A 144,179-nucleotide genomic window follows, 5' to 3' on the forward strand; every position below is an offset into this window, starting at 1 on the left:
TGAGGGTGATCTCAGAAGTCCATGGTCATATTTACTTTCTTGCATTTGCAATATAATTTCTCTTTCTGCTTATACATTTGAAGCATTCGATTGCTAGCAGGTGATTATGTATACTTGGGTACTTTCAAGTTATTGGATGTGTATGCATGTGTAATCATATCAAGCATATATTCCATGTTTTCCACATTCAACATTTTTACATTTCCATTAAGGTGTGTTTGTAAATAGTAACATATGTTATTAAAATTATTAACTAAACAAAAAAGTTTTCACTTTGGTTTCAAGAGGATTGGACCTTAATGTTTATCAAAGTACCATAGAATTACCATAGTTTACTCAATAAAAGGTTGTTTTGATATATGTTACTTTGGATATGTGTGTGTGTGTGTGTGGTATTTCCCTGTTATTAACCCTTGAGATATATATGAAACCTGGGTCCAGTTATTATCTTCAAAATCAGGCCAATTTAAGAAAATATTTTTTATAGAAAGATGCAAAGAACTTGGGTATCATCACTCATGTGAGTGTTATAAGTGTGTGCTTGTGTGAACAAAATGAACTTGACACAGATATTTTCAAAATCTTTTGATCTATATAATTGACACAAGGGTTTTTCTCTTTCTTTTTAAAGAACAGACAACAACAATGGACAGATAATTTCCTCGGTCTCTTCAAAATGTACTACTTTCAACCTTAAACACAAACCCGTTATCATTTTTTTAAACAAACAAACAAAAATAAAGTATATACCAGAATGCAATTTCATTTTTTCATCCCAGCACATTTTGACAATATCAGCCACATTCATCTGTAAGGAGTGAGTGGCAGTGCCACATTTATGCCATCGCATCTAGATGTGGGACTGTTTAGCTGACCTGGGGTCAGACTACTAACTGTCAATGATTTACCAAACATGCTAAAGACAGTTAAGATTGATTTCAGGTCAGATCACTCTACAGATAGTTAGTGAATTGTGCCACGGGTCCATTTTTTTCAACCACATCTGATCCAATCGATCAACAAACAATCCATAACACCGCCTGTGGGATATTTCTCTGTTATCGACCCCTGATCATGTGATGTAGTCATGCGGACATGGCCGCGTGCGTCATGCAAAGTGCAGCATTTCTAAACTTGAAGGGAGGGGGTGTTGCTCTCCATCTCAATGAGCCGGTCAAATCTGTATGCCACATGGTGACCGAAACTGTAGCACTTTCCCTGCAAAGCCAATGGCAACATTAATCAGTTACATCACTTCCTGTAACCTCCACAAATGCAAAGCTTATTAAAAGAGCCAAAAATTAAGCTCTTCAGGTTTAAAAAAAAATACGTCATTCTGTCCTAGGCCTGAACTCTATGCAAGTACGAGAACACAAAATGCTTCTAGCTATGCTTGATTTTACATTGCGTTATGAAATTAGCCAAAATTCATCCATTCTCCAAACCACTGTATCCTCTAGGGTCACGGGAATGCTGGAAATTAGCTTCAGTGATTATAATGTAACATAAGTATGAAAGGTGCACTATTGTGGGTATTAGGCAAGTTTTAGCAAACATTTGACATATTTTCATGGTGTTTTAACAGTTTGAAGTGAATTTAGTTTAGCAAGCTAGTTCAAGTTAGTCCAACGATCAACACATTTATAGTTTAACAACAACAGCATTAGATTCAATAATGCAAACTTTTGATGGTAACTCTATCGCCTCCTAGAATACTAAGATGTGCTACCATTACATTAATGCAAAAATGTGTATTAGTATGTATTATTTCAACCTTCCATTTATTCTCCAAACCGCTTTTCCTGTGTAAGGTCATGGGGTTGTTGGTAATTAGGTGTATTTCATAATCCAACACAAGTATGGGAGGATGCATGCTATTTAGCTTAGCAAGCTAGTTCAAGTTAGTCCAATGGTCAACATGTTTATAGCTATAGCTACCTTAACAACAACAACATTCGATTCAGTAACGCAAACATTTGGATGGTAACTCCATAGGTGTGCTATCGCTACATTGTATACAGTATACATATTATGCATACATTATTTGCATTTACATACTTGCATAGAGTGCAATTCTTACCTAAAACTGAAAGACTTTCATTGGTAAAAGGTTTCGCAAACGTTTGCGCAGCACATTTTCACATCAACATTGTGTGCGTACCATAAACAACCCAACTTGTCTGCTAATGAAGGGCAGGGTGTGGGGCTAGGAAATATTTGAGACTCACATCTGTGAATCACTGAACTAATCAGATCTGACGTGGATGCAGCATGTATTGAGTACACGTGTATATTTGTATAGTGAGTACTTACAAAGCAACATTTTCTCTGAAGTGCACTCACACATAACTCACACACACATCTCTATGTGGTTTGAATCAATATCAAATTAACAATGTCCAGAAACGCCTCCACATCCCTCCGGTTTCAAGTCTTTCATTCTCCGGCTTGTCTTTTCCCATGTGTAAAATCCCTTTCTGAGATGACGGTCATTACATATCTGTTCCACGGAAAACTCGCCCGTCTCTTTGTCATTGCTGGTGCATTAACGTTTCATCCCAAATATTGCTCTAGTGCTGTTGAGGGTCCTCAAGGCTATATTGAAAATGTGACTGTGGTTAGTACATGTTTATTTACATCCAGAGTAAATACATGTTGTGTTTTCTTTAAAATGGCCCCTGAAACCCATTTGCAAAGTGGAGTGCAGAAACTAGTACAATGAACGAGAGAGAGACAGAGAGAGCGTCTGACCGCTGGTCTTCATGAAACAAGACTGAGTAAAGCTTGTTTTCACGATTAGAAAAGCTTTAAAACAAAGATAAGAACACATGGTTCTTTACGATGTTTTGTTCACTTTGAACAAGTGCTGAAGGACATTCTCAAGCTTGAGCGGCCAGAGATGTCTTATCTTTATGGGTCTTAATTAATAAATAAATATAATCTAAAATGATTTTTTTGAATAAGGAAAAACAAACATGTTTTGTTTGTTGGGGTGCATTTTCGTATAGATATTGTTACAGATGCGCATTCTCAGAGACCGTTTCCACCACAGACAGCTCTAGGGGTGTCATATATCAAATAAGAGACAAAAAAGTACACAGATCTAAGAATATTCCATGGTGTTCTTATTCAAGACAAAAAAAAAGTGATGCATTCGCCGGATTCTGTTGATGTTTGCATGTTTGTTTTGGCAATGTGACTAACCCCGCCCCTCCACAACCCAACCCAGTCCTGTACTCAGTCCCAGTTGGTGGAATTGCTTGCCGATTATCGCCTAAACAAGACTGTGACCAATGAGAGAAGGTAGAGGCTGACGCATGGAAGGTTCTGGCTACTTCTTCCATTCACCACCTTCTTGTTCTCTGACGGATAGGCGTATACATTGGGCTTGTCCGTGTTTGGGGCCATTAAACGTGGATTGCGGGAACACTGATCATCGGCACACATTCCACTTCCTGAACCGCTGATATCATCACCTAAAGATGGGAACACAACAAGGAGATTCATGAGCTGAAGTGCGACAGAGTTCAGGAATGTTCCACAGCAATGACGAAGCTACATTCCAGGGTTGAAGAGTAACAAACTTAAAGTAACTTCCGTTTTTGTTCATCAGTTCATTCAGTTCGAAAAGCAATTTGCTAAATAATTTCAGTCATTAATCAGTTACTGTGGCTAGCAAAATAAGCAGTTATTTATAACTGTGTTTACAATTCTGTTAAATAACATTTTGGGGGGTTATTGGTTTAAGATTAATTGTTCAATATTAATGCTTTCACCCTCTTCTCATCTTTCGTTCCACCCATCTTCATTTTATTTTGTGCTAGATAATACTGCTAAATGTTAATATTATTAATTCTTATATTATTTTGATTATATAAATAAAAAGGAATCATTTTAATGGTTTAAATGTTATTAAGTATTAATTTGCAGTGTAGTATTTTTATTTTATTGTTATTATTTTGACAAAGAGCCAAATCAGCAATGATGATTCACTAGTAAACAACTGACGTATGTCATTGAATTTAATAATAAACAATTTTTTATTTTATACAATGAAATCCACAGCAACTTGCACTGCCATTCAAAAGTTTGGGGTAAGTACGATTTTAAAAGTTATTTGAATTTTAAATGTGATTTGATAAAAAATACAGTAAATAAATAATATTTTGTGCTGCTTATTATTATCATTATTTTTATTTTGGAAACTGTGATACTTTTTTTTTTTTTTTAAGGATTCTTTCAAAGTCAAAAAGAACAGCTTTAATTTAAAACAAAAATATTTTCTAACACCATGACTACGCTATTTGTTGCTGAATAAAAGTAATGATTTCTTTTTTAAAAAAGACTCCACATTTTTTAACAGTATAGTGTACAGTATGTGTATACTTACTGGTATCCTGGAAGTCCACATCGTTTCCATTGATGGCATACTTCAGTCGGTTGATCATTATTTTAAGCTGCATGATCTGTTTGCGTACAGCCATGTCTGGTTTGGTAATATCAATTTCCACCTCAGGGTTATTGATCTGACTGGCCAGCCCATCTCCCATCACTTCTGGCAGATACCTGACAGAATACAACACAACAAGAAAGATGCATGTGATCTGTGTCAGTTTTTTCATTGACAAGTGTTATAAACGTTCCCCCACTTTTGAAAAGCTGCAGATTTTGTACAATACAATTTCTCTAAAATAATCTTGTCGCCACTGTACATGAATGTGAATTGTGTTTCTATTAAAACTGAGGTTGATTGAGCTGTTTATGTGCATTTACCTGTCAACACTCATTCCGTTCCAACATGTGTCTGCTTCGCTCGGTCCAGACTCGCGATCCACACACAGTTTTCTGGGCAAATGGACCCAGTACTGCATGATATCCCTTAACATTCTGGACACATCGGATAACTGAGAGAAAGAAAATGGGATTGGAAAATGTAATCTCACAAACAGGGTCATAGACAGTGATGAAAACATATTTATAATTACAAATAATCAAATAAATAACACTTCAGCTGTTGTTTATGCATTTACAAAATGTTCCTACTCAGCATATGTTGACATTAATCATTTTGCATATCATTAAGCCTGTTCAGTTCACAGTAACCCTATAAAGCCTACTGTGTCTTATTTGATTTGATTTAGGCCCCTAAATGATCAACATGATCAAAACTTTGCTGAAAAACCTTTTGTACACAATCTGCTACATACCTTCTGTCGTTTGACTGATCAGTTATACTTTTTAGCAAGTAAAAGGCAATCTCATTAATTTTCATTACAAGCTTTTCAGCCATATAAATTTTATAAAAAATCACACATATTTTTAAGTATTATTTCATATGTACAGTATGCTTTTACTGGGTAATAATAAACACCAGAGTTCAAAATACATTTTGTATAATCAACTATTTTGTTACTGTGCTGGGTTGCCACAGGATGCCTGATGTAAAGCAAAACTACTACCGTACACCATTCAGACCCACTCACCACTTTCTCCAGTTGGGCTTCTGGGGTGCCGCTCACTTCTTCTGCTGTGTTTCTACCTCGCTTGATCTGGTCCTCAGTTTTGGAGCTCTCAACAGGAGAACCACATGCCTGAAACACCTGAAGAAACAGAAAGGGTTCTGGTTAATTCCAGCTCAAGGTTTACATAAACCTCGAAGAAGAACGAAGGTCTTGGGGTCTTGGAATGACATGAGGGTTTTGGGGTGAAATATCCTTTTAAGTCTTTTCAGACAGGGTTAAAGTGCAGAACTGACCTTATTGTTGAACGTGTTGAGGTTGTCTTGCATGTAGAGAATAGCTTCAGCAATGCGTTTTGGCAGAGACAGAACCACCGAATCCACACTGTAAGGCCGGCTCAGTTTGTCAACTACCTCCAGCATAGCATCTATACACAAACACAAAGTCTTTATATCATGTTGACTTTCATCTAATGTGTGACAAGCTGTAATGCCTACCATTTAATAGAGTACAAAACTGCCATTGCATTGATTGCGGAAGCATTTTTTCCATTGATTTTGTCCCATGGAGATTTTTTTAAAGCATTTTGGTTAAAGCATTTTAAGTCATGAACAAAACCAGCGTGATATGAGATGAATCGCAACATTATAAATTCGATTTGAAGCAAAGAAGTATTTGTAAATCAGACACAGGTGCAAGACTGTATACTTAACAGATTAAATGATGGAAAGAAGAACACAACCTGTCCTCCAACCAATACGCTTGTATAGGTCGTTTGTCCAAATCCCTGAAATACGACCATCAGAGCATATACTACAATTGTGCCCCTATCGGCAAAAGGTCGTTTTCATATTAATGTTTTGTAATCTTTTATTTGCACTCTGCTTTGCGTTTCTTGTAGCTCAGTTGGTAGATTATTGTGTTATACCATGATATGTAATCATGCTATCATGGGTTCGATCCCAGGGAACGGACGTGCACGAAAATGTATATGCTCAAAAAAGTCATAATTTAGCATGATTTCTGTGAGGGTTAGGTTTAGGGGTGGGGTCATTCGAAGCCACCTAGTAAAATATGTAGGAAATGCTGTGAGATTGGTGTAAAAAGCCCACACATTGCATTTAAATAAACGTGCGTTTTGATTGGTAATGACGTTATACGTCATTTCATGACGACAGGCGCAACGCAATACTGTCATTATTTTTACGCCCGCTAGAGGGTGCTTAACTTTAAAACGTAAATATAGGTCGTAATAAGGTGCTTGCACAAACGACCTATATGGTGACATTGCTGAATAAAATACAAAGTTATTCATTTAAATTTGTTAAGTTTATTGCTTCAACAAAGGCGTATTTCACAACCTCATAGCTCACAACAGGTCTGTTTTTAAAGGTTTATATATACGTTATCAAATCCTAAAAATCCATTTCTGATTGTAGACAAAGAATGGCATTTTCACTTCTGGAAAGGATCCATTTTGGCCCGCCTACCTGCCAAGTTCCTCCACTCCGAGTCCAGATCTGCTTGATTGGCGAGGCAGCCCTTCATGACATTCTTACAGTAGCTTGAGCAGGGCTTGGCAAAAGCCACGCCGCTACAGTGAGGACAGTATGTCATCTTCATTATGGCGCGCACACATTCAGTGCTCAGAGACACCTGCAAAACAGAAACAAAGAATTTAGAGAACATCTGATGCATATTTGTACTGACTCAATGGCCTGTGAACTGTTTTGTCACACGTAATAAAAATGTGATAATTACATCCCGCAAATAAGTCTTTGTCAGTTCCTACAGTTTCTCATAAGGTCTAAGGTCTAATTGCATAATACCCATGATGCTTCTCTACACAGAGTAATCCCGATGAGGTCGGAGATGTCTTTCACAATATTCCCTTTTATTCAGAAGCCTCCACCGCTCTGATATAAAAACATGGGATTCATTTAGTGCCTCTTAGGGAAAAGTAATGTAATAACTTCTGCTTGTATGTTTAAATGAATCTAATTTCAGGGATATTGGAAACAAAACTGTTTTTTTTTTAGATGTATATAAATAATGCAGTCAGCATGACATTTGAATTCTGTAAACGTACCTGATTTCTTTCTGTCCTAACTGCATTAGGCTGCATGAAACATTCAGTCACAGCTGTGACAAGCAACTTTGACACATTTTCACAAAGATGAATGTCAGCAGAACTGTATATTGCAATGACTCGTGTGAAGTAACCGGTTCTTAACATTCTTCAATCCAAACTTTGAATGCAATCAGATGATGAAACATTTGCAATCACATGCATTCCTTTGTTATCGAGTGGGATTCGTTCAGAAGGCGAAGGAATCTTTGTGGACTTTTAGTGGTGGGTGTTTTTGGCACATAAAGGAGTGGTGTGAATAAATTTGCATTTCATTGTAAATTGTACTTTTAAATTCAAATCGAATCAGACAAGTAACCCCAGATGACATCAGTGCAGTTAATGCTGAGCTGCAGTTCTGTCATATGCATTCAACTAGATAAAAGAAAACTTTACTGCCCATTATTAAACCTGATTTCTGGACGAGGATGAATTAGCATATATTAGTAAATTTTTTTCTCATGATACTGTGGGAAAGCTGAAAACCGATGTGTCCAGAAAAAAAAAAAATGTAAGAACAAAGATCTTATTTCCAATGCAGGACATGATTGTAAAAAAATATATAAAAAAATTTGCGCAGATGACATTTAGAGTTTAATTTCATTTTTTACGATAACAATAGTCTGCAGATCATTATCTCAGTAGGAGGCGACAAATGACTGTCTTTAGGTCACTGAATCACTCAACCGATTCGTTCCAACCCTCAGAAAAGAAACAACTCTTTATGAGTAAGTCATTGAATTGTTTACTCAGATGATTCATTCAAAAACACATATTCATTGCAGAACAAAACACCAGATTTATAAGCGAGTAATTGAATCATTCACTCAAACGATTTGTTCAAACATACTGCTTTATTCAGAAACAAACCATTGACTATCTTTATAAGTGAGTAATTAAACTATTCACTTGAATGATTTGTTCAGACACACTAATTAATTCAGAAACAAACCACTGACTATATTTATAAGTGAATCATTGAATCATTTACTCAAACGATTTGTTCAAACACTGATTAATTCAGAAACAAACCACTATCTTTATAAGTGAGTAATTAAATAATTCACTAAAATGATTTGTTCAAACACACAAAAAATTTTACACTGACTATCTTTATAGGTGAACCATTGAATCATTCATTCAAACGATTTGTTCAAACCCACTGATTCATTCAAAAACAAACCACTGAATATTTAAGTGAGTGATTGAATCATTCATTTACATGATTTGTTAAAATCAAACATTTCATTCAGGACCTAAATGCTACAACGTGTTCATGTTGCTGTAGGAGAAAAATATTTAATACTGTTGCGGCTTTATCGGCGGAATGTAAACGGTAATATTGTGTCAGTTACTGAGTGTTACCTTCTTGCTTATTGAACTGTCATAAAAGCAATATAGAACTCTTTCTTTCTTCTTTCTTGACTTATATAATGGCACAAAATGTGATTGAAATGCACCACATGACATGGCTAGCAGATTCATGTCACTCTAGATATTAATATGCACATATACTTCACTTTAAAGTGAAAATAAGCTGCATCAAGGGAGAGAGAAATTTTTGTCACATGCTGAGACATAAATAACTGGACAGCACTGAGGTACGTAAAAAGACTTGCATCAGACTCCTTCCCACACACACACACAACCCTTCAGGGAGACCTGGCAGTGCTTGTTACCCGAAGTATGACTCAAGTACGCCCTCTTTAATGAGGAGAGAAGAGGAGAAGAACAGAGAAGAAGATGTGAGAGAAATACGGAGAATAGACAAATAGAGTGAATGTGAGAAGAAGGATGTGTGAAGATGCACACGAAGCTCCGGGGAGGAGGGAAAGTGAGGAGAGAAGAAGAGAGAGAGAGTGTGAGAGAGGGAAGCGTAGAGATAGAATAAGTTGAGGGAGGATAATATGGCACATCAAAGCCTCTGAGCATCTGTGATTCATCAGATCAGATCAGATCAGATCAGGATGGAAAGAGTTTGCTGCCCAGTGTACGGCTCAGTTCTGACACTGGACCTACATTTGGGAGCCTCTTGGACTTCAGTTCTGGAACGTCTCAAGATATCAATATTTATCAGCTGATTGAAACTATCTACAAATTCACCTTTCACTCAATGAATTGGTCTGGACTTTTCATACTGAACATGGTATGAACATTGAACACTTACCAAATTTGGCCAATTCAATATTATTTATATTAATATTAATACATATAAAATTTTCAGCCTGAATATGACAATATGACAGATCTTTATTACTAAGCAAAATCATAGCTTATTTACGACAAGGGAGAGTTGCTTATGACTAATGTACTTTAAGCATAAGACACAAATATTATATATTTTTCTTGCAGCAGCATCTATGTCTATATGGGTTATGTAACTCTAAAAGTGCTACAATAGGCATATTTATTCAATATTTAACCTAAAACTGTCGATATGTCCAAATAATGAAGATGCAAAAGTGAATTTGGAGCTTGTTCCCTTAATCCTGCCATGTTTTATGGTTCATATTATATATGTTTCACATATCAAATTTCATGTTTCCTATTTCATTGTCATGTTTCATACTTCAGGTTTCAAGAATATGTAAGCATACATTGGTGACATTTCTTTCAGCATCCCTCTTCTTTATTTGTTAACAGCTATACTATTAATTAATGCTAGCAAAACAATTCTATTTTATTTTTGCTTTACTTCAAGGGGAGATCTACAGTAAGTGCTTTATTCGAGTCCCATATTTAATATGTTTATTTAATGTGCAAGTAAAGTGCTGTAAGCAACAACATGACCTAATGTGACATTAATCTCATTTTGACTGAACTGGAACACATGAGAATAACCAAGTTGTTTGTGGAACCGTTTGAAGGAACCAGATTTGCAGAAATGAGTCACAGTTTCCGAACACTAGTAGGGACTTGTGCCTAGAGATTCTAAACATTGTAGGTTTAAGATTTGAAACTTGCAGAAAGACTGAGTTTTCTAATTGCAGTGATTAAAAAAGACACGGCAGATGAAGAAAAGAAAAGAAAAAACATGAGATGAACTCATCCTTCATGTGAGGTTAAATATCTCTGTTTATCAAAACCAGGCACTTACAGCATCTTATTTGCCATACAGCCTTTGCACCCTAATGAGGCCTCTATTGCACATATGCCAGAATCTATTTGGCACCGAAATCCTAAAACAAAGGGCTTAATAGAATTAGCGGTTTAGCTAAAGCTATGATAGCTAGAGGTTAATGTCAGCAACCGTGTCTAATGTAATCCTTTTATCTGTTGCCATCTTATCGCCTCACGTTATTAATTTCAGTCCCGAATCAGAGACCGCAGGGAGCAGATTACACACGTATCCCTGATTCCTGATGATTAGAAGAAACTGCTGGGATATGTGTCAGGAAAACATACCAAACAGACCACAGCAAATCTGATCAAGGGCTCTAGAGTATCAGAACAGGATACAAGCGCAAAATTAACCTTTGGGAGATTTTTCTTGGACAGAAATGAAACATTCTTGGACCAAACCTCCCTAACCAAAAGTAGCTCAGAGAAGGCCAGACTAAATTAGACTTAATTAAGCTTAAATAGGCTACTGTCGACTCTGTTTATCTAAAGTGGTTTAGGAAGTATGTTGTTTGCATGGAAAAACCTTTAAGTCAAGCTGAGTGTATTCCACTGGGCGGCAAATGTTGTTAACAACTGTTTCATATGAGATACCAAGTTGTCTTCCTCGAGTTGCTTGGAATTTTTACTCACCATGGCTGCAAAATACAGTACAAATAAGTAATATTTTGAAATATTATCATTATTTAAAATAAAGTTTTTCTCTTTTAATATATTATAATTTATTCCTGTGATGACAAAGCTGAATTTTCAGCATCATTACTCCATTCTTCAGTGTCACATGATATTTCAGAAGTCATTCTACTATGCTGACATATCCCAATTTCCAAAAATAAAATGGTTTGTGAATGTGGTTTCACACCACATTGTCTGTTTCCCCAAATTTTGAGTCAGCAGCATTATCTCTGCAGATGCGCAATCAAATCGTTTGAAGAGTGTTAGAGGGCTGAACTATTTCACAACACTTCAGAGAAGATAACTTGTTCTCATGAGAGCTCAGACTATGGTTAAAAATATCGCCAGAGCTTATTGCTCTCATTACGCTTTGTGTGAACAATCCATAATTATAATCTGCTTTGGGGAAATTAGTGAAACCCACATGAAGCAGAAGTACAGATTTAGAGAATTTTTAATAATTTTAAAAAAGAGTAACGTAGTATGGGGGGTTTTCAGACTGCAGTGATAATTAGATTGAAATAAATAAATAATTAACAAATAATTTCCTTGCTTTCTAAAAATATCTAAACATTCTTAAAACAAGCTAAACTTAGTTGAACAGCAAAATTGTGTAAGATAATAATACTACTCATTTCCAGAGAATATATTTTGTGAGAACCAAAAAACAAGGAAATAAATAAAAGGAAATGTATAAAAATGTAACACAAAAATAAGTATTTATGATTGTATACTAAATACAAGACTCATAAACATAAATATACAGTATAATGACAGTAAAAACAGTAACATTGTGAACAGTTTTTCTGCTTAATATTCGTTTAGAAGAACAGCATTTACTTGCAATAGAAATAACATTATAAATCTCTATTCTGTCACTTTTGATGACTTTATCGGTCCTTTGCTAAAATAAATAAACAAATAAATAACTTACTGATCCCAAACTTGTGAATGGCATTCTCTGAAACTAAGTCTTAATTTATAACAGTTGCTCAAATCAAATGCATCTTGTTTATTGGTATAATTTATCACCATAATGATTTTTAGACGTTTTGTGTGTGTGTGTGTGTGTGTGTGTGTGTGTGTGTGTGTGTGTGTTGAAATTAGCAATGTTAACACATGCATCACAACTGACATTGTCTGAGCCACACTTTCATTACTTTCTGCATTCAATGGACCCTAAAAGCTGAAACAATTGCGTCATGATGCCTTGTTTCCACGTTCCCAGCTGTGATGGATCTGTGTTCAAAAGCAGAAGGCCTGGTCCTGTGAGGTCCGCTGCTTTCGTCTGCTCTAGATTGTTAGCTTTTTAGCCAAGGCTCATCTTATCCAACGAAAGCCCTGTGTTTCAGAGGATTATCATGCTATTTATTCAACTACAGCTGCATAATCCCTTCATCAGACAAAATATTTGCTATTTCTTTGTTGTTTGATTAACATATTCAAATGCTATAATACTTCACATCAACAAGAGATGGCAATCACAACCCATTTCTACCACGTACTACCATGGGAGGGACAAGGTTTTCTTGGAAATACAACTATAAAGTACTCTTCTAATACCATGTAATACATTCATTTTAGTACTGTAGTATATTTCAGATTACCATAGTATTGACATCTGATACCATCACTTTGCCATTATACCACCACAGTATTAATTTAAAGAATTTAAAGAATAAAGAATAACATGGTATTGCCACCAAAAACACATTTACAAGGGATTTTTGTGTAATACCATGGTATTTTTTTTTCTAAGACTTTCCACATTTGTTTGATTTATTCCTTCTTTAACATATGCTTAAAATTCTTGCCAGTGTCTTCCCATCCGTCGTCTGATTTATAAGGCTCTACTTGTTCTTCTGTCCTTAAATTGCACGGCGCAGTCTAGATGTGCTCTCTTCACAGACCATCTTCTCTTTAGTAATTAGAAAGAAATATGGCTGTGCTCCTCCCAGTGTGTGGAGAAAGATGTGCTGCGACTGGCCTACTTCTGAAGTCACAGGGAGCACACATCATCCTTAATAAAAATGAATAAAACGCAAGAACAACTTGAGAGGAAAGAAGGGAAGACCAGCTGTGCCTTTTCTCTTTTATTCTTTCATTTCCTTCTTTTATTTCAGGCTAATACTCCCCTAATACTTGTTCTTCTGCATTCTTTCCTCTAAAACCTTTTCTTCCTTTTTCATCTCCCGAATGACCCCAAGCAAGTCACAAGTTGCATCCGGTGGTATAACGTTGAGTTTCACAGAAAATAATGTCAGGGTCTGTAGTCCTAGCTGTTTTATTCGACATGAAGTGGGTCGACTCATTGTGGCAGGGTTATTTAGATCACATGACCAACAAAAGTGAAAACTGTTATCGTTTACTCACCCTAAAGTTGTTACAAACCTTTATGAGTTCTAGGTTAAACAGAAAAGAAGATATTTTTAAGAATTGTGTTAACCAAACAGTTGCTGGTCCCCACTGACTTCTATAGCATGGAAAAATATATAGATATAGTATAGAAATATCAGATGTAAAAATAAAAAAATGGAAATGTCGCATTGACAAAAATATACATTTAAAGGAGAAGCAGCAAAATGATCAACTTACTGGAACTAAATAAAAATAAAAGAACTGCAACTACTGTAAACTTAAATTAAGACTGAAAAAAAACCTCATATAAACAAAATCTAATATAAATTACAAAAACATAACAAATTACAATAAAAACTAAACCTATAAAAAATAAAAGCTAATTCTTAGCTCAAGTTATTAGTTTTATTGTTTTATTGACTAATTAATGTGCTTCATATTTCTGCTTTTAAAGCCTCCAGAAGGTTGGCCTGGTTTACTTTTAGTGAAACTGTGTTACTAAAACCACGATTATTGCTTAAAAACACTGAGCGATGAGTCTAAATTAATTTCTGTTGTAACTAACATACAGCTTAACTTGCATTAAAAATGGAACAATCCATTAAAGGAATTGGTGAAAATAATGCACGATTAAATTATGCGGAATAGAATGAAGGACTGATTATTTAACAGAAAGCAAGCGGAGGTATACATAGGAGCAAAACAGCACTATACTAGAGATTAACTTTCTGTTATAAAAGAATGAAACCATGTCAGCCTCATTCCAAATCAATCACTTCTCGCAAGAGATAGGACAGTATGTTTAACCAAACCATCAGAAGAAGAGAACAAAGCGAAGGTAGAACGTACAACTCCCTTTGGTGTGTGCACACAAAATAGTTTATTTCTAAAACCTTTTCTTGTTTTAGTAAATCGTGACCACACTGTACAAAAACTAATTGTACTAACTTATAATCTTGCATCATTGAAACATTATTTTCCTGTTTAACACTGTTAAGCTGCCTTGACAAAAATCACTATATAAACAAAGGTGACTTGACTTAACATGTGCTGCTTTCTTAGAAATGGTAAACTGGTTTTGGAATTGTTCTTTTCCTCTTACACGATGGGGTTAAAAGACATCTATTGGACAGACCGGAACTGGCAAATTAATCATTTCCCGCACCTCTATTATACACACACACACACACACACACACACACACACACATTGCCCTTTTCATTATGCAGTGCTGGCAGTTTCTCTGTGTTGTCAACCTTGACTTACTTTGAAGAGGTCAGACACAGAGTTAGGTTCCCTTCACTACTCATTTAGATTTCAGGAGAGAAGAGAACTGAGAAGGGGTGAAGAAAAGTGGAGGAAAAGAATGAGAAGTAAACAACAGATGAAGCAAAGTGGACAGCAACAACAAAAAGAAATCAAAGATCTATTCTTTATCAGTGATCATGTAATATGTGTTTATGCCTTTGTGGAACTGTGTGAATCACTCTCAGTTTTCCTTGAATGGAAACAAGCAGCTTGGTTCAGCATGGTTTGGAAGGCTTATACCTCAGGTTTGGAACAAAACCTGGTGAGTTAATAATGAAAGATCAAAATAATGTTCTTTTCTGGGTGAAGTTTTTCTATGTTACTAGAAGTTGGAAGGGACAGAATGAGAAGACCTTACCAGAATGCAGAAGCTACATTTTTACTTTTTTACTGTAAGAATATGGCATATGGCTGTTGGTTCAAACACTAAATATGTATTCTCTCACATAAGCATTGTGAAATCTGATTTATTTTACTGTATCACATTATTCAGATCATGATTCAATTATATATATATACTCAGTAGAAATTAATGTTTGATGTTATACTACTTTTTCTACTACGACTAATAATGATTATTTATTCCCTTAAATTATTATTATTGTTGTTGTTTTATTACTTTTTATTATTACATCAAGCATTTAGACAACAGCAACTTTTGATAAAAATATATTATTCTTCAAATTTTATATTTATTTTACAATAATTATCTGTGTAGTTTTAATAAATTGTATTAATAAATATATTTAAAAGCTGTTTAATGGATCTGAATTGAGATCAAAATTAGATTTGTTCTCTCTGAATGAGGTCAGACTGGTTTGATATATCACTACTGTCTCCTCTCAATATAACAGGGCCGTGGCGCTATGTCTGTGGTTTGTTTTAGGTTTCATTTCTAAGTTTCCCATGTCAGAAAATACAGGTACTTTTACTGGGTAAGGAAACAGGATCGTGTGTCTAAGTATTACAAAGAAAACAGCTATAAATTGCCTTTACATGAAAATGAATGTGTACTTAGGATGAAGCTATAAAAGCAGTAGCTGTTCTTTACACTGAGAGCATCTCCATCTACTGTCAGCATTAATTGGATAGACACAATACTTTTGTTGCAGTGTGTGTTCGTGTGTGGGTGTGTATGTGTTTGTATGTACATTCATTGTATGTACTTGTTTTCCCGATGCATTGATCCTACGCTGTTTACCGCTACGCTTCAACATGCACTTGTGTTTGTGTGTCAGTTTGTGTTCTTGGTTCTAGTAGGAGATATAAGGTTTGTGTATTGCCACAGGTATGTATTATGAATGCAATGAATACTGAGAAGGAAATTATTCTGAAATTTATAATCAGGCGCAAGACAACTTCTTCAGTGTCAAGACATTTTTCTGTCCTGCTGCATGAAGTGAAGAAATCACAGCAAATCACAACATATTTGATGTTTAAAGGAATAGTTCAGAGCAAAATGCAAATTTTATGACTATTTATGCAACCTCATACCCTTCCATACCCTTGAAGATTTTGATGTGCATAAGGATCATGACAAAATATTATGGAAACGTTATGAAAAGGTGAGAATATGTATACCTGTGAAACCTTCCTGACCGCTTCGCCGCTGATCACCAGACCCTGCGCAAACGTTCTGGCCGCAATGACTGTGCGTGTGATTTTGGTCTTGAGCTCTCTCGGTGTATCTCCAAACGGCTTTAGTGTTTCTGACTGCTTGGCTACGCACTCCAGATACTCCTCTCCAATAATGTACTGAGGGTTTAAAGCTTTAAAGAGTCTTTCCAGCAGACGGGCCCAGAATTCATTCAGCACCTCCTCGAGATTGACACTGGACCCTCGGTAGTAGCGCCGGAGATCTGAGTACAGATCCTGAAACACCTTTTTGATTTGGGAGAAGAAAGGTCCAAACCCGGTCTGGAAAGAGGTTTGGAGCGATGCTTCAGAACGGTTCAACAGCTCCAAGAAATAATCTGGAAACACATAGACAAGAACATCATTAGAGCAGCTATTCGGAAAGCTCAAGGGTAGCATTCCTAATAAAAAAATAATAAAAAAAACATTATTCTAAATCAACAAGGCAGTAGACAGTGACCAATATTTTATATAGAAAACTTAAAATAAAAGAAATATATAATAATATAATAATATATTTCAAAATATCATATATATATATATACACACACACACACACACACACATCTATATATTTCAATTCGATTGTCCTTTACAATAATTACTAATAGATAAATTTACATTCAGTACAACAATTAGCATATAAATTACATTCAGTCTTGTCTATTTTTGAATAAAACATTTAGCAGATGTCAGGCACATCATCGCATTTCATAATTTTCTTTTTTATTGTGAACTTGATGAATGCACCCAAAATATAAGATTACGCATTAAAAATTAACAAGTCTGAAATCAGTGCAAAAACTGCTTCATATTATGCAACATTTTTAAAAATTAAAAGCCAAATTATGGAGGCCTGCTTCTGCCATGGGGGGGGGGGATTATGATAACTAATTGTAAATAAAAAAATTCGTAATTTTGACTTTTTAATGTATCTCACAATTTCTTGCAATTGGGAGTTTATCTTGCAACACTTTACTCAGAATTCCAATAAAAAAGTCTGAATTGTGAGATAAAAAGTCACAATTACCTTTTAAATTTTTTATCCCGTGGCAAAAACAAGCTTCCTTGCCAAACAACTCAAAACAGTAATTCTTTATAATTATTATAATAAATCTGATTTGAATGAGGCACTATATCTATGAAACAGAAGGGAAATTAACCAAAATGTTTTTTAAAGCTATTTATCTCCACATAAAATCACAAGACAAATTGAAACACACATATATATATATATATGTCTATATAGATAAAATGTAATCATAGACAATAGTCAGTTGAAACGAAATCAATGAGAGAAATATGAATGAGTTTTTACACACACACACACACACACAAATGCTAATATTCTAGAGGGAAAGTCGATCAGTATGAATTGTGTTATGTAAAACAGTGATATCATCAACTCACAATAACCCAGTCACACATTAATCAATCCCACATTACCCACGAGAGAGTGTTCAAGTACAGAAAGATAGTGTATATAAAAGTGTATAAATTCAGCCATTGGTCTGTACATTTATAATACACACACACACACCAGAAGCACAACAAATCAGAACAGTGAACCCAAACCAGGTCAAAATTAATCTTTCTAAAACCTACACCACTTTTTTCAAATCCAGAGACATTGCACCAGTGGGATTATGTCTGTACTAATACATTCATGATGAAATACAGAACAGTATGCCATAAATAAGACCTTTTTGTGTCCTATATCTGAATATGTTCACATTAATCATGATTTTGAAATGGCCAAACAAATGAATCATAAAACAATGTGCACAGACTCATCTATTATTATCAAAACATCTATATTAAACAGATCACTGGTCATTTTTTTTTCCAGCGTATTTTATGTATTTTTTTTTTTTTTATGAAATGAAATGAAGTGGACTCTAATCTAAATCTCATCACATTCACGTCCCCCTGCACTATGAGAACCCCACATCCATTTTCTCTCTTCACGCTTCAATGGACACTTTTCTCACTTTTAATTTTAATAAAAGTGTGTTACCACTGATGCAGGTGAATCTGTCTTCACTCCAAATGCAGGTTTTTATGGTCTGCAAACACGACAGCCTGCAGGGGCACAAATCTTACAGCCCTTGTGTATTTGTTCTTTCTGCATTATAAAAGGCAGAACAATAGTTTTGATGTCAAACTATTTTTTTTATGTATAAGATTAATATCACTGTTTAAACAATTTAAGTTCAGTTTCATTGTTCCTCCCACATTAATATATATTCAGTTAAATTAAAATGCAAACAAACAAGGACATGACTCATGTCAATATTGATCATTTTAATGGGTTATTATTTTAACGGGTGCCAGATTTTTTTTAAGGTGTAAAGGGAGGCATGTTCAAAAATGTTTGAGAACCGCTGCATAAATTGATCAAAAGTGATAGTAAAGACATTTATAATGTTTTTTTTTTAATAAAAAATCTATTATATTTTATAATATTATATATTATTATTATTGTTATCTAAGAAAAAAAATCATTTGATATATTCTGGAATCCTGGAATAAAATTATCATGATTTCAACAAAACAAAACAAAACAAAACAAAACAAAAAACATTAAAAAAATACATTACAGGAAAACATTACATTTTAAAATATATTAAAATTGAAAAGAGTAGAAATATTTTATTGTACAATATATTGTAAATAATGTAAAAACATTTTATATATATATATATATATATATATACATATTGAAGTGCCAAACAGGTCAGAGTTTTACATTTACACAAGATATTATGCAGATTGTTGGGTTCTTCATTAGAGTTCCTCCAAAAGAAGAAAGTCATACAGGTTTGGAACAACACGAACGTGCATAAATGATGATAGAATGTCTATTTTAAGTGTCTCATTATTTTTGGGGGGGGGGGGGGGTCAGTGTATGAGGTGAGGAAACAGCCAGACTTTGAATAAAGTGAAACTGAAAGGTAGATACCCAGTTCTTCATATTCCTGTCACACTCCTCTGACCCTTTACCCCTCTCACTACACCCTTCTTTGCACTCTCTCTCTCGTTCTCTCTCTCCTCTATCTATCTCTCTGACAGGCGCGCGGGCGTAATGATATCAGCAGCATCGTAACAGAACACGCCGGGCTGTTAATTTGCGGTCGAGTCCATGATGGAGAGACAAGCAGCTGGGGACCACAGAGTGATGGAATGAGAGGAGAGAGAGAGAGAGGAAGGGATGAAAGAAGAGAGGGATTTGAATGTGATTACATGTAATTGTATTTGTGCATTCTGACAAAGTGCTGAATGACTGAACTAAAGAAGCACCAGCCCTCGCTCATTTTATTCAATATTTTAAATGAATGCACGCACACACAGACCTTTGAAGCTGTATTAGTGTGAGGACCTTTTAAAGATGTCATATTTTCCTAAACAACGTTTATGATATTTTGCTAGTGGATGACAATTAAAGGCCAGTTCACACCAGGAACATTAACTATAACCCCAACTATATTGGCTTCCAAACCAATGGACGATAACATTCTGCTTATTATAAGTGGGTGCTTCAGATTTGTCGCCTGCTGCTTTAAATGCTCAAGCTCTTTAAAGTTGGGTGGCTTCTGCTTGGCTCTCAATTACTTTATTGTTTAGCTTTTAGAAAAATTGTTCCGAAATTGATTCCATTGAAATTTTTTCTTTGTGTTATTGTTATAGCTGTGGTGTAGTCCTCATAGAGAATTAGAGTGATGATTAAAGCTTGATAGTTAAGGTCTTTGCACACAGTCCGAAATTCTCGTCTGAAATTTTCACCCGTTAAAAAATAAATAAGACCTCACTTTGTGTCAATCACATTTACACATTGCCTCCAAAACCTTTGTCTGTCATAAAAAATGTTCGGACCAGGTTCGATTTTTTGCGTTTTCGCATCCGTAGCAAGCATTTTGATAGGAAAGGATGAAAAATATGAAAAATCAAACAAACACACACACACACACACACACAAAAATATATATATATATATATATATAATATAGTATAACTCAGTGTGCAAGGGATTTTATAATTAAATATAATCAGAGGTGTAAATTGGCCTTTAACAAATAGTTCCTACAGTTTCTTTGTTCTTTGTGAACACACACACATCGACAGCCATACTTAACCTCCTAAAACAGACACATAACAGCTCATTATGCTCTAGTGTAGTTTTAGCTGTGCTATTCTAGAAAGCTATTCCAGAAAGAAAACACTTTCCTAGAGAAAAACCTTTCAACACATAGAACATAAATCCAAATTAAAGACTCATCTGATGACAAAAATAACTACACTGACTGAAAAAGAGGAGGACGAGTGTACAACAAGATTACATGATTGATCATAAGTGGATGACAGAAAAATTGATGGATTGAATGACAGAGAGACAGAATGATAGATGGATAGATGGATATGTCTATGGATGGATGGATAGATAGAAAAAGAATAGATAGAATGACAGAGAGATAAAACATTGGATGGATGGATGGATGGATGGATGGATAGATAGAAGAAATGATAGAACAACAGAGACAACAATGGATGGATGGATGGACAGAAGAACAGGAGAGACAGAATGATGGACGATGGATAAACAGAAGGATAGAACAATATATGTAACAAAAAAGAAACAGAATGATGGATGGGTGGATAGACAGATAGAAGAATAGATAGAACAACAAAATGACTGAATGTTGGATGGATGGATGGATGGATGGATGGATGGATGGATGGATGGATGGATGGATGGACAGACAGAACAATAGATAAAACAACAAAGAGACAGAATGATGGATGGATAGACATATACTGTAGATGAACAGATAGAACAACAGACAGACAGACCAATGGGTGGATGAACAGATAGAAGAATAGATAGAACAACAGAAAGACAGAACAATGGATGTATGGGTGGTTAGATAGACAGACAGATAGAACGATAGATAGAACAACAGAGAGACAGACTGATGGAAGGGTGGATGGATATAAGGATAGATAGAACAACAGAGAGACAGAACAATGGATGGATAGAAAGACATATAAAACGATAGAGCAAACAATAGAGAGAGAACAATTGATGGATGGATGGATGGATTATACTCAAGAGATTACAATCTCATTCACGCGACTCTTCGCTGTCTATTTCCTCTTCTAAATTCTTTAATTATGAAGCTATTATACTGAAATTATAAGGGAAAATGTGAGAGAAAGAATGAAAAAAAAACCTGAAATCAATTTAGAAATGACAACAACATCTGAGATTTATTATTTCAGAGTCTTAGCCCCAATTTGCTGTAAATTGATCTCTTTTCCAGACAGTAAGGGATGAGAACTGGAAACAAATGGCCATGTCTATGACAGCACACATGATTCAGAGAGCCTGTTTTATTATGTTTGCACAAAATCTTGTCACATATTGCACTGTTAATGCCTTTAGTCTTTCAAATCTTACATAAATAGCTTCACACAGACAACCACAGACACACAAGTACAGAAACACACAGACACACATACACTAACAAACACCCTGGGTATAATCCACCATAGCGGCTTACTGTGCCAAGCATAATTCATGCTGGGAAACACACACTGACCAGATCTCCTCCCTGTGCCACAGCACTTGGGAAATAATCACAGTTCAAGCATTCTCACCACAAACACACCACATTATGTGTGTGTGAGAGAGTTTGTTTATATACACAGAGACACACTCAGGACTCCTGGAGGTAAACTGGCACAGACATGCTTTAAAACCCTAAATTGGCACTTATAAGCTCCAGAACGACAGAGACACTGACTTTTTTCAACTTTAAGTAGCAAAGTCACCATCTGTACAAAATCCCAGTAATAGAGTGAAATTTCAGCAGTTTGTAACATTCAAATTCAACAATGATTCTAGATTTTACAAAAGCTTTGAACATTGCTACATATTCTGCCTGTCCTCCATTCTAGTCCTCATAGCATTATAAAATGTTTTCTTGCCAAGGAATAAAATAATTAAACTGCTATATTTGGCCAAGCTCAAGATTAGGGGTGCAAAGTCTCCCCTTCGGAAGCAAGCATAATTTTAATCTTTGATTTTGATGACACCGCTTAATATCAAGAACCATTCCAATCATATTTCAAACAAACAGCGTGCCTCGAGCTCCATTTCACGTACATGTACGAAAATCAGTACAACCATATAACACACCAATATCTACAAAAAAGTCTCTTGGTAGGAAATTCTAAACCCAACAGGAAGTTGGTTATTTTGAATTTTCTCTGCAAAATTGGTGTCGTTTTTGCCATTTTCAGGGGTTGTACTTTAACGAACTCCTCCTAGAGATTTATTCAGATAAACACCAAAGTTTGTCAGTGTAATCTAAAGACCTTTGCGATGTTAAATTGCGAAGGACTTGAGTTTTCGTTTAAGGGCGTGTCCGTGGCGGCCTGACAAATTGTGATGTTTCACCATGAAAAAGGAAGTTGCTATAACTCCAACATACAATATCCAATCTGCACCAAACTTCACTTGTTTGATAAGACTCCTGACCTGAACAGATCTACATGCCCATATTCAGTTATAGCCATAGCGCCACCTGCTGGCAACAGGAAGTGACATGTTTTACGTTGTACAAAACTACTCCTAGAAATTTAATGACATCAACATTTTATTTTGGTCGGCCTAATCTAAAGTTCTTTGCAATGTTACATTGTGGAGATCTTGAGTTTTTGTTAAAGGGCATGTCCATGGCGCTGTGACAAAATTTGATATCTCGCCATGGGAATAGAAGTTGTTGTAACTTAGGCATAAAATGTCCGATCTTCCCCAAACTTCACATGTTTGATAAGAGTCCTGGCCTGAACACATCTGAAGGCCAATATTCCATTATAATGATAGCGCCATCTGCTGGCAACAGGAAGATTGGCACATATATGGAATATACTTTGATTTATTTCACTTATACAGTATTTATCACTTTAAATGCATATTTCTCACCTTTCACCTTTTTACTAAAGCCACTCCCTGGCGGTGAGCCCAGGTGCGAGGGGCCCGTACATCGCTGCTTGCAGCTTTAATAATATTATTGAAATCTTAAGCTTAATTTTTTCATGCAATTTTTTTTTTACGATTCACACATCCAAAACAGCAAAACACATACTTAATGCATTTAATTGTGTAAAGCATGATTTGATATCATTGAGAAGTTGTCTCTTCCTAACAGACAGAACTAATCAAAACAAATCACACCCACACACACCAATCTACACAAAAAGCAAAAAACACTGATTAAAACGCCTACACAGAGTGAGGGAGAAAGATAAGATTATAAAGCCAGAGAAAGATTGTGAGAAAAAAAGTATCTACATAATATATATACAGACATTATACACATTATCGTAAGACAAGTGAAAGTTTGATGCTGTCAAAACATTTACTTGTAGGCCCTGATCTCTGCTTCTCCAAACACAATCACTCAGGTAAAAGATGTGAATAACATTGATACTCACAGGCATGAGTGTGACTGAGAAATTCACGCTGCTACTACACACACACACACACACACACCTACAGAGAGACCATCTGTCTAACATTGTTAGGAAGTTTTATCAGCGTTCTGAGATACCAGAACACAGATCTGTACAGACAAACAAAGCATCAGTTTCTCAACAAGCTTTAGTCAAAGCGAACTGATGGAAAGCTGCATGCTGCATGTGTCAAGTGATGTCATTTAGGTGTAACTCACCATCAAAGCTCTTGTACTGGCTGTTGAGAGAGGCCTGTAAGGTGCGTCCAGACTCCTTCACATGAGTCTCAAACTCTCGTTGGCTCAGGTTCAGAAGGTTCTCCTCCATCCCAGACGTGCAGCAGGTGTAACCCTGAGAACAAACCTGCAGGTGCTCACCTGAGACAGAGAGAGACCATTAACAATGTTAACATGACCCTCAGTAGAAATGCATTTGACTATCAATGATCAACATCCATCTGTTTATTCATTCATCCATATAACCATAAGAAAGAAAGAAAGAAAGAAAGAAAGAAAGAAAGAAAGAAAGAAAGAAAGTAATAGGCTTACACTGGTTTACTACAGTGATCAGTGAACTGTAATTACACACGGATCTCTGACCTAATCTGAGCACAGACACATGCTCTCTGAAGCAGTATTAGTCTGTGCGCACACACACACACAAACACACACACACACACACACGATTGTGATTTGTGCTGTTTTAGAAGGCAGTAGCAGATGGTGGTGTACAGACATATTATATTTATATATAAGATTAAGTATTTTCCTAGTGAATATTATCAGTCAATCAATCTTATGAGAAATAAAAATATGTATAGAGATATAAATCAACCCTCCGCGTTAAAGCTCTGAATGTGTCAGCTCTATGACTGACAGCTGAACATCACAGCACAGTTACATAAGACAGTACAAACGATTTTTATGACAAGGGGGTTGGAGGGGAAGGGGGAGGGGATAAATAGTAATTAAAAATTTCCACTCAATAGACTGCTGTTCAGCCCTGTGTTTTGTCAAATATTTACTACAGAAGTGATGACACGGTCAACTGATATTAAAACTCTGTAAGACAATGTCCAGCTCAGTAGCGTACAAAGAAATTAGTTATTCTTTATAAATTATTATTATTATTGTATCATTTAAAAAATGGTTTCTATTTTATTTCTATTTCCAATTTTATTTTGTACTATTATTTATAACAAAAACAATATTGTACAAACAATACAAAATAAACTTTTTTTAATGACAAATAATCAATTATTATTATTTTTATTATTGCCTCTCTTTTAGAAATGAATAGTTCAGAAGCAATATAGATAGATGACTCATATTTAAGCAATAAACAATGGTTTATTGAAACACAATTAGCAAACCACATCATTCTTATATAAGCTAACTTGGTCCACTGTGCATTTTCGTGTTAGTGTGTATATCTTGTGTGTTTTGCCAGGATGGTTGTCAGTGTCAAAAACGTGAGTCTCTACCTATGACTTGTGTGTGTGCGCACACGTGTGTTTGTCAGCGGGTGAGAGTACACTCTGTCAGAGACAGGATTCTTTTTCTAATGAGCTGGGCTGTCAGCCATTTCTATCCTGAGCCTTTTCTACAATCCAAGGCCAGAGAGAGAGAGAGAGAGAGAGAGAGAGAGAGAGAGAGAGAGAGAGAGAGAGAGAGAGAGAGAGAGAGAGAGAGAGACTCCAGCAGCACAGTTCATTTTCCACTATGACATATAAAAGCACACAGCAAACTGATTAAATTTAATGCAGGTCTTATCAGAGCTTAATGTTACTGCTCAATAAGGTTTACAGGCACTTGAACACTTGATGAAACCCACACAATCAATGTGTTTGGCCTCTAACATCCAGCGCATCCCAAAGAAAACAGAAAACATGGATCTGACAAAATGTGTTGCTGTGAACTAATTAATATGGAAGGGATGGGATTCATTGTGATTTATTTTGTGAGGCTGTGGACTGACAGTCAGCAAGGGCATTCACATTAAAATGTATTTTTAAATAAAATAAAATAAAATTAAATTAAATAAGAGATTAAAAATAGCATTCTGTCAAGGGAAAATATTAATTCACATAGTAACAAAATAAAATAAAATAATTAGTTAAAATTCAGGTTCAAAATAACATTGTCAAGAAAAAATGTTTAGATTCTCATTTATTTTACAAAATGGCAAAATAAATAAATAAATGAATAAATAAATAAAAATAGTTAACATGATTCAGATTGTTGGCATTTACTTCACAGCATGGAAAAGTTTGAAATAAATTAATGCTCGGGAAAACACACACACAGACACACACACACACACACACACATATATATATATATATATATATATATATATATATATATATATATATATATATATATATATATATATATATATATATACATATATATAATTATTTTTAGGTGAACTATTCCTTTAATGCATTGATTCATTGATTTTACAATACTTAACCCATTAAAATAGCTTAATGAAATTAAAACAAAATTAATGAAGTACAATTTCTATTCTAACCCTTTAACCCAATTTTGCTACTCCGCTTGCAATCAGATCGCTTTGAGCTGATTTAATGCATTCAAACAATCTGTCCAAAACAGTGCTAATATAAGAGAAACCAGGCTGATTACATCAGATACTGTATATATATATATATATATATATATATATATAAATATGATATATGATACAATTTTATTCAATAAAATATATAAATAAATAAAACAATAAATAAAACAATAAATAAATAAATGATTCCGATTGCCATTTATTTCAAACTATGGAAAAAGTTTAAAATGAAATGAAATGAAATAAAATATAATAAAAATGGCCATTCTGATCATAAGAAATGGTAGGAAAGAATTGATTTATTTTAATTAAATATTGATTGAATTAATGTTGCTTTATAATGATAATGTATACACTACAAGCTCAAGATTTACTGAGATTAACATTATCATTTACCCTTTAATATTTTAACAGCCTATTTCATCAGGTTTAAATATACACAGACACACAGGAAAATACACTGTTGCAGAGGTGGCAAACCGTTTTCTGTGATCTTTTGGCAGTTAGTAATCAGCCGCAGCAACCCCTGTTCGATTCAGATTCACTGTGTGCTTGCTAAATTACCCCTCAGAGATCAATAAAGCACATCTCTCATTAAAGTGAGCTGGACTGGAGTTCTATTCCACCTCAGTAAATTAGAGTTAATATAAAATTGATTACTCTGTAGGTAAAACTGGATACATATAAACATCTTGTAAACATCTTCTGGTTTCAGCCTAGTGCAAACTAAAATAAGAGAGAGAGAGACCTTATGTGACCTCTAATAACAGCATTTAAAATGGTGAGTAAAGCCGGTGGTGTTTTTCCCCTCTAAGGTCTCTCATGGCCCACTAACACACACACACATAGTGAGACTGGAGATTGAAGAAAGACCAATTCACAGACCATTAACTTATCAGAGAACTCTAGGGAGGAAAACTCCTATTAGAATCCGATTAGAGCACAGAATGAGAATCCAAAAGACCCTCTAACTGTGTTTGTGGGGTGTGAGTGAGTGTGAAAGAGAGAGAGAGAGAGAGAGAGAGAGAGAGAGAGAGAGAGAGAGAGAGAGAGAGAGAGAGAGAGAGAGAGAGAGAGAGAGAGAGAGAGAGAGAGAGAGAGAGAGAGAGAGAGAGAGAGAGAGAGAGAGAGAGAGAGAGAGAGAGAGAGATGGGCTGAGGGAGATGAGAGAGTTAATTTGACCAGGGAGAGGAAGGAAATGTTCACTTCAAAAGCAGTTACACAGATAAAACATCAAATGAAACACACAAAGCCTGCAGACTGTATGAGTAGCAGTAACTATAGCATTACCACATTCAAAAGGAAGTGATTATGGATATCTGTCTTAAAGAAAACCCTCAAAGAAGGACATTTATGTACATTCCCAGAGTGAATTTCCTCCCTTCCTTTATGTCACGTGAATGTTGGTAAGTTTTCAGTTGGTAAGATTTCTAAAGGTTTTTGAAGTCTTTTATGCTCATCAAGGCTAAATAAAAAAAACATGTAAAAACAGTCATTTTGTGAAATATTATTACAATTTAAAACATGTTTTCTATTTAAATATTAATGTTTTAAAGTTAACACAATTATTACTTTTAATTTCCCAACTATTTCATTCTTAGCATTGCTACAAGAGCACTGCACAAACCCCTGGACAATTAGCTTAGCATTTAGCCCATTTACACATCCTGAGGAAGATGCTTCACACTGTTATAAAACAGAGAAACAAGCTGTTTCTAAATGTAAAGTGGGTTGTTTTCAACTATAAGGAAGACATTTCAGTAATTATTTTAACTTCAACACATGCTTAGCTGAGATTACAGGAGCATGATTAATGATAAGGTCAATGCATGCTAGAGAAAATGTACGTAAAGCCGATGACATTCAGTAGCATGTCTAAGTTTGCAAATGTCTCACATACAGTACACACACACACAGAATGATTTATAAGCAAGGACACTTTATCTGAGTGATCTGATATGAAACATTTAACACGCTAGCTCTTCACCACCCAATCAATACAAGACAAGAGCCCTCACACCAAAACACAATTGCATTTCAGAGGTATCTGATAAATGAGTTTGCCAGCGGTGTGCATTTCTCTTAACGATCCACTGCAAATAACTGCAAATGTGAAGCTGCTTGTCTTGCATTAACAAGGGCATTTGAAGTCTGGGAAAAATGGGACGCATCATTTGATAGCATCACTCATCCATATACACACACATCCTACAGGACCTAACTATTTACTACTTACACAGAAGTGTTCTGGATGTACCACGGTAAAATGGTGGCATCAGTAATACACTGTTATTCTAAAATTTGGGGTTGGTAAGATCTTTCAAAGTGTTTTTTAAAAGAAGTCCATTATGCACACCATGGCTGCATTAAAAACAGTCATATTGTCGAATATTATTACAATTTAAATTCACCATTTTTTCTTTATAAATTGTATAATGTTATTAATTTCTGGGAGGCAAAGCTGAAATTTCAGCAGTCTTCAGTGTCACATGATCCTTCAAAAATCATTATAATTCTGATTTAGTGCTCAAGAAACATTCCTTGTTATTATCAATGTTGAAAACAGTTCTGCTGCTTAATATAGTTTAATAAAATCTGAGAAATTTGGGGCAACAGTGTTGCATTTTTTCAGGAACCTTTGATGTAAAAAAATTTTTCCTGTAATATCTCACATTTGATCAATTTAATGCATGCTTGCTGAGTAAAAATATAAATTCCAGCCTCAAACTTTCATATAGTGCATTATATTGTTTTAAATAGATGTCAATTCACTGTACAAAAATTTTTGGTTCCAAATGATGTAGTTACAACTTCTACCAGCAGGGGCTAACTGGATGATGCTAACCACACCTGTTCTCGCATCTCGCAATCTTAGCAGAGCACAGCTCAGTCATATATGTACACCAGAGTATTTTTGGCCTCGCAAAACAGATGAGAGGAAGTTGAGATATCATACGATAGGAAGTTGAAAGATGTGACCCATTCTAGTAAGATGCATCATTAAATAAAAGCCAGACAGAAATCCCACCCACACACAGTTCCCGTCACACACACACACACACACACACAGAGAGAGAGAGTTATCAGGAACATGATGGATTACAGCAGGGTTTAGAAATGAAGCCTGAACAGACACACACACACACACACTGGCATTCAGTATCAGTGAGATATAGCGTGGTGGGCAGAGAGACAGGACAGATGATCCGGTGTGTAAAACTAAACACAGGATTATCACTGTAACATTTTCCTGTCTGCTGCTGGATCACAGCCTTTATCTCTCTGTGATTATTTCCTACAAATTCAACTAACACACTTGGGCGAGGGGGGGGGGGGGGGTGGATGGGTCCCATGATCAGTAGAAAATATACACAAACATCCAAAATGCGAGATTTCTTTAGACCAAAATTGCACAAAGTAGATACAAGTAATGCAAGTTACGTAATCACATTAATTTTTTTCAAGTATTCACATTCAAATTCATGTTACTTCTTAAATTACAAGAAAATATTGGAAGAAAATATTATTTTTCAAATAAGCAATGGCGGTTACTTTTTTCCCATATATTGACTGACGGCTGTTTGAGCTGCGCCCTCTACAGTAGATATGAGAATTTACATTTCAGCCTGAGATGTATTAATAATAATAATAAAAAAAATAATTATGTATGAAAGGGACAAAAATAAAACTTTTATATTAAAAACAAACAAGCAAGCCTTGCCCAGATAAGAAAAGTAATGTAATGCAGTATCGCTATTTAGTTACCTTTTTTGTAATGCATTCATTTTAAAAGTAACTTTCCCCAACACTGTTTTACACAGAAATCAATCACAATGACTTAATTTGAATAAATAAAAAAATTTAAAAGTATATTTTTATGTGACAAAAAATGGGTAATGAATAAAATGTGATGAACTGTCCTTATTCTCCTCAAATCAAACATGGCACTGTTCGTTGTGTCACTGATGGATATGAAACATCAGTGATACATAATATTTCATGTCACTGATATCCAACCTGTGCGAAAGCCACTCTTTCAAAAGTTAGAGGATGGGAACATTTTCTGTTTAGTGTCAAAAACTCTTTCCGGTTTCAGCTCAGTACAAAAGAACACTACACGTCACTTACAGCAGGCCCTGTTAAACAGACGGGTAATGCTGAGATGACATTCAGATCATTAAGTTTTCCAGAGAGGAATCTGGATTTCTGATCCAGCTGCATGCATCTGTCTCCCCTATCTAGAATCACAAGCAAAAATCACTTCAGCTGAGCTGACTGGACAGCTTTTCACATGCAGCCTCATCAGCAGGCATTTAACAGCATAAATGAGGGATCTGAGAAATGAACCGAACAAAAAATATGATAAGTTGAGAAAACGAGGGGGGGGAAACACTGTCAGATGTTGCATAATTCAGTTTTGAATGATGATACGAGAGTTATTCATTCACAAATTTTCCTAGATAAATAATTGAGGGATTCTCTCAAAAAATATCTCTTTGCATAGTCCTGAATGCAAAATACAAGGCAACTTAGGCAAGCTACGTATCTTTTCAGTGGTGGAATATTAGTGGTGAAAGTGAGTGAGACGCAGCTGGACTCCCTGTGGGACAGTTCTTCAGGGACACTGACATGGATCTGAATCAGAGTCTAATGCGCTCAGCTGCCACTGCGCAGGTGAGTACCAGTGCCCTACATTTACACACTAACCTGCTTTTGCGCATGTTGATTCACTTCTCATACTGTACCTGTTGTCCCATTTTCTGAATGAAGCACTGAGCCACAAACACACCGGATGAATTACAATGCATCTGGTGTGTCTAAAAAGGTTTATGCAGCACACTTTTAGTAGCATGAAAAATTTTCTATATTTCCATGTCTGTTGCTGATCTATTGTTGTGGTAAAAGTTGTTAAACACTGAATAGACCTTAGGCAGGATAGTGGCATATTTCATTTTTTGACAGGAATGAAAATGAGGCTGTGAGGAATTGAAGTACAGTGTATTCAATAGATTGTACTGTTGTTTACAACATGCCAATTGTTCAGCTGAAGAAACATCTTTCGGAAAAACACCCTCAGTTGACAACAACTCCATATAACAGTTTTACAAGTTGTGGGTTATATAAATTATATGAGGTTTATACAGTTTGTGCTATTGTAAATAATCTAAATATATCCCTCACAGTCTTGTTTTTTTATGTTAAATTCAACATGCAATTCTAGGCCTATAGGCATTGAGATATAAATATGACGTTAACCATATGTAAATGATATTTAAATGAGGACAGTCATATGTTCGAGTGCAAATGATTGCAATAAAATCATCCCACTTTCAGCATTCTTTGAGTCATTTACATTTTGTAACAATTTAAAAAGTTCACATGTTCTCAGTGGACTACAAACTGTCTACACAGTACACTGAACTCTTTTCCTCCCACTGAGCATGAAAATCCTTGTTTTCATGACAAAAAGGTGAAGGGGTAATTTAGAGCTGAGAAAAATGAACACGAGGGGACGGTCCTTGACCTCATCTACAGATGGGCTTTGGTTAATCCGTTCCTTCTGCTTTTGTTTTAACATTCATTACAGACACAGACTACTGGAAAAGTCAATCCCCTCTGTGTCTTTGTGTGTTTTGACAGCATGAGATATTTTGGAGTTGTGTGATTTGGTGTGTGTGTCTGGGAGAGTCAGAACAGTCTGCTGTTTAGTGAACCTTGTTGCTGAGCTACAAAGGAAGTATTCATCAAGAACGAATGTAAATCGGGTTATGGTGCAAACACACCCACAAAATGACTGTATTATCTCAGTTTGCATGGTGCAACTGCCCACCCAAGCCAATTAGGTGCTAGTTTGAACAGGATGCAGTGGACCACCACAACCATATACTGTATACATTAGCTAGATACATAATTGGAATGCTATCAGTATATGAAAACTATAATAAATATATTTTATGCTTATTTTACAAATACTATTTTCATAGATATAGATATATGCAGAAGAACAGATTGAATTATAAAATGCAAATTCATTATTAATAATTTAATACATTTATAATAATCAGAAAATATAAAAAAATTGATACATTATCGAGATATTCAATCTTAAATGCTATCAAGAGAGAACAAAATGATACAAGAAAATGAAAATTCATAAATTACTTGTATATATACATATATATATATATATATATATATTAGAATTTTACAATACAAGTTATAAAATATGTATTTATAATGTTAATTGTCAAATACACATCTAAATTGAAATGGCTGAGGAATATGCTTTTCCAGATAGTGTACAGTAGTTATAAAATATCCTTGCAGGGGCTAACTGGGACATGCTAACCAGCCCAACTTTGTGTTTTTGACTGTGTAAGACAAATAATAATGTTTCTAAATCTAGCATATTCTATAAAGAATCGTATTTGTTTAGAATGTTTGTTAATGACAAAGACTGTCTGGCTGATTGAAATATACATGTATAGTATAGCACATTCAGCAACTGGATAAGTTGGACCGTACATGGCTCTTGTCAAATAACTTTCTAGTCTGTAAGGCCTAGAGCAGCTGTCCATGAATCAGCAGACACTGTGGTCCCATCATGAAGTAAGGGCACAAAAAACACAACTCAGCTGTCTTTCTTTCATCCGTTCTGTTCTTCACTCTTTCAACACAACACCCACATCAGTCACCAGTGACTGATGAATCACATGCATGCACAGATTTGTGTTTGTCTGGAACATCTCAGCACCTCGGGCTGGATCAGAGCAAGTGCAAACCTCGTCTTGTTTAATGCCATTTTTCCCTTTATGCATCAGCCTGTCTGTCTGTTTCCTACTCTTTTTGCTCTCTTTCTCTCTCTCTCTCTCTCTCTCTCTCTGCTTTTGCACGAAACTGTCAGCTCTTTCTCAACAGAGCAGATTCACAGGCGCCCCAAACACTGCCAGCTCACTTGACTATATGTGTGTTTGAAATAGGAATTAGACTGAGTTTTAGTGAAAGAAATACAAGGCATTGAAAAAAGGTTTGAATAAGTCAAATCTGACACCCACAGAGAGAAGAAATAACCTGAAAGGAAAATAAAATGAAGAATAATTTGCATAAATGAGAAAAGTTTTAATGAGAATATATCTCAATTACTCAATTATAACTAAATTTTTCTGTTTAAGCTATTTTTGATCAAATAAATGCAACCTTGGTCAACATAAAAATCAAACTGTATTGTGTTCCTGTGGCTCAATTTGTAGAGCATTGTGTTATCAAGCGCAAGGTCGGGGGTTTGATTCCCCGGGAACACATGATAGGTAAAAGTTGATAGCCTGAATGCACTGTAAGTTGCTTTGGATAAAAGCGTCTGCTAAATGCATAAATTTATTTTTAATTTAAACTGATTAAAGTGTATAGGAATGTGTACAAAATCACCAATCAACATTAACATGTACACATTTTTTTTTTAACCTTTTTTTTTTTTTTACTTTATTCGTTGATTCATTTTAAATTAAGAATTAAAAAAAAAAAACAGTAGGTGTCAAAAAAAAAAAAAAACTTAGAATAACCTAAATTAAGTCTTCTGGACTTTGGAGGAGCAACCTCTGAGCAATAAATTCTCCCTCCCAATCGTGACCTCCACAGAGACGACATCTCAAAATACACATTTGTATCCTCTCTCACACACACACATATTCCTTTGTGCCCGTGTGGGTGGGATACGCTCCATCTTACTGATAGCCTGAGGTGGGGTCACGTTAAATATGTGTGTGTGTGTGTGTGTGAGTGTGTGAGTGTGTGAGTGTGTGTGTGTGTGTGTGTGTGTGTGTGTGTGTGTGTGTGTGTGTGTGTGTGTGTGTGTAAATTACAACAGCTATCTCTGTGTCCCGAGGGTTATGTGTCTGTTCATATGCAGATTCAAGTAACATTCACTAGCCTTTGTTTCCCCAATACAGAAACAACTCCATTCCAATATTTAACACCCAGCGGGCAGGAATCATGTTCATCCAGGCAGACTTAAATACACTCTGGAAAACTGAAATATTCATCGTCTCACCTCAGGAGATATAAATGAGAGGTGAAGGCAAATATAATTTAGCTGTCAGGACGGAACTGTGATGGGGTTCTGCCAGTTTGCAGATGAATTACTATGGTATATGAGAGCACAGGAGCGCTAACTGAACAGGCTAAAGCCTGGACATATCATAAGACAATCCGTTAAGAGTTTTTCTTTCAACTACAACAGCATCTATGGCTTGTTAGTGTTAGTGTGGGTGGTTGTGAGGGTATTGCTAAGGTGTTCTGGATGTTGGTGTTCAAAATTGTTTTTGTATTTTGTAGCAAATTGGTATCAACTGTACCATTGTAGAGTTTGGTATTAGCATGTTGGATGTTGCTATTCTTCAGTCTGTCAGGCACAAAGCAGGACAGCCTTTTTGAAACAAAAACAACATTCATAAATAATATTTATGTATTTATGACTTATTGTTTTAAATGTAATATAAGTAAAATACACTTCAAAAGGGACCTGTAAAATAAAGTAAAAACAATATTGTGAAATATTATTACAATTTAAAATAACTGTTTTCTACAACAAACTGTATAACATTTCTATAAAATCACAATGTCTCTTTCAGAAAAAATTTTAATATGCTGATTTGGTGCTCAAAAACGATTTCTTATTAATATCAATGTTGACAACAGTTGTGTTGCTTAATTGAATTTGAAATATAAATCTTTTACAACATAATAAATGTCTTTACTGTCCCTTGTGATCAATTTCATTCTTGCATCCTTACTGAATAAGAGTATTAATTTCTAGGGACACCAGTTATAACATAAAATTACTGACCCATTATGTCAACAAAAACGCTTTAAATGCTTTTTAGACAATTTGCAGTTTAAAATTTTTATTTTAGTAAATTAGGATACCGTAGATACAATAGGAAAAACTATTTAATTAAATACAGGAATATCTAATTGGATGATATCTAATGAGATGGGGAAAAACAGACTTAAGCATAAACAGCTGCTTTTTAAAACATTCAGAATATTTAAACAGTCATAGCACACAGGAAGTGATGTCACACTCCTTGTTTTTCCAAAGGTCATCCATTGTAGCCTATGCCCACATTGACCCATAAGAGTGTGCATCTCACCGCCACATGGGCATCTGACACAAAGAAACCTGGGACACAGTCATAGGACCCATGCTGCTGACTCATGTGGGGTCATAATGTGATATTTCAGCACAATGTGCGTCTTTGAGTGATATTGAACAAGCTCTGGCATGAACGCTGAGGATTAGCTCAAGAAATCTGACACACTCTGACACTCTCCTGCTAGAATCATCTATAAGTGTTCAAGAATTCAGTCTTCCCGTTCTTTAAATTCCATACGCCAGATGTAATTTGCAAGCAACAGATATCAATTAAATAACATTTTAGTGAATAAACAACAGCATCTTTAACACAGTGAGTAGGGTTGGGCCGATAGACGATGCCATCGGCTGATAAACATCATGATGTTGAGCTGGCATCGTGATCCCCCTCCCCCCATCACTTACAAGATTCGCAATATGTTTGTCAGTGATACTGAGGATCTGCAAATCATTGACCATCGTCCTCAGTCATCTCTACTTACACAGTGTCTACACTGAATGCAACTGTTGTTGTGTAGCGGCGCGCTGCATCAGCTTAAGACTGTCTACACTGGACGAAACAAAGCGACCATTAAATTATTTGAAATTTGTGTCAGCAAGTCATAAATAGAACGCAGCATTAGTTGACTGTCAGGGATTTGTGGTGCCACGCCTTGCCACATCCAGTGTAGACAACATCACTGATTATCAATATATATTGACCGATCTATATATAATAAATCTCTTTTTTAGATCAGTGGTTCTATAGTATTTTGTCACGTCACAGCTCACATCCGGTGTAGACACTGTGTTAGGAATCGTTAGTTGTTTCTCTTATAAGGATTCACGCCTCGGTAACAACACCAACAAAAACCCAACCTCCCTCCGCTCGCGTCATCATCCATCGTGATGTTTCACTGTAGACATCGTCCGATGCCAAATTTGTAGACATTGCCCAACCCTAAAAGTGAGAAATTAAATCTAATATTTTGATTGATTAGTCAACTGGCATAACATCACAAATTAAGATGTGAATGAGAGCAGAAGTCAAATAGGAAGCTGGGTGCATTCAGTCCGAAATGCTGCTCGACCGGGCGACTAGGAGCCAGGCATCATACCAGCCTGTCCTATCAGGCCGGTACATGCAATAACACACACACACAGTATCCAAGGGACCACAAGAGTTCATCTGTCCCTGTCTCTGCCTGAGTACAATCCAATTTAAAGTTTTCAAATTGCTTTAACACACATCATTCACACTTTCTAACAGGGGTCATATATATATATATATATATACGCTGCAGTTCACACTCCATGGATCCAAGAATTCTAAACTTCACAGCTTTTTGAGATACAAGTGGAGGTCAAAGATCATTGAAACAGACCGTCTGGTCATGGTTTTAGGCCTCAGCAGGCACACATTTGTTTATTTGCCTATAATGATTAATGAAGAGACGGCACTCTGGCATTATCTAGAAGGTAAAATGAGTTCATTAAAAGGAAATGAGGTTGATATTGATGAACGAAGCCATTCTCGAGAAAATCCTCAGGAGAGTGATATTAGATAGCTGGAGCATTAAGAAAGTCTGCAGTCTATAATTGGTGGTGCTGGCTAAGGCAATCATCAGTATTATTTTTGTTCATACTATGAACTAGGGGTTTGAACAAAACACCGACCTAAAGTATTTCAGGTTTTAAACCAATTATGCCATGGACATGAAAAATACCTCAAACCTTGTGGCTTTCACTACTTTGACTCAATTGAGTACAAAGATGATCCATTTTTATTTTGTAATAGCTGTTCATGAACAGTTAAACTGCCCACTGTTCTTCAGAAAAATCCTCCAGGTCCTGCTTCTTTGGTTAGCATCTTTTGCATATCTGAACCCTTTCCAGCAGTGACTGTATGATTTTTGAGATCCATCTTTTCACATTGATGACAGCTGAGAGTTTCACACACAACTCGAATTTCAATAGGTTCAAACATTCACTATTGCACACACTTAGAGTGTGGTGGGGTGAAAACTTTTTGAACTTAAAGATCAAGTTAAATTTGACTTATTTTGTCTTCTAGGAAACATGTAAGCATATTCTGTTTCTGAACGGCAGTACTAAATGAAAACAATATAAAATATTTAAAATAAAAATAACAAATATGTACACATCTTTATCCTGATCAAAAGTTTTAGCATTGTGTCTACTGATACTTTTGTTTATTGCAGCCATGATGAATAAAACCCATAACCATAAAACCATAATTTCTAAGTGTGGCCAGAGCGACTACTCTACCTGCATATGTAATCTTTCAGTCACGGTTACAAACGGTTTCTTTCACACATGGCACCACTCACATTAACAAAGCTACACAGAGACAAAAGTACAGAAAAATAGGAATAGTAGATAAGGAATGGCAACATGTTCAATTTCAGCTTTCTTAATATTTTTTTTTCATGAGCGCACAGACAGCGTTGAGGTACAGGGAGTAAATTAAGGTGTTTAGACAGATGAATGGGGGCAGCGTTTAGAGGAATGCAATGTTCTTTCTCACCATCCACTTCTCCCTAATCCCTCTTTCATAGTTGCACTGAAAGGAAGCTTTTCATCAACAGAAGGTTGAAAGGCATGAATGCCCATCTCTCTCACCGTCTCCCCCTTTGTATCTCTTTTTATCCCACTTTCGTTTTAAAAACTACATTCCTGCTTCAGTGTTCAGGTACTGATCTGTTGTTCTAATGCCCATTTTTCTCTTTCCATCTCTTTCTCTCTCTCTCTCGCCTATGGCCATGAATTTTAGAGAGATTGTGTCTTGCACTTGGGGAAAAAAAATTCAAGTTCCTAACTAACCCCAGCCACATTTCTGTATTGCCAACAGGGCTCTGCTTTAAGTTCATATCTGGTAAATATCTGTAAACCTTATTGGAAAATAATTTCCAGCAGCATCTTTAGAGAACAACAGAGCATCTTGATTAGATTTTTACATTATCTGAAAAACAGCTACCAAGGATTGCTACACTGTTATTTGTCACTAAAGGCATTATCAGATTATCAGAAAACTAGGGATGGGCGTTTTCTGCAAATATCACATTCGAATATTTGAGCTCACAAAAAACGAATATTCGAATATTCATTTATTTAAATTAAGTTTAATGAGACAGACGTTATTTTTCAGCAACATTTATTGTTTCCGTAATTTTGAACAAGCTTACACACAATAAGCTTGAACATTACACATCGTGTTTTGTAGCTGAAAACCTTTAACAATTTGTGCAAACAAACAAAAGTACAGATTAAAAGCAAAAAAAAAAAAAAAAGTGAACAAAGAAAAAACGTAAAGCAGCCTGCAGCAATTAGGCTATTGTAGAACGTAGCCTCCACTTAACTTTGAAACTTTTAAACTGTCAGCAAGTCTTTTTTGCTTTTTTTCTATTGTTTTACATGTTCTTGTTAAGAAACACGGGTATGTAAACATGATCGGGGGAAAGTTGGCTCCTTAGTCTGTTAACAATAAGGCCGACCGCGGAGAAAACGCGCTCTGACGGCACAGACGTTGGCGGGACTCACAAATAATGGTGTGCTAAGCGAATAAGTTTTGTGAAGCGCTACGTGTTTTCGTTTCACCACTGAATGGGATCCTCATCTGGTGGAATACATGGCTCCAGCAAGAACTGTTCCCACTCATCTCGGCTGGACTCTCTGTAATCATCGCTGAAGAACTGGCTCAGCCTTTTCCGACGAGTGGGCATTGCATCCTCTTCATCGTTGGTGACGGCGGCTGCATCCGCACCACTCGCATCAAGGAAAATGTTCTGATAATTTTCAAAAAGTTTTTTTTTCTTACTTCTCTCATGTTTTCATCGTGAAACCTGAGATGTTTGTGCTGAGGGTCTAGGGCAGAGAAGAGGAGTTTTCACTGCATTCTCCAAGTTAGCGGTGTTTATTCGTTACTTGAGAGATGCTGCAACAGTGTTCTTGAATTCGGCCACTTTCTGTGATTCTCCACGGCATATTTGAAGTACTGTAGAAGACCGCAGTTCTTAGGAGCCGTTCACATTTCGCGCTCAAGTTTCGTGCTCAAGTTCGCACGTGGTGCGACGCACCCGTTTTTTCCAGGCGCGTCCGCACCACATTGAGTTAAAAACATCTCAACTTTCAGAATGCCGCAAGCGCACCGCAGGTCATGTGACAAGAACTAAACATTTAGCTTCATCCTTTCCCTTAACAACGTTGAAATCTCAGCCAAGATGAAAGAACTGCTGCGTCAAGCGCTTTGGGGAACGTCCCTGACGAGACATACTCTAAATATCGTGTGCAATCTTTCCAATGGAAGGGCGTGACGTCACGGGCAGGGTGACGTAGCGACCAGGAAGCTATAAGGGCACCTGGCACGCAGCTGGCTTCAGCTTCGAGTAGGGAAGCAAGTGCCGGCAGGGATGCTGGGAGTATGGCTCTGCGACGCAGCGTCTCGTTCCTTCAAGGAACCAGGGTTACATTCGTAACCTTGAGATGTTCCTTTTCAGGAACTCGAGCTGCGTCAATCGCTTTGGGAAACGATGTGCCCACGCTGCCAGACTTCCAAATCCCTGCCTAGTGTGTATCCAAAGAGCACAGCTAAGACGAGAGAACAGAAGAGCCCGGAGTGGCTCGCATATCAAGGTCATAAAATCTGGCAAATGTAGAGGGCGTGGATCATCCCGCAGCGTTGCAGATGTCCAAGAGGGACACACCTGCTAGAGAGGCCTTAGAGGCAGCCATACCCCGAGTGGAGTGAGCCTTGGCTCCCAAAGGAAGGGGAAGACCAGAGGACTCATAGGATACGTTGATAGCCTCGACTATCCAACGACTAAGGGTCTGCTTAGAGGCAGGAAAACCCTTTTTAGGAAGACCGTAGCAAACAAGCAATTGGTAAGATTTTCTCCACAGGGCAGCTCTGTGGATGTATGCGTCCAGCGCTCGAACTGGACACATACAGTTTAGCTTCTCCTGGTCTGGCTCCCGAAAGGGAGGAGGGCAGAAGGCCTGCAGTACTATGGGTTGTGGAGTAACAGAGGGAACTTTAGGAACATGACCCGCTCGAGGGTATAAGAATGCTTTGGCCATACCAGGGGCAAAGTCTAAGTAGGTAGGGGCCACCGAGGGGGCCTGAAGATCTCCAACTCTCTTTAGAGAAGTAATAGCCAGTAACAGGGCAGTCTTAAGGGTCAGATGTCTATCTGATATATCTTGAATTGGTTCGAATGGAACTTTACAGAGAGCCTCTAACACCACAACCAAGTCCCACGGGGGAATACGGGACCGTACTGGAGGTCTCAGCCTCAGTGCACCACGGAGGAAACGCGTAACTAGGGGGTGTCTACCCACTTACTGACCGTTGAAAGGGACGTGGTAAGCAGCTATGGCCGCCACGTACACCTTTAAGGTGGAGTGAGTTAACCCCGCAGAGAGCCTAGTTTGGAAAAACTCAAGAACTGTACCAACTGGGCAGTTAACAGGGTCAAGCTGGCGGTCTCTGCACCATGAGGTGAAGAGCTTCCACCTCAGGGTGTACAGTTTCCTCGTAGAGGGAGCTCTGGACTGGAGGAGGGAGGAGGGTCTCAACAAGCCTCTTTCTACTGTGTGCAGGACCCATTGAGATACATTTGGCAGTGGTTTCCACGCTGCTAACTAATGTACTAAGGGAATCAGTCTCTCGAGACTGACCTCTGGTGTAAGAGGCCCCCGAAGGGGCGGCGAGCGTCTCAGCTCCACTACGCTCACGGGCGGAAATAACTGAGAGCAGTGCTCGCTGGAAGCCGCTGCACCCTGAAACTCTGGCAGGGTTGGCAGACCCACCTCTCGAGGGCACTGAGGTGAGACGGGCACCGTGTAATGAGGTGGACACCGCTCTACCCCAGTAGGGGCCGCCCTCTGTAGTCGTAACCGAAATGCGTCATGACTTCTTGGCCGTGGACCTCCCAGCCTGAAGTACGCTCCATCGGATTAGGATTAGGATTCGGATTAAGTCACTAGCCCAGAGCGTTGCTTCAGCCTCTGGTCCCAAAGCGGCAACGCTCTGTTTGTACGCGGAGGGGGCTGCTCCCGCCCAGCAGTCCCTCCAGTCCATCTAACTTCATGAATCAAATAACTGTCATTATATTCCTCAGAATTTAATGCAATCAAACAATCAGACAAGTAAATACGGTCTGGATTGTGACACAAGACACATTGAAGTGATATATTGAACTTTTCGAAGTTAGATAACAGTCATTAGATTCCTCAGAATCCAATGCAATCCAACAATCAGACAAGTAAACACGGTCTAGATTGTGATAAAGTACACATTGTAGTGATATATTAACTTCTCAATGTCATTAAATTTCTCAGAATTTAATGTAATCAAACAATCAGACAAGTAAACACGGTCTAGATTGTGGTAAAGTACACATTGAAGTGATAGAACTGACTCCTCCTTATTAAATGGAGTTTAAATAACCAGACACGCGGTCGGGTATGGAAAAATTCACATCAAAACTGAAAATGATGTAATACACGCATTGCCTCGACGGCGCGCGAATAGCTTAGTCACACAAACAATATTAATCCCCTCGGAGATTAAATAGCTGCTCATTAACGCTGCCCGTATAATGTTAGGCATAACACTGTTTGTTGTACACTGGTGCTTATGCAACTTTATGTTTGTGCAACTACAAGCTCGCCGACACCCTCCGTCTCAATCTCCTCGGAGAAAGAAAGGCAGAGCGTCAAGCCCGATGCTCGGGGGGAAGAACCAAAGCTTGGGCTTCTGAACCCCGGAATCGGGCAGATCTGGTGGGTAAGGTAGGAGATGAGGATGTGCCCGTCTCCATTCCTTCCAGCAGATCGATCTGCGAACCCAACGAATGCCGGCGCAGCTCCGCCTCGGCGAAAGCGGGACCGGCATCGCGAGGAACGCTGGTGAAGGCTCACTTCTCGAAGAGAGCCCTCCGGGATCGAAGCGCACATGAAATCATACGCAGGGCGCTTTGATCCCGGGCAGACCACGCACAGACCGTGTGTATCCCCGCCTCTAACGTTTAGCTTTGCTGAGTAGGGAGGAACACACAATCATCCCGCAGCGTTGCAGATGTCCAAGAGGGACACACCTGCTAGAGAGGCCTTAGAGGCAGCCATACCCCGAGTGGAGTGAGCCTTGGCTCCCAAAGGAAGGGGAAGACCAGAGGACTCATAGGATACGTTGATAGCCTCGACTATCAAACGACTAAGGGTCTGCTTAGAGGCAGGAAAACCCTTTTTAGGAAGACCGTAGCAAACAAGCAATTGGTCAGATTTTCTCCACAGGGCAGCTCTGTGGATGTATGCGTCCAGCGCTCGAACTGGACACATACAGTTTAGCTTCTCCTGGTCTGGCTCCCGAAAGGGAGGAGGGCAGAAGGCCTGCAGTACTATGGGTTGTGGAGTAACAGAGGGAACTTTAGGAACATGACCCGCTCGAGGGTATAAGAATGCTTTGGCCATACCAGGGGCAAAGTCTAAGTAGGTAGGGGCCACCGAGGGGGCCTGAAGATCTCCAACTCTCTTTAGAGAAGTAATAGCCAGTAACAGGGCAGTCTTAAGGGTCAGATGTCTATCTGATATATCTTGAATTGGTTCGAATGGAACTTTACAGAGAGCCTCTAACACCACAACCAAGTCCCACGGGGGAATACGGGACCGTACTGGAGGTCTCAGCCTCAGTGCACCACGGAGGAAACGTGTAACTAGGGGGTGTCTACCCACTTACTGACCGTTGAAAGGGACGTGGTAAGCAGCTATGGCCGCCACGTAGACCTTTAAGGTGGAGTGAGTTAACCCCGCAGAGAGCCTAGTTTGGAAAAACTCAAGAACTGTACCAACTGGGCAGTTAACAGGGTCAAGCTGGCGGTCTCTGCACCATGAGGTGAAGAGCTTCCACCTCAGGGTGTACAGTTTCCTCATAGAGGGAGCTCTGGACTGGAGGAGGGAGGAGGGTCTCAACAAGCCTCTTTCTACTGTGTGCAGGACCCATTGAGATACATTTGGCAGTGGTTTCCACGCTGCTAACTAATGTACTAAGGGAATCAGTCTCTCGAGACTGACCTCTGGTGTAAGAGGCCCCCGAAGGGGCGGCGAGCGTCTCAGCTCCACTACGCTCACGGGCGGAAATAACTGAGAGCAGTGCTCGCTGGAAGCCGCTGCACCCTGAAACTCTGGCAGGGTTGGCAGACCCACCTCTCGAGGGCACTGAGGTGAGACGGGCACCGTGTAATGAGGTGGACACCGCTCTACCCCAGTAGGGGCCGCCCTCTGTAGTCGTAACTGAAATGCGTCATGACTTCTTGGCCGTGGACCTCCCAGCCTGAAGTACGCTCCATCGGATTAGGATTAGGATTCGGATTAAATCACTAGCCCAGAGCGTTGCTTCAGCCTCTGGTCCCAAAGCGGCAACGCTCTGTTTGTACGCGGAGGGGGCTGCTCCCGCCCAGCAGTCCCTCCAGTCCATCTAACTTCATGAATCAAATAACTGTCATTATATTCCTCAGAATTTAATGCAATCAAACAATCAGACAAGTAAATACGGTCTGGATTGTGACACAAGACACATTGAAGTGATATATTGAACTTTTCGAAGTTAGATAACAGTCATTAGATTCCTCAGAATCCAATGCAATCCAACAATCAGACAAGTAAACACGGTCTAGATTGTGATAAAGTACACATTGTAGTGATATATTAACTTCTCAATGTCATTAAATTTCTCAGAATTTAATGTAATCAAACAATCAGACAAGTAAACACGGTCTAGATTGTGGTAAAGTACACATTGAAGTGATAGAACTGACTCCTCCTTATTAAATGGAGTTTAAATAACCAGACACGCGGTCGGGTATGGAAAAATTCACATCAAAACTGAAAATGATGTAATACACGCATTGCCTCGACGGCGCGCGAATAGCTTAGTCACAAAAACAATATTAATCCCCTCGGAGATTAAATAGCTGCTCATTAACGCTGCCCGTATAATGTTAGGCATAACACTGTTTGTTGTACACTGGTGCTTATGCAACTTTATGTTTGTGCAACTACAAGCTCGCCGACACCCTCCGTCTCAATCTCCTCGGAGAAAGAAAGGCAGAGCGTCAAGCCCGATGCTCGGGGGGAAGAACCAAAGCTTGGGCTTCCGAACCCCGGAATCGGGCAGATCTGGTGGGTAAGGTAGGAGATGAGGATGTGCCCGTCTCCATTCCTTCCAGCAGATCGATCTGCGAACCCAACGAATGCCGGCGCAGCTCCGCCTCGGCGAAAGCGGGACCGGCATCGCGAGGAACGCTGGTGAAGGCTCACTTCTCGAAGAGAGCCCTCCGGGATCGAAGCGCACATGAAATCATACGCAGGGCGCTTTGATCCCGGGCAGACCACGCACAGACCGTGTGTATCCCCGCCTCTAACGTTTAGCTTTTTTGAGTAGGGAGGAACACACAATCTGAACGCGGTCTGGATTCACCTTTCAGATGCCAGTCTTAGCTTTGCTCTCTGACATACTATAGCTACTTAAAAGAGCTAATAGTGACAAATGACAATAAATAAGACTGACAAACCAGAAAGACATGCACACACAGAGCGCTTGCTGAAGGACAAGAAGCTGAAGTCAGCTGCGTGGCAGGTGCCTTTATAGCTTCCTGGTCGCTACGCAGTGTTGGGGAGTAACTAGTTACATGTAACGGCGTTACGTAATTTAATTACAAAATAAATGTAACAGTAATCAGTTACAGTTACTAAGAAAAAATGAGTAATTAAATTACAGTTACTTATGAAAATTGTAGCGATTACAAAGAGGATTACATTTGAATATTTACACACATCCACATACAGCTTATTTCTTTCCCAAATTGCACTAAGACATATGGCCCATAATCTCCGAGACGCGGAAAACACACATTCGTAGAATCCAGTCATAAAAATGGAATTCAGCCTATAACGCGGACGCAATATGACACATTTTGGACGAATAAATCCAAAGTAGGTCAGTACACTTGAATCAAAACCCGATATCTGTGATGTCTGTGAATATTAAGCCGCAAAAAGACTGAAAATGAATCCTGCACGTTCTGCGTGTCTGTGGAAATCAGGCGCTGACTGGACATCGGGAGAACCGGGACTATTCCCGGTGGCCTGGCAGACGATTTGGACTTCTACTTTAATATTGTTATTGTATAATTGCAGGCCGAATATACTAAAGCGATTATTTCCGAATCCGCCATTCGATAATTAAATCTCTAATAAATCATGAATCGGTTAGTCGTGACTGGCAATGGTTGGGCTCGCGCGCTCTCCGCGCCTCCGCCGAACGGTTTGGATCAGACTCCGAGTAATCAATGCGAGAGAGAGAGACCGGAGTGAACTGTGTAAGCGCACAGCTGGAGCAGAGAAGCGACTCTTCTGTTCAGGGTTTCAGGTGCAGGTCAGTTTCATCTGTAAATATGCTAATGTAGTTTTGTCTATTGTAATGTTACAGTTGTAAGTTAGCAGACAAATCATCATATTTTATCATAGGTTTAGGGGGAGCTAGTGCATACAAAAACACAACCCTTAGGAAAATTAATGTAGCCTATGGTATGGCACTAACCGTGGTTTAACTATGGAATTTGTAGTAAAAATAAATTCAAGTGGTAATTCATTTGCCAAAAAACTAGATTGCACTTACAAAACATGGTAAAAGTCAAATAAAAATCTTCAGTATTAAAGTCATGAGAGAGATGGATGGATAATGGAAGTGAAGGTGCTGTTCAGGAGAGAACTCTTAATTACGTTGCAAGTCCCCCAACCTAAGGATTCACATTTTTTCATGTCAGGTCCAAAAAAAAATAGGGTTGTCGATGTTTCAGAATGGGTTGTGGGTGTATGAGTGTGAGATTTCCCAGCCTATTTTTTTCCCAGTCCGCCCCTCATGGAAATCACTTCATGAGCAGGGCCGGCCCGCGGCATAGGCGGTATAGGCAAATGCTAAGGGCGCCACTCATCCATAGGGGCGCCAGAATGAGTGAACGAGTGAATTTCTTTTTTTTTTTTTTTTTACATATTTTTTTTTTTATAATAGGCTACTATTTAAAAACCATTAATTCGAAATACTACCAAATAAAGCAAAAAAAAAAAAAAAAAAATTGTCCGGCTCTTCAATCTTCCCCCGCCCATCGAGTACTTGAAGTGCGTCAGAAACAGAGCGCGCGCACGATCAGTTGTTGGTAATTTTTTGTGTAGCGTGCCCGACGCCGCTTCCAATGTAGACAGCACTGCTTTTGTTAACACACAGCTCGTAGAAACGGGCCTGGCAGCTCGCGCCAGTTCTAGACACGGTGAAAGTTTCCTGATTGTGACGGAAGGCCGAATTTACATGACACATTATAAATGAGCATAGATACAGTGCCAAAGAGAAGAGGATAAAGACTGAGGTAAATGTAGTGAATGAACAATTTATTGCATAGGAGTAAGATACTATAATTTTATGGCAGTTATTTTTACCTTAAACTTAATGTTAGCAGTTGTTCTGAGTCCTGAGTCCCTAGACTGTGATTTTGTACAATCATGTCAGTTTTAAGACGCATTTTTTATTATCACTTTTTTTATTAATGTTTTACTCTACAGTTGTGCAGTTTTGGGGGGATACAGTACAGGCCAAAAGTTTGGAAACATTACTATTTTTAATGTTTTTGAAAGAAGTTTCTTCTGTTCATCAAGCCTGCATTTATTTGATCAAAAATACAGAAAAAAATGTAATATTGTGATATATTATTACAATTTAAAATAATTTGTTTTCAATTTATTATACTTTAAATTATCATTTATCTCTGTGATGCAAAGCTGAATTTTCAGCATCATTACTCCATTCTTCAGTGTCACATGTGACATCCGGTCTATCACATGATCCTTTAGAAATCATTCTAATATGATGATTTATTATGAGTGTTGGAAACAGTTCTGCTGTAATGTGTGTGTGTGTGTGTGTGTGTGTGTATATATATATATATATATCTATATATATATATATGCTAAATCATGAACACAATGACAGGGTGAAATGGGCTGTGATGCATGGGGCGCCTGGTAAAATCTTGCCTAGGGCAGCAAATTGGTCAGGGCCGGCCCTGCTCATGAGCATTTTTTACTTATTTTGAGAAACTATCATCATATCATATACAAAGAGACAGCAGTGTTTCAAAAAGACACCAATGTTTCAGGAGTTTAGTACACAAAATAGGACACATGCTTATTAGATAACCTTATTTGAGTTGATGTATATGCTTTTATTTTTTTATTAACTTTTTCCCCAAACCATTGTTAGATGCAGTTAGATGCCTGTAGTTATGCAAAGATTTGGTTTCAAAAACAGTATATATAAACTATTTCTTTTGATTTTAAATCTGCTTTGAACTTCAGATCAATCTCTAAGTAAAAGGCAGTACTAAAGTCTGATTGTGTGGTGGATGTGTTCAAATGTGATCATCTTAATTCAGGTGATGAAGGATGGTGAAAGTCTGACAGTATTGAGCTCTAAACCTGCATGGTGTAAAATGGTTGAAGATGATTAACAGTTGCAAATTAACATTCATTAGAAGTTTATAAAAGTAATCAAAATGTACTCAAAAGTAATTAGTTACATTACTTTATTAAAGTAATTAAAAAAGTTACACTACTATTACATTTTAAATAGGGTAACTTGTAATCTGTAACCTATTACATTTCCAAAGTAACCTTCCCAACACTGTCGCTACGTCACCCCGCCCGTGACCTCATGCCCTTCCATTGGAAAGATTGCACACGATATTCAGAGTATGTCTCGTCAGGGAAGTTCCCCAAAGCGCTTGACGCAGCTCAAGTTCCTGAAAAGGAATCATTTATCCTTTGCTGAAATTTCTGCATTTTCTTGGAGAGAGCGCGTCATTGTTGCTTAGCAACGGCAGACACCTCAGGAGCGCTTCTGCCCGAGCGCTTTGGAAAGGAGGAGAAAGCGGCGCGCCTAGCGTTTTCCACGTGTTTTTAGGCGCGATATGTGAACGGCCCCTTATTCATTCATTATTTTTTGCTTGCATACATCTTCAAATATGCCATGGAGAATCACAGAGAGTAACCAAACTAGGTTTTATTGTGATTTTTTTTTTTTTTTTTTTTTTTTTTTGCGAAATTTTTATTTATCGAATAATTAGAGCAGAACGAATATTCGAATGTTCGACTATCCGTGCACACCCCTAGGCAAAACTGCAAACAAATAAAGAATTTGAATTATGGCACAGTTAAAAGTGAAAGAAAAAAAGTGTTATATTTGTGTATGTCTTACATCCTATGAGTCTGATTTCTGTTTAATTCTCTTTGCAGACCTCAAGAGTAAAATAAAAAAAGATCAGCAGCAGTAAATTAGCCCTTTCTACTGTGTCTACATGAAAACAAAAATTCAAAAGTGTTCCCTTCACTAAATTGTTGCACCACTTTAACACATGGCATGTCTGTGCAAAACCATATTTTAAATCACCCAAAAAGTGAATGTGTGCCAGAAAGGAGAGCAGCAATAGCCAAAATGGTCAAATATTATCTGACAGATTTTATAGATTATTAGCAAATATAATCTTTTTTAATACTATAAAGCTTCAGTCAGTACTGGAAATCTCATTTTGTGGAAAAGCCACAGATTTCTTTACAAAATGGGCTGGTCAAGCCTGTCAATCACACTAACCGTATAGCTCAACCTAAAAGCTGGAATTCTTGCTGTGTAAATAAGATCAAAACTTGACAGCTAGACCATCCACATCAACAGACTTCAAATTCTGGAATCAGAGGCTGGTTGGCCGACTCGTTTGTCAATATTTTTTCAGTCTGGAGAACAGTTGTCAGACATTCAAATATTAGCTGAAAGCATCAGTATGACTACACGTGTGTGTTTGAATAAAGGTTGCTGGTTGGAACATTTCAGACGTGACCACACTTACATCATTTTACCCTTTACCCTCCACCACAGTGGTGTACAAAGCACATATTGTCCAACTCTTTCTTTTTATCCTTTTTTTTACTCTCATCATAAAGAGCTGGCTGAGTGAATGGATGAAAGGTTCACATTTAACTTAGTTGAAATCTGTCAGTCTACTGCGTGTTGTGCCAAAAACACAAAGTGCATGTCAGATCATGTGCCACGGGATCATTGAGAAGATCACTTCCTCTCTTTTCCATATAATATTTCCAAAGCAGCCAATCAATAGAGGAACAGTATTGGATGGAAAACCCAACAGAGCTAACAGGCACTGGCGAACATCATGAACAACGGAAGATTTTGCAGAGTTTATGCCTATTACTAAATTATACTAAACATACACAAACAGGATGATGCAAATAGACATTAAAGTGCAGGTGTTCATTAGCAAGAGCTGATGGGAAGGTTGAGATTTCCTCATTGTTCCAATTATACATTTTGCAGCAATTTTTCTTGCAGCAAGAGTTCACAAGAGACAGTTCACCTTCTGACTTCATCTTAAAGATGCAGTGTGTCATTTCTATACCACAGAATTGCAAAATAATTGTTGTTTTCAACAGGGTTACAATGACTACCCAGTCTAGTGCTGTCCTAAATCACGACATTGGATGAATCAAAATTGCTGTGCCAGGCAGCTCAAACATCAGATTCTATTAGGCTACTCTAGTGGCACAGAAATAAACGCTTTACCTTTAGGAAAAAGAGTCTTTTAGGTTTAAAGGTGCTGTATGTAAGATTTTGACTCTACTAAAGCATAAAATAACATAATATGTTTGCAGATATTTAAGAAAAAAGTTACCATAATTGATTATCTGAAAAACAATGCTACAGTCAGTTATTCTCCTTTGAAAATGTGCGTTCCAGGCCAGAATGTCAGTCTTTGTTTTGGTTTGTGAAACCCGCCCACTTCCAGTTTACTCAATTGTATTTTGAGACCCCGGGTTGCCAGTTGGCGGAAAACACGTTTTTCATTTCATTCATCGTCAAGTGCGCTTGTTCCCATTTGTGTCATCAATCTTCCGTCAAGTATAAGGAGGACGAGCCGAGTGAAAAAAAACCCTCACCGATATTTTTAATTTGGAATGCAATACCTTGTTCAACCACTTGGTGTCAATCCTACATACTGAACCTTTAAAGCCAGATTGCAAAGAGGAACCTTTTAAGCTCTATAAGGAACATTTTATTCGGTAGTACATCAAAAATCCATCTATCCACTGGTACTTTAAAGAACTCAGAAACCAAAACACTGATCTGAATAACCTATAATGAACTTGTTTAATCTCCAAAACACATAATCGTCAACTCAAGAATCCTATATAGCAAAAAAAGGCTTCTGTGTTTAACTAAAATCCCAGTCCAGTGAATACTGATCTATGTGCAGATCAGAACCACCCAAAACAGGAAACAGAAGGCGGTGGTGATGTTTCTAAATCAGACACGTCAATGCTCTAACCTCCTCCCAGAAACCAAACAGCTCATTAAAACCGAATGACAACACAAGTGAGTCAGACTACTTAAGTGATCTGTCAGAGGAAAGGCAAAGGTTGCATAAAGAACACATCCTGGAGGGGCAACTTTTCAAAATGAGCTGAGAATTTCTGGAGGGCTCTTAAACGCGCGAAGGCAATTGCTCAAAATAAGGTCAAACACATGCGCAGTACTTAAAACATACTTTAAGCCAAAAGCTAGATTTTTCCTTTTACTATCGATGTAAGTGGTGCTTGATTGTGCAAAAGTACTGCTGAAATGCTGGTGTGCTGTTGCTAAGGAGGTTTTTAGTGTGTTCCTCAGCTAGGTGGTTTCTAGGGTGGTTTCTTACTGGCCCAAGTAAAAAGAGCTCATTCAAAGCCTCTACGCCCTCTTAAAAATAATGGTTCTTTAAAGACATCTATGGTTCCATGAAGAACCGTTAATATTTAAAGTTCCTTTTCAATGCACAAAAGCTTCTTTATACTGGAAAAACATTCTTTAGAGTGTTCAAGAAAATATTTCTTTTAAGGTTCTCGGAGAAAACCCTAAACAGTTCTTAGATGGCATTACTGCAAAAACCCAATTTTGGAACTTTTATTTTTTGAGTGTATAGTGTTCATTTAAATCCCAAACCTAAAGGTATCGTCACATTTGTGAACATTTAATGAAATCTTGTGGGCAAAAACATCTTTAGATTATAAATATTCTTCACTTTAAGAAAATAATGGTTCTCATAAGAACCTTTATTTTTTAGAGCGAGTCATTAAGAGTCATTCAAAGGTTGGTCATTCAAACTCTAAGGTTGGTCATATTAACAAAGCTGCAGTGAAATTTTATAGGCAAAAAACATAAATGTATGAAGCACAGCTCACAAATTAATTTTCAAACCAAGCAGATTTCTGTCTGTCAATGTGGGGAAAATCTGAAATCTTTCGCCGACAGCTGAAATTCCCAATCGATTCCTGTCTTAATGACTGGATTTGGCCTGTGAAAATTCGCCGAACAACAGTAAATCTGACCCCACCTTAAGTGTGAGCGATAGCCAGTTCAGTAAGTACCCCTTGCTCATATTTCAGAACAAGGTTCACACACACAAGCACTTGCCTGTCTGGACAGGCTCAGTTCAAAATTACAGGCTGTCAGAGAGGGAGCTGATGTTCTCTGGCAGTTTAATCTGAACGTGCATGACACACAAACACACTTTACCGCCTGCCAGACTGAATCTGCTCTTGCTAAATGACAAGGTGTTTTGTGTCTGTTTCTGGGTGCGGGTCTGGGTTTGTCTACACTGTGTGGAGCAAATGTCCTAACATGGATAGTATTTTTTTGTTTATATTGTACTTTTGCATGGACAAGCAACTCCAGTTTTCTTCCGAAAATATAGTTTAGTTTGTATTATCAGTTGACTAGCATGTTTTTTCTTGGGCGATACATCATTGGGGAAATACATGTCATTCCAGTTTAACACACTTTCCAGTGCACTGAGCAAGAGAGATAAAGAGAAAGTAACATGTAAGAATGAGGGAATGCATGGTAACACACACACAAAACCCCACATCGTTCTCGGTTTCTGTTCGTCCTTCAGTTGAGTGTGTAGGACAGATCGCTCGTGCCCTCAGAGGGCAGTGGGATCCCAAAGAACATGATTAGGGGATGTTTGACAAGCACACCATGAATTTTGTCCTTGCTTTAAGTGCAGGACATAAATAAACTCCAGAGGATTCAAAATCAACCATATCAGCTCTGCTTTAAAAAAAAAAAAAACACATATATAAATACACACACACACAAATACTGTACTGTAGCTGCAGAGCTTATCACAGTGAGGTCATTCACATGAACATTTTATCAAAATTACATGCGCATCATTTTAAGCTGCTAAACGAACTGTGAAGGAGAAAGAGATGAGAGAGAGAGAATTAATGTTACTTTCTAAATTTTTCACAGCAATTTAGTCTTTTGGTGAATTTGTTGATTATTTGTTCATTTAATAAAAAAAAGTATACTATTTTTCCACAATTGATCAATATTGAAAAATTATTTCATTAGCTTATTTTAAATTAATGTCTTTAATTAATGTTTAATGTATTAAACATTAATTTCATTTTAATAATAATACTTAAAATATTTACATTCATTATTATTACAAAATGTGTCTTTTGGTAAGTTTATTGAGTGTTATTTCCTACTTTAACATACACTTATTCTTATTTTAACTATTGTTTGGTTTATTTGTTCTATTTTTTATTAATACTGGCTAAATTATTTTATTTATTTTTACAATTGTTATTGTTCTGCATCAATAATTCAATTAAATTCAGTTTTTAAAAGTTTTGAATGTTTTATTATTTAAATCATTCATTTCATTTAATTCATACTAAAATAATTTCATGTATTCATTACTATTACAGTAAATTAGTATTTTGAAAAATGTCTTGGTTTTATTCAGTTTTGCACTATTTCTATTTTTATCAATATTAATTCACTTATTTTATTAGTTGGTTTTTACTTATTTTATTTGTTGCTTGTTCTGCATCAGTTACTTTTTTTTAATTAATTGAATTTAAAAACAACAATTCCATTTAATTATTAATTCATTATAATAAAATAACTAAATTAACAAACAAGAGGCGGCCGTGATGAAAGCGAGATGACAAATAAAACACGAAGAGGAAGATGATAGGGGGACAGATGGAGAAAAGCAGAAGAGTGAGACAAGGACAAGGAGAGAGAATGATGGATAGAGGGCGGATGCAGAGAAAGATGAGCAAAGAAAAACAGAGGGAGGGAAGAAGCTCCAGTGTTCCACTTAGAAACGGATTACGGCGTTGATGTTCCTCAGATATTCAATTTCTCAGAGGCATTTTAATCCCACGGGGAACAAACCCTGCAATATCTTTCTCTCGCTCTCTGTTTGTGTTTTGTGTCTCTTCTAATGCATTTCTGTCTTTAGTTAGACTGAAGAACAAACACTGAGTTCACCAAACAGTACGGAATACCGCGTCATTGCCAAAAACCCAACAGAGCCCAAACACTTTCCTCACTCATCCCTCACCTCCACTAACAAACCACACACTGGGTTTGGCTTTTGCGTGAACTGTCCTCACGTTCTCATTAAACCATGACGAGATCAACACAGGTGCCAAGAGAAGCTGAAGAGGTCGTGTCATAAAGTTTAGAGCTTAGTTTTAAAAGGACCATATTCGTTTTTTAGAAAGTTTCCCCTTAAAGAGAAATTTCAGCTCTGTCATTTATTCACCCTAAATATCGTGCACTTCAAAATGAATAAAAAATAAAATAAATACATGGTCAAAAGAGGTAAAACTATGCACTTAGTTTTGCCAAGGGTCAGTTGTTTTCTGAATATTGTCTGGTCTTTCTTCTTCAGAGTTTATGTATAGAACTTTTAAAGATCTTATTGAACAATGAAAGAAAAGAAACCACAACAGCGTTTTGTGATATAAAGATCAGCTGATTCCTGTGATGTCTGTGAATGGGATGTCAGAGTTTTATGCGGTCGTCTTTGTGTGTTCGAGACTCTTTCATATACCAACTGAGTTTCTGTCTACACATTCATTGTCATCTCATCAGCGGTGAAAGGCTTTAATCTGAGAGCGGCTGTAACACGCTGTATCATGACCCAGCTCTGCGCAATCTCAACATGATGTCATTAGACTCCCAGCATGCATCAGAACGGTCTATTACTACAAGGCCGCCCACTGTGATAATCTAACCCATGATGGCCTGCAGAGGAGGATTACACAGCTGTTGGGGCTCTGAACACTGTCACCCATTCAGGTGATAGATGTCTTGTAAATAAGATCCACAGTCCAGACCGCACAGCAATGTAAAGGCTGAGTGGTAATGGCAGACATGTTAAACTATCATTGACAAAACAATTGCTTTAGAGAGCCATTCTGAAGGAATGTCTTCCAAAATTCACTAGGTAGGGATCAATATAATTTGTAAGGAATTGCTGATTCCACTTTACAATTCCATTAACAACGTTTTTGAGAGAGAGGGGGGGGGGGCGGGATCAGGAAAGGTCCAAAAGCCAGGATTCGAACTCGGGACACCCGTACTGTTATGTGTTGGCACTACTGGTGCTGCAACATTTTTTTATTTCAGAGGAAGAAACAATAAACATCTTTATTTGGTTATTGATGCAAACAAGACAATCTTTTCACAACATCCAATTGAATTCATTTGGAGATTCTAAGAACCATGTGAATTTCTATCACGTAAAAACAACCTGATCTCATGACGACAATGTACCTGTTGGAACCTTTTTGCAAGATGCGAAATACATAATAGCAAGTAAATATCTTTTGCAGTGATATGTACAAGCTAAAATAGCATACTTATGATTGCGTTGCATTTGTTCATAATATTGGGTAGGTTTAGGTGTAGTGCAGATGGTACGTTATTTTAAACCGTTGAGGAGCATTAGACTTACCGCGCCACTCAACTGACATTTTAAGTCAGAACTGCGGTAAAGTACAAAAACCAACGTCACATAAAACGTACCATATGTACTTCATCTGGTACAGGGAGAAAAAACAAACACTCTTTTCGCACCACTCAGAGGACATTTCACATCGAATATGTCGCGAAAAGTACATGGCGCTACATATTTCGCTCTAGTAAAAAAGTTCCCAGAGGTACTTTTTGGGGAAGAGATCAGGCTCAGTAAAAAAATAATAATTTACATTTAAAAACAATTGACCGCGTATGACTATGGGGTCTGAAATAAAGTGTAACATCTATTTAACATCTTATCTTTTTTACTATACGTCTTATTATATTAATTATAATTTTCAATTAAAATATGTGTGAATTATTACTATAGTTGTTGTAGAAAAGTAAAATTATTAAAAAAAATTAAATGGATGAATAACTAACAGTTAATGAAAACAAACATCATGAAACCAAACTTACATTTTCCTTTTTTTTCTTTTTTTTTGTGCTAGTTCCAGTTCTCGATATTGCGATATTCAGAAACTCAACAGTGGCTCTTTTCACGTAATGATATCACTTCAGTGTAACCACTGGCCTTCAAACAAAGTAGATGTGCAGTACGAATGTGTCATTCTAAGTTATGGTCTGCAAACTTCTATGAAGGTTTATGTTGCTTTATGAAGAAATAACTGCTGGTATTTAAATTTAGCCATGAAATCAAATTAGATTAGTTTTAGATTCGATTCAACTTTATTGTCATTGCACATATAAGGTACAAGGCAAGAAATGCAGTGTGCCCAGGTGAATCAACAAAAAAAAAAAGACATAACCTGGAAAAGACAAAACCTTAAAACCATGACTTTTCCAGTGCAGCTGTAGTGGCTCGGTGCATTTGGCTGGAAATGAGAAAATTACAAATTAAAGCAACAAACATCTTATTGGAAATGAGTCAGCTTTCAAACAGAGCCTATGTTGTTGGAGTGTATCAAAAACCACAAAACGCACATCATTCATGAGAGTAATGAAAGATTAGACTAAACAGCCCAAGCACCTGGAGAACAGAACACAAAATGGTCATGATATGAACACACACAAACACACACTTTTCCCAACCTCTCACAATTATCTAGCCCTAATCTCAGCCTCAGACAGCACAAACACAGACTATTTAATGACTATCTGATGCAGATTCATATAATAAAGACCTGAAATGGCACAAAAACAAAATTAACTTTGGTTGGTCTTTTAACATGTCAATCAGACAATCACGTACAGTCTAAGTGTCAGTATTAAGATTAAATGTGGACCAGACCTTATGCAATGGAGCAAAAGGCCTGACACTGCTGGACCAAACTAACCCTAACACACACACACACACGTAATGTCCTGGGCTCATTCTTCTAAGTAATCTCAGAAACCATACATGACAGCACAAATGTAACATTAGCACAGACTTCAAAGAGCCAGGTACGGATTAGGTGAACCCTGAAGAGGATCAATAACTGTCACATCTGCTGCTTCAGCAAAAGCCTAGAAAAGCCAGACAGTGTCCACCAACAGCTTTTATATCAATACACACACTCTCCATCCACAGCCAGACCTGTGAGAGCTATATCTATTCATCTCAAAGCAACAAACTGATTCTAGCAGAATATCAATAACTAAGAAAATAAGAAAGAGAAATCAGAAAAGGAGGAAGGAAGAAGGTGTCAGAGGAACCGTATGTGCATTGTTGGCATATTATATATAGTTTTAATTTAATATACACAAAATGCACACATTTCTTAAAATAAATTATATGAGCAGTAACACATCTGCAATTAAAACATATATGTACATTCTTAAAAAAAAAAAAAATGTAATATTATATTAGTAGTGGCATCGATGTGAAGATTCTTCATCATGGCAACTATCTATGAGCAAGTTACACTAAGCAATAAAAGACGATTTGTGGCCATTTTACAAAATTGCATCCAAAGGGTCAATATCAGAGCTGGAAAGAGTAAGTATGATATCACTCCCATGTACCTCATTTCACTCCATCTTTCTGTTTTCCCTGCTTTTTCTCTCGTATCTACAAATACAACACCCTGCTACCCACTCAACATGTAAACAAAGAAGGTCATGTCTGACGTCAGACAGTCAACAGCAGTCAGAAATCACTCTTGTTATGTAACAATGCTAATCACTGTGATTCCCAACAGCTGGACTGTTTCATTTACACAAGAGAAAGAGCAGCACAGGACGCTTTAGCCCCATCAATCTATGAAGGGCAGTGCCTAATCTGCTTGCTACATATTGCTCTTTCTAGTTGTATTTGGTCTGATTAATAAACATTATGACCTAATGTTTGCCTTAAAGGGATAGTTCACTCAAAAAGAAAAATTCTGTCATCAATTATGCAGTCGTTTCAAACCTGTAAGACCTATGTTCATCTTCGGAACACAAATTAAGATATTTTTGATGAATTCCGAGAGCTTTCTGAACCTCCCATAGACAGCAAAGATCCTACCACAATCAAGGCTCAGAAACGTAGCAAGGACATCGTAAAAAAAAAAAAGTGACATCAGTGGTTCAACCATACTTTTACAAAACTATGAGAATACTTTTTGTGCACAAAGAAAACTAAAATAATAACTTTAATCAACAATTTGTCTCCTCCGTGTGACCCATAATGCCATTTTGAAGAGAATAACATACGTAAACAACGTATGCAACATATGTACACGGATGAGTTGTTTATGCTTTGATCTGAACGTACACAACGTATTCACTTTTTTGTGACCTTTTTCATGTATTTTCTTAAAGTCCTACTAAATTGTATGCATAATATAACATATTTAAAAACATATTAAAACAGTTCTACATTGTAAGAAAAGAATTCTTAGAAAAACTGTAAAGGTTCTGGTAATTGGCATTATATATTACGATAATGGCATTTCCTTTAACCCTAAAACACAACACAAAGCAAAGCATAATTCAATGATGAAACACCTGTGAAAAACCATTAAAGAAGTTTCCTTCATATTAACATTACATTTCCTAAGATTGTTCTTGTCTTATGCATGTCTTATCTGGTCAACAAGTTGGTTTCTACAGGCCCGGCCTACATTTATTCATTTAGCTGGCGCTTTTATCCAAAGCGACTTACAATTGCCACATATGTCAGAGGTCGCACGCCTCTGGAGCAACTAGGGGTTAAGTGTCTTGCTCAGGGACACATTGGTGTCTCACAGTGGATTCAAACCCAGATCTCTCACACCAAAGGCATGTGTCTTATCCACTGCGCTAGCACCACCCCAAGTCTAGTCTGGTTCTGATGGATTTAGAGGGGTTTATATGTAAATGTAAAAAAAGAATTTATTTTTGGTGATTTCTACTTCCATTATCCAATGTCTATTAAACTGAAATTGAGAACACACATTCAAGCATAAAAAACTATTTTTTATTCTTTCTTTTATTAAATGGGAAAACAAAAATCAATGTGCTAGAAGCATTTTTACAGACACATTTGAAGCTCAAACAGCTCACAGGTACAAGAATGATGGAAGAGTAAAAAGGGGAAAGAACAGGAATAGGTTTTCTAGTAGACTGTAAATCAGCTGTGACTTTCTATTGAAAGCAACAAAGAGATGGACTCGTGTCATGGTGAGATGTAATCTACTGTAATGACTTTGAGGAGACCCACTGGTAAAACTGATGTGTCAGCATTGCTCACTTTCTTATGGTCTTTCTCTCCCGACCCATCCATCTCCCTCCTCTCCTTCCTCCCGTGTGGATTTGCGATTCAATTTTGTTGAGTGATGCCATGTAGTTGGGTCACAGAGGAGAACACCTCCTTTCACAGCCAAAGAGACAGATTCCTTCTATGTGCTGGGCTCATTTAAGAAAAGCTCAGTGCATGCTGACCACATACATCTGCCATAAAATCTCAACCTGATCAGCTAACTGCTACTGTTAATAACTAATATCTGTGAACTAATCACCATATTTCAAAATCCACATCTGGAGATTTGTGAGAAAAAAGTCAGCATTGCGAGAATTTATGGAGCCCCGCACATGACATGCAGGAAAAAAAAATAGTAGGCTAAATCGTGTGCATGATTTACTAATTTGTTCCCTCGATTTATAAATTGTGTGCACGATTTACTAATTCGTTCCCTCAATTTGCTAAATCGTGCACATGATTTATAAAAATAGAGAACGAATTAGTAAATTGTGCGCATAATTTAGCAAATCGATGGAACGGATTAGCAAGAAATTGAGGAATTAATATGGTTATTGTGTGCACGTTTTAGTACATTGAGGGAATGGATTAGTATATTGTGCGCACGATTTATTAATTTATTCCATTAAAATTAGTGCTGTCAAACGATAAATCGCGATTAATTGCTTTCAAAATAATTATTTTTTTTTTTTTTTACATAGTACATGTGTGTGTACTGTGTATATTTATTATGTATATATAAATACACACACATGTATGTATATATTTAAGAAAAATATGTTTGGTTTATATATGAAATATATTTACATATAAATTATATGAATACAAATGTATACATGTGAATCCATGTAAATATTTTCAAAATATATACTATAGGTGTTTGTGTATTTATATATAGAAAAATACACAGTACATACACATATATTATATAAACAGCAGTTTTAAATAAGTTTTAAATAATTAAATATTATTAAATATTATTAATTATTAATTAAATATAATATATTTTCACATATATTATATAAACAGCTTTTATTTTGTATCCAAATAATCGTGATCAATTATTCGACAGCAGTACTCGGAATTGTGAGAAAGAGGACGGAATTGCAAGAAACAAAGTCAGAATTGTGAGATAAAAAGTCGAAATTCCCTTTTGATTTTTTTTATTTCTGTGGCAGAAAAAGTAATTCCAAAAGCATTTGTTGTATGCTGGTTTTATACAAAAATAAATAAACAAATATATAGTGGTACATTTTGTACAATGAAGAATAAAAGGAATGCTAATTTTAATAATATTACTCGCAACTGCAAGAAAAATGAAGAATTGTGAGAAGGCGCAATTGCCTTTTTATTTGTGGTGAAAACAAACAGAATTCCAAGATTTTCAGAATATTCAGAATTCAGAGGGGAATTACAGGACATAAACTCAAACAAAGCCAGAATTGTGAATTGCAAGAAAAAAGTAAGAACTGTGAGTTAAAAAGTCAGAAACAGTCCTCACATAAAACAATATTTATTACACTACATTTAACTGCATGCTAATTTCATTAACAAATAAACAAACAAACATATAAATAAATTTTAGTATTAGATGTTGTACAATTAAATCAATGTTAATTTTAATAGACAGACAGACAATTATAGATAATTCTAGACCAAGTAATTCTGTCTGATATGTATTCATGAGCAAACACACACACAAGCAAGCAAAATGTGTCTCAGTGGGAAAGCTGCCCCGATACACCCCAGACCACTGAACAAAACCCCTTGTCCACTCAGATAACATGCTGAGCTATCTCATTCAAAAATCATAGATCTCCACTGGAAATCACTTCATTCTGACATCAAACTGGAAACATACATTTGATATAAATCAGCATGCAGAGATGGAAAGAGAGCTTGAGAGAGTTCAGACCTCCAGCAGGGTCATTTCCCTGAACATGGGATTTAAAGAGACAGAGATGTGGAAACACAGAGGACACAAGCAGCATTCAGTTCATCACCACAACTACTGTATCTTCCACTTATATTCGAGAACCAGAAACTGTCTATATGTATTTATTGTGAACAGTTTATCTGTTGTTTTAACTTGTTTGCGTCAAAGTTTTGCTTGAAAAGTGACTTCTACCATCTTTCTTAAAAATTAATGCAATTTGGTTTGATACTTTGTCTTATAGTGCAAATGCATTCCTGCATTTTTAAGTGTGACTTAATTGTCCAAATACTTTGCGGACACACACACACACACACACACACACAAATTCAACCAAACTGTATACAGCAAAAAAAAAAGCTGGATTATCTCTATTATTTATGAACAACTTTGGCTCAGAGGAACATAAATAGAGAAAGAAAGGAGTAAAAATAGCAAACAAGAAACAAGAGAGAATTTCCAATTTGTCTCTAATTACACACACAGTGTGCTGCGTGAGATGACAGTTTATACGTCTTTTTGTGCTGTTATCTTAATGTTAGCTGTTTCTCCAGAGAATGAGAGAGATAAATGGATCGCCCTGAGCTTTTTGCACATCTAAAAATACATCAATCTCATCCAACTCACAGAGAGCAGAACATATCTCTCTCCCTGTCTCGAGGGCCTGTCTCTAAAGAACGATGCATGGAAATTGACAGCATTTGAACATTTCGTTTGTGATGAAATTCCCTGCTCGGTACGGAAAAATACAAATGATCACATGATGGCAGCCTCTGTCCTACTTTAGTATTGTACCTACACTGATGTTGTTTTCTAGAATGAAGCTACTCACATTGCTACTTGATAGACGTTTTAAACAAAGCTTCATTAAGACAACATCTTAATGACCTTATCTTTTATTTTCTTCTTTTTATCTTAGATTTTTTTGTCAATGGGTCAAAGTAAAAGATCAGAATGTTATGCAAGAACTTGCAGTACCCATAGTAAGGGTGTTGGTAACTTAACAGTTAAATATCTACACTCCCAACACAAAGATTGAAGGTTCATTTCCAAGTAACTCCGACCCATGAACTAGAGTTCTGAAAAGCCCACTCCATCTCCACTGTAGCTGTCAACGCGGTACTTAACCCCCATTTGCCTCAGGGAGGACAGACCCCGCAATTAGCACACTGTTTGTTCAAAACCTCTTCATCTACTGAGGCACAATGGAAATTCTCATTAGAGTCATAATAAATTAATATTTCAGCCAAAGTAGAAGGAAACTCTAGCATTACGAAATTGTGAACTGCATAACATTTTGTTTTCTAGGCTAAAAAAACAATTTGTCATAGTTGGTTTCAACAAATACACATTATTTCATTGGCTCCTTCCACATATTGATAATGAAAACCAACCCACACAATGTTGCGTAACAAGACTTTTGACATACAACAAAGTCTGGTCAACCTTGCAGCTTTTTCTGATCAAGAACTGCCATGAAAAGATTGTTTAAATGACATGCAATGCAACCAGCCTTTTAAGTGCACTACAATTAAATGTGTGCAGATTTTAAATAAACAAATGGTAGTATTTGTTGCATGATATTTATGCAGACTGTAATACAAAAATTAATAAATAACTATTTGTTTTACAACATTTAAAAGTTTACAGATTTAGATAAATAAATAAATAAATAAATAAATAAATAAATAAATAAACGGCTGACAAAACGGGGCCTCGCATTGCCTACTTCCTGCGGAAGGGGTCAAATCAGTCGAGTGAAGCTCACCAACTGGACAAAAACCATAGTTTGGAGGGCATCAGCACCCAGTCGTGAAAGAGGTAAACTCAAGCACAGAACTAGCGGTGGAACCCACCCAACCTCCCCGACCTGCAGTCGAGTGGAAACTTCCAAGCTACAGACTGCGTGTGAAGTGGCCCGGTGCTGTGGAGAAAAAGCTGTGGGAAACGGTGAATAAAGATCTGACCCTGTCCCTCAAACAACTTCGAGGCACAGTGGGGAAGAAGTTGGAGGATATGGGAAACATCATCTATCAGTATAGAGCAGAACGCTTTGGGGTGTTAGAGTCGAAAGTCACTAAACAGACTCCCACTCCACCAGTCTCCAGGAGGCAACAGGAAATCAAGCGCCTTGTTCAAGAAAGGAGACAACTTAGGAAACTTTGGAAGAAGGCCTCGGATGTGGAAAAGGAGGGCATGAGCACCCTCCAAGCTGACATTAAAACACGTCTGGCATCCCTTCGTAGAGCAGAGAATTCACGGAAAAGAAGGAGGAACAAAGAACAAACAAGAACACGGTTCTACTAAGATCCCTTCAAGTTCCTGAAAACTCTCTTCACCAAGGAGAAAAGTGGAGTTCTAAAAGCAACAAAGAACGACCTGGAGGAGCACTTAAGATCAACGCACTCTGATCCAAAGCGCTATGAACACCTGGCCATCCCTCCAGACATTCCACCAATCAACCCCCCAGAGCATCAATTTGAGATCGGTCCTCCAACGTGGAAAGAGGTGGTGAAGATCGTCCATCGGGCACGAACAGCATCAGCGCCTGGGCCAAACGGAGTCCCATACAAAGTGTACAAGAACGCGCCAGATGTCTGCAGGTTTCTCTGGAGCCTCATGAGAATATTATGGAAGAAGAGGACCATACCCAAAGCGTGGCGTAGGGCAGGTGGGATCCTTATCCCAAAGGAGAAGGACGCAGCAAACATCAACCAGTTTTGCCCCATTGCCTTGCTTAACGTGGAGGGTAAGATCTTCTTCGGGGTCATTGCTCAAAGGATGACCGAATACCTGCACAGAAACAAGTATGTGGATACATCGGTTCAAAAGGCAGGAATATCTGGCTTCTCTGGTTGCCTAGAACATGCCAGCATGATCTGGCACTAGATCCAAATGGCAAAAATGGAAAAGGGAAATGAAAAAATGAAAAGGGACCTCCACGCGATCTTCCTGGATCTTGCAAATGCCTTCGGCTCTGTGCCCCATGAGCTCCTCTGGACTACCTTTGAGTTCTTTAACATTCCGGACACCATCACAACCCTGGTCAAAGGCTACTTTCAGGACCTGCAATTCTGCTTCACTACGCCTGAATTTACTACCTCATGGCAGTGCCTGGAAATAGGCATTATGGCTGGATGCACCGTCTCTCCCTTGGCTTTCACCATGGCGATGGAGATCATCATCCGAGCCTCAAAATGGGTTGTAGGTGGGCAAAGACTCGGCTCTTGTCGGCGCCTCCCTCCCCTCAGAGCCTACATGGACGACATCACCACCCTGACTACCACCGTTCCATGCACCAGGAGATTACTCAGAAAGCTTGAGGAGAACATCAGTTGGGCCGTATGAGGATTAAACCAGCTAAGTCACGCAGCATCTCAGTGGTGAAGGGAGTGCTTACTGACTTGCAGTTCTTCATCGGCGATGACCCAATCCCTACTGTATCTGAGCAGCCAGTCAAAAGCCTCGGAAGGCTTTATAACGCAAGCCTGAAAGACAAAGACCAGGTGAAGCAACTGCGTAATGACATCAATGCAGGCCTACAGACGATTGACAACACCCATCTACCTGGGAAATTGAAGACCTGGTGCTTCCAGTTTGGTCTACTACCCCGAGTGCTGTGGCCCCTGGCAGTCTATGAGGTGCCCATCACAACAGTAGAGAAGCTGGAGAGAAGAGTCACAGCCTACATCAAGAAATGGCTTGGAGTTCCACGCTGCCTCACCACCATAAGCCTCTACGGAAACGGTGTCCTCAAGCTGCCCCTCACCAGCCTTACAGAGGAGTTCAAGTGTGCTAAAAAACGTCTGCAGATGACCTTGAATGAATCCAAAGATCCGGTGATCAGAGAAAATGCACCGATCCAGGTTACTGGGCGCAAATGGAGACCAGCAAGAGCAGTAGAGGAGGCAACAGCAGCTCTTAGACATGCTGATATTGTGGGGAACGTTCAGAAAGGAAGAGGAGGCCTTGGACTAACAACTAGTCGCCCACCCTGGAGAAACGCCACTGCTCCAGCAAGGAGGAAGATGGTGGTGGAGGAAGTGCGGCATCAGGAGGAAACGACAAGATGGGCCAAGGCAGTTGCACTCGGCAAACAGGGACGGTGGACACGGTGGGAGAGTGTCGAAAGGAGGAGGCTGAGCTGGAGGGATGTATGGGCTATGGAAGCGAGGGATTTGAGCTTTACCATCAGAGCCATATATGATGTCCTCCCAACACCAACTAATCTCCATCAGTGGTTTGGTGAAGATCCTGGGTGCATCCTGTGCTCCGGGCCAGCCTCCCTCCGGCACATACTCACCGGGTGTATCAAAGGCCGAAACACCCCAATGACCCAGAGGAACACTACTGATGATGCATCCCGTAAGTCCAATTCTTCACCCGTAAGTCCAATTCTTCTCACGGATCTACCATACACCATTCACCGACAAGTCCACCAGTTACTCGCATGTGCTCGCACAGGGAGTCTCCATCTCATCCTGTGTTTTCTAGAATTTAGTCTATGATATGTAAATATATGCAGATTTTAATACAAAAGTAAATGACATCATTTGTTTTACTACATTTAAATATTTGCAGATTTGAATACAAAATAAAAAAATATATAAATAAATGGTAGTATTTGTTGCACAATATTTAAATATATGCAAATTTTAATGCAAAATTTAGTGACAGTATTTGTTTTACTACATTTAAATGTTCGTACAAAAATAAATCAATAAATAAATTGTTTTAATACATAGGATTTTAATATAAAATAAATAAATAGACACAAAATACATAAATGGTAGTATTTGTTGCACAATATTTAAATATTTGCTGATTTTAATACAAAAATTAGTGACAGTGTTTGCTTTACTACATTTAAATGTTTGCACAAATAAATAAATAAGTGTCAGTACTTGTTTTAATACATTTAAATGTTTGCAAGAAAGAAAGAAAAGAAAGAATTCATTGTACTACATTTAAGTGTAGATTTTACTAAATTAATAAATAAATAAAGAGTACAGTTTGTGTCAGTCATACAGGTTTGTAACAATATGAGGCTGAATAAATAATGAAAGAATTACCATTTTTCTGCAGGTTTTCCACAGCTCTCATGCTCATGCATGAGGTTGCTGTACAAGGCTGAATGTTTCTCATAAGCGCTATTAGCAATCATTATTACGTCAGATGCTCCCTTGATGAATGGGGTGAAATCTTTCTCCTTTTCCCACACCTCCATACAGCTGCTGCGAGTCCAGCCAAACCAAACATGCTCTCTCCTCCCACTACTCCGTAATAGAGCTGCAAGCTCGCCGTTCCGCCCAGCTTTAACAGGAAGCCCCATTGAGTTTCACATTTGAGACCTCATCACTCTTCCAAATCCCTCTCACTGTACTGCCTTCTGATTCTAGTGCAGGTAATGGCCTATATTCGCTACAATTGTGAATTTACAGAATCTACCAATCAACCCAAGCTAAGCTAAGCAGCCAAATCCCTGATCTGAACCATTATGTGTATACTTGCAAAACCTTACAATGAATCATCATGGCTAGTTGGAAATGTGTTTAGGATTATAAAGATTACACTCTTTTCCAGAAAACACAGCGTGACTCTTTTTCTCAGAGTCAGGGTAAATTTAACCATATTGGAATAAAACAAACTGTCAAAACATTCAAGTGCTACACAGCAAAGGACTCTAAAATGAAAGAAAGATGTTAAACTCAACAAAAAAAAGTATGTTACATAAATAAAAATGCTCTAAATTCACTTGGCTTTAACAGTCATGGTAAAAAAAGAGCTAATTTTGGACACTGTATATATCAGGTTATGGAATGTATCTGCCTATATACAGGTAGCAGCTATTGGGGAATGTGACCTCCATCCCTCTCTCTCTTTCTTTCTGTCTCTCTCTCTTCCTACAAAGGATGTCACACAATAGCAAATCCATCAAAAATGTCTTCGTCTAAAGGTCACCTTGGTCTATCACAACTCTCTTTCGCTCTCCTCTGGGAGGGTCGTGAGTCCTTCACTCATAGGAAGGCTGAGAACTACATTACACTGCATGTATTACAATCTGAGTCAGTTATTTGTCATATTTAGTGGCTAGATAATTCAAAAAGTATTGCTTTGGATTGCAGATTTACATCACAGCGCTGTGCTGGCGTTATCTGATTTCATAACTATCATTCAGTTGTGGATCACATCCTGGGAGAGAGGCCAAGGTCTTGTATAGACACACAGTTTAATGTTTTACCAATTACTAAAAAAAAAAAAGAAAAAAAACAGGATCCGCCTAAAACAGGACAATTACACTCAAGACAAATCTCTGATAAGTGATCAGCCCAGTTGAAAAGACCAGTGTAGTTGATGCTCACAAGCTCAAGTTGGTTCAGTCTGGTTAGAGATAGATGACCCCAAACAAACCTTAGCAGTCTAAACAAGTCTTGCTGGTTAAGTTAGTTTTGTTCCAACCATTGTTATACCTTATCTTTCAAATAGTGAGTACATTAAACTTTTTCTTTAATTGTAATTGCTTCGAAAAAAGCAACCGAAAGTTAGTTACGCAAGTTTGAAACAACAAGAGTTAAGTAAATAATGCCAATTTTCAATTTTGGGGTGATTTATTCAGCACAACACCATCCAAAGCACAACATATGCTTATAAGCTGTAAGAATCTTTTAAGCATCAAGGAGGAAACAACACATCAAGAGATATTTTAATAAAGCACTAGTACTTCCAAAGTCCAACCATCTGTTTCTCTTGTTTAAAGGGACAGAAAAGAAGCAGATTGGAATGAAAATCTCAATATCAGTTTTCTCTTCCTCCTTTCCTGTATCTTTTTTTCCCTTCAATGCTGCAGTGTGCCGAGCGGTTCCTCAGCTCTGCATGACATCAAACACTATGTGGAGAGTTTCAGGCTCCAGAGGGCAGATTACAGCTTAATGCCTTCAACATCTACTGCATCAGCACTATAAACACTTCACTCCGTGTCTATGTGTGTGTGCATAGGAATACCCCATCCTCAATTCATCCTGCTATGGACTGGAAGATAAATGCACAAATCCATTGCGAAAGCATGTTGTGTGGCCCCAACAAACATTTACAATCAATGCATGCAAATCAATACACACTTACAACAAATCAATACAAAATCCAATGATTTTGCATGCACACACACACACACAGTGCACAGAATGAATAATAAAACAAAAATCATGCCCTATAGCAAATGTGCTCAACTTAAATATTGAAATATTCATGCACAAAGAAGTTCTGCAGTCTATGATGTTACTATGGACCCTTTCACTTCGAGCAACCGTTATTTGCCTCCAGCAGACGCAACAGCGGCCATCATCCAATAGGACGCCACGGCTCAGGGACCTCATTAGTGCTTTCATGCTCGCCTGTGTCCATGACTTAAAACATGACTACTGACAACTGCTTTATGACCACTGCATACTCTACAGTCACAGCTAGGGGGCGCTACACGTCGTCATCAGGTTCAATGCAGTTTCAGATGCTATTGGTAAATAAATGAACAATGAGTTGGTAAATAAATAAATAATAATACAGGGCTAGCTATTATACACTTATTAAAATAAATAAATAATAATAATACAGGGAAAGCTACACTGAAAATTTATATATATATATATATAAAATTTATATGTAATATATGGATATAATATGTACATATACATATATTTGCATGATTAATATGACTAATTTATAATAAATAATTAATTAAAACCATTTTGCATGGCTGGACTCACACCCAGGTATGCCATATGAGCACCATGACTCAATATGCTAAATAGCACGTCCTGATATTGCTGAGTTAGATGTGTTCCTAGGTCAACATATTTTGTTGACCCTGGAACAACATTTTACTCCAAAAATTTATTCTTGACCATATCCCTACACCTAAACCTAACCTTAACCATGAGTGATCCTTAAAATCAGAGGAAAGGATAGATGAATGACACTGATGTACAAGCACAAAACAGTGATTGTAAGCGTAAACTTCACAAAATCTATAAACTTGTTCTTCAAATCTGATTGATTAATCACAAATATTGTTCCAGGGTCAACAAAGATGTTGTCCCAGGAACATGTCTCACTTGGTAAAATCAGGTTCTGCATGCTAAATAACTGAAATGACTACAATGCATGTGGTTCTAACCCCATATGCTTTTAAAAAAAAAGAAGAGAAAAAGGAAATAATAACATAATCCATATATTAAGGATGGACAATTTGTTATACCTATATTGACTGGCCTCTAGTCTAATCTGATTAGTACAATTAATGTGATATATGATTGGAACATACTGGACAATAATGCTTCTTAACTGTTTTCTGATGCATCAAAACACTTTGAAGGATTCTACGAGATGACAGTCTTTAAAATGGGTGTAACTCCACCTACTACACATGAATAGTGCAAAACAGTAAAATAAGAAGTACACTGAGATAAAAGGTGAGCTGAACTTGGCTTGCTTTCCTAAGATGATTCTTGATATGAGCCTGATAAGAACTGACAGGGGCCATCTTAACCTGATCTGTCACTGAATCATTCTCGAAATAAGGTCAAGAAGAGATTATCGTTGTGTATTGTTGTAACCTCAGGCTCTGGTGTGGGTTGCTCAGCTTGTTCGGGCCATTAGCAGGGTGTGCCACAGTTCACCGAGGTTGGATCCCCTCTCCGAATCACCAGGGGAATATGATTACTCAGTTATGAGTAAAACAGAACTCATGGGGCCTGATAGAAGACAGCTGCTTTTAGATGAGCTTTGCAATGTTCTACTAGATAAAACACGATAAACATAAACACACACACTCACAAACAAAACCAAAGGCCGAAACATATCCCTCAAAGGGTTGGTGTCAAATTTATCTCAGATGAGTCAGAGTGAAAGATGATATACAATCCAGCTGAGTGTTCAAATTCAGCCTTAGAAATTCAAATGAAGACTTTTCCCATCAAAAATTATAGCCACATCCCCAATGGAATTCATCCATCTAAGGTTAATGCTGATCACTGACTAGCAGCAGGAGAAAAAAGAATGGAAAAAGAGCGAGAAGAGTAGAAAAAACGGATGGCTCCATTAATGTCACCGAGACTGCTAAAGAAGATCCAAGTTTGTGTCCAGATTTCCCGTCCAGACAGCTGACAACAGTCATGCAACTTTAATATTCACAAAAACCAAAATCAGATTCCTGCAGTTTTACGCATGGGCGGACAAGTATGTCAGCTCTTGAGTGGATAACCCAAGAAAGTTCTCTGCAGTTTAATTGCAGAACATTTCCTAGGGGAAACTCTTGACTCTGAAAAAATTAGTTTCAATTAAATTTCATTGTCTCCTTATGGATGAGAAGTTAGGGATAGGGGCTTGGTCGTCATCACTTCGACACGTTAGAGCATGCTGTCTAAACACAGCGGCGTGAACGTGCTTGATCACAATGATGCATCACTCTGATTGAATGCGTCTGGACGTGTTGTACATGTTTATGAGGATAATAACTCCATCACATTAATGTACAGCAGCTAACGTCTGATTTTCACCTCTATTAATCTTCTAAATGGAGGACACGTTCTGATCTTTAGGGAATACAGACCAGGATCAGCTCGTGCGTCATACGCAAAAGGATGATGTGTAAAAATACATTCAGGCTGCAGCACAGTAGAGCAATAGGGTCATAGAAAAATTCAATGAAACAAAGAGAAACCAAGGTCTTCTGTGCATGTGAAATCACTAGCTGTACAACACAGCACACCCACTGAGGTTTCAGCTCTTCAACTCAAAAATCTAAAGTGAAAACTCTACCTTCATGGAGTATGTGAATGGCACTCCACCCTGACACACACAACACACACACACACACACACACACACACACACACACCATAAGAGACTGCAGAAAGCTCATAATCACCAGTAAATCTCTTTAACTATGCCACACATTCAAACCGGCTGACAGCAAAAAGAAACGCTCTGGAAAACTGTTATGGAATCTGTTACTGTCATGGAAAATTATTATGAAGTCCCAAGACCTGTGGGAGTGTCACATATGTGCAGGACAGGGGTCTGTGACAGACAGTGAGATGAACAAACAGGTCTCATGCATAAGTGGCTCTTCAGAGAGAAGAAAAGGTATAAAAATGCCAGATTTTTAGGCAAGAATCCTTGTAAAATATTGTAAAATAAAGAAAGAAAAATGGCATTCCATATCATATTAAAAATGTATATGAATAATAATATAATAATAATAATAATGTTATGTTATTAGTTGATTATATTTATCAGAATCAAAGCCTTCTATAGCCTTGATATATATATATATATATCACATAATAACTGTACATTTTTCATTTATGTATTTAAAAATATTTAATTTAGAACTGTTGAAATCAACATTAAAAACAACTGTGTATATATATATAGCCTATATATATATATATATATATATATATATATATATATATATATATATACATACATACATACATACATACATACACACAAACACACACACACACTGTATATATAACTTACCAATAACTAATAACCCATATTTATCATATAATTTGACAACCAGTAGAAATTATTTTCTAAACTTTACTTCTGTTAATGGGCTCAATTATTAATTAATTATGCATTAAATATTGAAATAGTTATCTGTATTACTACACTTTGAAAACTATGTCATTGTGTTGTGTATGAAATTTGTCTTGACTGCTGATAACATAAGATGATAATGCATTTGAATCGCACAGTAACTACTTGCATTAAAGTTTGTCTTTGAAGACTATCCAGTGTCTTCATCACAACTGTCATTCGCTCTGAAATTAAGGTTTGACCGGTTCACCTACCGGATATTACTGTTTGCGGGACTCCGTTCAGATTGAACCCCTTGCTGCTATAGAACTGCCTGATGTCCGAGCATGTCTTGAGTTTACTGTCCCCGTACACCAGACCGGTGAGAGCGCACAGAAGCACTAGCACGCCAAACCCCATTCTGGACAGAAGAAAGAAGCGTGATGTGCGAATCAAATCCAAGGGCGAAGAGCAGCGGGTAAACGCGTCCACAGCGAAGCCTCCCGTTTCCAAAAGCGCACCGGTTCGCTCTCAGGGGCAGTGTCTTATTCAGTGGCAATAGGCTGAATTAAAACAGAGAGCGCGGTCCAGTGTGAGAGATGACGGAGCAGAGTGGGAGGAATGACATGAGCTCACGAGAGCGCACACTTCGGAGACGCGTCTGTGCGCTCGCGTTCGGTCGAGTGCGAAGCGGTGTGGGGCGGGCGCACGAGCTAAGGCACCATCTGCAGGGCATCGGGTTCGTCTGCCGCTGCCGCCGCGATCCCACACAGGATGTTACATCAAATCAGCCCGCTAGCCAATGAAGACGGGATTCCATTTCCCACAGGCTCTCCTGGATGACAGGATAAGGATCTCTGAGATTCCTTATGTAATTTATTGAAACTCTGGGTTTGAGCTGACTTTGACATGTCTTTATGCCGGATTTGTGTCTAGTCCTAAGGGATACAGTAAGAACTTTATATGATTCAGTCTGGAATCACATTTTGGAACCAATCCTAAACAATACTAAAGAGATTTTTCTTATAGGATTCCAACATGACATAAATCTAGAGTTATGTTGGAATGGAATACCAGTACTGTGAAATATAGTGGACTATTTTTTTTAACTAAGGAGTGCACCCCGGCCCGCTTACACCTGATATTAACATCCATTTGAAACAGAATGACACTAAAACAAGTGTATAAATATGATTTAATGTGTTTTCAGATTCATTTATTTCTACGTCATTCAGAAACAGTCAGAAACGGGATCTCACAGCATCAGTAGAGTAGCTTAAATGTTCATCTTTTCTGATGCATATCAAATAAAGACGGATTTTTTACATTTTACAGTCATGTCCAGCGTGTAAAGATTATAATAACTATATCACCTATCAAAAAAATACAAATGTAAAAAAAGATTGCACTTGTCCATTTAATAAACTTTTTCACTTTTTTACAAACATAAAATTATCCCATGCAACTCATTCCAAATTTCAAATGTTCTGAAGGCTTAATAGAGGGTTTGCCAAGAAACAAATTTAAAACGTAATCTATTATTAAGTGAAAATCTCCAGTCATCTCATTTGTGCATTTATACCTACTGAACAAGTAATCACTAAAAGCTGTCACTCACTTCAGTTCATTGTGATCTCACGACGTACCGTTAATAAGATCTCTCTACACTGCAATGAATCTCTTATTTACATTGTATCTACACTTTTTCATAATCAGAGGATTCATGAGCTTGCAGAACTTGTCAAAAGTGGATTCTAACTTAAACACATCATCTGTGATTGTCTACATTGTTTAATGCTGCAAATACAGTTGCATCTCAATAAATTAGAATGCCGTGGAGAAGTTCATTTATTTCAGTAATTCAACTCAAATTGTGAAACTTGTGTATTAAATAAAAAAAATGCACATATTAAATAAATTAAATGCACAGAGACTGAAGTAGTTTAAGTCTTTGGTTCTTTTAATTGTGATGATTTTGGCTCACATTTAACAAAAACTTTTCTTACCACTGCTACGCTGATGACACCCAACTCTCCTTCTCATTCCAACCAGATGACCCGACGGTAGCTGCTTGCATTTCAGCCTGTCTGAGTGACATTTCTAGCTGGATGAATGACCATCACCTTCAGCTTAACCTTACGAAGACAGAACTCCTGGTGATTCCAGCTAACCCATTGTTTCATCACAACTTCTCTATACAGCTGGGTTCGTCAACCATTACTCCTTTGAGGACAGCCAGAAATTTAGGAGTTTTGATGGATCATCAGTTAAGCTTCAAAGACTACATTGCTACAATGACCCGGTCCTGCAGGTTTGCCTTATACAACATTAGGAAGATTAGACCCTTCCTGTCAGAGCAATCCACCCAACTTCTTGTCCAAGCTCTTGTTCTCTCCAGACTGGATTATTGTAATGCTCTCCTGGCAGGCCTTCCTGCATGTACTGTCAAGCCTCTGCAATTGATCCAGAATGCAGCAGCGAGGGTTGTCTTCAATGAGCCAAAAAAAGCTCACGTTACTCCTCTCCTCATCAGGTTACACTGGCTACCAGTCAGGGGCGCTGCACAAGATCCCGGGCCCTATGCATAGGCAGTCCTAATGGCCCCCCCCCCCCCAAAATATATATTCCAGACTTTTCAAGGGCCCTCTCTTCCTTTAGGGCCCTGGTAATCAATACTGGTTTTACCCCCAGTCCGACGCCCCTGCTACCAGTAGCCGCTCGCATCAAATTCAAGGTACTGATGCTAGCCTACAAGACGACCACTGGCACGACACCAACATACCTAAACTCACTGGTTAAATCTTATGTGCCCTCCAGAAGTTTGTGCTCTGCGAGTGAACGACGCCTTGTGGTACCATCCCAAAGAAGTTCAAAATCACTCTCACGGACCTTTTCCTGGACTGTGCCGAGCTGGTGGAATGACCTCCCAATCTCAATTCGTACAGCTGAATCTTTACTCATTTTCAAGAAACATCTAAAGACTCATCTTTTTCGACAGCACTTAACCAACTAATACTAGCACTTTTTCTTTTCTTGTCTTTTCATTTATTAAAAAAAAAACAGGCTATGCGTTCTATATTAGGCTAACTGAGACTTGTCATGGCACTTGTATACTGTTGTTGTTCTCTTGTTGACCTGACTGCTTCTATTGTTCTCATTTATAAGTCGCTTTGGATAAAAGTGTCTGCTAAATGATTAAATGTAAATGTGAATGTAAATGTAAAACACACAAATTCAACATAGGGCTTCTTTTACTTTAATTACTGCCTCAATTCAGCGTGGCATGGAGGTGATCAGTTTGTGGCACTGCTGAGGGGGTATGGAAGCCCAGGTTTCTTTGACAGTGGCCTTTAGCTCATCTGCATTTTTTTGGTCTCTTGTTTCTCATTTTCCTCTTGGCAATACCCCATAGATTCTCCATGAGGTTCAGGTCTGCTGAGTTTGCTGGCCAGTCAAGCACACCAACACCAACTTTTGGTGCTTTTGGCAGTGTGGGCAGGTGCCAAATCCTGCTGGAAAATTAAATCAGCATCTTCAAAAAGCTGGTCAGCAGAAGAAAGCATGAAGTGCTCCAAAATTTCTAGGTAAATGGACTTCGGTTTTCAAAAAACACAATAGACCAACACCAGCAGATGACATTTCACCCCAAATCATCACAGGCTGTGGAAACTTAACACTGGACTTCAAGCAACTTGGGCTTTGAGCTTCTCCACCCTTTCTCCAGACTCTAGGACCTTGGTTTCCAAATGAAAGTGAAAGTGACATGACATTCGGCCAAGTATGGTGACCCATACTCAGAATTTGTGCTCTGCATTTAACCCATCCGAAATGCACACACACAGAGCAGTGAACACACACACACACTGTGAACACACACCCGGAGCAGTGGGCAGCCATTTATGCTGCGGCACCCGGGGAGCAGTTGGGGGTTCGGTGCCTTGCTCAAGGGCACCTAAGTCGTGGTATTGAGGGTGGTGAGAGAACTGTACATGCACTTCCCCCACCCACAATTCCTGCCGGCCCGAGACTCGAACCCACAACCCTTCGAATGTGAGTCCGATTCTCTAACCACCAGGCCACGACTTCCCACCAGGCCATTCTCTAACCACCAGGCCATGACTTACAAAATTTGCTCTCGTCTGAAAAGAGGACTTTGGACCACTGGGCAACAGTCAAGTTCTTCTTCTCCTTAGCCCAGGTAAGATGTCTCTGACGTTGTCTGTGGTTCAGGAGTGGCTTAACAAGAGGAATACGACAACTGTAGCCAAATTCCTTGACACGTCTATATGCCTTGACCCCAGCGCCTCAGTCCATTCCTCATAAAGCTGCGGTTCTCTCAGTTGGTTGTGCATCTTTTTCTTCCACACTTTTTCTGCCCACTCAAATTTCTGTTAACATGCTTGACTACAGAACTCTGTAAATAGCCAGGGTCTTTGGCAATTAATGTTTGTGGCTTACCCTCCTTGTGAAGGGTCTCAATGATTGTCTTCTGAACGACAGTCAGATCAGCAGTCTTCCCCATGATTGTGTAGCCAAGTGAACCAATCCTATGAAATCATTTTGAAGGCTTAGGAAACCTTTGCAGGTGTTTTGAGTTGATTAGCTGATCACCATATTCTAATTTGTTGAGAGTGAATTGGTGGGTTTTTGTTAAATGTGAGCCAAAATCATCACAATTAAAAGAACCAAAGACTTTAACTACTTCAGTCTGTGTGCATTCAGTTTATTTAATACAACCCGAATTCCGGAAAAGTTGGGACGTTTTTTAAATTTTAATAAAATGAAAACTAAAGGAATTTCAAATCACATGAGCCAATATTTTATTCACAATAGAACATAAACGTAGCAAATGTTTAAACTGAGAAATTTTACACTTTTATCCACTTAATTAGCTCATTTAAAATTTAATGCCTGCTACAGGTCTCAAAAAAGTTGGCACGGGGGCAACAAATGGCTAAAAAAGCAAGCAGTTTTGAAAAGATTCAGCTGGGAGAGCATCTAGTGATTAATTAAGTTAATTGATATCAGGTCTGTAACATGATTAGCTATAAAAGCTTTGTCTTAGAGAAGCAGAGTCTCTCAGAAGTAAAGATGGGCAGAGGCTCTCCAATCTGTGAAAGACTGCGTAAAAAAATTGTGGAAAACTTTAAAAACAATGTTCCTCAACGTCAAATTGCAAAGGCTTTGCAAATCTCATCATCTACAGTGCATAACATCATCAAAAGATTCAGAGAAACTGGAGAAATCTCTGTGCGTAAGGGACAAGGCCGGAGACCTTTATTGGATGCCCGTGGTCTTCGGGCTCTCAGACGACACTGCATGATTGTGTCAATGACATTACTAAATGGGCCCAGGAATACTTTCAGAAACCACTGTCAGTAAACACAATCCGCCGTGCCATTAGCAGATGCCAACTAAAGCTCTATCATGCAAAAAGGAAGCCATATGTGAACATGGTCCAGAAGCGCCGTCGTGTCCTGTGGGCCAAGGCTCATTTAAAATGGACTATTTCAAAGTGGAATAGTGTTTTATGGTCAGACGAGTCCAAATTTGACATTCTTGTTGGAAATCACGGACGCCGTGTCCTCCGGGCTAAAGAGGAGGGAGACCTATCAGCATGTTATCAGCGTTCAGTTCAAAAGCCAGCATCTCTGATGGTATGGGGGTGCATAAGTGCATACGGTATGGGCAGCTTGCATGTTTTGGAAGGCTCTGTGAATGCTGAAAGGTATATAAAGGTTTTAGAGCAACATATGCTTCCCTCCAAACAACGTCTATTTCAGGGAAGGCCTTGTTTATTTCAGCAGGACAATGCAAAACCACATACTGCAGCTATAACAACAGCATGGCTTTGTCGTAGAAGAGTCCAGGTGCTAACCTGGCCTGCCTGCAGTCCAGATCTTTCACCTATAGAGAACATTTGGCGCATCATTAAACGAAAAATACGTCAAAGACGACCACAAACTCTTCAGCAGCTGGAAATCTATATAAGGCAAGAATGGGACCAAATTCCAACAGCAAATCTCCAGCAACTCATAGCCTCAGTGCCCAGACATCTTCAAACTGTTTTGAAAAGAAAAGGAGATGCTACACCATGGTAAACATGCCCTGTCCCAACTATTTTGAGACCTGTAGCAGAAATCAAAATTGAAATGAGCTCATTTTGTGCATAAAATTGTAAACTTTCTCAGTTTAAACATTTGCTATGTTATCTATGTTCTATTGTGAATAAAATATTGGCTCATGTGATTTGAAAGTCTTTTAGTTTTCATTTTATTAAAACTTAAAAAACGTCCCAACTTTTCCGGAATTCGGGTTGTACACGAGTTTCACAATTTGAGTTGAATTACTGAAATTAATGAACTTTCCATGACATTCTAATTTATTGAGATGCACCTGTATGTTTCACAAATATCAGATGGGACCTCCTGGTTCCTCAGGCCCTAAATTGCTACTTACCTCGTTATGTCCACCCCTGCTGACTGACAACAATATAGAAAATTACTTACTTAAAGCAACTGCATGTAGTTTTGTGTATTATTTGCAATGTAGAGCCTTCTAAGTTAATTGAGTTCACTGTTATAAATCACTTTCGCAAATACATTTTTTGCTGCCGTAAAACAATCCGCCCTTTTTCAATTTTGTACCCCGTTCACAAAACATACATGCATTCAGAAAAGGCCGATAGTTTGGGGAAGATTATTAAGCCTGTAAGTCAGTGTACCATCAGACATGGTAAGGTCGAGCACACTAAATTGTGGAACAGTGTTGTTGTTTTTTTACTCTTACTTTCTACTGCCCACAAAAACACAATAACTCAATAAGAGAGTTGGGAGATTATATTGAATTATTTGTGAGGGAAATAACAGGCTAAGGTCCCAGTCTCTCTATTTCATGTTATATGTAATGCTCTGCCATATTTATTACAGTCCCAGACAGTCAAGCCCTCTGCGGACAGGCCAAATCTTGACATGCTTCAAAGATGCAGTAAATTTTTGAACAGGCTGCAGCTCGCCTGCGACAATACACACACCCGTAGTTACTCCTTGACAGCCACAGTGTTTTCTAAGCCATGTCTGCGGCTTGAAGTTTGACAAATATGATAGGAAACACTCCTAACACTGAGAGAAAATACCGGCCCCTGGGCCACAAACAAGAGTCAGCAGTATATTAAAAAGATAATCCAGGAAATGTACTGCTGAAAAGAGAAAGGAGAGCAAATATGAACAGGTTAGTAATAAACAGTGGCACACTTACATGGGTAAGACATAAATACATACTTACATAACAACAGAATGGAGCTGCCAGGGACATGTGTGTGAGTAAATAGCGGGGTGTGGCCCTTAAAAACGTTTCACAGAGAGACATGCAGTTAGTTACATGCTCTGCCCTTTCTGTCATCTAGCAGTTAAGATAATGATTATCTTAACTGCTAGTTAAGATAACCCACTGCTCCGGGTGTGTGTTCACAGTGTGTGTGTGTGTTCACTGCTTTGTGTGTGTGCACTTCGGATGGGTTAAATGCAGAGCACAAATTCTGAGTATGGGTCACCATACTTGGCTGAATGTCACTTCACTTCACATTATGTAGTTTCTGACTTTATTTACAATGCAAAAAATCTGATTTGGTTTTTAAATCATTTGGGTTTACGGTACGCACCTAAAATCCTGAATAAAAACAATGCATCATACTCTTTTAAAATAGTTATTCAGGAGCAAATTAGTCTTTTGAATTGATTTGATACTATAAAAAACATTAAGTATTTTAGTTCAGATAGACATACAAGTTTTTTTATTAGCTATAAAAAAAATGCACAATTATCTTCTAGGAATATGTGTGACCTCAATGAGTCAGAATCAGCAAAAGTGCTCAAATTAATCAGACGTAAGATTCAACTCTGAACTCACTGTCAGCTGAGATCTGAATATTAGCATTTCATAATAAACAAATCAAATGTAGCTTCTCAAATTCAGGCTCAATTCACTCGTTATATAACAATCTCAAAGCAAACAATGCCTTGATGCAGTTTTATATGGCAGTCTGTGCATGAACATGGGAGTATTCTGTTGAGCGTGAGAGAGAGAGAGAGAGAGAGAGAGAGAGAGAGAGAGAGAGAGAGAGATGCCATTTCAGAGAATGCAGGGAACAAATTCATCTCATCTACACAAGAATAGCAGCAGTGGTGTCATATCCTCTCCCACAGAGTCAGAACTCTAAGCCCAGCTGAATTTCATGCTGCAGTTATTACCAAAGGTCCATCAGATTTGCTGGTCTTGACCCATGCACTGGTCTTACGGTAAATGAGGTTGCCTAGTAGCATTTATGTTTGTTCAGCTCGGTCTCAGTGAGTCAGGTCTTCTGGAAGCTGAAAAGGCACTGAATGCAGTTTGGTTTGGGACCTGTATTCAGGTCTGTCCGGTCATGTGATCAAAGCCTTTTGGAGATAGCTGACTCATCCATGCCCACTCAACTGACTGGTCATCATAACATGACATGTCTGTGATGTCACACAAAACGACAGTCACCCTGACAAAAAAAACAAAGATGAAAAATAAGTCTCTAAAGATGAATCATCTACAGTTATCTTTAATTAGACTCTTCCGATTGAATCCTGAGATATTCATAGAAAGAAAAGAAAAAACTTCTGAAAGAGTGGATTTTATGCCATTTCACAATTTACATTTTTTTCTCAACAGAACAGAATAGATACAATGCCATAGACACCAACCGTTTTTGGTTCCACATAGAACCATTCAGTCAAAAGTTCTTTAAAGAACCATTTCTTTCTAACCTTTTTATAATCTTTTTATAAAGACGTTAAGGATTCCTCATGGAACCATTTAGACAAAAAAGGTTGCATGGCCTTTATTTTTAAAGTGTAGACACAACAATAGTGACTTTTAGAATTATTACAAAGCAATAAACATTCAAGTAATGAAATTTGTAAAAGTAATAAATCAATATATTAATACTCCCACAACACTTCATCTGATCTTTCTGGCTCTAGTTCTGAATCCAGAAACAAACCACTCTGCTGCAGGAAATCAAGCTCAATTTTAAACCATTATATAATAATATTTGAAGTTCCCTCTGAGAAGGGTGACGTGGGCTTGCTGACGTGGGGTAATGTGGTCGAGCCCCTGTAGAGCTGGAGTGGTTGTCGTGGCAGGTGGCGGAAGATCTGCTACGGGGTTGTGCTGCAATAATTACACAAATAAGCTTCTCTGCCCATGTTTGCTCCAGACAGACGCATTCAAGTTTTATTGGATCTGACCATGAAAGAGCCTTCTGCCTAATGAGGAACAGGAGCCATGTGTGTGTTTATGGGGGGGTTACAAAGATATAGTTTGGGGACAAAATTGTCCTCAGAAGTCTGCTAAACTTCCCTCCAGCGACATCTAAGATGGAAAGTTTTCCTTTAGGGTAGGGTTAGGGTTAATCTATATTTGTTAGCTTTATCCAATAACAATGATGGTATTGGTGTTGTACATGTTCAAAGGTTCATTGATGTGAAATCAAGGAATTATTGGTTTCAGACCTTCCTCTTAACACACACACACACACACATTTGGGCTGAAGAATTTGAAGTGAAAAATAAACAGAGGTGTGACAATAAAGAGGACGGCGATGGTAAAACATTTAACAAAGTATGAAAGCTGAGAAGTGTTCAGAAAAAAAAGGAGTTAATATATTTTTAACAAAGGAGCTAAAGGGAGTGAGAAAGAGAGAGAGAGAGAGAGAGAGAGAGAGAGATGGAGAGAAAGAGAGAGAGGGTAGGAATGTGTTGGTGTGTCTCCAGGCATGCTGGCATGGAAAAGCCAAGTAATTACTGAGACAGAAACCACACTTCTGTCCCATACTCTTGAGAGTGCAGGACGCACACACACAACTTACAAAATGACTAAGTGACTCACCAAATTACTAAAAGCTCTGTAACATTTAAAGCCATTAAAAAAAACATATTTACAGTTTGTACATGTGACAGAATATACAGTGGCAAACACATTTAGAAACTTAAGCCACATGTAAAAATGATGAATGACATTACAACAATACTGCATATCAAACAAAGCTGCATCTGCAAACAAATATTACTAGAGCTCTCAGAACTAACTTCAAAGTTCTGAGCAATTTAGCAATGTTGTTTTCTGATTATTTTGACCCTGGGAGGATTTACTTATTCCTGAAATTGCTAAATAATGTTTTCACATTGGACTAAGAATTACTGACTTTGCTGAATTACAATTCACCCAAAGATTTACTTTTGTACCGTTTTTGGATTTCTCCCTCTTTGTTAAAAATGACCAGCCTACAAAAAAAATGCTTAGAAAACTTTCATTCTCATAGAAAGCATTCTTTTTCTAAACGTGTTTTTTTTTTTTCAATTAGCACAGATTTTGTTTTTCTTCTTGGAACTGACTGATCATATGTTTCAATGATCTGAGCTTATGCACCTCAGTTTTTGAGTGAACTTTGCCAAAATTGCATAAGAATTAAACACTGAGGTGCATAAGTACAGATAACTGAGGCCCACAACCAATCAGTTCCAAAAAGCAACGCAATTCCTGAAAGAATTCAAGCTGACAAAGAGATTGAATCTAAGATTTGGTGATAATATTGTATAACAATATTAAACGATTTTTTTTATTTTATTTTTTGTTTACCAAATTAGGCAAAAGTCAGCAAAGCACAAGGGTTAACCAAGTGGCCTCAACATGGGGACCTTTTCATAGTTCCTAGAACTGCTGGCGGAAACCCTCTTTTTTTATCATCAGCATCATTGACATATAACACTGCAAGTTATCACAGGAGATTTAGTCAGAATTTCATGCTCTTTCAGTCATTTAAATTGTGCATTTACATTCAATCTCCGTTATCACGAAACCCATGACACAAAACCAAAACAGCTCCGATCACCACGTCCTGGTTCATACAGGTAAGGTTGATCCCATGGATCACTATGAATAATTCACTAACCTTTGGCAATGTCTGCTTTAATCCAGATATATTTGAAAACCTTTTTTCTACATTTTGGCCTTCTGTTGAGACTGCTATTTGGTCCTGTGAAAATTAAGCTTTTTGAGAACATTGAAGAGTTGATACATTTGAAAATGCCATTTTACATTGTAGTGTGGACTATAAAATATGTTCAGCCAATGTGACACATATCGTACCAATAGATATTTATGTTCATAGTGACATGCAACTGTTATGTGCTATTCACTTTCAGTTTTACTAAAGATACGTTACTTCGTATAATCTTCATTACTGAAAATATGACAAAATTTACTTGCAATTACTGTCATGACCGTTGCATTTTAGACATGGAAAGCTAACTGAGTGGACATGAATGCAACAGTAAGTGGAGAGAAATTTTGCTAATAAAATGATAGTGACCAGAAGAATAGCCTGATAACTTTATGCGTGGCCTCTCTGTATTAACCCTGTGAGCTTTTATAAAATTTTACACACACATTTTTCTGATGTAGCTTATTATTTTCCAAAATATTAGTGTGGATGAGAAACTTTGTAAAATGTTAGAAAATGTGTGGACAGAGTGCATTTTGAAATAAATACGGCATTTTAAGATGTACGGGGGTTAATGTACACGTTGGTTGCCATGTCCAGATACTGTCCAGCAGCAGGAAGAGTCCTGCCAAAGAAACTCAGGGTTCAAAAAGTCTACTTACATGACATGATGTAGTTGACTCCACACCTCACCTCACCTCACCTCAAAGTCTTGGAGTAACACCCTGGAAAGCACAACGTACACCCATTATTTGATGAAACAAGGACACACAGAAGCATAAAGCTTCTTAATTTCTAAACAGTATGTCAGTGTTTGTTCTGTTTGAACATTATAGTCCCTTATTCGCCTTGCAGTTCTTTACAAAATGTACCAAATGGCTGAGTTGCCCATTAATGAGAAAAGTTAACTTCTCATTGTTCTGCATTGACACTTAAAGTGTTATTCCCACAAAGGCCATGTATTAATCATAGGAAATGATTCATGTTGATTTCATACATTACCATTCAAAAGTCAGTAAAAATTTGTATTGTTTTATACTAAGTATTTTATGCCTGTCAAGAAACATTTCAGATTATTCTCATCAATGTTGATGGTGCTTAATAGTTTTGTGAAAGCCATGATTTACGGTGGCCGAGAGAGCTCAACACGCTGCAACTTAAGAAAACACATGCAAACTGAAAAAACACCAGCAAATGAAGAAAACATCTGCATTAGTTTGACAACACAAGTGTTGCAAATCATCACAACACGTGCATATAACGAAACGCGCTGCAAATAATCACAACACATGCATATAACGAAACGCGCTGCAAATCATCACAACACATGCATATAACGAAACGCGCTGCAAATCATCACAACACATGCATATAACGAAACGCGCTGCAAATCATCACAACACATGCATATAACGAAACGCGCCGCAAATCATCACAACACATGCATATAATGAAACGCGCTGCAAATCATCACAACACATGCATATAGCGAAACGCGCTGCAAATCATCACAACACATGCATATAGCAAAACACGCTGCAAATCATCACAACACATGCATATAGCAAAACACGCTGCAAATCATCACAACACATGCATATAGCAAAACACGCTGCAAATCATCACAACACATGCATATAGCAAAACACGCTGCAAATCATCACAACACATGCATATAGCAAAACACGCTGCAAATCATTCACAACACATGCATATAGCAAAACACGCTGCAAATCATCACAACACATGCATATAGCAAAACACGCTGCAAATCATCACAACACATGCATATAGCAAAACACGCTGCAAATCATCACAACACATGCATATAGCAAAACACGCTGCAAATCATTCACAACACATGCATATAGCAAAACACGCTGCAAATCATCACAACACATGCATATAGCAAAACGCGCTGCAAATCATCACAACACATGCATATAGCAAAACGCGCTGCAAGTCATCATAACACATTCATATAACGAAACGCGCTGCAAATCATCACAACACATGCATATAGCGAAACGCGCTGCAAATGCTTCACAACACATGCAAATTAAGAATCAGTTAATGAAGCATTGCAAATGCTTGATAACCTTGAAATTATATTTAGCTGAGGATTTTAAAGTTAGCCATCTTAAGTAAAGTTTTACATTTAATCATGTAATTATTCAGCTTATTCAGGCTTATAATATCCAAAAGATAAAGGAATCATGGTGTTTAAAAAAACACCATGGAAAAAAACCTCACCTTTCAGTTCACCAACAACTCCACTGACCAGTATAGCCACTGCATGATGCATGGTCCGACACTTTTTGAGGTCTCCTTGAAACATTTCCATTGTGGTCAGTGCTTTTTGCAGCGCTTTTGTTTATTGCATGTGTTGTGATGATTTTCAGCGTGTTTCATAATATGCATGTGTTGTGATGATTTGCAGCGTGTTTCATAATATGCATGTGTTGTGATGATTTGCAGCGCGTTTCATTATATGCATGTGTTGTGATGATTTGCAGCGCGTTTTGTTATATGCATGTGTTGTGAGATTTTGCAGCACGTTTCTTTATATGCATGTGTTGTGAGGATTTGCAGCACTTGTGTTGTCAAACTGATGAAGATGTTTTTTTTTATTTGCTGGTGTTTTTTCAATTTGCATGTGTTTTCTTAAATTGCAGCGCGTTGAGTTATATGCATATTTTGTGAGCTGTCTCGGCCACCATACATGATAATCCTTCTTTGATTCTAATAAAAGTTCAAAAGAAGAGCATTTGAAATAAATTAAAGATTTGATTTATTTTTCCAAATGTAATTATTTTGCAGCATTTTACAACCTGAACTAAAAAAACTTTAAAAAAAAAAACCTCACTGCATTGCATTTCTTATGTATTTTTGAATAAACTGACAGATAATACAAAAAATGAGCATCTTATCATCGGCTCACAGGTTGTGTTTACAGAAAATGTGCTCTACCAAACGACTGGCAGGCCTGCTAAAGGGTTATGAAGGAACATCCAACTGGAGAGAAAGATGACACATGGACAGAGTGAAACAGAGAAAAGACCACAGCGTTGGTTTCTCACAAGCTGTCTGCTATCATCAGATATAGTAAATGGCTCACTGACATTTTGATAAATGGATATTTCATCACATCTCTCCCCTGGCACTATAAAACACTTGATAAATCTAAGTGTTTATGCCAAATGCTCCGCCAATCTCAGTCCATCTTCTACATGGATTAAATGCACAACTAAACCATTGAGAGGGAACTACAAATAAGTGTCATTTAATCATCTCAAGATATTTTCTAACAAGGAGGAGATGTTATGGCCCTTTGTTCTCATAAAAAAAAAAAAAAAAAAACGCTTCATGGGAAAATCTTTCTCATAGGCGATGTACACTAACGAAAAATCAACCACACACCACAGTCTCTGCAGAACACGACATGTTTGCCGAATGATTGAGCAAAGGTCTGCCACAACCTAATGACCTCTGTCAAACCATAAAGCCAGGCAGTCTGAATGTGAATGCCTTAATGTTCCTAAGAGTTGTTTTTTAAGAGTAGAGTAACACAACACACAGAGCATGAAGTGTGGTTCTTACCTGTATTTATGCCATGCAATTCAGCCAGCTCAGGATTCTGGGGAAAATGTAGTTTAAAACTTAAAAAAAAAACATTAGCACTCTGTTCTTTGTTAACCCTTTGTTGCTGGTCATAAAAGCCCATTCAGAAATGGATCCGAGTCAGAATTTGATTTTTTCATGTTAGCTGGTTTAACATGGTTTCATTTAACATGTCTATGAATGGATGGGTGGATCAATAGTTTACACATTCTTAAATGGATAGATAAATAGAGAGAGAGAGGGGGGGGGAGGGAGATGATGGATGGATGGATGGATGCGACAGACAAACTCCACTTACCGGTAACATATTATTTGAAAACACTTATTTCTTACATCAATTGAGTAAAGTGAAGTCCATTATTAACAACATAACACAATACACCTCCAAAACACCAGATATTTTCAAACATTTCAATACAAAATGTCAGCAATCTCAACGTTAGCATGGCGCAAAAAAAAAAATGATTGATTATAAAATTCCTGATTCTGTAAAAACAATTTCTTTCCTACTCATGTAAATTGTCATTTTACTTTTACCCAAAATACAATTTAATAGCTGACACTCTCTCTGTCGTCTCCTTGAATATTTAACACCAAAAATTAAATTTTAAATTGAAAAAGTTTCACCAAACAATTCAAACAATTTCTTTAAGACCTCAAACAAAGGTTTTAATCTATAACAATGCATAAAATCATGGAAAACAGTTTCTCTATGAGAGCAAAAAGGACAAAGGCATTAACAGCAATGATACAGAGTAAAATTCTCTATTGCAAATCTTCAATTTTTTTATTTAATGGTGGCTTGTAAAAATGTTTTCCAGTTTGGCCTAAAAACTTCATCCAACTCTAAATCAGTTCTCCATGGTGAATCAGTTTTCCCATGCAATGCTTTTTTATTAAAACATTTAACACATAATTTATACATATATGTCTTGTCTTACCATTCATTCCTTTAAAATCCATATACACATTTATTTCAAAATACCACCATACTCTTCAAAATGAGGGTGAAATCAACAACTTTGGAAAGACATCTTTATCACAGGAAACAATTTCCCCATCACAATATCTTCTCAATAAATAAGCCTCTTTGGTTGTGATACAAGCCTGTAACTTTTGTAATAATTTCTCAACCATTTGAGTTGATCTAACCCCCAACTTTGTGGCCACCACATCCACCTCAACAAAATCTGGACCAGCCAAACTTAACAGCTAGTGAAGTGTCACCACTTTAGCATTTGTGAAAACTCCAATCAATGAAGCTGATGCACTGGTTAAGTCCAGTCTCGCACCATAAACCAAAAGCCAATTCAAGGATGTGGAATCGTTTGCCCTTTGGAATTTAAAAAGGTTCCAGACTTTAAAAAGTTTCTTATAGAAACCTCGAAAATTTGCCACACTCAAAGTTTTTGGGTCCAATAAAAATAAGAATTTATGCAGGTTTCATCCAGCCACAGTCTTTAAAATAGCACTGGCTATTGGTCTCCAGCTTACAGACTCAAAGCCAGTTAGAAGACTGAAAGCACAATCTAACTAATGCCCCCTGTGCCTTTCTTTTATATAAATCTGACAAAGCTGATCTTTTCAAATAAAAAGATTCTGAAAGGTCTTGATTTTCACTTTCTTGAATTAAAATTTGAATTTTTTGAATTTCTTTATAGACTGACTTAAAAATGTTAGTGACATTTAAAGTATATTGTTGATATAATTGCTTGATATGACGGGGAGTCGTGGCCTAATGGTTAGAGAGTCGGACTCCCAATCGAAAGGTTGTGAGTTCGAGTCCTGGGCCGGCAGGAATTGTGGGTGGGGGGAGTGCATGTACAGTTCTCTCTCCACCTTCAATACCACGACTTAGGTGCCCTTGAGCAAGGCATCGAACCCCCAACTGCTCCCTGGGCGCCGCAGCATAAATGGCTGCCCACTGCTCCGGGTGTGTGCTCACAGTGTGTGTGTGTGTGTGTGTTCACTGCTCTGTGTGTGTGCATTTCGGATGGGTTAAATGCAGAGCACAAATTCTGAGTATGGGTCACCATACTTGGCTGAATGTCACTTCACTTTATATTAACCTTTCCAATGTCCCACCATTCTTGTAAAGAGGAAAATGAAATTTTTGTTCTCTAAATGACTCCTAATAAAATGTAAAAACTATTCAACAGTTTGCTCTCCCCTCATGTTTTAGTCACATATTCTCTAAATGTGATTCAGTATCAGAAAGTTGACTAAAACTTCGTTTGTGTATTCACTATTGCTTCTTCTTCACCGTTAGTATTGTTACATACATCCATCTCAAAGATGGTCAAATCAGATTTTTTTAGTGCATGTTTCATCACTTTCTCTAACCAAACCAGAATCAACATTGTTAGCTGCTGGCAGAACTCTTTTCTGATGACTAGAGTTCAGTTCATTAGATGTAGTAGCAACTTCTCCATTGTCATTCTGATCATTTTCATATTTAGCACTGTTACTCCATTCTCTTTGACAAGTGACACTTTCTGGACAGCCACGAATCAAGTGACCAGACTTTCCGCAACCAAAACTCTTCATCGTGTCTGTAGAAACAAAGACTGTGTAATCAAAATCATCCACCTTAAACTTAAAGTTTAAGTCAAGGTCACATCAATTTCCATTTAGTATTATGTACGTGAATCGTCTAAACAATACTACATGTTTCACTAACTCCCATTTACTAGATAGATAGATAGATTGGACAGACAGACAGACAGATGCAGGCCCGGATTGGCTCCCGGATTGGAGCATCGGGAAAATTCCCAGTGGGCCGCTATGTTTTTTGGCTGTGAGGGCCGTTGTTTTCATGGCATTGGGTTGAAATATATATATAAATATATATTATATATTATTATTATTATTTTACCACAGCCCCACTCTTTTTATTTATTATTTTACCACCGTCCCACTATTTTTTATTTAATATTTTCTCGCAGAGTGCAGCCTGCAAGATAATGACGTGATTATATGTTGACTCCCTGGCCCCGCCCCCAACACGTCACCTTGCAAGTTGCTCAAAAAAAAAAAAAAAAGTGAGATAAAAATGGATAACAGAAAGCGCAAATGCGGCGCTGAAAAGGCCAGAATAAATAAGAAGAAAGCTTAGGAAACGGACGTGGCCAAATGTTCTAAGATGAGCACATTCTTCCTTAAAAAAAACAAACGGAGACGACGAGGCCGGTAAGTAAGCCAACGTTAAGGTAACGTTAGTTAGGAGCAGTTCAAGATGCTAGCGACATTGCAAAACAACGTTGTTTGCAAACCACCGCTCATGTATCAAACTTTTTCTTGTAGTTCTTCAGCAGCAGCCGCCTCTAGTCCAGTTTTCTGCTAACAGTGAAGAGCAAGGCCCAGTAATGTTACCAAGCTCCAGTCATGAGCCCAACACACCAGAATGGGAAGGTAGGATTGTCATTCAGAAGAACTAATAGTAATGAAGAGCACTGCTCAATGAAAAATGCCCTGAGATAATTAATGATACCTGATGATTCAGCAATACATTAATGAAACTGAGATGATACTGTCCTTAGAAAGTGCAATACATTTTAATTTAATCTTTATTTTTTATTTTGTTTTATATATTTGTTTTTATTAGATTCTTTTCTTTATATTAATGTTTGGATATTTATGAATACTAAATCTTAAAGAAAAGAGATTCTTACACTATCCTGTTATTTACTGTTCTAATAAATCTTCACTGTGAAGCAAAATTTAGGCTATTGTTTTTGCACTGAATTGGAAATGATGATGTTTTAAAAAATACAATGAATTAAAAGGCTGTAGGGAATTATATTCTGAGGTTTTAATTACATTATTTTAATATAGTCAGTTGTGAACTAAAGTGGGCCGGTCTTAGGCATGAAACTCCAGGGCTGAAAATGAGTCCGAATCCGGCCCTGGACAGATGGATGGATGAATACACTTATAGTGCATCAACTGTGCTGAATTTCTTTGAATTACAGTTCAGTATATTTATGAAATGAAAGGGAGCCAATTGTTAACATTTTTGCCCAAAGCCCTGACATTTAAACAAAACGTTTTCATATTATTTGCTCTTCCTGCTACCATTTGCAGCACTTTTGGCCAAATAGAGCCCCAAACCATTCTGCTACAATGTGTATGTGTGTGTGCTTGTATATATGGTTTATTAGGACATATGTGTATAATGACGTGTATTAAAACATAAACATGGTTTATGAGGACACTCCCTGTAAAACAAAAAGCTTAAAAAAAATACAAAATACAAAACAGTGTTTTATGAAATTCAAAAATTGCCAGTAGTTTTCTGTAAGGGGTAGGTTTAGGTGTAGGGTTGGTGCAGGGTGATAGAAAATACAGTTTGTATGGTATAAAAACCATTATGCCTCTGAAGAGGCCCATAAACCTCAAATGCAAGTGTGTGTGTGTGTGTGTGTGTGTGTGTGTGTGTGTGTGTGTGTGTGTGTGTGTGTGCGTGTGCGTGTGCGTGTGCGTGTGTGCGTGTGCGTGTGTGTGTGTGTGTGTGTGTGTGTGTGTGTGTGTGTGTGTGCTCCAGTCAGGAGGGCTGTTATTTTCTGGCTATTGATTAGAGGGTGTCTCCAGCCCTGAGGAGAGTTTGGCTTCTCTGCCCATGTGTTCTTAAATACACTTGATCAATGAGACTCCAAATTCCCCTTTTGAACCCGAAACCCCCTTTTGAACACACACACATACTCTCACATATGCATGTGGAAATGTACATTCATAAAGAGGTGGATGATAGAGATAGATGTGCCAGACTTTCTTCTCCATTTCAGCGTGAACTTTCCAACAAACCTCTGCTCATGAGAGAAAGACAAGGAAAGAGAATGAAAGAAAAAGAGAAGCTGTGTATCTCCAATGAAAGATCTCTTTCTTTTTATTCCGCACAACTCTGTGTACACACTAACCATTCATGTGTGTTTAATGGGCTCTTTTGTACTGGGAGAACTGGGAAAATTTACAAAACTGGAACCACAGAGTGAAGAACCACTGATATCTGATCCGCTCTGAGCTGAAACGATGCGGGGAATTCAGACTTTCAAAGACATATTGAAGTTGAAAGACTTCTGAAAGACGTTCAAACATTGATTCATGTTTAGTGAGTAATGTTCAAAAATAGACCCTTAAAAGCTATGAGGAACGGGTTATTTAAGACCCCGTTAATGACCAACGAGTCATGAATCAGTTCATATGTAAAACAAGTTCTTAAATTGTTTTAGGCTCTCTGAGGATTATTCATCTCCAAAATATGTGAGACATTTCTCACATGAATTACGTGAGAGACGTTATGAGAGGGAAAATCTTTGGAGATGCCACAGGCCTTGTGAGAAGAGATTAGAAAGTAGTTCAGAGATGCTTTACAGTCATCAATTGAAATAAATTTCCATACATTAGATGCAGTCCTCGAGAGAAAAATACTCTGTTGTCTTTGCATATTAAACACTACATGGCTCCTGAGAAATTCTTACTTTTTTACTTACCATATTTTTCTGCATTCTTTCTCACTGCAATCTAAGCATTAGTCTGTATTGCATGCATCCTCCAGATGATCCCAGAATGCATTGCAACAATCTCTATGGGGAAAAAGTCAAAATGTTGAACAAGTCAAGTGATTATAAAAATGTTTCAAGTAATACGGATAGTTTGAAATAAATAATTAAATGAACAAACATTTTTATTCAAACTATTAAATACTTGTGTAGTATATATATATATATATATATATATATATATATATATATATACAGACCAAAAGTTTGGACACACCTTCTCATTCAAAGAGTTTTCTTTATTTTCATGACTATGAAAATTGTAGATTCACACTGAAGGCATCAAGGGCTATTTGACCAAGAAGGAGAGTGATGGGGTGCTGCGCCAGATGACCTGGCCTCCACAGTCACCGGACCTGAACCCAATCGAGATGGTTTAGGGGTGAGCTGGACCGCAGACAGAAGGCAAAAGGGCCAACATCTCTCGGGGAACTCCTTCAAGACTGTTGAAGACCATTTCAGGTGACTACCTCTTGAAGCTCATCAAGAGAATGCCAAGAGTGTGCAAAGCAGCAATCAAAGCAAAAGGTGGCTACTTTGAAGAACCTAGAATATGATAGATTTTCAGTTGTTTCACACTTTTTTGTTATGTATATAATTCCATATATAATATAATATATATATATATATATATATATATATATATATATATAAAATATTAGGGCAGGGCAAGTTAACAAGCTATTATCATGTTAACACATTAATTTATTAACGCCGATTATTTTATTGCACGTCAAGGTTTTTTTTTTATTTTTTATTATGAAAGTCCATTGCTCACTGGCTCTGAATACACATACAGACAAATCATGGATCACAGGAGGGGATGCTCCTGATCAAATTATTTAGGCTAAGCATCAGCATTCACAAACCCCTGTCGACTGTTATTTTTATCAGAAAAGAATGCAACGAGCTCGTAATCACGACATCATAAATGGGAAATAGGACGTTTCCGATAACAGCAGAGAAGCGCTCTCGCTCAACACAGTGGAGTGTATTGTTTTGTTAACTTTGTGGTTTATTATTTTAAGTCATATAGGACGCGGTAACACATGTTCCTCTCACAATATATTGCTTTACACATCTATCACTTTTGCCACTCAGAAATATTCACGCAATCATGCAGCACTTATCGGAAGATCTTCACTCCGGCGTGGTTAGCGCTCACACTCACTGATCTATATACAGTATAACTGAACCACGCTCTTGTCCACCTCTTCCAACAGAGCCAGGGACTGCTAAACGGAACGATCACACTAATCAAATGAACCTATGTATCATTAGTATAATAAATGATAAGACACTTGTTCTTTGCTTTGTTTTATTTTATATAAGAAGGTGCAACATTAAAATATATTAAAGTGCACATAAACACACAAAACTCAAGCACATACGGAGGGAGGGGTTCTAGCAGACCAATCACAGTGCTTGCTGTCTGCGTAGAATTGATGCGATGTTAGATTTTTGGAAAGGTGCACAGTAGGTTACGCCATACTACACATAGCCTATGGCGTAGCTAGGTCCGACGCAGAAGTATAAATTAGCCTTAAGATTGCCTAGTGTGAGCACACCCTAATTATTCTCCCACATCCTGCACACACAAGTCTCTACCCGCCCATCAAGTGATGTCCTGCGCTGCACTCTGCTGCGATGGGTCCCGCGATCGTGCAGGTCTCTCCTCGGAAGATGCCTATAACAAACTATAAAATATTTTCTATAAAAACTTTAATTTCCTGGCAGTGACAAATAGCTTGTTTTATGTTTCATTTAATTACATTGATGTTTTAAGTTAAGATTTACAAGAAATATTTCAACTGCTACTATGTAAAAGGAATACTGCTGTAAAAAAGCACTTTATCTGTTAAAAGTGTTTGCAAACCTAATTTTATTGCTCTTTTGTTCATATTGTTGTACTTTTAAATGAAAAAAGTGTGCAATACACTACTTTTGAATGCATTATTATTTTTGCGCATAACAATGCGATTAATCGTAGACAATCATGCAATTAATCACTTTTTTTTGGGGTGGGGGGTGTGAATCATTGCCCAGCACTAAATAATATACATGATGTATTTATTTTTATTAGAAAAAGTTTATATTGGAGTTCTGTTTGCCCACATCTTGCTAATCTTGTTAAACTGGCAGGTGTAGTTGATTAAACTTGTTTTCTTTTCATCCTTTCATCTTTTCTGTCTATCATCTCAAAAAGTCTCATAATGAGTCCATACATAACCGAACCGTTCTGGGCCACTCCTGTATATTATTGAGCATCTGCATTCCACAGAGTGATAGGCAGATACAGAGATGATCACACACACTCACTTCTTATTTCTCTGCTGCAAAAGCTCCTCCAATCCCCCTGTCTGTTTTCATTTAATAAACTCAAGAATATGTCCACATTCCTGTGGCATTGGCCTTTATTATCTGGCTTTGGATACGGCACATCACAATGTTTATTTCCATTTGCCCCTCAAATACTCATATATGAATTAATAGTTAAACCCTCTAGCTACTGCAGAGACTGAGAGCGAGACACGTAAAGGAAAAAACTGATAATAAAGTGCATGACTGTATGATAATCTCTGCTCCATTCTACAGCTCTCTGGTTCTGGCCGGCTTCACTCATGAGCTCATTACTGTCTGATTAGATCCAAAGGAAAGTTTTATTGCCGTTTCATAGCTCAGGAGACATTAAAGGATAATTCATCAAAAATGAACATTCTGTCATCATTTACTCACCCTCATGCCGATCCAAAGCTGAATGTTGTTCTTTCAACAAAAAAGGAGATTTTCGGATACCCAAGATGCTTGTTTCCATGATGACAATAAAATGACAAGCTGTCAGACTCAAAATGTCCCATAAAAGTGGTCCATATAAATTTTGAGAGCTATAATGGAAATCTTCATCTGCTTCACAAATGTCATTCTGGATTGGACACATTCAAACCACTACTGGTCACACAATAAATTGAGATGTAACCAATGATGTCAAACCTTGTGCTGGAATATTTAAAACTTCATTATGCCTGAATGTGCTTTGAGAGCCACACCGGAGTTCTCAGTTATGATTTATATAAGAATGAAGTGCAAAAATTATATACTTTAAGTATCATCTCTGTTTTGGAGTTCATCTCTGTTTGTGTTTCAGTTGTCATTGACCTCTATATTTTTTGACCATTCTATGGAAGTCAATGGGAACAGAAATTATTTGGTTATCAAAATATGTTCTTTTGTGTCCAACAGAAGAAAGTAATGTATACAGGTTTGAAACAATGTGAGGGGAAGTAAATAATGACAGAAGGTTATTAGATGATTAGAAGATTTTTGGGTGAACTATCCCTTCAAGCCTCAATTGCTGCATATTCCTGTCACAAAGAATCAGCTGATATTTAGAGGTGTTTCTTTCCTATGGGAAGATCTGAATGTTCTGCCTGTGGTTACACTGAAAGCACACTGGACAGTAGACATCTAAATTATAAATAAAAGAGAATCTGCACACAAATATTTGGAACACAGAAATAAAGGATGTGATTTTTTCCCTGAGTTAGGCCTACCACAGTCTCTCTCTCTCCATTCCTTCCTTCATCATGGAGGATCCAAACCCGGATGGATTCTGAATCATAAATACTCATTAGTAATGTTGTGTCCGAAAGCAGTTCGTTCTTGGTCACGATATGATCTCCAGTCCAGCTGTCTCATGTGGTTCTGGACTCAGGAGAGTTCAACTAACTGGATCAGACTGGAATTAAGGTGATGTTGATGAAACAGAATAGAGACAGGGAAAGTGAGAGTGTTGGTGAATCTCCAGGGGAGTTTGAGTTCATGTTTATTATTCACTAGAACTGTCTTACTCATCTTTTTGTATGAAAAGGACTGGTCTGAAAAGTGAAGATATGTAAATCTCTCATAACAACTATAGTTTTAAAGCTGCAGTTGCACTGATGAGACAACACTTGAAAGCTTAAAAATAGTTACTCTATATCGGTCATGAGTGTTTGATGATAAAAGGATTAGTTTGCATAAAATCGAATAAACATTTAAATAAAAAATCCTGATAATTTACTCACCCCGTGTCATCTGACATGTTTGTGTCTTTCTTTCTTCAGTCGAAAAGTTAAGGATTTTGAGGGAAACATTAAATAAATTTTTCTCCAAATAGTGGACTTTAATGTGGACAAATGGGCAAGGCCCAAATTGCTGTTTGCTCTACGAGAAACTAGGGTCTTGTCTAGCGATTTAATGAAATAAAAAAAATCTATACTTTTTAACCACAAATGCTCATCTTGCACTAGCTCCATTTCACACATTACATAGTCATATTTAACGTAGGTGAAAGTATTGACCCAGTGTTTCTAAGAGTGAACATGCAAAGAAAGTAAAAAAAAAAAAAGTATAACAGCTGTGTCAGACAATTTTAAGGTCGAAGGAGAAAATTAGATTTTTTTTACCCTACTGTACCTTTTTGAACTGAAGTACACAGACAAAGAACTAACCATGTGTGACTTTTAAAAAGTGATCATGAAACACAAAGTTATGAATTGCAGAGCTAGTGCAAGAAGAGCATTTGTGGTCAACAAATATACAAAAATGATCTTTTCCTTCATTTGGAAATGACCAATTGTTTCACTAGATAAGATCCATATTCCTCGGCTTGGATTTTGCTCTTAATTTCTTCTCAACTGGGAAAAGAAAGACAAGAACATCTTGACATGGGGGTGAGTTATCAGGAATTACTTTTATTCTTCAGGTGAACTAATCCTTTAAGCCTAAAAAAAAAGAGAAAGAGGCAGATTGGACTGGAATTCAAGTGAATCTGAGAAAGACAGAAAGGAAATGTGGGTGTGAGCCAGTCAAGAATAGGGTGAGAGACCGACTGAAAAAGATTCAGAGGAAACCAGAATAAGATGGACGAGAACTGAGAAAAAGCAGAGACTGACAGACAGACTTCGGCAGAATGAGAGACAGACAGGAAATCAAAGATAGCCTTTGTGAGACAGACAGCACAATCTAAATGTAGATAAATCCAAGATGCTAGAATTGTCCTTCAAACTGCATGTTCTTTGACCTGTGACATACTATTGACAACCACAAAAAATGATTTAAAACAGCCTGCAATTTAACCTCGATGGACAACTTTATCACTCACAACTAAAGAGTCAACCTAATGGCTCCTTTTCAACCTAATGGCTCCTCAGCTCCATTGGCTTTTTAAATCACACTTTTACATTTGACATCGTATTTTATCATAGGTTAGCATACTATTTAAAGGTTAGCGTGGTATTTTATCATAATATAGTACGCAAACCTTTACGGCATTAGATGTAGCACCTGTAGAAAAGTAATCTCTGTAAAAAGGGAGCCAGATCAGTTTCTTTCGGACAGTTTAAAAAAGCCTAAGATCCTCTAACACATTCAATAACATTACTGACTCCCATTCGGCGCTATTTAAAGGCTGTGTGCTGGCTAGGCAGTTGTGTCGGCTCCAGCTGCTATATTAGCGTTAGCCACGTGTGTGTGTGTGTGTGCCAGACTGACCCGTCAGTGCTACCGACTCAAGAGAGAACACGAGACACAAATAACTCCATTCCTATTCACGGCCTGAATGAGACAGAGAAACAGAAAGACTCCTGAGTGAGATTCAAATGAATGGAATTCAAAAACGAAATCATTGAAGGCAAACAGTTTGCTATCTTTGCTGTGGGAAATCACATTTACAAAGAAAATCACAGAAATACAGTTAATCCTGACCTTAAAATTTGAGTGGATGCATAAACTAATAGCTCTGTTCCCAAACTAGTGAGCTGCTGCTGATTGGTTTCAGTCAACCAATGCCAAGAAATGTTGCTTAGGTAGGGATCTTTCTAGGGTTTAGAACAAATCCAAAATTCTAGAATTCAAAAAATTCCAAACAGTGTCTTTTAGGGCACATTTTTATTTTAGATAAACATTTGCCTTAAAAGCATAGTCTAAATACCTAAATGTTTTAAATAGAATTACTTTAAGACCAAACAGTACAAGGAAAGTTCCTTTTCATTTGTGTTTCTAGTGATCTTGAAGCCTATAGTATATGTATATTAACTGGATGATTTAAAGTGATTCAGCATATATGAGAACTTAATGAATTTGGTTGAAAGAACACAGAGTTTGTAAAGTTTCACTAAAAGTTGCATTTTAAATACTGTACCAAAAATAAATCACGTGTCCACACTGTGTGGGCTCACATTTATGACTCATCAACTTCTGTGCAGACCTCAAGTGAAGAAAAATGTTTCAATCACTTCTTAGCGCTACACCCAAAATGGAAGGAAAGTAGGAGGACTGTTACGTGGATTTTCCACATTTAACAGAAAAAATGAGGTCTTGGGTTCCATAAAAGCATATTATTCTAGACTGGTTCTCCAGATAGATGACAAGTAAAAGCTCTGCAGCAATTCATGACTTTGTACAGTCACTATGATGAGTTACACTCAAAGATGTATAAGTGCTATGATAGCCATCTGCGAAATCCGACTGCGTGCAAGCATATTCAAAAACATCTAAAAAGAAACATTATGGTATTTTTACCACACAAGTGCAGAACATTTATTAGGGAAGATCTTTGGAAGAAAGCATTTCATAAAAAGCAATTACCAATTATATTGACTAGTTCAAATTACCTTGTTAGTGGATTTTGAACCATTTAATCAGAAGTCTGTCTTGAATGGATATTTTATCTGTTAGGTGAATAGCAGGTGGTTTGAGGAAATTAACCTAGTTAAAAAAACCTTTGTGTGAAAGGGTGTTTGTTGAGGCAGTTCAAATAAACAAATATATAGATAAGCATGTCCCAGCCATGTTCGTCACTTGTTGTGGTTCCTTTAAACATTTCCAATGTGGTCTGCGTGTATTTGCAGCACATTTCTGTATTTGGTTGTGAGTTTTTGCAGCACATTTCATTTTTGGCTGCACATTTTTGTATTTGTTTGTGATGCGAGTATATTAGCATGCTTCTGGATTTGGTTGGTTGTTATTGCCTCTTCCCTCTCGGGCCAGAGGCTCAGAATGTCAGTGCTTCTGTTACTGTCTCTCTGGATGGAAGATTCAGAACGAGTGTATCTGTTAGTGTCTCACTGGACGCGCCGGAGACTCAGAATGCATGTATCTGTTGCTGCCACCCCTGTAGTGGGCCGCAGGCTCTGGATGGTTGTGTCTGTTGCTGCCTCCTCTGTAACAGGCCAGAGACACAAGGAGTGTCTTTTGGAAGGGTACCTTTATCCCTTTCCGATGAGAAGAAGATTACAATTTTGCGCTTCTACTGTTTCTCTTGATGGGAGACTGAGTTGGAGAATGAGTGTATCTGTTAGTGTCTCACTGGACACATGCTGTGATTGGTTTTTATCAGAGCAGGGGACATGGTGTGGCCCAACCTTCTTTCCTCTTGCTGCTGCATCCAATGTGCTAAGGAATTTTTGAAGGAAACAAGCCAAGACCATAGGGATTGGTCTATAGGTGGGTTAAGGGCAGAAACTGCATTTTGACCAATGAGAAGTCTTGTCCTTACCAGGCTTGGTACCAGAGGTCTTCTTCTAGCCCTCCTAGAATTAGCTGGCTGTTGTCCTGGCATCTTTATCTGATGGCATTGGACAGTCTTCTTGCAATACTCTACCAATATCCAATCAAAATGTAACAAACAAACAAATAAGCACCAAAAGTTGTCTATATAACTTGTGAGCAATATAATAAATTTTCTGAAGCCATAACTCAGTGTAAAGAACAAACCAACAAACAATATTCAGTTCTCCGCTGATATTCTGAGATGTTATCTCAAACAGATCACAGAGTCAGTGAGTTGAACTAGAGGACAAGATCTGTGAACAAATAATTCTTTCATTCTGTCAGTTCTTGCCAAAGAACCAATTGATTAGATTTATAAATCACACTCAATGAACTTGAAGTTCAATTTGCTACGTGATCATGTTGGTGTCATACGGGTTTGGAACTATGTACATGATTGGGAGCAGGTCAACATAATTAATATTCGTGAATGACAAAGATGCATTGAGATTAAATAAAAATAAAGAGTCTTCTCTAGATTCAATGAGACCCTTTTAGAAGGCCTGAGAGAGGTGTGTTACCATTGAAATTATTTTAAATCATTAAAAAAAAATTTACAAAAATTTTTTTTTTTAATTTATTAATTTGGGTAATTTTTGCCCCTTTAATTACTTTAAGCCCCTTATTTAGATTTTTCTAAAATAGTTTTCTCTATTCAAAACTTAAATAAACCAAAGCTCTTTCTCTGATATTTTGTAAGTTCAACCATGGAGATTTAAAGTGTTGAGAAACATCAGAAAATTGAGCAGAGAATTACTTTATTAGCCGTTTAACCAACTTTTTATATGCGCTGTGTATATCTGATAGTTTTTCAGTAGCTTAATTCGCTGAGCCATACGTGTTCAACTGTACCAACCAAAGCATGAACAAACAAACAAAACAACAACAAAAAACACAGCAAACAAGCTGTAATCGCAATCCATTTTACAGTCGTACACAGAAATGACAGTTTGCAACATTGGTGTAAAAACATCGGCTTTGCATGGAATTACATAACTATTCAGGGTGCGAACTACACAATGACCTTCAACAACATTTATTTTTAAATAAAGGAATATTTATAGATACATTGTAGAGAGCAATATTAAAGAAACAATTTACCCAAATGAAAATTCTGTCATTTACTGACCCTGGTGTCATTCGAAACTTGTAGCCTATGAGAGTTTCTTTCTTCTGCATAAAACAAAAAGTGAACTTTTTAACAATATTCTGAGGGTGAAGTTTATTAAACAATAAAAGCATTTTTACATATTTGGGGATGAACTCCTCTTATTCTTCTTTAATATTCTAAGATCATCATGCAATCCCAATGTTTTATTTTTATTTATTTTTTGCTGAGCATATTAGACAACGGTTTACCATTTGAAAATCTTTTTAAAGGAAATTATAAACTTTTTGATATACATTTGTGATATGTTTAAACCCTTTGTTCTGTCTCTAATTTTGGGGGTTTAAACCCCCGTTATTTCAAACCCTGTAGGTGAATCGGTTTTATCCAAGGCTAAATGGTTGGCTTGCAAATGTAAGAATGTATGAAGATTCATGAAAGTTCATATAAAAACATTATAGAACCAACATCAGAGATGCATGAGGGAAATCAAGCGTAGCAATTCATGTGCAATCAGACACAGCAACTACAACAACAAAAACAACAGAAAAGAAAGCGCATAAACATTAAAAATGTCTACAGACTCATTAAACCTTCTTTTGCTTCTGTGAAAGAACTATAGCAATGTTTTAATACTGACTCTTAAACGTTAACATGTAATAGGAAATCAAAATGTTTTTATGTTGCTATAAACAGATTGCTAAAAAAGCCATTATAGAAAATATTTGGTATCTCTAAACATCTTGCATTGCTTTGCTTTAAGTTCATTATTTATAAAAGAAAGGCATTCAGCATATCTGTGAATTTGTTTTTTTTTTTAAATCTTTTGTGTTTTTTTTTTTTTTAATTAAACGTTCACACAAACCTGTACCACACTTTTGTGGGGGGGAGTATTTTTTTTTTTTTTTTTTTAGTTTGAATAAAGCAATATTAGTGCAATTTCGAATATGTAATTCTGTAAAATATGAACCTCATGAAACTGACAGGGTATACTCCAAATGACACAATATATCTCAAATATGTTTAATAAACTATCATCTTTAAGTTAAAAGTGTGTTTTCTTAGAAAATCTGTGCACTTGCAAGCTAAATGCAGGAATTAAAAAAAAAGTTAAGTATTAAAGGGATGCTTTGAGCCCTTTAAATCCATGTCGTGCAATATTTTGTAAGATGTATGTCATTATAACTATGTGTTTGTGTGGGTTTCAGTCACAGCTGAAACAACCTTAAAGGTGCTGTATGTAGGATTGACACTGAGTGATTGAACAAGGTATTGCAGTCCAAATTCAAAATATTGAAGAGGGGTTTTTTCACGGCCCCTCCTCCTCACACACAGGTTGCCAGATTGACGACACCCAACAGGAAGAAGCTAACCTGACAATGAATGAAATGAAATATGCTGTGTTTTCCACCAACTGGCAACCCGGGGTTTTGAATTGGGTAAACTGGCAGTGGGCAGGTTTCACAAACCAAAACAGAGACTGAAATTCTGGCCCAGAACACACATTTTCAAATGATTATAATTGACTGTACCATTGTTTTTTTAGATAAACAAGTATGATAAATTAGCATGTTTCTTAAATATCTGCAAACATATTATGGTATTTTTATGCTTCAGTAGATTCAAAAACGTACATACAGCACCTTTAAAAAAAAGTCTGTGTGATACTTAAACATTTGTTGTCCAATAAATTCAGCGCGAGTTCAAACTATATACATAGTACAATGTGCATATCATTCATAGTTTCATTCAATAATGCTCTGTGTGTGTATATGGTGGTAAAATCCCTTGCTTACTATGTATACAGATTCTGTTTTCTTTTTGTTGTGTGGTCATGAGCGGTTTCCACAGATGCACATATTTTGTCATGCATTCCACAGTCCCAGTCAGTGATGATAACAGTTGTGTCCTGATATTAGAAGTCTGTTAAGAGTGCTAATATTTAAACAGCAGAGAGCACAGTTACTCTCTCTGCTGGAGTCTTCCACATAATGGGGCCGGGGAACATAATGAAGAAACCTTGCAATGTGAATATTTAGGGATACAGTGTGGGTGAACACATATGAACAGTCAGGAAATTACATATTTCACACCAAAATCAAAAGAAAGAAACAAGAAATTATATTAAAGAGCAGGTCATATTGGTTTTCGAAAAAGATCTCTTTTGCAGTTTGTAAGTTAGCTATCCTTCAATGTAAACAGTCTGCAAAGGTATTAATCAAAAAAGTGCATGATGAATAAAGATATTGTCTCTCAAAAGAAAGAGTCGACTCAGAATCACCTTAATGTGTCATTATATTTTCTAATATTCTGCCTGTTACCGGTATACGTACTGTAACACTCTCTGTGTCGAGAAGATGCTGCGTTCCACGATACCACAACAATACAATTCAAACCTTTTGTTGTGCTCGTCATTTTACTGAGGACTGCTTCTCTAATCTTGCCTTTTATCTTCATTATCTTCTTTATTTGGATCAACAAGCATCTCCGAACCACAACTTGTAAGTACGATTGATATGTTATGTGTACATTTTCAATTGAGTGCTCAAAATATCTTATGTTTTTTTTCTAATATGTGATGTACACTTAGGGCAGCTTTAGGTTTCCAGATAAAGCACAACATTACTGTTTTACTGAAGTAGTTCTGATAATTCGCTGTGAACCCACTATTTTCGTCGTTTTTCTAATTACTTTGTTTAATAATAAAGAATGTAGTGTAGCGCAAAGACTTTATAATCATTATTAAAGTGCTGTTTATGTTGGGTTAATGCAGAGAGTCAAAGATCCAGTAGAGAGAGACGAGTTAGTTAGGCTGGTGCGCATGTGATACAGCTGTACACTATACACTATACTATACACTATATTATTTTATGTAAATGTGCATGCTAGGGTTGCCAGGTTGTCACAACAAAACCTGCCCAATTGCTACTCAAAACTAGCCTAAACATGTTTCAAGGGTGGTGCCCCTTAAAAAAAATCACGTTCTGGGGTGTAAAATATACTATTTCAGTCAGGGTTCCCCTGGTAAATTCTTGAAAATTGACTTTTAACTTTTGTAAAGTACACCTCTTTGGATTTATTTATTTTTTTTGGATAATCATCCTTTTACACATTGCCTGAAAAACCATCTTATGCGAGCGTAAAAACTATTTTGTGATATATGGGCTTTTTTTGCGAAATTAAAGCATTTCCATTAGGTGTATTTTCAATTCACAATTTCCATTTGCACAATTTGAAGGGTACTGGAAACGCACCAGCCAAAGTAATGGCTAATAAAAAATATAACCATGAATTATTTAATCGTGAATTCATAATGTCAAAATTCCAAATTTGTAAAATGCATCAATTTTATTACAAAATATAAATATATTTCTTTTTTTTCTTTATTTTTTTTTTTGATTTTGGGGGGAAATGAGACCCTGACATTTCTTTATGATGTTCACCCGTGTGTGCATGTGATCATTGTGTGTGTATGCGCTTGTGGCCTTTCAGATGAAGGACCAGTGTAGCCCCAGAGCGAGGATGATAATGATGAAGCTGGCCATGGAAAAAGAAGCATCTGACGAAGATGTGTTCTGGGTGATGGGCGAGTCGTGGAAGGAGACCTTCACTGTTTTTTTGGATACATCAGCTTCTGTGAGAGCTGAAAAAGAGAGAAGGAGAGAGATAATGAGAGAGAGCAACAACAGTACAGTCACATGTCTGACGACTCATTGTTGTGGCAACAGTTCCTCATCAGGAAGTGAAATAGACAGCCAATCAGATATAAATCTGAGAAATGGAGTCCTTATTGCTGTGTATGTGTGTGTGACAAGACTGTATTTTTATATCACATTAAAAACCTCCCCTCCTCCCTTTACCCAGAATTCCTGTGGGCTGCTGACTGCAGCACTCCTTCACCTGATCTTGTCTCAATGAAAAGTTTTGTAGCTCTGTAATATCTCTTTTCTTTAGCCCTGTCTTCCATGCCCTTTACATTCATCTCTCTCTTTATCATTAATCTTTGTCTTTCTTTCCCTTGTTTCTACCCTTTTAAAGCCCCTGTGTTTCCTCTCTCTATAGAGCGGTTCAGTTATGATGGCAATTTGTAGGCCAAGCCGGAGGCTAATTCGCCACGGGTTCCCTCATGAACTCACTATGGGTTTTTAGAAAAGTGGTTACGATTTATGGGCAAACAAGCTCTGTGGCTACATTTACTTGAAGAAACTTTCACATTTTGTTCTCCAACATAAATTAAACACAGTCAAACCTCAAAAGTGAATTTGGAAGTTGCTAAGTAACTTGAGTAGCTTTTTCTAAACTCAAGTCTTATATCTTAACATGTGAGGGTTTTCACTTTAATCCTACTTAATCACATGACCACAGGAGGCTATCTAGGGTATCTTGGACCAAAAGAGGAGTTTCTGGCATCAAAAACACAACTTGCTATTAAAAGCCCTCGTTATCCACACACTAAAGCGAATAAACGCTCCTGTCAAACTTTCCACTCATTCGGCAGTGACATCCTAATGACTAATATCCCCGGCTCTCAGGCAGTCTCACGACTCCTTAAGCATCAGATTCTGCTGCCTAATGCGTTTGTTGTTACGCAGAACAATGGACAATGAGCAACCTATCCTTGGTGAGAATAAAGGTTATTGTTCTGGCGGAGGAGAAGGCCTTGTGTGTTTTGTGAGGTGTGGATGACACTGATGGCTTGTCGACTCTAAAACAATAGAGAATGACTCTATGGTGCTTACGGCGTAAGACTTTCCATACACTCGTAAGTGTGCCCAGAAGACATATGCAGACTTTTTTCACATTTTTTGCTCTGATTAAATGGGACATTCTGCAGATTTTAACCATGGTAAAAAGAGTTACACAAAACTAATGCCGCATTTCCACCACCGAAGCTTTACCCAGGAACTAGGGACTTTGGCCTGGTACTCTGTGTGTTTCCACCGGAGGAACCAGGAGCTAAATAAAGTTCCGGGTAAAAAATGCCCCTCAGAAAGTCCCTGCTGGCGAGGTGGTACTTTTTCAAAGTTCCGGAACTTTCGGGGACGGGACTTGGGCGCTAAACATCCTGATTGGTTGAGTTCACGCAGCATTGTTTGGGTTCAACCACCATTTATTCGGATCATTTTCAAAATATTACTATTATTGTGTCACGAAATGTAATTTTAAAAGTATTTCAGGCGAGAATGTAGTTGTTTAAAACTCAAATCTGTGGTTTATTTATAAAGACAGAGCCTATTTTTAAAATGTGTTTCTCCGATCCCGGAGACGGTGTGCTCATGTATCCGCCGAGAGCAGCCTCACCTCGGCTAGACCTTCTGATGTGTGCCGCTGGCTCTGATGTCTCTTTAGTGGTTAAACATAAAATATAATTCGTTTTGGGTAAATCTAACAGGTTATCTTTGGTCTGTATTCAATTTATCTATATGTTAAAATGAAAATAAAAAAGGCAAATTTATATAATATTTCGTTTCATTGAAATGGCTGTATATACACATGTCCCTGAACTAAGTACATTTCTGCAGCTGTTATTATGTTTAAATGAAAACGAAAGGAGGCAGTGGTATTTGATATCCTATTTTGTTTTATTGTAAATATACAGTACAGAGAGGAAAATTGCAGTAGCCATGGTCAGCTGCCTGAAGTTATGAAGTACGCTGCTGTTTGCAGATTTACTGGACTTGCGTCGTCGCGGACATCACACTCCCGAGTTGAATGCACAAAGTCTGAACTACTGAGGATGCACGTCCAAAATCAGTGTACTTTGTATTGAGAAACGCGCAGACCTACGTCACCAGTCTATTTGCCTAATCTTCCCGGTACTTTACACCACGGTGCAAACGCAGAAAGCAACAGGTCTGGGGGGAAAAAAAGTTCCTGGGAAAAAAAGTTCCTGGTACAAATGCTCCGGGTAATTTCGGTGGAAACGCGGCATAAAAGTACTACACTTTTATCAAAAGCTGCAAGCACATTGAATGAAAAAAAGGGGGTGGGGGGGTGCAAGGAATGCATAGATGCAAAATTAAAATGTTGAATTATCACCAATGAATATTTAAAAAATACCATTATTAATATCAAATAGGCTTAAACTTCAAATGATCAAGGATTTTTGCTTTTATTTGCAATATAATATAATATATATTTTTTTACAATTAAAATCCAGTCTGATATCAAGATAACAAATATAATTTTCTAATAAACATTAAATACAAATAAATAAAAGATAACATTAAATAGGCTGTATTATTATAGTATAATATAGTTATTCATATTAAAAGTATTACACTAATTAAATTCAATACATGATCTCAAATAACAATCCAGACACTGCTAATAAATGGAATCATTTTTGATTTCTGAGGACAGAATGTTTAATTATATTTAAAAAAAAAAACTCACAGCATTAAATAGTCTGTAATAAATAATATAATATACATTTCAACTATCATATATTATATACTAAAATATATTATTACATTTAAATTCAGTCTCATACAAGATCCCCGGTATCAACACCAATAGAGGTACTGCTAATACTGAACATAGTTTTTTATGACTATTAAATAACACAAATAATATTATGATCATTAAACAGGCCCTAATGTAATATAATATAACGTGAACATTTGAACACACATATAGATTTGTCTTATCTCTCACATTTCTCTCTCATACTGCACATCATCTGGTGTCATCTTCTTCCTCTCTAATGAGGAAATAATTCAATGAATTCAAAACCACTTCATCCTTGCCAGCAAACATATTTGTTAATTTTACATTTATTTTATGCAGACTTTGCCAGCTCTGAAATAAAGAACCCAAACAGTAACGCTCTATATGTGGGATGGAAAACAACGCTCATGCCAAAAACAGCCATGATCTCATTAGCAGCCACAGGACCAAGAACAAAATCAGCCTCTGTCACAACTCTCTTTCATGCTAATAAAGTTATCAGCTCACAATCATCACCCTGGCATGCTCAAGAACAGCAATGATGTCTGAGAGCATAATTGCCATCATCCACAGTGATAATGGGCTGAATCATCTTCTCTGAAATTTCTCAAACATTCTCCAAGTAGACCTGTGTGCTCTCTAATAGTCAAATTTAGCCTTCTTGTTCACAGGTTTCATGCTGTGCACCCAAAAGCTGTCAGGGATCGTTCTATCTGTGGGAAATTTTGTTTTGTCGGTGTGTGTGTTTGTGAATGTTTGTCTCTGTTGAGGGTGTGTGAGAGACAAAGAGGGTGTTGGGTAAGACTTGCCAATTAGTCACCAATTAACCGAGAACCCCCACATAATCTCAACAACGACTTGAAGACAGACGTTTAGATATATTTTAAGAAAGAGTATTTCAAACTTTTCATGAGATCCTGTCCCTATATGCATGTGGAGGAAGCTAGATTCTACAGCAACAATCTGTTCAACTTCAGCCAGGATACGAAAAAAGCTGCTGAATGTTTTATTAGTAGCTTGCAGTGTTGCTTGTATTAAAATAAATGTTAATAATAAAAGTATCATGGCTGTAGTTAAACAAAAATAAATGACAGTAACTTTATTTAAGGGGACATGATATAAAATATATAATAACAAATTTATTTTACTTATTTTTTTTCCTGCCAATGACATTACTGGGATATGTGACAATTAACCTCAATTCACCAATATACGCAATTTAAGAAATACATAAACAAATATTTAAAAACATGCCAAACATAATAAAAATAATAATAATGCATTTTATTTAAGGCGCCTTTCAAACCACTCAAGGTCACCGTACAACAAGTAACAACAGTAACAATATTAAAACAGAAAATAACAGCAAATAACAATGTCAATAAAAAACAGCAATGATAAGAAAATAAATAAGAAAGAATAAAAATACATAAACATAATAGCACACCTTTCTTTAAAAAGAAAAAAAAAAAGATAATCCAACCCAATTCACAAAACCAAATCAGAGAGAATAGTATATTTAAGATAGATGCATTATTATGTATGTACTTTAAAGAGGACACTATATAGACTTGCCTTCAGTAAATACAACTTTTAATTGTGCACCAGTTCTCTGGATTGCTGTTTATCGCTGTTAATCCAACTGCACGTGTTGGACCCCTAAAATAAACACTTGTTTATCTTACAGAGCTCATAACCAGGGCACTAAAATAGCTGCACTATTTACAATTGAACCGAAATAGACCCAGACTGTCTCAACAACCTGTGCAAAACTGCAAATCTCTGGAGAGCGTGTCACATCGTCTGGTTTGCTCAAGTGGAAAAGCTCTCAAAGCCGACTCTAAAAGCTACAAAACACCACAGAAGATCAAAACACCTGCCAGCTCTCTTTAAAAGCATTTGCACTCCGAAGCAACCAAAGCAGCATTCAAGCTGCCCGCTATGTCATTTCATCCTTGGGTTTATTCCACCGATCAGTCTACCCTTTGGTTTATTTCTTCCATCAGTCTATCTCTGGGTGACTTGCGAGTCCCACTGGTCACAACCTGGCTTCACTTATGAAACTCAGTAGGAAAGAATGTATTCAGATACTATCATTTGCAATGTAACCAAAACTGCATGTGCTGCAGACTTTGCTACTTAAGCCACATTGGGAGGTGCTCATATGAAAGGAAAGCTTTCTCTTGGGTTTGGTTAATGTCTCATGAAGGAGTCAAATGCATTCGTCGAAACTTGTGGATTTCATGCCCAATATTCAGATTCAAGGATTACGGAGGTCACTGTTTTTATATATCAGATTTAGATCCTAAATCCTCATTGGTGTGACTTGCAGCCTCCCTGATTGTAAAATGATTCAGAATAATGGTGTTGTGGTAGAAAGGTGGACTGAGAGAAAAGTAGATTGGTACATTCACGACTCTGACTGGGTGGGAAGTGATCAGCAGCTAATAGGAAAGACAACCATTACCCATAACCTTGGTTTCTCAGCGTTGCCAGTTTGGGGATTTTGTCACCAAATTACAGTATATGACTTTCTCATGGTTGATGTGACTTTTATTACCGTTTTGTGACAATGAGCTACTTTGGCAATATTTACATATTTTTGGTTTTTGATATTTGAACAACAAAAAGGCAGGCATTCTGTCGCTTGTAACATCTTTTCTGTTCTCCCTTAAATTCACAAGTAAACATAGCTGAAATCATAGCTTTTTAAATCTGTATTTTAGCAGTGCATAGCAGCATATTGGAATTATCTGCATAAAAGTCTTAATGGATAGCATTGTCTAACAACAGAAATATAAAAATGTATAGATTATGCCAACTCTCTATCTGTATTGTTATCTCTATGGGTTGTAAATTTTGTTAAATTAAGGTCACACTATAATGTTTTTCAGTGCTTTCTGTATGCTTTTATTGTTTTACCCAGACTCTGGACCCTTAAATATGATAAACTATTCTTTTAAAAATATTAATAGAACATTAAAATATCAATATAACATTTTTAAAACTATGATGCAAAGATCATGGTGTGAAATAAGCCATTTGCTTATTTATTTATCAATTCCTACACAAATTATGACTGTCTGTTGGTTCCCATTTATATCTCAATCACCAAATTTTGCCAAGCTGGCATACTTGGTTTGTGAACAGAATGTTTTTTTTTTTATTGTGAAGCATGTGCAATCAAGCTGTAATTCTTCTAAGATATAATATATGAAAATTAGCTTTAGCAAAACAAATCATGCAGTCAATCATGCAAAAAAAAAAATAAGTATTTTTTTTTTATTATTTTTCACTCAAAACACTACAAAAAAAGGGACCAGTATTATTTCAGTGTTTTGAAAGCATCCCTGCACTGATATTACTAATTAAAACTTGCTTCAGGAAATGCAGATTGACTTCCAATTCGAGCTCAACTGTATGAATATTTCACATCAGTTTTAGATTACTTTTAAGTGTTTCTTTTTAGCTAATTGGCCCCATCTCTGATTATTTCCCCATGTCTCTGATCAGTACAGTACCGGGGCTGTACTGATGCTGCATGGTCAAGCATTTAGACGATCGATAAAACAGCCATCCCTGAAGCACCCCAATTATCACATGACACTTTGGACAGCAGCCTAAGGAGTGCCTACAAACTAGTGACCGCAGACAAAACATACTCCAAATACCCACCCAATTATATCCTGAACTGTCTTCAATTATTAATTCAAAACACATATGAAAATAATCTATAAAACGTTAAAATAATATTTTATTTCAACATCATACATTTATGCACAGCATTTGTAGCATGCTGCCAATTAAAATAAATCAATAAATATTATTTACATAGGTGTAGTTTGCATGTAAATAATTGTTATAATTTGTTAATTGTTAAAAAGCTATTTAATGCATTTCATGCAACTTCTTGTAGTGAAGAATTCAGGTCTAAATGCTTTATAAAAAAAATAAAAAAGTCCACTTTTCTGCTTTTAAATCTTGTGAGTGTGTCTTAATTGAATGAATTTATCAGCGACAATAACAAAGGCCCCTTACAAGAAATTGTGAAGGTGTTTTCCATCACTGACTGTCCTTACGAGCTATAATGAGCATATTTCACACAGATTTGTTTATTCAGTTCTCAGACTGTAGCCACGGTGACCATTTAAACGGGAGGATGACCTTCTGTTGCCTGGCAATCCACCTTTACAGAGCAGCTCTGATAAAGAGCGTTCAGCAGAAGCATAATAAAGGCCAACGAAAGAGACAGAGTGGAGAAGAAAGACACAAATGAATATAGGCTATAAAGAAGAAGAGACACAGATGTAAAACAAAAAAACATTGCAATTTAATTATCAAAGAGTGAAGTTGTTAATTTAATGGTGCCCCGTGGATGAACTTTATGTACAGGTTTGTATAGAAAAAGTCTGATCCACCCTACAGCTTATTCTAGCTAAGAACCTCTTAGTTATAGAAAGAGGCGATTCTTAAATCTTATAGAGATAAATATATACAGATGTGCAGACCGCATTTACTTTAGTTTCAGCCACAGACGTCACGGCCCGTTGGCTAAACGTCTGATGCATATGGGACACAAAAGTAGAAACACTCCAGGAGTGTCGACACTACAGGATTTCCACGAGACATGCATTCCGTTCTTTAACGTTCCGCCTGGAAACAAAGATACTGTGGCACCGATGAGCGATCAGGATCAATTAAACACTGGATTTTCAAAATTATGAGAAATATTTCGCGGCACAGAATCTTTAAAATACATCCAAGAGTTTTACACACTGGTCTGTTATTGTGGCGACATTTCCATTCAACGAAACATGACAATGAACGAAACGAACTATGATTGGTTGTTTGACATGTCGGTCAAACGGCCTCATGGGCAGGTCTTGGCCAATGAAAGCTGCCATGGATTCCAGACCTTCAGTCTGAAAGTCTGGCTACGTGAGACTACATATTCTAAAACAAAACATCTTAAGTTTTGAATGGCATGCAACTTACTTTGGAAAATCCAGGAACTTCTTACTTGTACATGCTCATTACAGCCTGAGACTATCATTATTAAACACTATTTTATATTGATAATTGATAATAAAACTATTACAATTAAGCTGTCGACAAGATTTTTTTTAATGTTTTTGAATGAAGAAATTATTGCTCACCCAAGGCTGTGATCAAAATAAAGGACAAACAGCAGTATTGTGAAATAATTGTTTTCTATATTCATCAATTTTAAAATATAATTTATTCCTGTAATGGCAAAGCTGAATTTTCACTCCAGCAGTCAAATATGCTGATTTGGAGCTCAAGAAACATTTCTTATTATTATCAATGTTATAAAGAGTTGTGCTGCTTAATAATATGGACTATGGGAATATGATATTACTGGACTGACTCAATGTCATTTCACACAGACAGACAGATACAGAAAGCAGCTGCATACGCTCTTATAGATTCTAGTGAAGGATCGTGTAAGTAAACGAGAGAGAAATGTTGTGTTCAAAATGACTTCTGTAAATGAATAGAGTTGCCACAGTCCTCTCCGGAGGGATGCGGTCAGAGTCAGACTGGGTCAGTGTTAGATGTAGGAGGACTAAACCACTAGCAGAGGTCACAAAAACAACACCCACACACAGCATTTCTGCAATCACTGAAAAAGACAGTGGTCAACTTTACACTGACCCACTTAGCGGCAAGAAAAATTAGACTGTTAGGCAAGTATTTCATAAATTGTATACTGAAAGTGACGAACACTCCCATTTCATTACAATCAACAAAGCTCTCCCAGCAGATTTAAACTGTTTCATGTGACGGTTTGAGCCCTGCAGTCCAGTGCTCACTCACTGTTTTGGACTCTCACAAATACTGTAATCATTGAAGCTGTATACACTGCAAAATAGATCTCTTATTTACACTGTGTTGATTAAAATGGGTGAGTTTAAGTTTTGCTATGTTGCTTGCAGGCAGTGTGTTTTGGAAACACCACCTACCATTACTACAAAGTGACCATGACAATATACTGTAATTCCAAATTATTTACATTTCAGTTTGGTTTTAATGCTTCCCTGATTGGTTATAATGCTTATTGTCAGTTTGGTTCTGCACACATCAAACTGCTTAAATTCAATCTTTATATATTTATAACTAGATAGTACTGGATTCATGTGCAATGGACGAAATGTCTTCGAAAGTTACTGCAAAAAAATTATAAATAGGGAGAGGGAAAAAATATAATCAACAGCCGAGGAACTTTTTCATGTTTGGTTAATTGTGATAATTATGCTATAATTATTAGGAATGCACCAATATAAACATTTTAGCTGATGATTAATAAATAGATAATACTATTTGACTAAATAAATTAAAATACTTAATTTAAATAAATCATTTTAAGTAAATTGAAGCATCACAACAATATAATTTATAGTATAAAAATGTTATATTCATTTTGAGATTTAGAGAAATCTGAACATTGAATAAAGACATTGCATTTTATAGTAAAAGGTTTTGGATATTTAATTTTTTTTCACTCCATATAGTAAACTAAAAATTACTTAAAAAAAAAAAATAAAATAATTATAATAATAAAATAAATAAAAGAAAAAAAAGAACACAAAACAAAACAGAAAGTTTAGGGATATTCCTGTGAAGGCTGTACGAGTGTGAAAGTGTGGAGGAAGAATTGTTGACCTGAGGTTATCTCTCCATTTAAGAGATATTAAAAAGTCTTCAGGGAGCCATCTCATTAGGTTTAGCACATCATAAACACCCCAGAAAGACCTCAGGACTACAATGATGAGTGAGGAAAAATACTGCAAATGAGAAGCACTTAGGATAGTTATAGTACCTCTTCCCAAAAAGCCGCATGATTTGGGGTACCATGTCCGTAAAAGGAACAGATCGTGTTACACCCCAAAGTTTAATGCTTATGGTTCGGGGTTTTTTCAAATCCACAAAACATGGTGAAGTTTAACACAAGTGTGTCACAAACCCAGAGCAGATCCATCACTCACACGCCATCTAAACATTTCTCTTTGTGGCCAAACACTCCAATCCCAATGTTTGCGTTCAAGAGTGTGTTTCTGGATAAAGTCGGAGAACATCACAGCAGAGGAGAGTTAGGCCGCTAATGGGATGTAGATATTTCCAACATCAAAACAACACTCTTCATCCATAACGAGCCATCCCAAACTCCTGCTTTCTTTAGGGAAACAAAAACATACATGGAAGCTTGAGGGATTTTGAGCGTCCTGTGCGTGTTTGTGCGGTGGAAGAGAGTTTTTCTCAAACCCAGCCGTTGTTTTTCCTCTATAATCCACAAGTTCTGAGAAGGGGCTTCCCAGCTGCGGCGGCTGCCTGAAGGGAAACATTCCGGGAACATTCGGGGGTGGGTCCAGGATATGGGCAGCTCTCCTCCGCCTTATCAAGCTTAGGTCGCAAACCCGTGGATTACGCCTGGGTCTCTCGGCCCTGCACGCATGTACCTTTTCACTTTATGCAAAGATGACCAACAATGAGTGAGAAAGAGAAGATGGTGGTTGTTTCATAAACTGGTGCTAGCTTAGAAGAGATGGTATTAATTTGTAGGGATATTTTCACTATCTGACGTGGTTTTAAGGGGAAGACCCTTGGCCTGGCCTGTCTGACAGATGTGCACTCAGTTAGGACGGATATTGCAAGCAGTCTTAGCAATTTCCTGGTCTGCTTTCATTTGAGATCCACAGCAGAGACTCAACAGGTCTTAAAGAAATATGTTCTGTTGTTCTGTGACCCTCGTGGCTGTCGAAATCCAGATAGGCTAATAAAGCACCGCCATTAAACTGCTCAAGTCTTCTAAAGCCATTTGAAGGTGTTTCTTCAACTATGGGCAAATCTCGCTCTGTGGATTGACAATATAAAATTGCTCTTTTAAAACACAAGTTTTATACTCTCATCAGTTTATTTCAATTGTTAACCTTGTTGGTACAATTTACTATTATAACATTGTCCATTTATAATGTTACTAAAGATTTATATCAAACTTCTAGCAAAATTTATATAGGATTTCTAACATTGTCCACAAAAATATGAAGCAGCACAACTGTTTCCAATGTTGATAATAATAAGTAATGTTTCTTGAGCAGCAAAGAATGATTTCTGAAGGATCATGTGACACTGAAGATTGGAGTAATGATTCTTATAATTCAGCTTTGCATCACAAGAATAAATTGCATCTGAAAATATATTTACTGTTTTTTTTTATCAAAAGTATGACACATATTATATATGTATAAATAATTGAAAATCCTTCTAGTTCTCAAATCTTATTTGTAACTGTGTGTACATTTATACATTGTACATTGTATATCATACAGTTGCCATCAGCTATGATATATGAAAGAACAAATGGTTTTTTAACATTACAGGATATTGGCATAAAACCAGGCACAATGTGTCATGACGCACAAGCTAATATATGTGCAATCATTATTAACCAAGACCATACCAGGGTCATGCATTATTCTGAGGCACGGTTTTTCAGCTTGAAAATGATGCGCCAATGCACAATTGTTTTTTTTTCTGTTTTTTTTTCCCCTTGTGGAACATTTACGCTGACATGTTTTTTGTAATGCACAAATGACAGTGGTCAGCACTTTTGTCAAAAAAAGTTGAATATTCTGACTCAACAGGAGGAAGTCAGGCTCTCAGAGCGTGACTACACATCATCACATAACACTAATGATTCAGACTATCCTGCAAAACGCACCAGTGCAACTGCATGCCCACGTCAGCATGTCAGTGTGTTGTACATGAGATGTGCCAGACTGTAGATTCTTAGCCTTAGTTTGCACGTTCTAGTTTGCAGAAAGAGCCTTTACAACCAGGGCCAATTTACAACACATGCATTTTACAGGACTGTGTTTGTACATTAAAAAAGTTTGCTTTATGTGTCAAAAAAAACTGTCAGTAATAGGTGTGACAATTGTGTCTATCATGATTAAATTACATTTTAAATTAGTGTGCATATAGTGGAATTTATTCAGAAAGTGTTTTTACAGTAAGCGCCTAATCAAATTAGCATTACTGACATTGTTCTGCTAAAAGCTATTAGCCAATTATGGCTTTACCATAACATGGTGCTGCTAACACAAAACAACACTGTACCAAAAAACAGGTGTCATGATACTTTTTTTCTTTCATATTTCTATATTTTGCAGACAAGAATAAGACAGGTGTGTGTGTAATTGAGAGGGCTTACTGGTCATTAAGGGGCTCATTGGTCATTAAGCTCGCTGTGGGATCTCATTCACAATCTGGGCTAATTAAAGAGCCGTTAAATTTTTCACTTGGGAACATGACTAAGCACTTTCCCAGACAAGGAAAATGATGATTAAATAGAAGTCATAAGTGGGCCACATCCAGTGGCCTTTCAGGCTGATCTGAGACCTTGTCACTCTTAAAAAAAATAAATAATAATAATAATAATCAATTATGCTAAGGCAAAATGTAGAGGAGCCTGTTAATATATTTAAAAAAATCACTTAAAACCTATTTATTATAGTATTTAATATATTAATCAATCATTAAAGCTATGATGATATGCTATGATATGATATGCTAATAAAAAACTCTTTATTGCTGCTCTTTTTCATTGTTGTATGTTTTTCACAAGTGGTACATTAATATTGTTTTTTTTTTACACATACAGTATGCATGTTTATATAGTAAATTTTCATATACAGTGTTCTTCAAAATTATGTAAGGGAAAATATAGATATATGATTATATATACAACCTTTCCACTTGTGACAGCATCAGTGTTGGGGTAGTTACTCAAAAAATGTAATTAGTTACTAGTTACTAGTTACTTCTGTAAATTGTAATGAGATTACTTTACTAGTAACTGCATTTGAAAAGTAACTTCACTACTTATTACTTTACTTTTTTAGGGCCCTATAAAATCCGTTTTAATTTTTCTCAACTTCATTTTAATGGTTACATTTAATTGTATTCATCAAAAAGCATGTCTAATTAATTTAATTCATAACACTTATACATTTTCACAGCAATTTATTAAAAGTTTAACAAAAATTACATGTTTAAGGCCCTATGAAATGTTTAATTTTTTCTTCAACATATGTTTTATTTTTTAGCATGTGTAAATTATTTACATGCATGAAAACAACTTCATGTATTAAATTTTCTTAAAATAGCCTTATGAAATGTTTTTTTCCCCTCAGAAATTCTGTTGTGTATTTACAATTTTCTGGTTATCAAATGAAGGCATAAAACATTCATTTAGATTTTCTTTTAAATATAAATTGCATTTCTTTTTTCTTCTTCTGAGAAATATATTTTCAATCTGAGTATGAACAACAAACACAAACTATGCAGCATATAGTAAAAACAATTGCACAAATTGTCTTCAACAATACAGTGCAAAAACAGTGCAAATGATTCACAAACTACACACAAAATGAGTGAGAAATATTCAGAGTGCAATAGAAAAAATAGTGCAACTATCTTTATGAACTGTATAATTATATAATGATTTACATAGTATGCATAATATAAATGATCGATCCATTGGCTGTAATCTGTGTCAGAATCGATTTTACTGGGACATCGCCTAACGACCCAAGACATAAATTCCAGTGCTTTATCAGATATGTACAACTGTTTCATCCTTGTTTTTGATTTGTTTTATGTCAAAGTAGGTACTCTGTCGAGTGTTTTTTGTGCTTTTTCTCATGCAAATGTGTTATTGTGTGTTTTTACTCATGCACTCACGACAGACTTTACTTTTACTTTGTTTTCGTTCATTTTCCAAAGCAATAGGCTATGTTAAGTAGTAGTTCAAAAGAGTACTTATTGGTTTAATATGGGAGAGTTTGAACCAATCTGGGCACGGGGGTGGGACTAAGCATCACGATCATTTCTGTTTGGCTCAGAGGAACGAAAGCATTGGTTTCTTCTGACGAATCAATGTTGTCAAAATGCGATGACGTAATCACATATACTATGGCGCCTCTAAGCGCTAAGATCAATCGTTATCGGGGAAACCCAGCCCAGAACTTTACACACAGGCAAACACGGCATGTGTAACGCAGGAAAGCGCGTTCCTATAGTCAAGTAAAGTAGTGTAGTTACCAATATTATTAGTTTAATGCGTTACTTTACTTCGTTACCCAAAAAAAGTAATGTTGTTACTGTAATCCGTTACTTTGTAACTCGTTACCCCCAACACTGGACAGCATGCATAAAAAATTTTAATTAAAATGAATAAAACTATTTATTTCAATCTGCAAATATCTTCACTGCATTTCTACCCTGGACTAGATGATGAGGAAGTGCACCAAAGATAATAATTAGCAAAATATACACAGAAGGAAGCCACCAGGTCCACAAACTAACAAATTAACTGTCTAGATCCACTTGGACCAGCAAATGGTGATAAATGACCAGCTTCGACCATCTAACTCCCATCAGAATCTAGTTCTATGTGGATTTTCAGGTAGGAGAAAAGAGCCAAGAAAATATATGCATGTAGGCTGAACTTGAAAGGTACTTTGAACCAAGTTGCAACAGGCTAAATTCCACTGAACCTTCCCATTGACTGACAGGATGATAGCAGTCTTCAGAAATCTTTGGAGACATCAGAGCTTGCTTTTCTTCATGTCTTTTAACTGAGCGCCACACCCATCAATGGCACAATCATGTAAATAAGGTTGTCATAGAAACTTGGCCTTTAACGCAATTAGTAGGAGTGGGCCGGATCAGAAGTGGGAAGGGAGAGAGTGAGTTAGCCTATTAGTTAGATGGTGTCAATCACGGCAGCCGACACCAGCTCTGAGCCGAACGCCGCTGCTGGAGGAGGAATCGATAAGCAAGACAGCAAGAGACAGTGATACACTAGTGATGTGTGAAAGTGGCAGCTGAAGGTGACCTGAGTTAGGAGGAAAACGCACACACACAAACAGGTTAGAACACACAAAACTCAAGTACTTAGGCAAGTACACACACTTGCTGCTTTCTGTGATCGATTGAGCCTGACATTGATGAAGTTCAGTCAGAAACAAAGCCACCTGTCACACCTTACATAGGAGGCAAAAAGCATCTCACCATCTGTTTTGACAAAGTATGCAGTCCATTAGGAAGACATTTTATAAAAAGTTTCTTCACAAGGAGTTTGAATTTAAAAGGCAACAATTAATTTAGGATAGAAAAATGTATCTATTTTTAAGGCATTTAACTACAACTTAAATAAATAAATAAACAGGCATGGCAGTGGCGCTGAGAGCTTGGGCCCGTCATGGCTACTTGCAGCTATATTTATTTTTATTTTTAGGGCTTTGGGGCCCTTAACATGCTCAAAAACACTTGAAACTTTGCACACGTAAAAAAAAAAAAAAAAAAGAGTCCAAGAGTCATAAACAATTTATTTTAAGTCTATTTTGTCCATTTAAATTTAAATTGCGGCTCGTTTGCTATTCATTCAAATTTATTATACCATTCAGTAATGTGTCAGTGTTTCTGAATGCTGTTTATTATTGCCTACTGTTACACAGGAACGGCTGTATCTTTACTAGAAAAAATAGCTCGTGATTTTCCTCATTTTTAACTCACATTAGATAAAACAATCTGCTGAATGAATAAATGTGACCCTGGACCACAAAACCAGTCATAAGGGTCATTTTATATATATATATATATATATATGTATATATATATATATATTTTTTTTTTTTTTATACATCAACTGAAATCTGAATGAATAAGTTTTCCATTGATGTAAAGTTTGTTAGTATAAGACAATATTTGGAAGAGAAAAAATATTAGAAATGAAATGATGACATATTTACGGTAGGAAATTTCCAAAATATCTTCATGGAACATGATCTTTACTTAATATCCTAATGATTTTTGGCATAAAAGAAAAATCGATCATTTTGACCCATATTGTCGGCCATTGCTACAAATATACCCGTGCTACTCATGATTGGTTATGTGTTCCAAGATCACAAATATAAATGTCCAGAAATCTTCCTTGTACAATCCACTTCATATACCATCTAATTTCAGCTTGTCCACAGCATCAAAAATCATTCCCTTCTTCCACATCCAGTTTCTGAGTCCTTCCGGAACCGCTATTGCCACATTAGCGCCGGTTGCTAAGATACCCCAAAGATTCCAGAATCCCCATGTGCCCTATCCAAGCCCACGGCCATTTAGACGGAGTTCTGCATTCCCAGCTTCGGTTACCGAGGGAAGAAAATTGGTATTTTGGAGGAGAGGAGAGTACCAGAGTGAGAGGGAAAAAAGTAGGAACTCTGAGCTGAAAACATCCCACAATCCATCTTCTGTCATGGTAGCCAAATAGTCAAGCCCATAAACAAAGACAACATGAAGAGTGATCAGCAATAATGAGCTGTTCGAAATGGCCGCCAGCCTTCTTTTGGCCCAACAAAGTAATAAAGCACTTGAAAAGCGACCAAACAGGCAGAATGACTTGTGGACTGGGGAAAGTGAAGAGAACAAGGCACTTCAACCTCGTTGAATATGTTTGCCGTACTGCTTCTTGGAAAATTCAGCTGGTGGAACCCTGCTTAAAAATAAAAAGTGGGCCGAAAACAGTCCTCAGTAGCTTATTCTGAACCTTGGTTGTCTAGTGGAAGAACAACAGCAGAGCTATCTAAAGTGCATGTTGCCCCTCTCTGATCATGTTATGGAACATTTCTCATAACGTAACGCTTAGCGGTTATCCAATAATTGCTTAACTGGTGGTGTGTCAGTGGCGGTGGACGTTAAGCTTTGGCTGGAGCTCATCCACAAATTCCACTGAAGTTATAAATCAGTGACTGCTCTGAAATCTGGCATCTGTTCCTGCGCAACACAAACAAAACTCCATTAAACAAGAGACGCCTGACCACTCACGGAATACTAAACACCAGGATTAGGAGGGTAAATAGAAAGAGCAATGTGTTCTTCTGTCTCTCAGTCCAACGAAGGGTGGAATCACTGAGAACACCACACAGTCACAACACTAGGTGCTGCCTGACATGTTATCATCACTGTATCCACACGCTTAACGTGATTTACCCAAGAAAGACAACAGCTTTTCTTTTCATTCAAGTTCAGGTCTGGGGTTAAGCTATCAACTCTAAATTCAGGGGTTGGTTATGGTTGTGATTTTGTATTGATAAACACAACTATTTCAGAAGACTCTTACGTTTCGGCCTAGAATTGTTTGATGGGAATGTTTGCAGGACCAAAAAAGATATTAATTTAGGAATATGTTCTATGGTTAGACAATAAACACAGAATGAACAGCTTTCATAATCTATTTTGCTTCTGTAATGCATAATGTTTCCAAGTGTAATAGGATGTCCAACTAGAAAAAAAAGAAGGAAAAAAAAGAATTTAAGAGGAATTGACTGGTTGCCAATTAATTTCACAATGGAGGCACAGTGCCATGTGAACCAAATATTGTATGTTTTTGCCTCATCTCAAAGTATTACTATGGTAACAATTAACAAAATTGTTATTAACTTAACGCTTATTGGCAGCATTGGTATTAATAGTATTAATATAAATAGTAATAAATATGTTAATATTAATATAAATGGTAGCAAATATCTTAAAATAGTTGTTAATATTGTTAAAACTGTTTAAAATATTAATATTGCAACAGCATTTTTTATATGAAAATGTATAACATTTATTATATTACATTTATTATTATATATGCTAATTATTATGTTTTAATTATACTGCTATGGTAATTTAAATATTTTAAATAATTTAACATCAATTTTTTTACTTTAAATTATTATTATTTTAAATATTAATAACATTGATTTAAATGTATTATTTGAATATTAAACATCTATTTTATATTTTATATTAATAACATTGGAATCGATATTTCTAATGATATTTTTCAATAGTAAAAAAAATGACTTTCTGATATTTCTGTGTGGCTGGTACATTTACAGAAATGTTTTATTAATGTACAATGTACAACTAAACAAATAAAATAAATAAGCTGTTTCAATTGCTGAATGATTACAAAAAGACACATTTTTTTCAGTGGGAAAACTGTTGAAATGGTCACAATAAGACCTGGAACATGTGCTGAAAACAATCTACAGGTCAATTTAGAGTTCATGCTGACTTTAAAGTGTACTTCTAAGGAGCAGGAAGATGGTATCACTGTAAAACCATGGCAATTCTGATAAATGTAGCAGAACAGCTATTTGGCCTTGTTATGATACAGGGCATGTGATACTGCCATGAATATCTGCTTCTTTTAAGCCTGAACATTACAGGACAAAAAAAATAACATGGTGTCTGTGTTTGCAGTGTCAGCCAAATCCAATGATAAAATAGAGCTCAGGGCGTAACCTCTAGACCCTGCTCATATCAAACAGTGAGATGTGACTTAATGATCCAAATGTTCAGCTCCTGTTCTGACACCCTCAATGTGGAACACATCTGCAAATGAATTAATAGTGCTGGGGTCAGAGGTTAAAGTGTTTAATCACACTGTGCCCGTGGGGCTAGTGCCATGGCCTTGTCCAACTATTCCTCCATCAACTGAAATGCCTCATCATCATGAGGACGGCACCACAGGGAACAGGCTCAGGGGTCAGGTGAGAGACCATCTCGTGAAATATTGACCCCTGCAAGAAACGGGATTCATGGAACTTGAATGGCGGGAACGTGGCGAAACGGGACATGGTGTCTTACAGAGGGGAGGGAAATATGAGGGTGAAGAGGATGTGACTGCTGTTAAAATGCAGTTGTGTTGATAAACAGCATCTGTGGTCGATCACAGTTTATGTGTGATACCAGACTCAGACTCCAAACAACTGCTACTACAGGAGTCTTATTTTTGAAAGAAATATCGTAAATAAAACTTATTTGATATCGTAGGATATCGGTTAAATACACCATGTGACATCAGTGGTTCCACCATAATTTTATGAAGCTACGAGAATACTTTTATGTGCATAGAAAAACAAAAAACACTACTTTACTGAACCACTGATGCCATATGGACTATTTTAACAATAGCCACTTTTCCACTGTCGGGCCAGTGCGAGGCAGTGCTTTAAATGGGCCGGGCAGGGCTAACAGCCTCGGACCTGGAGCACCGAGGCAAAATGCACGCACACAACAGCTAAACAGTGATTCGCAGCAGCAGCAGAGATGGTGAGTCAGGAGCAATCCGATGAAAAGTTGGCATTTTCAAGGTGGAGATATAAGCACTACTTCAAATTCATTGTGGTCAAAGGCTAGAACGTGCATGTAATTTGTAGCCTACATGTAATGTGTGACATACGCATATATACAAAGCTAGTGGCCAAAAACACTTTTCTTACAAAGATAATACTTGAAGTGCAGGATAAAACTCTTGCTGTCTGTTGACGTGCAATAAATATCGAAAGTTATGAACGAACACCTGTCTGTTCTACTCATTTCAACTGACTAGTGAAAACTGCTAAAAAAAAATACAAATTCTTTGACATATAGCAACTTTTTTTTTTTTACCGTAACGCAAATAGTTACTTTGCCTGGTAACTAGTTACTTTTATTATAGAGTAATTCAGTTACTGACTTTTTTTCAACAAGTAATGAGTAACTATAACTAATTACTTTTTTAAAGTAACGTTACCAACATTGCCTTTCTGGGCCTTGAACATAATAGTTCTGTTGCTGAAATTCTCGGATTTCATAAAAAAATAAATAATAATAATAATAATAATAATAATAATTTGTGTTCCAAAGAATAATGAAGGTCTTACGAGTTTCGAACGACATGAGGGTGAGTAATAAATTACAGAATTTTTATTTTGGGGTGAACTATTAAAAAAACTATAAATATAATGCATTAATGTTTGATATATGATGTTGTTAACCACTAAAGTCACCTAAATACATAATTCATTGCTCCTCCAGAGTCTCAGTTGAAATTCTCAAACATCCTCAACACATCTGCACATCAAGATGTCTCAACATAATCTAAAAAAACACCTTCTGCTGGCACACAACAAAACCAGAGCACCTATCATAACATCTAACCCTGAGAATCTTCTTCCAGAAGACAGCTGGAGGAAAAACAGACATCTTATTTATATTGGTCAGCTAGTTCACTTGAGTATTACGACCAGGTGATCAAACAAAAGACACCTTCAACTTGAAGCCCCCCGCCCCCTTGTCGATTTACTTCTGAGGTAAATCAATAAAGAAACACGTGTATGTGCTCTTCTCATGATAGCAGATAGAGTGTGGTGGGCTCTGGAACATTCTGTTTCTGTTCGCTCCGTTTACATATTTACCATTAAGCACCGTGGCAAAACTGGGCATGTGTTTGGCCTGGCATGTGCAACCAGAAACAGAGCGAAAGAGAGGGAAATGGAAAGCAAGAGAGAGCAGAAGTTGGCTTTGTCTTGCATAAAAACAGATGCAGTAGCTGCAGTACCAAAAACATTTCCAAGACAGGAGGTCTAATCCCGTTGACCTCTTCTCTCTCACTCTTTGTTACGCCCTTGAGCGGTTGTTTGCTACTGCAGTTGTTCTGTTGTGGTAGACACTACAGCAGTTTTTCTACTTGACATATTTGCCTTCTAATTGTTCTCTAAGTGTCACATTATACATTTTTAATTAAATAATTTTTCTCCCTGAGACCCACTTACTATGTTAGTAACATTATAATTATATATATTTATATTATATATATATATATATATATATATATATATATATATATTCTCTGACACTTAAGACTTGTTCAAACTAAAGATGATAACTATAACAACATCTACACATTTTTAATAATAAATCTAATTATACCTTTTTTCTCTAGTCAATCATAATCCAGAACCCTACACCTAACCATTCGTCAAGATACAATTCAGGATATAAAAGGCAGATACAACTACAGTCACAATTTACTTTTTATAAAAAAATATAAATATTCCAAGTCTTTCGAGGCAAAACTATTGGTTTGAGAGAGGAACAGACGTGATCACCATCTTCATCCACCATGAAGCTCAGACCCTGTGGGAACACTGGGAGCGTTACGTCAGCTTTGGTTGTGAAATGCCAGGCTCTTGTGTGTCTTGTGAAAGACTGTGTCATGCTAAAGTTTGGGAGTATCTTTTGAATGACTGAGAGGGATCATTTTCAGTAATTAAATGTTTTAATCTGTTCTTTGCCTTAATATTGCATGAATTCAGAAGACTTGGAATGTAACAACACTTGTTTGTAATACTTTTATACTGCTTTTTTTTCTTTTTTGCTATAAATATCCATGACTGTACTTTCATTTGTCGGTTGGGATTTATGATAGGGGTGAGGATAGGTGTTCTAAAATATCTATGAAAGTATAGATGTATATTAAATAGTTTTTATTTTTAACAAATTCATGCAAATAATTAAATGTGCCTTGATCTGATACATAAGGATTACAATTGAAAGCAATAGAGTACCCATCGAAAAGTGACACTGAAGGGGTATACTGAGCGTTAAAATAGGACGCCAAGGGGTCCTGACCAAGTGTCGATATGTATCGAGTTGGAAGAGAGAACATGTTGGATTATCATAATGAAAAAAAACACGTATCATCATAAATATTTATTGGTTACAGAGCTTATTTTCTGCAGTAATCCAAAATCCAATGGAAAAATCCAGTTGGGTTTTTTTATCAAGGGAACCAGGGTGATACAAACTTCTGGGTTGTCCTAGAAAAATATATCAAAAAGGTGTCTTTTAAAAATTTTAGATGATTGTTTCTAACTGCCATTTTTGACATTGAAGGCACAGACAGTATGTTTGAGGTACAAATCTGATAAGTAAACTGCCATAACAGCTGTTTTTACTGTCTGAAAGATGCGATCAATGCTACAGGTGTCAGATGTTTTAAAGTGGGACCTGTGGCCTTTGGAGAAATTCAGAGTGATGGATGAACATCATTCTTCATATCTCGTCACTTCTCCCAAACACTTTTGCTCTCATTGACCTAGTCTCTTTCTACCCTGGAATGTTTTTCAGCTGGTGATAAAGGGACGCCCTCTCTTCTTCCTGTACCCTGTGTTTTTGATGTGTGGCACCCTGGAGCACTAACTGCAGATTAGGGGAAATGGGTGCGGGAGAGCACGATGGCTGCCGGAGGGCCCAGCGGGGTGGTTTTAGTGATGAGTGAAGATTGGGTTTCAAAATGAGAGAAGAGAAATGCTACACAGACAAGATCTATGGTGAACACCTAGAAAAAGATAGAGGCGTGGAGCCTTGGGTCATATGTTATGGCTCTGGGCAGGAAAAAGAGGCCATTTAGTGGTCATTTTAGCAAAGATGGAATGGCAGGTACCACCTCAGCACCTGTGTTTGAGACAGTCAGAGGAGGTCATTCAATCTCTCTGTACCCCTGGGTGGTCTCTGTGGTCATTTGAACACCTGAGTATACAGATGACATAACGTGACGCTTTTTGTGAGGTCCACATGGTTCCTTCTGGGAATCAATTTGGCCCTAAAATAATTTTCCATGTAAGTACTAACAATAACATTACTAATCCGAACACTTCCTGAATCATACTTGGATAAAAATATCGGTTAGCATTACCATTCATCTCAAGGGCAGTTGCTCGGCTGGAGCAGGATTCCAAAAATATGCAATTAGAAATCTTCCATCTTTTACAGAGATATTCGAGCCAGCTACTGGAGTTAATTCACTGTTCACAGGGAGCTTGATTGACAGGCGATCTGACCAATCAAACATGGATTATGTTCCGCCGCTGCTATCCGCCATCTTGCCCGACAGCTACAGCTGATCTCCATAGAAATTCATGTTACAACGATGTAAAAAAGATTGACTGATTTGAAACTTTTTCAATATACTGTAACTAAATGTAAAATTTTGTGCAGATGGTTAAGCTGTCCTTTTGTTGGCTGCCACAATAATGGCCATAAGCTAAGCTTGTTTTGTTTACCAGATTTGTCCATGTCAGGCGCTGTATGCATGGCTTCCAGTACTTAAGTTAAAATACTGAGTGTTAAATTATAAAAATAATATGTTAAAATGTTGCAGCTAACCTCACGTCACTTCATGTCATCTTCCCACTCATTAAACTATGACAGGTCCTTTACTACAAAAAGAAGGTCATTGTGACACTAAAGTGATGAAACTATGGCACCATGTGCATTTTTAAACAATGTTAATAGGTTTCACATAATATTGTTGGATCAGAAAATATGTTAATGTGCATGCACAGTAGCCGCAGCTGTATCCCTTCTAGCCTTAACCACAAATCAGACAAGAGAGTAACATTAGATCAAATTCGGTGGACTTAAACTTGAAAAATTGTGTGTTTGGCAGCTGAAATAAAATACTCTCTGATGTTTATTTATGTTCATTTCGTGCTTTACGTAAATATGAAAAGATGATCGGTTCACGTGCTTGAACTGAGGCAAAACAGCTGTATGTCACAACACATTAAGAGAGACACAAAATGGTATTTTTATTGTTTGAATTTCTTTAAAAATGACAAGTTGAAAGCAGAGAGTCCTCAGACCTTGTTTCATACCAAAAGTAACCTGCTTTGTCTTGTCTGTCGGTGTGTTGTCAGTTTCTTTGCTCTGCGATGTATTTTTCACTGCGTGAGAGCATGATGTATAGTGTGAGAGTGGCATTGTTTGTCGGAGATGGCAACAATAACTAAGGAGGGCGGGTCTTTGTGTCAATTAAAGTCAATTACATGTGACTAATCACTCTGAAGCCACAGGAGAATGACACATATCCATGACTAGCAACTATACTGAGCTGTGATAATATGTGAACCTGGATCACAAAACCAGTCATAAGGGTATATTTGTTTTAATTGAGATTCACGCATCTGAAATCTGAATAAATAAGCTTTCCATATGGTTTGTTAGGACAGGACAATATTTGGCCGAGATATGACTATTTGAAGTCTGGAATCTGAGGTTGCAAAAAACACTGAAAAAAAATCACCTTTAAAGTTGTCCAAATGAAGTTCTTAGCAAAGAATATTACTAATCAAAAATTAAGTTTTGATGTATTTACTGAAGGCAATTCACAAAATATCTTCATGAAACATATATTTACTTAATATCCTAATGGTTTTTGGCATAAAAGAAAAAATCTATAATTTTGACCCATACTATGTATTTTTGGCTATTGCTACAAATATACCCGTGCGACTTATGCCTGGCTTTGTGAACCAGGGTCACATATAATGAAATAATGACCACAAACATTTGAAATGGTCAATGTTAAACTAATAAATCAATAAAATAATGATATATTTATTTATTGATGAAATTGCTAATCAATCAAATGAAATGACTTGTTCTGAAGGTCTGTCAATGGAGCAAGATTTAGAACTAAACTAGATTATGTAGTTATGCCATCAACCAGCAGGGGCTAACTGGGTCATGCTAACCTGCCAGACCAAAACAACATTGTTTAATTACTCATCAGAGGTACAAGCAACCCTTCAGGAACTATGGTTTCACGAGTAAGACAATCGTGCCAGACAGAACAGCATCAAACCAGTACAAACTAGCCATGAAAGCCTTGATGTAGGTAAGAGTTTGCTTGTTAACTCACTGGTAGATGCCACAGAGTCTCCAGAACCTTCACAACCGTCCTCATCATCACATTCACCACTGCTCTCTCCACTGCCTGTCTCGTCCCAGGACTCCCTGTGCCCCACACCAGGCATGATCTCTTGGATTTCCTAAAAAAAATAAATAATAATAATTACAAATGTCAGATCGGTATACAGTACATCCAAATATGAACAAGTGACAGTGTGTAGTGGAATAAACAAATTATGATATTTTGTTATAAAAACAATGATATAAAAAAAACTACTTGGAAAAATTATTACAAAATTTTACAATTACAAAATTAATCAAGTAGTTCTGGAAGTTGAGTGCTATATATACACTACCTTTTTTACATTTTCATTAGCAAACCTTAAATACATAATTTTTCTACTGATATATAACTCTCTATTTATAGTAGAATTCTAGGTCATGGTTTCCAAAAAAAGCAGTATTAACTTCAACACTGACTAATAAACTTTTTTTGAGCACCAAATCACCATATTAGAACGATTTCTGGAGGATCTGGTGACACTCAAGACTGAAAAAATTCAGCTTTGGACATTGTTTGGATTGTTGTTTCACTTCTTAACTCTACGAGACAGCAAACATAACCAGAGGGTTAACCAACAGGTCTGGTCCAGGCATATCTGCAGACAGAGAGAGTTTGGCATTTCTAAATCAAGCCTCCAGCATTGGGTTCGGGCCAGAGCTGCTCTTTAGGATGGGTGAAACTGGTTTTCTATAGCACAAGCAAAGATATTTTTAACCTACACACACAAACTCTACATACAGTGGAGCCAAAAACTCTGGAATTTTTTGTTTCAACTTGGAAATAAAATACATTTTATATCATTCACTCAACGTTTCATTCAAATTATATTAAAAGTACATCATAGATGCATTTTTCACTGGTGGTCCCAGACTTTTGGATCCCACTACAGGTCTATATCCAGTCAAATCCACTCCACTGCCATATTAATCTTTCCACTGACATTTTACTTTAGAGTTTCCTTCTTGTTGAGTACAAGATTTTGAGCCTAGCAAGGTAAAGAATTTGATTTTTCACTACCTGCTGAGGACTAAATGTCACAACACACTCCCTATATACAAGTCCTTGAAAGTCACTTTGTGCAGAAGTGTCCACTGGGGAAATAAATGTCAATGTAAAGGTCAAACTCACATGACCCATTAACCTTTGAGTCAGCACAATCAGGAGCAGGCAGGCTGCACACGATCGCCGTGACCTTTCACCCTCTGCCCAGGGCTTATGAGTCAGCTAGAGACATGAAGCTATAGATAAATATAGTAGGTTGGCCAGGAGCTAGACAGACAGATAAATATATAGACGATATTAATGGACAGTAATGACAACGGCTCCACACACATGGTTCAAACCTCACAGCTTGGCTTTCTAACTTTGTCATGACAAAGCACATGGACGCCTTTCAAAAAAGGCTACGTGCAGATTGACGCAAACACAGAAGATGATTCGTAACCTCAACTGGCGTTCTGGGGAAAGATTTTCAACACTGCAAATGCACCAACGTGCACAAACTCAAACCTTTTCTGTTCCTTATTAATAACCTCATATGGAAGCACTGATTTCATAAATATTTTTAGATCGGACCGTTTTAGGTTTTTTCCAATCTGAGATACCTAATTGAATTGCTAAGCCACGAAACAAAAACCGCTGAACTAACTTTTCCAAAAACACATGAGTGTGTCATGAAGCTGTATTTCTCATGTGTTGTTATTGGTATAACTTACAACCTTGTTAACCTAATGATGAAATAAAATACACTATAAACATTATGTGAAAAAAATTAACTAAGAACTATTTCAAGTTGCAAGTGCAGTGTGCACAGGTAAAGTTCATTTCATAATGTTTCATCTGAAACTTCCGGTCATGATGACAGATGCTTTTCAGCATCCTGATGCCAAACCTATTCCTGTCTGCTTATCTATTTTATTGGTAGGGACATAGTACTCCTGCACTGAGAACATGCCCTGCAGCATTATCAATAGACATAATACACACTTGCTCAGTCCGACACACACACCTCCTCACAACCAGCATAGTGAAACATATCATGGAAAACAGGATTTCCTCTGCTCAATGAAAGCCTACATGATTTTAGTGGAACTGATTATGATTTTACACAATCAAGAAATGTGCAACACAGTATTATACAACACAGTCTTTCCTAGCTGAGTAACGGAATAACTTTTGTTAACCAGAAAGAGAAGAGTGGTTGTTTGCATGACGCAGTCTTGCATTTTATGCAGAATTCTTAATAGAAAGTTCCAAAGCTTAAGTTTATTCTCCATATAAACCCACGAGTGACATTTTGATCTGACTATTCTTCTTTATAGGACTATTAAAGCCATGGATAATTATCAGAAAGAACACAGCTGTTGTTGAAAAGAAAATGCTGTTTCTCAAACAATTGAGAATTGAACCAGTTTGAAAGTGCACACTGATATTCATGTTAAACTATAGAAACTGCTGAAGTAATGCAGACACTGGGTTTCCAGTAAATATGAAACGGCATACAATTTGGTGAGTTAATAACTAAACTATCCACAGATGCAAGGTACTACTCAACCATAATGGAGGTCATTTACATATAAAAAAAAACAGCCCGTATAAAAAAGGAAAATGTTCACTCAAAACTAAAAACAACAGTAGAAGTGGGCTACAATGAAGTAGAATTTGACATATAAATGTTACTCTAATTTAGTATAAACCAAATTGAAGACATTTGAAACTTGAAGACATCAACGCAAAAAAAAAAATATGAATAAATGAGCAAAAATAATCAAGTTTCAATGTAAGCATATTTCCTCATCTGTGCTTCATGTAGTCCATAAGGCAACCACTGCTTATAAACAAGTCTCTGAAAACCAATATTTTAGATCAAACCCTTACAGACCAATTAACCTTGCAATCATGCAAAGTAGTCAAATGAATAATTTAATTACATATGCGTGTGTTAATGGACTGGCTGGCAGTGTCATGACTGAGTCAGCAAACCTACAGAGATCTCTACCAATATGGACAGAGTCTAAAACACATTAAATAGAGAGGGCTCTGGACTCATTTCCCGCTAAAGCTCTCTAATTAGACACACTATAAAGAATTAATTAAAGAATGAAAGACTGCAGTGACCATGGTTACAATTTATTAACTGGCTGGATGCCAAGTTATTTCAGCCTCACTTTCTAATTCTGTAAATGACAAACAATGCAACACATTTTTTAACAAAGCCAAGGTTGACACCTTAGATTGAGATTGATTAAATGTGTTTAAACTTTGTTTCACAAACCAAAAGCAGTCTCAAAATAACAGTTTGTGGCAATCGACAGCATATGAACCTGGAATATATTCAAAATAGAGAACCTATAGAACATTTAGACCTTGGATAACTGTCTCTGGCAATAAAGTTAATGGAAATTGCGCTTTTTAGACCAGGAGATCTAAAGATCAAACACCTTTCAAGCATTTTTGAGTATGGCTATAAGGGTTGTGCAAAGGTGGAAGCCACATGGGACATCTAACTCATACTTTACATACTCGATAAGACAGGCAGTGTAAAGGGAGCTCAATATGCAACTAAAATCATCACTTGTGTGTGTCCCTCTCTTCCTGTTCACAAACAATCATGGCCAAAATTCACGTCCTAGGAGAGCAACGATCACAGCAAGTCCAGACATCTGCTCGAAGATGTTTCCAATGTGAGATCGGACAGACTCCAGGTTAAATATTGCAATGGGAAATGTTCCTGCAAGGGTCACTATTGAGACAAGTTCATTTCAACATCTAGATCTAAAGGTTTTTTTTTCACACTGCAAAAAAAAAAAAAAATGATAATACACCATATTACACCATATGTTGCCCAATGACAATATCTGAACACCCTTCCTAAAATGTATGTAAGCCTCACAAATTTACATTTACACTTAAAAAAAAGAATGACAAACCTTAATTCAAAATACTACAGTTTACTGTGAATATTTAATTAAGCTTTGTTGTAGCTTTGTTGCTTTGTTGTTCAAAATGTGGGACTGGCATGACTTTTTCTAACTTGAAGTCTCTTATGTTCACCAAACCTGTTTTTAAAAATTAAATTAAATTAAATAAAAAAACCCGTAGTAGCAGTAAAACAGTAATATTGTGAAATATTTTTATAATTTTAAATAACTCCTCTCTATTTGAATATATTTTAAAATGCAATTTATTCCTGCGATGGCAAAGCTGAATTTTTGTGCTGCTTGCTTGCTTATTTATTTATTCATTTAGTGGAAACCATTATTCATTTATTTGTTCAGGATTCATTGATGAACAAAGTACAAAACAACAGCATTTAATTGTTTTTAAATTGTTTATAATGATGTTTATATAATGGTGTTTATAATGATGTTTATAAAAAAGTCTTTGCTGTCACTAATGTGCCCTTACTACTTAAACATATTAAAAAAAAGAAAATAAATTTGACCCCAATTTTTTTTTTTTTAAACAGAAATCTAATTTTGCTCAAGTAAATCTATCTTGTTTAAAAGAACTTTCATTTACTTCAAAATGTAAAAAAAAAAAAAAAAAATGTTTCTTATCTTTCATGTTGCAAGTTTTTTTTGTTTTATTTTTGTGACATTGATCACTCTGCCCATGCAAACATCTGATTGGTTAATGATAGTTATAAACTGAGTGTAAATTCAGCTTGTCATTTCCTGATCCTCTTTCCTTCTTCTACTCACTATCTCCGTGTATAAAATGAGAAAAAGCCAAATAAACAAGCAAACAAAATCTGTTTAGCTTGTATAGTCACTTTGCACATTATTGGTGTGGACAGTGGACAGAAAAATCATTTGACAGATTGAAGGAATCATGAATGATGAAAAAACTACATGAAATCCAATCTGATCGTTTATACTTTCCAAACCTGATTTTAATCTAATTTCAAACCACATACAGATGTGGTTTGGATCAAGGTTGTAAACATCAGATTCCATGTGCATTTTGGTTTTTCGTTTTGACTACAAAACAAACCAGGCTTGAGTCAGTAAATAAAAAAAGTGCAATTTGCTGCCTGTATGAACAAAGCCAGTGTAGTCCAGTTATTAAATGACTGTCTCATAGTTCATGTGCTAAATGAGTCATCTATAAGCAGAGAGGTTCACCGACTGTATGCATGAGGACAGAAATAATGTCTCTCTTTTCCACTGCAGAAGTCCAAAGACAAATCAGGTACTTAGTCTGTCAGTTTTCAGTGCACCAACTCCATAAAATATACAATAAACTCAAAAGACCTCATACACTCAAAACACACACAGGAATGTACCAGATCAAATTCCTTCCCATGTGCCTTAAACTTTCTATTCACTGCAAAGCCTGAGTTTCCAGAGTGACCGCTCCTCTGGTAAGAGCAGGTCGAGGTGTGTGTGTGTGTGTGTGTGTGTGTTAGTGGCTAATAGCTTGTGCTGCTTTGTTGAACAAACCCCAGCAGGGCTCAAGAAAACACATTCCAGGAGTTAATGACCAAAATGAGGGTAAAATATTGCATATTTACCACACACTGGCATCCAGAGAGAGAGAGGGAGTGAAAAAGGAAGAGAGATGGACAGAAGGAGGGAGAGAGAAAGCGATCAGGTTTATAAATCTGTGTGAGAGCAGGACAATAGCTCACTAGAGAGCTGAGAAACACACAATACATTCTTAAGACATTAAAGGGCAACAGAGCAGCAGTGTGTGTGTGTGTGTGTGTGTGTGTGTGTGTGTGTGTGTGTGTGTGTGTGTGTGTGTGTGTGTGTGTGTGTGTGTGTGTGTGTGTGTGTGTGTGTGTGTGTCTGCGCCAAGCTTTCTTTCTCACGACTCACTGAAGAGGGTTGCTGCTGCTTAGGTTGAACTCTGGGCTCTCATGTACACACACACACACACACACACACACACACAGGCAGTGTCTGCAGTTGACAGTCCCACCCTCACACAGCCAGACTTCATCACCTCATTAGGACCAGAAACTGCTGACCGAAAGATGGAAAGAGAGACAGACAGATAGTAAGACAAAAGTGACAGAGCGAGCAAGAGTCTGAGGTCAGTAAGATTTGTTTTAAAAGAAATTAATACTTTTATTAACTTACTTTTACAAAACAGTTCTATTTCAAAGCCTTTGAACTTTCTATCCATCTAAGAATCCTGGACAAAAATGTAACAGCACAATTGTTTCCAACACTGATAATATATTAATAAGAAATTTTTCTTGGGCAGCAAATCAGCATAGTATTTTGATTCTGAAGGGTTATGTGATATGTGATTAATAATGCATTTGTGACCCTGGAGCACATAACCATTCATGGCACGGGTATATTTGTAGCAATAGCCAAAAATACATTGTATGGGTTAAATTATTGATTTTTCTTTTATGCCAAAAATCAAAAGATATCAAGTAAAGATCATGTTCCACGAAGATATTTTGTAGATTTCCTACCGTAAATATATTCAAACTTAATTTTTGATTAGCAATATGCATTGCAAAGGACTTCATTTGGACAACTTTAATGGCGATTTTCTCAGTATTTAGATTTTTTTTTGCAACCTCGGATTCCAGTTTTTCAAATATGTTTCATCTCAGTCAAACAGTGTCCTATCCTTAACCACTATACATCACTGGAAAGCTTATTTAAGCTTTCAGATGACGTATAAATCTAAATTTTGAAAAACTGACCCTAATGACTGGTTTTGTGGTCCATTTACATTTATTTCTGTTCATTTAGCAGAAGCTTTTATCTAAAGTGATTTGCAAATGAGTTGACCAGGCCGGCACAGGCTAGAACTGATGTGTCAGTGCAAAACATGCATTAGTTATTTAAGTGCTCACAGCTTCCAAACACTCACAGATCAGTGTTAAAGCAATAAGCCACGAGAGGCCATGTGTTCAAGCAGTTTTATTACAGTTAAAGAGCGCTGTTAAACATGATGCATCACAGCAAAATGATTTAATAAATCAAAGCAACTTGATTAGTTTGAAACGTTTTCAAGCAACAAGCACACTGTCGTGTTTTTTTTTTTTTTTTTTTTTTTACCACATTTGCATATACAGTACTGTAGCATAAATGTCACTAATTTTGATAGATTAATGCTTAAAAAAGAACAAATCATTTCAAAGCTATTTCAGCTAACTGTACAAGAAAAATAACATCAATTCAAGAAATATCATCTTAGTTGTATACTCACTCACATACAAATATTTATATTTGAATGAAAATAATAGATATCACTAGAAAACTACAAAAACAAACTGTGTTAGCAAATACTAGAAAATTTCTCCTTTTACCCATTGAAACAAGTAAAAATGCTAAAAGATTCCTATATTTATATATATATATTTTTTTTTTCTTTTTTTTTTTTAATGACAGATTTCAAAGATATTAAATAGCTACAGCTCCTCATTTTAACATCCAAATTTGCTAAAAAAATTACCATTTAATATCTTAGAAATATTTACCTTGATCGTACTTGCAGATAGAAAAGCACCCGCTAAAAATAACAATTTGCTTCTCAAATAAATTTAAGAAAGTAATTTTTTTATTGAGCGACAAAATGCTGATTAAAAATACTATTTTGCAATGAAATGATGATAAAACTTCATTCATAACATTCATTGATAATAGTAATCACAATTTTTTGTTCCAAAGTAAATCCTATACCAAATCATATATGTGTATATGCAGTGTTGGGAAGATAACTTTGGAAATGTAACGGGTTACAGATTACAAGTTACCCTGTTTAAAATGTAATAGTAGTGTAACTTTTTCAATTACTTTATTAAAGTAATGTAACTAATTACTTTTGAGTACTTTTTGATTACTTTTCTAAATTTGTGAAAATTAAAGAATGATAAATAAAAGCATATACATCAACTTAAATACAGTTATCTAATAAGCATGTGACGTATTCTGTGTAATAAACTCCTGAAACATTGGTGGTTTTTTTTTTGCTGTCTCTTTGTATATGATGATAGTTTTCTCAAAATAAGTAAAATGCACATGAAGTGACACAGAGCAGTTCTAGAAATTATGTTTATGTGTTCGTGTACTCATATATTGAGGCAGCAGAGGTTGAAAACACTGCGAGCTTCAGTAGGCCTATGTGTAGAAAATGAAACCATGTCTTTGCCATTAATTTACAGGAGGGGCGGACTGGGAAAAAATTCAGACTGGAAAATTCAAACTCATACAAACAAATTCATGGACAAAACTATTTTTTGTATGGACCTGACATAAAAAAGGTTTAAATCTTTAATTTGGGGACATGCAAAATAATTAAAAGTTCTCTCCTGAACTGCACCTTCACTTCCATTTTTCTCTTCAGTCTCTTTATTTTGCCCTGTTATCCATCTCTCTCATGACTTTAATACTCAAGATTGAACAAAACTATACTTTACAATACAATACTACAATATCTTTATAGAAAAATCCTAATACTGTACACGAGTCATGTTTTTCCCTTACAAAAATTAACCATGCTTTTATTAGCTTATATAAAAGTAAAATAACCTTTTTTTTTTTTTCTTTTTTTTTTTTTTTTGCAAATGGATTTGTATTTATTTTTAAATAAATACATTTTTAAAATAATTTTACATTTTTGGTTACCACAGTTAAACAATAGTAACCATTTTCTCTGGATTTATAGTTAAATATTAAAATGTTAATTTTCGTAAGGGTTGTGTTGTTGTCTGTCGCAGCTCCCCCTAAACCTATTAAAAAAATCGGAATTTTTTTCAGCTAAATTACTACTGTAACATTACAACTGATAATAATGATGTCCTTTATATAGTATTTTGAGTGATGACTGATGAGCAACGTGCTGCTGCTTGATTAATTAAATAAAAAAACTAAGACAAAAAAGCATCTTTACAGATGAAACCCAGAACAGGAGTTCTGCTTCTCTGCTCCAGCAGTCCACTCTATTCTCTCTCTCTCTCTCTCTCTCTCTCTCTCTCTCTCGAATTGATTACTCGGAGTCTGATCCAAACCGTTTGGCGGAGGCGCGGAGAGCTCGCGAGTCATGACTAACACTTCCTGATTTATTAGAGATTTAATTATCAAATGGCGGATTCGCAAATGATCGCTTTAGTACATTCGGCAGGCAATTATACAATAATGTTATTAAAATAGCGGGCCAAATCGGCTGCCAGGCCACCGGGAATTGTCCCGGTTCTCCCGGTGTCCAGTCCGCGCCTGGTTTCCACAGACACACAGAATGTGCAGGAGTCATATATTGCATTTTTGGGGCTTAATATTCACAGACACTAGTCGATGTCATGTTTTGATTCAAGTGTACTGACCTACTTTTGATTTAGTCATCCAAAATGTGGCATATTCTGTCCGCGTTAGGCATTCTGTTTTTATGACTGGATTCTAGAACCAGACTGTGTTTCCGCATCCCGGAAATTATTAGGGCGGTATGTCTCAGAATAGTCAGTGCAATTTGGGAAAGAAATCAGTTAAATCTGTATGTGGATGTGTGTAAATATTCAAATGTAATCCCCTTTGTAATCGTTAAAAATTTCATAAGTAACTGTAATTTAATTACTCATTTTTTCGTAGTAACTGTAACTAATTACAGTTACAATAATTTTGTAATTAAATTACGTAACGCCGTTACATGTAACTAGTTACTCCCCAACACTGTGTATATGTACAATTCTTCTCATCAATATAAATTCAGCTGATGTGTAGTCACTGGTATGCATATATCAATCACTGTTGTATCTCCAATGGACTATTGTTGATATTAGGCCCAAAGTGAAGTCAGATGTGTTCAGATATGTGACGGCGAGCAGACAGGCAGTGAGTGTTCAGTGAACTCTTTACAGAGCTGTAGATCTCTACCCACTTCAAACAGTGTGTTCTGTTCTGCCTGAGGCCTCAGACAAGAGACGAGCCTTTGATACAGAATACCACTATACCACAGTCACACACACCTGATACCCTGCTAGAAAAAAATAGAGGTCAAGTGATAAACCAGAGGAAATGATCAACACACACAGAGTTGACCCCAATCAGACAAATGACTGAAACAATTTACACTGCAAATGTGTGTGAGTGTAAGCATTGTGTGATACGGATAAAAGGCATAGTTCATTAGTGTCTTCATTTATTCACCTTGTGCTATTCCAAACGTGTAGGACAATGTCATTTCCCACTGGTGCAACTGAATTAAATGCAATTAAAAACACCATAAATGTGGTCTATATAACTCGTTCATTAGATTTCAATAGAAGATACTTGCATTTAGGGACGAACCAAAATTGCCTAATTTTGAAAAAGTGCTTAATTTTCATTCTTATAATTTCAATATGTGTATAGTAAAAAAGATATATATAGAATGATAATAATATTCACTGTTTCTCACACAAAAGATATTCATGGACGACATTAATGGTGGTTTTATGAGTAATTTTGGGAGTTTTACAGTCCCTGGTCACCACTTATGTTCGTTGTTTGGAAAGGAACACCTCACTAAATTATCCTTTCATGTTCTATGGCAGAAAATAATACAGGTTTTATAAAAAACAGTTTTCATATTTGGATGAGCTATTCATTTAATTGATGTAGTAGCTCTAGAGCAAAATTCACCCGAATGTACTGGCAGTCCAAACAGGGCGGCCAGTAGATTTAATATGTTTTCTGTACTGCAGTAAAGCAGACTTCCTGTACAGCAGGTGTTAGAGAACAGTAGTGCCGCAGGTCAACACAAGCCTGGTCTGATACTCTAAAAGTGAAAAGCACATTTATACTGTGAGTGTGATGACATGCTGTATGTGTGCTGAAAAACACACAAACACACACCCGAGCACAGAGATGCTATTGTGTCTCCACACCCAAAAGCAGCTGTGGCGCTGGCCTGTCCTCCAGATTCCTGTCGGGGATATTTACGGGGAATTAGACGTTTTATTGAGCTTTAACGGGAGGGGTGGGCCACCGGTGACCTGACCAGGCATCACACTACGGCTGGGTTGTTTCATGTGTAGTTTAACATCCACAAGGGGAATATAATATTACATTTGACTATATATATATATATAATAAATAATTATATAATTATTTATTTTTTATAAAAAAATAATAATTATAAAATCACAAACCTTACTAAAATGTGTTAGATTTAGGTTTTGAACAAGAAAACAATAATATAAAATAATAATAATAAAAAAATAATAATAATTAAGATATATGTGGAACTCAATATTACATGCAGTTTGGTCTCTCAAATGCATTTACCTATTTTTCAGTAAGTACTTAAAAACATTTTAAAATAAAATATTTTATTAGACAGATACTTAGTAGATAGAACATATTTAGGAAACCTTTTTTGGGTTGGGGGAAATGCTGATTAAGATTGGTAAGAAAATACATATTAAGACAAATTATTATTTATAGATATGTAACACTATTATCAGTGCTGAGCCAGAATTGTTTGTGACATTTTATTGCATCACCAAATATGCAGGATTTCAGAAGCATTTTATTACATAAACCTGCAGTCTACTGTAATGGAAACAATCTGGGTTGCTAGTTCTCCAGACGGCCATTTCTGCATTTGGGCAATAAATTGCAATGTTACTGTACAAACAATGTGTGCTGCCAGGAATGAGCTTAAACCGTGGGCTAAGGTGGAGACCAGCCTATCTGAGCTGAATCTGGATTGAAGGTCTCCAGACATTCTGCTATGTACAGAAACAAACGAGTGTGGGTTGAACTCCTCAGCAGCTATCCTAAAATATCAATATGAGGAGAGCAAAGTCAGGCCAAAGTCAGGGATGGTCAAAGTTGTTACAACTGCTTAGGTCAAACCAGACTATAATTCACTGTGTTTAATGCACTGTGATTAGAGTATCAGCGTCAACTGTTAACTACTGTAACTAGTTAATGAGTTACCAAAAATGCTACATTTATCACTTAAGATGCACTGAAAGTTACAGAAAAACATGTGACAGAAAGAGGTGAAGAGCAAGAGAGTTAAATAGACAAAAAGGATCAATATTTCCATTCTCTTTCTCTTTCTCTGCACTGAGACTGTAACACGGCAGATTAATTGGAATAGTAAATCACCTAACAATCTTGGAAAAAGAAATTCAGAACTTTATCGGGGGAAACGGGTGAATATGAGAGTGAAAGAGACAACATATGTTTTTCCCTTATCAGTACTTTTCAATAAATAATTTAATTTCTCTGTTAGTTTAAAGGCAAGTTGGAAATAAGTGCTCTGACAGCTATCAGATATAACAAATATCAGTAATGGAATGGAAACCGTCAAAATCAGAACAATGAAATTGACTTTTTTAATAAAATAATAGCATTTTCTACATGTCATTTCTCGTATGTATATTTCCTATGCAAGAAAATAATAATAACAATAAAACTTTAATGACAGTATTTTGTCATCTTGTAAAAATTAAATAACAAAATAAATTGTAACAAGTAGAGGGTCAAAAATAAAGCGCAAAAGAGTGAAAGAAAGATAAAGTCAAAGAAAAATAGAGCAAAAGAAATTACATTCAAGAAATAAATTAAACATTTTTATAGTAGTGGCAGTAGTTCCAATAATAATAATAATAATAATTGATTATTATTATTATTATAGTGTTGTTGTTATAAATTAATGTATGTATTTATTTATTTTCATGTATTATTTTCAAACATTCTTAAAATAACACTAAGGTTGATTATTATTATTGAATAAAATGTATGCTTTATCTTAATGGAAAGAAGAGAATAACATACTAATACAGTACATAAACTGGAACCACTTCTACACTTCTAATCACTCTGATGAACTGGGTTATTTTGGTTATAGTTCAAACTGAAGACAGATTTCATATAACAGATGATGACGCATTGGTTTGTCATGTTAGTTAAAGCTGTTGTGTGGATACAGGATGTGTGTGTTTTAGGCCATAATGTTCTCACCATTGTTTACTGATGCCTCCAGTTCTCAAGGCAGTCAGATGACTCTGTTAGGTCAGTCTCACAGACTTATTATAAACCCCCTCTCTCCACAGCCAAAGCTGTTCAACTCCTCTCAGAGTCTCTACTGAATGCTGTTAATTAGGCGGATGTTTCATCTGTTCATTTGTCAATTTCCAAGAACATCAGAATCACTTTGACGAGCTGTTTAATTCACATCTCAAAAAGAGCCATCTGCCCTTGTTTTAATGCATGACTGCTCCATCGGGTCTATCAGAATGACAACAGAACATCACAAACAACAACAGGAAAACGTTTCTGAACACATCAGCACATTTCCTCAACACTGCCTGACGTGATAACAAGCACTGGAAATGTTATGTTTTCTTACAAGTTCAATGCACACAAATGCAAGGAAATTTATCGCATACAATAAACAATGTTAATAAAAAAGTGCTCTGATTTGTAATAAATGGTCAGATGTTAAGACTATCAGTTGCAATTGAACAGCAGCTGAATTTTAGCAAAATAATACAATTGAATTTTCTATTCTATGTGATATTTCCTACATGTCTATTTCCTATTCAAGAATGAATTATTATTATTTAATTATTACTATTACTCATAACAGAAAAATCTTTGAAAAATAACAAAGAATACTACAGTAATATTTCATTATTTTTATTATTCACATCGATATATATAGTAAGAAAATCTATGCTTTATCTTAGCAGGTTAAAGTGAATAATGTATTAATCAGCATATTTCTTCAGACTCCTTCCAGCAGGCCAACAACACTGTCTGATGCAAATATAGTTGGAAAAGTTTTTTTTTTTTTTTAATTGTAAAAGTTTGCTAAAACAGGACAATCAATCACATAACGTAATCAATTTACCACTTGTGGCCACTGACAGTAATCACTAAGGTAGTGTCTTCCATGAATCACCTGAACTGAAATCACCCTATATCCCTTACAACAAATACTGTGTGCACTGAGGTAAGATGGAGCTGGTGTTTTCAATGAATACCATGGTGTTACCATCATACCATGTTCAAAACTGCGGTATTCCCTGAGACACAGCTGGTGGATATTCCTGAGCTCAAACAACACTCACATTGTGCAAAACAGTGAACTTGTGCATCATGGAGCACAATTCAGCCAAGCAGAACCAGAAGATAATAACCTTGCTTCTGTTTACAAGTTTTAGGATCATCACACTCATTGAATTCGGTATAAAAAAAGAATTATGTGAACATAATCTCTCAAATCCAAGTTTATCCAATATTGGTTTTTTATTAGTACTTATAAAGTACATATTCTCCATCCATAATCCAGCCTAATAACTAAACTTAACAACTTCCTTACTAATTTATTTGCAAATTAGGATTTTATTGAGGAAAAGATCATAGTTATTGTTTTGTTTTTTAATGGTGAGAAATGGATCTTAAAATAAAGTTTGACAATCAATTAGTAATCCATTTTTAGCAATTAATAGTGAACATTTTTTAAAGTGATAGTTCACCCAAAAATGCATTTACTCATCCTCATGCCATTCCAACCAGTGTTGCTTGAGTATAACTGAGATTGAGATTTTTTTCATATTTTAATTTTAAAAAGTTTTAGAAATGTTGTGTTGTTGTTGTCCATATATATATATATTATTTATTTATTTTGTTTGTTATCTAATTTGAGTAATTTGATAACATCAAGAAGTCATCTTGGCAAATAGCTGAAATATGTTTTTATTTAATTTATTTCATGTTATAACGTAATGCTATAAAACAAAAAAGTAACAATGTTTTTTTGTATGATTTTTAAGATTCCAAACCTGTATGGCTTCCTTATAGAATAAAGAAGATATTTTTAAATACTTTTGTGTTTCACAGTATAAAAGAACAAACAGGTCAGTAAATGAGCATATGATGAGAGAATGTTTATTTTTAGGTGGGCTTTCCCTTTAAGATGTAATAGATGTAGTTTCACCAAATCATGATATTCCTTACCATGTTGAAGAGTTCGAGTTTGTTTTTGATATCCATAAGCATAGGGTCAGCACCTCTGACTCTTACTTCTGGATTCTGTCTTTGAGCACGAACTCCATTGCCCACCACTCTTGCAGTATAACTGAGAGAAAGAGAGGGAGAAAGACAAAAA

General features: G+C 36.9%; 2 protein-coding genes across 3 annotated transcripts in view; both read right to left on the bottom strand.

Moving 5' to 3' along the window:
• Positions 1-572: 572 nt before the first annotated feature.
• LOC132096118 (glypican-1-like) lies at positions 573-72,853 on the bottom strand. The gene is made up of 9 exons (XM_059501303.1): positions 72,369-72,853; positions 24,417-24,575; positions 16,630-17,021; positions 6,950-7,115; positions 5,756-5,886; positions 5,484-5,600; positions 4,774-4,904; positions 4,391-4,566; positions 573-3,476 (listed from the first exon to the last, which is right to left on the bottom strand). The coding sequence occupies exons 1-9, from the start codon at positions 72,511-72,513 to the stop codon at positions 3,268-3,270; spliced, it is 1,626 nt and encodes a 541-aa protein (XP_059357286.1). The 5' UTR covers positions 72,514-72,853; the 3' UTR covers positions 573-3,267.
• A 31,336-nt stretch (positions 72,854-104,189) lies between these two features.
• Positions 104,190-144,179, bottom strand: part of gpc5c (glypican 5c) — a 114,742-nt gene continuing 74,752 nt past the window's right edge. For both annotated transcript variants that reach the window (XM_059501305.1, XM_059501304.1), the window contains 3 exons: positions 144,029-144,149; positions 129,054-129,183; positions 104,190-104,642 (listed from right to left, as the gene is read on the bottom strand). In XM_059501305.1, coding sequence (XP_059357288.1) covers positions 104,488-104,642; positions 129,054-129,183; positions 144,029-144,149 — 406 coding nt within the window. In that variant the 3' untranslated portion in view covers positions 104,190-104,487. The remainder of the gene's footprint in view (positions 104,643-129,053; positions 129,184-144,028; positions 144,150-144,179) is intronic.

This window comes from Carassius carassius, chromosome 20 (assembly GCF_963082965.1).
Source record: "Carassius carassius chromosome 20, fCarCar2.1, whole genome shotgun sequence".
NCBI classification, from domain to species: Eukaryota; Metazoa; Chordata; class Actinopteri; order Cypriniformes; family Cyprinidae; genus Carassius; species Carassius carassius.

Excerpts from the sequence above, each read along its gene's own strand:
- LOC132096118 (XM_059501303.1), bottom strand. The coding sequence starts at position 72,513 with ATGGGGTTTGGCGTGCTAGTGCTTCTGTGCGCTCTCACCGGTCTGGTG. Across the intron at positions 4,905-5,483 it reads AAGCCCAACTGGAGAAAGTG|TTATCCGATGTGTCCAGAAT; the intron begins GTGAGTGGGTCT and ends TCTTTCTCTCAG. Across the intron at positions 4,567-4,773 it reads AACGGAATGAGTGTTGACAG|GTATCTGCCAGAAGTGATGG; the intron begins GTAAATGCACAT and ends GTATTCTGTCAG.